Source organism: Syngnathus acus, chromosome 6, assembly GCF_901709675.1.
Source record: "Syngnathus acus chromosome 6, fSynAcu1.2, whole genome shotgun sequence".
Classification (NCBI taxonomy): domain Eukaryota; kingdom Metazoa; phylum Chordata; class Actinopteri; order Syngnathiformes; family Syngnathidae; genus Syngnathus; species Syngnathus acus.
Genome location: NC_051092.1, coordinates 13509752 through 13640076, shown reverse-complemented (window position 1 = coordinate 13640076; position 130325 = coordinate 13509752). Strand labels below are relative to the sequence as shown.

Genomic DNA, 130325 nt, shown 5'->3' with positions numbered 1-130325 from the left:
CTAGTTTTCAGGTATCTGGACGTTAGTACAAGAGTGTTTATTTTTCTAACAACTCTGCTTTTACTTGCTATATTTGAAAACAGATACAATATATTTGGAGGTGCAAGACAATCTCATTCATGGCTTTAAGAGAATTCAAATATAATTTTTCTAAGCCTAAAAACCACGAGATTCTAGCATTGAAAATATATCAGTCCAATACGACAAAAGGAAAACGGGTAAGATGTATTAACTCAATTGCTGATATTAGCTAATTTAGCATTCAGTCAAAGTTAGGAAGCTAGCTAGCTATTAACAATAGCTAAATGACCTTTTTAAGGAGTTGAATCATTTTTAACCAGTATCATTAGTTTCCTGTGATTTGTTCATATTTTGATCAATTTCCTGTTGGAAATCATTAAACAGTTAATGCATTTCAGGGCCAAACTTTCTTTATCATAAAACCTTTAATAAATGCACAAGCTATGTTTTAAGTTGCAGTTTAACTTTCTCAATTGTCACACAAGTGAAAAACATTGCATAAAAAAACTTAACTGTGTCCTCTGGAATCATGACCTTTTCTTCTAAGTGCAACTTGACAGCCAGTGTGTGGACTCAGGTTTTGAATAGTCTGGCCGCTTGACCTTATTGTCAGCCCTGAGTGCGCACACATCACATTGGGGAAAGAAATTGTGGGCGAGATTATTATTTTTTGACAACATATGGATTGGGGTTAAACAGCATGCTACATGGTCTCAGTTTAAGCTCCTTTTTTTTTTTATTTATGTACTGTCACAGAGTATGTTTTTACCTTCAGAAGAAAATGCCTGTTGCAGGAAAACAAAAAGTATCAAAATGTGCAGTCAAGGTGCCAATGGGCGTCTTGTTACAGTGCTGAAGGCACAGCGGATAAAAACCGAGTCAGTATTAGTGCGGTGGGTCAGCTGAAGCGTCTGTTCCAAAAGGATGTGAACGTGTTGGAGTTGAACGTGCCGATAAATATGAGCAGCAGAAGATAAAGACTCATCATGACGGCAAAGTGGTGTCTGAGGAACCACGAGGTGTTGCGGGAATGTCTGTGATGAGGGGGGGAAAACAGACTGTCAAACTCTTTATCAAATTATCCTCTAAATAAAAGTAATCACTTGAATCAATTTCACACTAATATAAATGACACATTTTAAATTATAACACGTTAAGTCTAACTTTTTATTTTAACATGCAGAGTTTTACGTAATAACTTGAAATTCCACGTTGCGCTGAGTTTCATGTTCTAATGTGCTGTTTTACAATTGTGTGGTAAGTTTCCCATTCTGGAGTACCCAATCAAGTTTGATTATACCCTGTAGTTAATTTTAGATTATTTGCGACATTTAGTGTGTAGCTTCTTACCTGGACATGTGTTTCCTCTGAGAGTAAACAAGCAGGTACTTAACACGCAAAAGCTGATTGTTTGTGACCACAAAGTACTTCTCCGGCACATCCCCTGCCTCGCTGTTCTTGGCCCTCGAGCGCTGACGGTCAACAATTTCTGAGTCTGACACAGGCGAGATGAGAGCATTGATGTCACACAGATGCAATTTGCAACTCACAGCGTGACGGCAACGCACCTTTCCTTTTCACCTGGCACTTGACGTCCGGGTGATCGATGACTTCACATAAGGCGATGCAGCTGAGCAGCGGCCCCAGTAGGCTTTCCCGCCAACCGCTGCTGTGGGGGCTATAGAGGACAGCCATGCTGAGGTCACTGGTGAGGTAGGTCCCCTCGCCATACACCGAGTTCTGTACGTGACAAGTGGAGGTAAAAGTTTTAAAATGCTTTTCTAACAAAACAATGAAATCTTTTTTCAAGTCTGAGTCAGCAAAAGCCAAGCGGAAGTGCCCCGCACAAAGTCCTCACTGACCTTGTTGAGGTGGCAATGTAGCCCGTTGTGAATGATAGAGTGAAAGTTCTCCAGGCGACTCCCGTGAAAGGCGTAGAAGACATCCCTGCCCTCTCTCATCCGTTCAAAGCGCGCGTTCAATTGGTCGCAGTACTCCAGCTCAAACAGGAATTCCGGCGCAGGGGCAGAAACACCGGCGCTTTGTGTCAAGGCACAAAGTTTGGCGAACTGGTTGCCAAACGGATAAACTTGAGTATGTGGTTGCGAAAATTGCCACGTGTGGCGTTTGCAGAAAATGTGTTGTACCTCGTCCCTTTGTAGTGTCTTGACAGCAAAGCTCTTGGAAGAGAGGATCCAGTGTGCAAGGGCCACATGGTGCTCTCCCTCTCCTGGCTGCAGTCGTACTAACTCTCTCACACCTGGAAAGGAGTTCACATCTGCCAACTAGACACACAACATGGAAAGAAAGATAGCTGTGAGGCATGGCACACTTTAGTATTCCTATTGAAGCATGTTTGGTGGATGCGGAAGGAAGGCGAAACAAATCGTGGACGTCTTACCAATGCATCAAAGTCTTTAATGTCGTCGTATACATAGCGAGGAGGGAAGGGGCGAAGCAAAGAATCCTTCTTGTAGTTCTGGGCAGCAGCAACAAACAGGCTGCAGCGAAGATCGGCCGCCACAGGATCTCTGAGCAGACAGGAACACACCAGCTCTCGGATAACCTCAGGTGGGAGCGGCGGCTGCATTCCCGGCACTGCAAATAGAAGAAATGCAATTGAGAGTTAACAGAATGGCAACATGGGATTGAACCGAGTGACGTGATGCACTTATGAAAGGAAACCTGCCCGCTTTTATGTGACGATTTTGACTGCGAGTCCTTGAAAATATCATTTCTATCCTTTGTACGCTTTCATGTAATGTTTCCATGTTTCATACTTATTGCGGATTGACAATAAAAGCAAACTATATCTAGCACAACTCACGAGTGAAATTTCAGGATGAACCTAAAATGCACTTTTACTGTTCATTTTAATTTAACCATCCCAAAACTTTTGAATGCACATGTTCAGTGTTTCAATACTTTAAACACAACTATTCTATCTATTTGTATTGTCAGTTTGTTCTTTGTAAGACATTCTGAAAGCTATTTTCAATGGCTGTTTCTTCCTGCAACACGACAGAGAACAGCTTCCAGCTGTTGACCACATTGTAGTTTGACAGCAAACAATACATTGCGTTTGTATACGTGATCACAAATACAAGTTTAGGAGCATAAGCATAGGTTTGGAAGAAATCACTGTCATGAGTGAAACGTGTAGCTTTAGCTGCTCATGCTAACAGCTAATGCTAGCTGTCACTAATTGTCGAGATGCAAATACACTGCCGAGTAAATAACATCTATCGCCTCAAGACGTATGTCATATTAATACACTCGAGTGACATTCGGACCTATTTCCTCTAAAATATAAAAGTTGAATGTTTTCAAGCGGCCTTACCTCAAGTTTGCGTAACTCATTACAGGCAACTGGGAAAAGCTGACATCAGCCAATGGCACTGTGGCGTTCAATGACTTCCGGGGGGGAAAAAAAAGTCTTATGACGCAATGAATCGTGGCGCTCGCTCAAGTAATCATATGAAGGGCTATGTTGAGAATTAGGCCACATAAACATAAATGTTTCCTTATCTTCTTGCTTGTAACGATAACTGAATCTTTAATTGGTACAGAAATTACATAATTCTCTTCTCAAGGACAATTTTTCGTAAAAATATACAGTGGCCACGTATATTTTTATTTTATAATTTCACAGCTGTATGCTTTTTCATGTTTATAATGTGGTCAATTTTTAATCTGGTATCAAAAATTCACCACAATACGTTCAATTAAATATATTTTTTAGTAAATTGGAAGTAGTAAATAAGGTTGAAAAAAGATAGTAAAAAACAAAACAAATTTCTCTTACCCTAAAAACAAACAATTCAACTTTCTCCGACCAAGATGAGGGGATGATTACACATTCAAACTTCATTTGGGATAGAGCAGTTTGTCAAATGTTCAATTTACGAAGAAATCCACACGTACGCTGGACAGCGCATTCTTTTTCTTTTTTTCTTTTTTTTGCTGTTTGGCGAGCTGGTCTGCAGATAGCGCTTGGAAATAAGGTTACGTCACAGGGCAAGCAGCCAATCGAGTTTGAATGTGTAATCATCCCCCAAACTGTTGCTGATTAATCAGTACCGCTTGCTTAGGTGATTGGTCGATTCGGGCCAGCAGCAAATCCAGTGTTTTTGTTGCACCCTTGTCTTGTCCAGGCGTGCAAAAACCGTGAGCGAGTAAAAAAAAAAAAAAAAGATCACACATCACGTGATTGCCTCTTCCTCCCAAACCCATAATTCGTTGCCAACGGTACGTTTCTCTGGTGGATGCGTCCGTTTTGAAGCGTGCATTTGGATCAAGATTCATTTATAAAATGCATTTTAAACAAAGCGCGGGATTCTAGGAACTCAATAAACGCAAGGTAAGGCTCATTATGCACATTTTTCTATTCATTCACTCGAAAAGCATTCGAATCCAACCGGGTTCCGTAGCCTTGCTGTCCCGGGGAAGAAGCGCGGATGCACCGGTGACGTGACGCGCAGGGTGAAGGACAGCGCTTTTCCATCGCCCGGCATCGAGATGCACGGTTTCCCACTGCAGTATCCCCAATCGACAGAAAAACACATTTGGAATAGATTCGGGATCACAATGTACATAAGCAACCCATAGAAGATTAGGTTCGGTTTTGCAGACACAGCTTTCATATTCGAAGGCGGAATGATGTCCTTCATGGCATCCACCATGCTGTGCACCAACATGTCCTCCATCAACCGCCACAATACTATCGCGTTTTTATTGTATATGAGTATTGTGCAATATATGAGGGTCCGGTTGGCTTATATGTATCACAATTGTTCCACAAGGCCACGTTGATCGGAGCTGTTATCTGTATTGCACAGCTTTCAAATGGGCCTACTAGTCGTTCATTCATTCGCCCTCACAAATAACAAGAAAAGGGACTTTATGGATGAATGCACTGGTATGATCGGGTAGAGCCTGTCGCCTTTTTGTATGGGGGTGGAAAATCTGTCACAAGAAGGCCAGTACACGTCATGTTCTCAATTTCTCTGCCCCCTCCCTTTTTTAGCACTTTTGTTTTTACGACAGCTGATCTTCAAGCTATTTGCAAGCAGAGGAAAAAAGCACAGCTCTCATCATGGCAGGTATGCTAAAATACCTTCAAGTATATAATATAATGTTACCTTTTTGCAATGTAGACTACTCCTCACACGGGTTTTTGCAATCCTAGAGAACAACTTCCCCCCCTTGCCTCGATTCATCCCCCTCAAGCCGTGCTTTTACCAAGATTTCAATGAGATCCCTGACCAGCGTCGCACCATGTGCAAGCGGCTGTATTACTTGTGGATCTGTGAGTAGTGACATTTTTGTTGTGTGTGTGTGTATCATAAGCTGTTCTACCCAAACAGCTGTTTTACCCAAAACATGGTCCAGGATACCTGCAAGACCAGAGTGACTGCTCTCATTGTCATTTGCCATCCAGTTAATTTACGTAAATATTGATTGAAGCATAGTTAATTTATATTTTACAAGCATACATCTCTCCAATAAAATACAATTGGGATTACTATTCAATTCAATATGATTTTTTTAGTTTTCAAATTTGACATACTGCCCAGGTTTGAAGCTTTTTTACATTATTACAGACTACTGAGTGTTATTCAGAATTCACAAAGCCACTTTTCGTGTTTGTGTCCAAATTGTATATTTCGTTCTAATGTCTTACTGTCTTCTCTGTGACTCCAGTGACATATTCTTCGTGTGTTTTAACATACTTGACGATTCTGATTTTACCACGTAGGCCTGCTGTTTAACAACAAAATGTAAGTGTAGTGGAAAAGTAGACGTTGCTAAAGTAGAAGCACTCTAGTTGTAAATAAATTATAGAGCCAGTCTTCTTTAAATTAGTATGCTGAATTGTGGGGAGATGAGATTCAATAAAGTTAAAAAAAAGGACTTAAATATATTTATTTTTGTGACAGTGAATAGTGCCACACTGGCTGTTAATCTGATTGGCTGTCTGGCGTGGATGTGTGGGGGAGGCGGAGCCACCAATTTCGGCATGGCTTTCCTGTGGCTCATCCTCTTCACCCCTTGCTCGTACGTGTGCTGGTTCAGGCCCATCTACAAGGCCTTCAAGTAAGTCCACTTCCACACATGGAAAAAGGGCCTTGTTTTTCACGTACAAATGTTCCCACCCCAACTCAGGACGGACAGCTCGTTCAACTTCATGGCGTTCTTCTTCGTCTTCATGGCCCAGGTTGTGATCAGTATTATCCAGACAGTTGGGATTCCGGGTTGGGGAGTATGGTAAGCGTTTCACATCGGTTTTGCTATCTTATAGGTTATATTAAAAAAATAAACGATATGAACAATGTCTATGTTGTGTCGATCAGTGGCTGGCTAGCTACCATCACGTTCTTCAGCACCAACATCGGCTCAGCTGTGGTGATGTTAATCCCTACGATCATGTTTACTGCTGTGGCGGTGCTCTCCTTCATCGCCCTCACAAAGGTTACTCACGGTAGAAAATTCCTCCTCCGTTTTTGCTCCTTTAACATGTTGTGTCGTTCAGGTGCATAATTTCTACCGCGGCAGCGGTGGCAGTCTGGGGAAAGCCCAGGAGGAGTGGGCCACCGGGGCCTGGAAGAACCCCCACGTCCAGCAGGCGGCTCAGCAGGCTGCAATGGGGGCTGCCCAGGGAGCCGTGCAGCAGAACCAGTACTCGGCAGCGCCCACCTATAACTATGATGAGCCCATGTAGGACAGGGAAAGGGACCGGGTTCTTCTCTAGAAGAGATACAAAAAGGGATGAATTCAGAACACAACTCATAATTAGGTGCCCTTCGTTAGATATCACTTCACAAGATGAGAAGAAAAATAATGTAGGGACAAGTGTTAGGTGCAAATGTACTGTACATTTATTGAACATTATGTGAATAAGTTACTTTTTGTATCAGTGAGGGAGGACACAGTCTTTGTGTCACATCTTTACAGCATCAACACTGGCATATATGTGTCTGAAACACCTGTAACATCTAGCTTGTGTCCTTTTTTTTTTTTTTTTTAAATCCCCAAAAAGCAAAACAAGTGCCACTGCATTGATAAAATGGGCTTAGCATAGCAAGAGATGAGATCACACCAGAAAGTTCATGTGTACACATTCTTACACCAAATTGTGTAGAATCACAATGTGTCAGTCTTACGCTAAGCCGTAAAAAATGATGCCGATATTGGTACTGCTTTGGGTTTTAACCAATTTTGTAGCTTCCTTATGCTAAGCTAAGGTTGCTAAGCTAGCTATATTCTTTCAGGCTACTATTGAAATGTTAACAATTAGTAACGTCACACTATTAATGCCTAAGGCTCCATTATGCTGGAATGTCAAATACGTTTCAACATCTTAATATTGGTGAGTGAGTTGGAATAGTTTGCACCTGTCTTTTCATTAGTTAGGCAAAGGATGGCTGTTTCTTTTTAAATTCCTACTCCGTGTCATCATACCATATTGGGTTTCCTTAATTGGCATAATTCACTATAGGAACATACTGGTTGTGTAAAAGCACAAACCATTTGCTGGAAGCGCCCCTTTACGGCAGATCTTTGGACTTTGAGCCTACATTACCACTCGAACACGTGTGCCGTAAAAACGGCTGGCGAGCCGTAGTTGACTGGATAAACATTCCAAATCTGTCTTGAATCTGGAAGTTAGAAATACAATGTGAATAGTCGATGTTGTTGGTTGGTCATAGCAGTGTGTGATCAGTTTACCCTCTCTGACAAATTCTCTTTTTTGTAAATGCTTAAAAAAAAAAAGGCCTCCTTTTTTCTCCAAGCTCTGGATGTCATTGTCATTTTGTGGCTGTCTCTGTTATTCCACGAGTAGGTGTACTATAATATTTATTGAAGAAAATACAATATGGATCTCAATGAGGTGAAAGTGGAAACTGTCAGCGGAGGTCAAAGATTTAAACGTCTTCAAGTTTCCCGCGATGGTTATTGCCTGTGATCGCAGATTTGAAGGAAATGTAAAAAAAAATAATTAACTGACTGTTTGTTATTTCCAAAATGTGACTTGTCTTGTCTGATTGTGATGATGTGGTATTCTCTATATGCAATTTGTTTAATCTTTTAGTTATTTTATTTGTTGATGTTTGGATGAGTTTCAAGCACATGTTCATTGCTCTGTTCGCCCCCCACCCTTTTTTTTTATATATATAAAATTTTAAGTATGTTATGTTTTGACACAGGTGCTCAGTATAAACCAAACTGTCGAGCAATTTGAGTAAAGCAATAGCCAAATGGTTTGACTTGTACAATTAGACGAGCTCCTCAGTTTGGACTTTCAATGAAGAATGGGACTGCTCTCAAAATGAAAACCACTAGTGTAATTTCAGTGTTTATGTTAGTTATTTGCCAACTGGATAACTTTATTTCTCCGTGCTGTATTGGAGCTTCCCAAAAAGCCATTTCCTCCAACGTTTCCATGTGTACCGTTTGCTGTTGGATATGTATAATCATGTACTATAGCTTAAATAAGTATGAATATAAAATAACTCGTGGAAGTGCGTAAGTGAACATTGATAAAAGAATATTCAATTAAACTGGATTTAAGAAGGCTGCGTCTAACCCTAACCCATGAGAGAGATACGCAAATAATGTTTTTGTGTATTTTGTATTATTTGATCCTACCATAATAGATATTAAACAGTTATTGCTGCAATTTTCAGTTGGAATATATTTTCTATGCACACAAATTTACCTATCTTCCAATGCATGCTCTGTTCATTAAATTGCATGTTTGAAAATATTCAGGGCTTTTTGGATTTCTCGAATACAAAGCATCTTCAAGGAACCTTGGTCAGAAAGATGGAGCAACTTTCATGAATATTTTATTTTATGACACTAAGTATTTTACAGCCTGAAATACACAATGGTATCTTATGTTAAACACCTATGTTTTTATTTATTTTTAGGGCTCGTGTTACTGCCTGACCCCTGAACGATCTGCGACGCGCATGCGCAAAAGATCGGCCATCTTGGATGTTGCCATGGACCAGTTCCAGCACGGAGTCGATGTAGATTTGAGCAAGGAGTTGTTTTGCAAATTTTAGGTCGATTTTATTGCACATGTGGTCACTGTGCAAGCTTTTAGATCAACTCATTTAATTTGGATTTGCGTCCCGAAAAACATTAACACTGAAAAAATAAAAAACGGACCTTACCACAAAGTCAGAGGAGGATGGGGGGGGGGGGGGGGGGGGGTGTTTGGTTAGTTTAGTCTACATGGTGGACAGCAGAAATGACGCAAAATAACATGTTAATCTGGAGATTCAAGAGGATTTATTCTTGATGTTTTTTTTAAAAAAAAATAAGCATAAATGAAATCAGTAAGACAGCAATAATCGTAAAATTCTTTATTCATAAACTTGATGCAAGTTTACAAATTACTGTACATGGTCAAAATGTCTTCAAATGGAAAAAAAAAAAAGCAAGCAAATCGTGCCAGACACCGTCATCTTCTGTTTGTTGGTTTAAAGAGATTCAAAGCCGCACCAGCGTTTCACGATCCTCTGACGTGAGCATACTTGGACACTTGTGTGGTGGATATTACACAATGAAAGACAGAGAAACCATGTCGCCAGAACAAAGCTGCATTCCAGTACTAAAGAGGAAGACACCAGGTTTCAAAAAAACGACTCGCAGTGAAATTACAAATTGCCGTTGATGGTGACTAAAGATCCCTTGTGTTACCTTAAGCCCTATTCTTAAATTGTGTTTCTGAAAAGTGATCAGATTAGTAAGTGTCCCGTTTAAAACTTGTGCAGGTTACATTAAGTTTGATTTGCAGAAATGATGACGGCCAAGGTGAATTTTGCTCTTCCACTATCAGCTATCCTTTCATTTTTCACACCAAAAGCAACACAGGAGTACATCTGTATACTGTAGCAAGACTCTTCTGAACTGTCATGTAACATGGCTGTGGTTTTGGAACTCATCCGGGAGCGTGCAAACCACCACAATCAAGGTATGTCAGGACTAACAAATTGCCCCATTACTAACCCGACAACATTTGTTTACTCTGCGAGGCCAATTCCAGTGCGACACTCGTGAAGTGGCATGAAAAAATGTTTACAGTCACAACCGAGTGCCACGCTGCGACCCTCGCCCACATCAACCCTGCTGCTCGAACTAATAGAACTCCAGCAGGGATAATGTGCGGACAGGAATAAGGCAAAAGAGCTCGTTCTCATTTCTGCCAGAACACATTATGATGCTTCTTCTGGACCCAAACGCTCCACAAACTCTTTTAAAAGCTAGAGTGGCGGGTTATTTCAATTTAAAGATAACCATCCAAACTATGACAACTGGCTCATTTATTGTCTGGGATGCTCATATAAAATAAACATTTGCTAGCTAGCTTGAAAACATTAACTGTGTACCTGTTCATTAACAAACAAAATCAATAAAAACAGGTGAGGTGACATGCCACTCCGAGGGCTTCAGAATGACTTTTAAAACTCTCATTTAAAGTCCACTTTGTCAAAAGCAGCTAAAGAAACATTCCCCCCTCCACATTCAAACTGGAGAAAAGACAATCGAAGATATATGAACAGGGCGAGTGATGCCCTTGGATCGGTCATACGAAAGAATACTCAGTCAGATGAACCAACCAAATGGGTCTGCAAGAAACATGATGCATTCCCAACATGTCAAATGGGAGGAAAAATACTCCAAAGAAAATGAGACACTTTGACCCATGTTCTCAGTGCATAGTGATAGGAGTTGTTTATCCATCCTCTTTAGGGGGCGTGTACCATCCTGGGGAGGAAAGCAAAAAAAAAAAAAAAAAAACAACAACAACAACACATGAATAGTGCATCCGAACATCTGATCCCAAATAAATGCTCAATAGTTACGTACCATTCTTTTCATGAATCTGCACGAGGGATTTATATGACTGTTGTGCTCTGGCAAGATTGTACTGGTTCTGTAAGATGAAAACAATTTGGTTTCAGTGAAAATTGAAGTTTGCTGACCTCTACAAAATAATCACTGAATCGGCAACATGTGTCTTTACATTTTAAAACCGGTCAAGATGTTCAAATTGGAGCAATCCGCTTTAGGTCATCATAATCACCATAAACATGCTGTTGTGAAGCTACAAGCATGACAAAATACACTTAAACATAAATCTCAGTAATTGATTACTATCTACAAAATGGTGTCACCTTATTGGCCCCAAACTGAACTCTGGCCTTTCCTTTCACTAGAGTTGCATTTATCTGCATTATTACAGATTCTATGGAATAGGCACTGCTCCAGCCCTGCAACACAAAAGAGATTTTTTTTTAATCTCCTGGAAATCATAGTAGTGTCGTGAGACAAACTCATGTACACACCTGCTTTGTGAGAAGCTCCATACACAAGGCTCCTCCTCCTAGAACATAACTGGAATAATAATAACAATAAAAATAAGAAATAGTTTCTCAAAATCATTATTAGTGGGAGTAGATAAGCACATACTCACCCTCCGGAGAGCACAGGAGCGACAACCCGCACAAAAGGGGGGTCAAAAGGAAAATTATCCTGTCATACCAAGAAAAAAAAAATCAAGTCAGTTTTGACATGAATCTTTCATCCAAAAGGAGACTAATGACACAACTTACTTTATAAGAGAAATTGAGCAAAATATAGTCCACTCCTTCCTTTTCTTTTAAGACCTGCAGATCACTATGCAGCGGACTATCTGGATCTACCCTGGTAAACAAAACAAAGAAAATGTCAAATCATCTGGAATACGCAAAAGGAAAGGAAGGGAGTCTTGTTCACTTACGTCCTTAACTTGACGTGCCAGTCATAAAGGCTGTCATTGACTAGTTCCACTGAATAAATACCTGGGAAATTACAAACACGCATTTCAGGGAAGCGCATACATGACATGATTACTAAAGGCAGCCGGTGAATGTTATATAAACACACTACAAATTGTTGTTCTGGGCTGCCTCAATGATGTTCCTTTAATTGGATTCAACACAATTAGATCATTATTTTCTTTCTAATCTTTGGTGAAGTCCTAAGTCACCTGTCTTATAACTCTGTGATCTGTAGATCTCCCTGAGTTCCTTCATGAGGCGGTCCGAAGCCTGCACAGAGCCAGAGACTGCGCCCTGAAAAACAAACAAGCAAGAGAACATCAATGCTGACACCATAACAAGAAAGTGACGATTCAAATAATACTCCATTTTCAGCAAAAGCAGTGTCCTCCAATAAATACATTTCCCATAAGGTAAGCCATTTATTTCACTGCCGGTAAATTGCATTTTTATTCTTTGCTGCATTGTAACAACAGCGGGAACACAATCCTCCTGATGATAGGCGCTGTTCCGCCCATGATTGTCTATCCACCTTTAAAGTGATTGATGTGTCATGTGCTGGTGTTAACCTCTTAAGTGTCAGTTAATAATAGGGCCTTTATTTCATTGCCACTTTGAAAGCGACTTTATTTTGTTAGTGGCCAGAAAGCTGAGACGCAGTAGCAGCAAGAGCAAAGAGGCCTACGGAATGTAAAAGACAGAGCAAGGTTGCGGCTTCATCGGGTCATGTCGGGATTGTGAATATTGCGTAGAATTGGTATTTTAATGTAGTACGTGCAGGACGTCCAATTACAATTGCTGATGTTGCCCTGTAGAATAAATTCGAATGTGGTCGTAAAGTTGACCTATGTGCTACATCAGCATTTAGGATCGTTTTTTTAAGATTTGTGCTATTCGAGTGACTGCGCGCGCAAAATCAGATTGCTCAATTTTGATCGTATTGAGGAAAGACATCAAACCGCCCACATTTCCTGGTTAACCCAAAACCGCACAACTCGCATGCTATCAGTCTTGGAACACTTCCAGATATTTACAATTGACAAATAATGAGTCAAAATCATGCAAGTCATGGCTGGTGTTGCTTGTGATGTAACACAGACTGGCATGGCTGACATCTTTTAATGTCATGAATTTTAATGACTCCAATTGTTCTTTTTTTTCTGTGCTATATTTATTCCTTGCTATCCATTTTAACACACGGTGTAGTGTTTGTTCATTCTCAATATTTAACAAGATATTTCTTCCTTTGTCCTACACGCGGAAATTCCAGTCGACAGCAGCAATCAAGAAGAATAAAAGGAACAAATAGGAGTTGAAAAGATTTAGTAAGAAAAGTTCAATTTTAATCACTTTTTAATTCTAGTTGTAATTAAATTTAAGACCATCTGCTCTCGAGTCTCAACTTTAGCAAGACTGATTTAAGGTATTTGAATGGCATTCTGTGCCTTATTTTCGAGGCCTAATTCAGATTTAGTACAGATGTCAAGATCAGACAGCATCTTCACATTTCCACGAACAGAAAAAGCACCTACGTTCAAGTGGTCTTGTCTCTGATTTTTACGGATCTTCTCCAAAATAGCCAGGTGTTCCTTTTCAATCCCGTCATCTTCAGACTTTTTGCCATCCACCGGCTCCTCTTCTTTCATGTCATAATGGTCCAAGTCTTGGTCCAGGTCAATGTCCTGCTGCCACAGTGGAGAAGTGGTGTTTAGATCATAAAACTCAAAACGCTGACAATTTCCCTTAATGAAAACACATTGGCACCTCTCCCATTTCTTCCTCCTCCTCCTCCTCTGACGTCACCTCGTCTGGAGGTCCGTGCTGTAGGTGTTGTGAATTGTTTGTTACAAGAGCGAGGAAACTCTCGGCACTGTAAAAACCACCAACGTTTAGCGCTTACCTTTCGCTCTTGTATAATGGGGCCGGCAGGAAGAGGCTGGTCGAGCATTTCCACATCTGGATGCTGAGGCAGGTTATAAAGTCGACATAAGTCACAGATGAGACGCTTCAACTGCTGAAGAAGCTGCACAGAAAAGGAAATCAAGTTAACAAATTTCCCCTCTCAAGAACAGTAGTAAGCAGACTTACCAATGTGCTTCCTTTTCTCACATCCTCCAAGCGCTCCAACACTTCCGCCAGACTTGGATCATCGGAGTCCACAAACCATATCGGGGACGTTGAGGGATAAGACTCCTGCAACAAATTTGATATTAAATCAGGAGACACTGGTAACCATAACATCACTTTGTGACCAAACATCTGATGGCTACTTGGATTAGAGGTGCAGCGATTAATCGATTAATCAACAATCAATTGTTAAATCAACAATTTTGATAGTGTTTTATCGTTAGAGACCTTCTTCAAATTAAGATTGGTTTATTACAGTTAGGAGGTTTATAGTCCATCATATGGATGTTATCAAGTAAATGTATCCACTCTGTCTTGGTGATTTAAAACACTTTTAGGAACTCAAAATATATTTAACAGCACACAGTCATCTTGAAATAAAATCATCTTGCTAAACATTGGTCCACTCCACTTAGTGCTCATTAAATGCTAACATTAGCAAAAAGAAGTCCACGCTGTCATTTCCACTGTGTCAGTAAATTAATTCCTATAATTATAAAAGTTTGTGAGCTTAACCCAATATGCATTTCTAACACCATAACATCTACTTCGTAAAAAAACAATGTTGACATTGAATCGTGTGGCGTTTCCAAATTTCCATCCATCCGTTTTCTCGTTGCATGTCATCTTTCCTGTCAGATAAATTTCTCTCTGGTGACGACCGATAAAGTGACCTGAACCAAAATTGTTGCTTGGCAAAGATACAACAGAGGTCATCCACACATTGAATCTCTTCACTGACATTCTTCAGCGAATTAAACACGTAATATTAAACTAAAACGACCAGATTTTCAATCTAATGCGCTAATGTTAACATGACATAGAGGCAGGTAGCAATCATCCCGCGTTACTTTAAAACAGCATTGACCAGGAGATTACGTATATTATCTGAAAGGCCATCAATACTGTTAATATATGCAAATACTAATTAGAAACGCTTATGTTTGTACATTTTATGCATTTGGGACAGTGTTGATGGTTCAAACAAATTGGCTACGACAGGCAAACATTTGTGATGTCGTGCAAATGTATCAATTACCGCCGTGCATTAAAGGACAATGTTGTGATAAAGTTAACTGCGAAGCTTGACGGCCAAAAGTGGTAGCAAGAGTAAAGCGAATATTTTGGCTAACAAGCAAAGCTAGCCTTCGCATTACTTTCAGTCGGGAGCGAGCTAGCAAAAAGCTACTGCAGCGTCGCTCCACTGTACGCGTCCTGAAAGTTAATTTCACGCCTATGGAGCCGTGTTGTGTTTGAATTGCACACCGTCGCCGATGTCAGGACAACGGAAAATAGTCCTCATGGTTCGTTTGAGCCCGCGGAACCCGGGGCAAACTCAAGTGTGTGCTGTGTGACAAATGTTGTTTTGGGCTAGCTTAATACGCAAGCGGAGCTGGCCCCGAGGACCCACCGTGATGTTGCAGTGAATGATCAGCAGCTTCTCTCCTGTTACGTTAAACTGGCAACTGAGTTCGTCGGGTTTCCAATCTATGATTCGGAATCGTTCGTGGTTTGGGTCAAAGATTGATTCGAGAAACTTCAATTCGGCCTTCAGCCCCGACACCGACATCTTGTATTCATCTCAAAGCAAGCAGGCCGCTGGCGGAGGGGAAGTCTGGGCGGAATGCAGTCGAGTCGGCTCTGCGGATCTCGCATGTTAGCGTGAGAACAACAACAAAAGGGCTGCGGGTTAACGTCGAGTACCAAGATTAAAGATGACAACGTTTTCAAGAATGCATGCACGATGCATCAAAGAGTTATATAAAAATAGTTACAATCCATCATATATTCGCTGCATTTTTTATTTATTTCTATTTTTAGAAGTTGATTTCTCAGTTTCATTCTGGTTTACTAAGCAGGAAAAGCTGTCAAACTGTACTTGGATAGAGAGTACAGATACCTGTGTAAAAAACAATGTAAAAAAAAAAAAGTACAAGCACTAATTCAACAATAAGTAAAACTAAAAAGTACAAACTTTTGTACTGATGCAGGTGCTCAATCATGTACTGTGTACAAAAAGTCACCCATTGGCCCAATTATTCATATTATCAAGAAAAATAGTTGAGATGGTCGGTACACACATCACACGCGCGTTATTTTTACAAATCAGGTTCTTATGAAGTTTTTAGAAAAAGCTCACAGTGTGATGTAATGCAATTGTACGCCACAATATCAACATTTTGGATGAAAACTTGATCTGTTGCTGTTATTCAAAACGCAACGTGCAAAATCCTGAACGTAAGTTTGATACATTTGGGATCTGATTCGATTTTGCAGGTGTCCCTAATGTGGTGTCCACTAAGGAGAATCACTCAGTGCTGCGTGCGCCTCTAGATGGCGTAGGAAAGCCATACCTCGAGTCGTAGGCCACCTTTGAACAAAACAAATGTCATTTCGGCAGATAGCTTGTCTTTTTTTACGAATGTCCGCCTTCTCACGTGTTTTCCCTCGGCCTGGTCATAGTTCAATCAACAAACGAGAACGAGCTGCATGCTCGCTTGTGTTGAGCCCGTCTCGACTGCTTTTGCAAATACACTTGGCATTTCAAATAACACTTATTGGAGACTATTTTCAAGATTGCATGCCGGCAAATGTAAGTTTTTTTTTTCTTTTTAATTTAAAGTACATTTTTAAAATAATAAAGTAGTAGCAAAGCTGTGACAACATTCAAATGGATTCATTGCTATGCAGCCAAAACGCGCGTGCAGCAGATTTAAAATTGTATTAAAAGGAAGGCAATGTGTCAACCAGACTAACAATATGTTTGCTTTTGTATACTTTCAAGGTCTCTCATTGGCGTCACGATGTCAAAGTCTCACATGATCACCTTTACACTCCTGCTGATTCAACTGCCGTGTGTATTTGGAGGCAAGATATTAGTGTTCCCTTTAGACGGGAGCCACTGGTTGAACATGAAAGGAATCATCGAGGAACTTTACGCCAAAGGTCACGAGATCTCGGTGGTGCGGCCGTCTGATAGCTGGTACATTACAGAAAAATCTCCTCTTTACAACTCTGTCAACCTTCTTGGTCAGGATGGGTTCAAGGATCATTTTGAATCATTTGTTTCTCTACAATTGGAGATGAGGCTTCAGGGGAGGTCGCTGTCTCTTCTGCCTCGCATTTGGAATGCGATACAGAATCAGATGCTGGTTGTTAGTCAGTTTGCTAGATTCCACAAGTTGCATTGTGAGACAATAGTTGAGATGTTTGAAAATAAAACTCAGATGCAGTCTTTTCATAATGCCAAGTACGACGTAGTGTTGACTGACCTTGGCATCGGCGGAGGGGCACTGCTTGCACGTCATCTCAACGTTCCCCTCGTCTACAATGTCAGATGGACCTTTCAAGGTGAAGCTCATGACCTCATTGCCCCGTCCCCTCTGTCATACTCTCCCTTTCTCGCGGCTCGATTGACAGATAAGATGACCTTCCAACAAAGAATCATTAATGTTTTAGCTTACATCATGGGTAGCGTTACAACATGGTTCATATCAGAACCACACTACAAACCAATAGTTAAGCGCTACTTTGGTTCTGATGTGGATTACTCAACCTTTTTTTTGGATGCTGATATATGGCTTTTGAGAAATAATTTTATCTTTGAATTTCCACGTCCCACAATGCCAAATCTAGTCTACATAAGTGGTTTTCAATGCAAGCCTCCACAGCAGCTCCCCGTGGACTTGGAGGAGTTTGTCCAGAGTTCTGGTGATCACGGGGTTGTGATGATGACTTTGGGGACTCTTGTTGCAAAATTGCCACTGGATGTCACTGAGGAAATTGCTGCAGCCTTTGCCCAGCTGCCGCAGAAGGTTGTCTGGAGGTATTTGGGACAAAAGCCTGCCAACTTGGGCAACAACACTTTACTGGTTGACTGGCTACCACAGAACGACCTCTTGGCTCATCCTAAAACAAGAGTTTTTGTCACCCACGGAGGAATCAACGGTGTTCAAGAAGCAATTTACCATGGGGTTCCGATTGTAGGGCTTCCATTATTTTTTGATCAACACGATAATCTCAACAAAATTCAAGCAAAGAGAGGAGCAATAAATGTGGATTTTGCTGCACTTGACAGGCACATTTTTGCAGATGCACTCGTGACAGTGCTTCAGAACACATCGTACAGGGAAAACATGCAAAGGCTCTCAAGACTGCAAAGGGATCAGCCAATGAAACCAATGGACCAGGCGGTGTTTTGGATTGAATATGTTATAAGGCATAAAGGAGCTGGTCATTTGAAGGCACAATCCAACAAAATGTCCTCGATTGTTTACCACTCGGTTGATGTCATTGTAGCTTTACTGACCATAGTTTTGCTTGTAATATTCACCTGCCTTTACATTTTAAGAGTCATGTATAGAACATGTTTTGTTGGGAAAAAAGTGAAACACGAATAATTTATTTTCAAAAATTATGGCAAGAAAATCTCGTGTACAGTATATATGTTGGTCAAAATTTGTTTTTTCTTTAATTTCCAAAAATGTTCACATTTGATTTCATTCAGAGGTGATGATGGCAACAGTTTCCACTATTTCCTACGGGATGAATTATTGATTCTAAATGCAAATAAATCGGATTGACTAGCATTACAGAATGGGTTGTGGAGTGCATTTTTTAAAAAGTGAATACAAGACAATTTAAACAGTTTTATGCATTTTTTTTTTTTTTTTTTTTACTGTGTCTTATAAGTGTCATTCTTGCCAGAGCATTTGCCCTGACTTTGTACTCAGTGATGGTATCTCCTACTGATCTCCATAGAAAAGCAACAGTTCATATGCAGTATTCTTATTTTTCCTATGAGGTTTTGGCACCCTTTTATGCGGTCTACGGGGAGCTTGATTTCTGTTCAGAGTGAAATAGGATTAAACCTTGACTTAAGATACTGGCGCTGTTGAGGCTTAGTTAGCCTGAGAAGTTGACCTAAAGCGCAGTAATTAAATGAGACACCCTTACAAAGGGCACGAGCAGTACATTAGCACAGTATATATACCAATTTTGCCACAATATTCATTAGTGTATTTTCATTACTTAGCAAAATGTTTAATTAACACTAAACTGCGAGCGAACATTAGGAGCCTTCTTGAAATAAGCTTATAGACAATTTAGCTAAACACTGTTAACTAGGGTAAATTGATTTTCACCCCTCCGAGATCTCGCGAGAATTGAGATAAGACGCGTAACTGCTACAAGGTGGCTTTGATGCAGAAGGGGGGAGACGGACGAGGTCGACTCGTCAGGAGTAGTACTAAAGACTCCCGCTAGTCGAGGCGCCTGGCGTCACTTCCCTCTTCCACTGGAGCGTGTGGAGGTGCAAGCCTCCTTGGTGATTCCTTCTCGCGCCATCATATCCCAAGCAGGTCACCTTAGCGCTAACGCACCGGCATTTTCCTTCCCTGAAGATGGTACCTTGCACACGCCGAGCCGCAGCCATGTCCCTCCCGGTGGTGATATTAGGAGCCCTGATGCTGCACGGCGTCTCCTCGCAAAACGGTAAGAAATGCGCTACCCTGGTGTATGATTAACTTGGTGCTAATGTGGCAGCTTGTCAGTGGGCGACGTCAGACATGTAATTTGATGTGATTAACACCGCAGCAAAAATCCTCACACCTGTCCAGCCGCAAGGTAGTCATGCCTGACGTTAAGATAAGGGGATACATATTTTTCAAAGGGAGGGGGGTGCTTGCAGAGCCCCCGAAACGTAAGGTCGATAAAATATTACAAGTCGTGGAGGCTCAAGTGGGCCACACAATGGCCTGTGTGATGTCCCCCAAAATGTCCTTTTAAAGTGTGGTGCTGAATACTGAAACGTAAGCCAAGGACAAGTGCTGCTCAGGAGAAGGGAGGGGGTGTGTGTGTTCTGTCACATTGAAGTTTACATGCACACAAACAGATTCATGGATGTTGGACCTCAGAAGTGAAGCTCTGTAAATAGCATCAGTCCATTTTGCTGCAAGCCCCTATTTTTAGAGCAGTGATGCTGCACTGGGATCCATGTCTTTAATGTTCATTCACTACAATGAATGTTAACTCTTTGCTGAGATATACTGCACTGCACTTGCATATGGATTTTCCCAGTTCAGAAGTACTTGTCTGGATGGTCCATTCTCATAAATCTGCCCCCCAACCAACAAACAAATTAGAGCAGCTCGAGATTCCAAAACCATAATGTGTGTGTCTTTGTTTTGGGTCAAGTGAGAAGTCCGCACCTGACCCTGTGTTGGTATGCATTGCATGTGTTTTTTCTTCACCTTCGCACTGTTGCGCAAGACAGTGTTTTTTTTTTTTTTTTAATAGTATCTATGTATATTCTAATATTCACTGTACATGTTCATTATATGAACTTAAACACGATTCATTATGTGCCTATGATTGTAGGTAAGAATGGACTCAGCACTTATAAAAATAATAAAAATGTAGCGTCATCTAACACAAATAAAACATTCAGATACTGTGACCGCACGACTCATGTGCCGCGTTTGACACATCTGAGGTGGCAGAGTCTCTCTCAGCAGTTCTATGAAAAGCTGAGGAGCTGCTTTTACAGTTTCACCTTTTAAAATGGATGCTTTAAAAAAAACAAAAAAAAACACACAAACTGAACCAAACCTGAGCTGTGAAACAGGACTTGAGTGGCCGGCCACACTTTTGTCATAAAAAGGAGACTAGCCCCATATATTGTTTTGAATTTGAGTTCCATGGGGGAGCAAGGTTTGACTGTAATCATGATGCACCTATGACTAAAAAATAAATATATATACTGTCCGTCTTCTTACGTTGTTGCTGTGGACTGCTCCTATGGAAATGAGTGTGTGTGTGTGTGTGTGGGGGGGGGGGTGGTCTATCACCCTGCACACACACTCCCTAGAGACCTGGAGAAGCAGCTTCTATAAATCTCCTCTCAATCTCATGTATATGTTCCATGGTGCGTATAGAGCACTCGGATGAATGCTGCACCAGTCCTCCCCCACTTTTTCCTCTGTGTGGACTCCATCACTTGTTTCACAATTACTGCATTTAGCTCAGAGATGTTTCAGTGATGGCACACTGCTCAGTCTATTACCGAATAATCATTTCACAGCAGCCTTAATGATATTTCCGTTCCGTGCGAGTCGGCCATAAATGTGTATACGCAATGTCATTTATTGAACGTGACCAAGTGAGCCAGCACAATTGAAAGCTTCCCAATTGATTTTATTCTTTACCATAAATATATTTTCCTATTCATTTCACCGCAATGCCAATTTGCTTGTTTTATTTCTTTTCTTTTCCCACAACTGTATTCTTTTTTCTCACGCATGCTGCCCCCTTCTAAACGGCCTCTGCCAGCGGGCTTTGTGAAATCCCCTCGGTCTGAAACCAAGCTCACGGGAGACACCTTTGAGCTATTCTGTGACGTAGTGGGAAACCCCACCCCCGAAATCCAGTGGTGGTACTCTGAGATCAACCGAGCCGATTCCTTCAGGCAGCTGTGGGACGGCGCCCGCAAGCGAAGGGTGTCCATCAGCACCGTCTATGATGTCGATGCGGTTAGCGTCCTGGGAGTATCCTATCTCACTCTGGACGACATCGGCACGTACGAGTGCAGGGCCAGCAACGACCCGAGACGCAACGACCTGCACATAAATCCCGCCACCACCTGGGTCAGAGCACAGGCTACAATAACCGTGCTGCAGAGTGAGTTGTGGAAATATCCTCCCCTCCCTCGTGAAAGAAACCAAATTGAACAGCTCCAGTTTGACTCAACCTCCCTTCAGACATTTAGAGGACCATTAGTTCCCTTTGTAGTCGCAGTCATCCCTCATAGTGCTGAAGAAGTGCACCGCCATTTGTGTTGTGTTCTCTTCCAAGGCAGTAGCAGTTGTCTTCCCTTTTGCTATGCTTCCTTTCATCACCACATTTTACAGATTTTTGTGTTTTATAATTGTTGGATTTTGCAACCAATTTGAGCAGTCTAACTACCAATAAGTAAATTCATTCAAGTAAATCTTAGGAGTAAGGATGTCCTGATCCGATATTTTGTATAGGTATCGGCTTCCGATTTTGTGAGTATCGGACAGAATTGAATTCAGGTATTGGTGTCAGAATGAGCACGCTTTAAAAAAATCGAATCGAAAGCCAAAGAATCTTGATTGTGACGTCACTACTTATGAGGGTAAAAAAAACAAAAACATGTATCCTGTGTAGACAATTAAATTAAATATTTCAATAAGGAATAGGCATATTTTATTGAACAAAATATGACTGCAGACACGCATACACGGGTGTCTTATGCGGTACGTATCCGCATTAAGAGGTTCACCAGTGTCTACATGCACAAACAAGATAATCGGGATTAATCTGAATACAAACACTCAAACCAGGATTTTGCACGCTTTTGAGCGCTAAGCACCCTAAGCAGCATTGTGGTGTTTATCTTTGAGTCACTTTATCAAGCTATTTGATCACAGATATAAATGATGGGATACTCAATCTGAATTATATTTGAATATATAAGCAGTTGGTTAATCCAAGCATTCTTACTTTTTGTCACCATTTTTTTTTTCTCCGTAATTAATTCTGCAGTCTTTAATATATGCCCTTCGTCTTGAGTGCCCATCCGAGGCATCAATCAGGTTTTTCAAGTCGACTCTCATTCAGTCAGTGTCAAGTCTGTCGGGACTAATGGACGCCTTTCTTCCAGAGCCATCAATCGCCGCCTCTGAGCACACTTCCCTTCCTGTAGAAGGCCACAGTCCACCTTTCACTCTGCAGTGCAACCTGTCCAGCAGCGAGAACGCCCTCCTGGAGAGCTACTGGATGAGAAATGGCGAGGAAATCCCAGAAACTCGCAGTCCAAATAGGAACACGGAATACAAGTAAGCGTCTCTGCATTTTCAGTGCACCCATATGAATGAGTTCACTCGACGCGTGCTCCTCAATTGCAGGCTGAATAAACCGAGAGGAGACGATGCTGGTGTGTACATGTGCGTCTTCACCTTTGAGATGTCTCCTGCCGCCAACACCACGATTGAAGTTAAAGGTCTGTTGATTTGTGAGCCGCAGGTTACGTTGCATACAGTTAGAGTACATCAGCGATTCAAATTAGAGCAAGATAGCCTCAAGAACAAACAAGTGCGAGGACCTGCGATCTGGGAAGCCGATGCCCTTGCCACCTTGGTCGAGCCAGTGGACAGCTCAGTGGCAGCAGATGGTGTCTTGTTTGTGTGATGCACAGGGATTATGTCTCGGCAGCAGAATCTAGTTGCAGCCTTTCTGAAGTCACACACTCCCCTGGAGGCAAATTAGCATCACATGACAAAATACTGTAATGGTATGGAAAAATACAATTCACTTTATTGGGTGATGTGACCTATATATTCTGGATTCCAGCTCTCAAATTTATTGTGTTTCTTGATTGTGAATGTTTTTGTTGAACTGGATTAAGTAGATTTGGTGTCATCCTAATTATATTATTGGGAGAAATAATGATTGCTTATGTATAACGAGAGCATTGTAACAAGCCAGATTGTTGGATCCAAACGGATTGTTTGATTTCGAGGAAAAAAAAAATCTTATTATTATGTCATATAATATTGTTTTATATTTTCCTCTAGCTGCTCCTGAGATTACGGGCCACAAGCGTAGTGAAAATAAGAATGAAGGCCAGCGTGCTTTGCTCTACTGCAAGTCTGTGGGCTACCCTCATCCTAGCTGGACTTGGCGTAAACTTGAAAACGGCATATATAGGGTACGATGTGTGTCTCATTGTGACTTTCCATACCTAGTATATTTTGTATTATTTCAGTAGGATGAAATAAATTCATTTTTTATTACAAGCCTGATTTGCAACTAGATTTGCAGATTGTGCCTGAACACATAAGCGATGTTTAATGGGTCGATGTGTAAATTTTTAATTACAAAGAAAATGTATACTCTGTTAACAGATTGACCAATGCTATGAATGGATTAAAAAAAAAAAAAAAAAAAATCCTCACTGGCGCACTACTACATCGATGATCAGCGATATCTGTGTATGCTCAAAAACCAAAAAATGTGAACATCTTTATTTTGATTTGACAGGAAATTGACAACTCATCCGGACGCTTCTCCATCAGCAGCAAAGACAATTACACTGAGCTCAGCATCACCAATCTGGACATTAATTTGGACCCGGGCGAGTACCAGTGTAACGCCACCAATTTGATTGGCAGCAGTGACGAGAGGTCCGTGCTGAGAGTCCGCAGCCATTTGGCTCCCTTATGGCCTCTTTTGGGGGTGCTGGCTGAAATCATCATCCTGATCGTCATCATCGTCGTTTATGAGAAGCGCAAGAAGCCCGAGGATTTACAAGACGGTGAGTCACCGACACTTTGCCGCTTTGTTTGCTATTTCAAACCTATTTATGACTCCTCGGATTGAAATACAAATGAGATATTGATTGATATGGAATAATAGAAAGACCATGAGAAAGTAGCACTTATTTTGAGCAATAGAACAATCGAAAATAAACCAAGAGGGCTAGCTTTCCTGTCGCTGCTGATGGGACTGTTGCCGATGGCGATAATGTATAGCGCTGCAGTGTCTCTGCCGCAGAGCTGTATGCGTGCCGCACAGCGACGCAGGAAATTGGGATGCTTTCCACCACACGCACACACTGGTAAAGGCAAGCGTGCGCTCTGCAGTCGCCACAAACCGTCAAAAGCGTTCTTGGGATATTCACTCACCAGAGGCACAAACATGGCCGCCTGACAAGACTGTGCCAGCATTCAATAATTCAGTCTGATGAGGTTGAGCCCAAAAGGCAGACACTGTTGCTGGAGGTTGCACCTTGTCCGGACAATTTTGTGCATTTAATATTAATGCGAAATAGGACACTGCAGTGTTGTGGAGATGGACATTCTTAATGATTAATAGTGTTTCATGGACGCCCCAAGCTGCTATATGCTCAAGCAGTAGATACATTCAAGGGTCTATTTTTGTGTCTAGCACAAAGTGTGATCTAATTGTGTGTTGGTGTTTTCTTTTGGTATTTGTGTAGATGAGTACAATTAGAAATGGCAGTTTGCGCCGTTGTGGGTGCGAACACACCGGCTAATGCAAGCAGCGCCTCATATGTATGAGTGATACCTCTATGACTGTCACTGAACATGATCACATTTCATTATGTTAATTACCTAAAATTAAATTGAGTTAAAATCTTTATTTTTTTTTACATTTCTTTTCTACAAATCCAATTAGACATTGCTTGCGTGAGCCAGAATTTCTGCATGAATTGTTAATAATTCATCTTGTAATTGCATTGCCCTAAATTAGGTCAGCTTTCTCTGCTGAATATTTTATTATCATATCTTCCTTTTCCCAATTGCCCAACCTAACGCTGTATGTGGTAAGTGTCAGACTGCATGCTTCAGCATCATCCGCTTCTCACGTCACAGGATACAATTTGTCGTTGCTCAACTTGAAACATGTTCATGTTAAAATTATGCAGGGCCTTCATTTTAATGCATTACCTCATTGGACTGTGAAAGCTTTTGTTTTGAGCCATTGTTTCACACGACCGCAGTTAAGTGATAAGCAGTGGTGTTGCTAATACCCTTAGCAACATTTGTTATCTGTGCATGGAAATTATGGTTGCAAGGTTAACTGCATTTCATTTGTCTGTGGAATGTGGTGGTGTGCTGCATTGGACTGTGTTTTATTAGTAACAAGGTTGCATTTTTATCTCATTTCATCACGAAATGAGACCTTTGAACAAAATGCAGTAGCCTAAATATCCTCAAGCGCTGTGGACGAGCAAAAAAAACAACTTCAGTCTTCCATCTCCTTTCCCTTGCGCTTCTCATTTTTGATCTCCATATTTCCCCTTGCTGCTTCAGATGACGGCCCAGCTGGACCAGTGTAAGTATGAATGTTTGAATTTACTTTGTGTACAGTAAACCTCAAAACTGCATGTATTGTTTCCGTTTTCTGGCAAAGGGCAATGGGGTATGATCGTGGCTATTTTGATGATCATATAAAGTGTTTATTTCGAAATGCATAAATTCACTTTGAAGATAAAAAGTACATAAACATGGAGGATGATGAACAATATTTGTATAAATTTGAATTCTTTATGTTACTGTGAAATGAATTAATACTTATTAATACTATCATTTGTAGTTTAGCTTGTTATATTGAGCTGCTTTGAATTTGGGGTGATACAAAAGGGCCGCTGGGACATTTGACGCAAACATTTCTTGGTTATAAGTCACACCCAAAGCAAAATTTCCCACCCTAAAAGAAGGCAGGCATAAAAGGTTTTGATGTGTGCGCTATTTTAGATCTATAAGACACAGAAATGTCTTCATTCGTCTTCATCTTTATCCTGCCTGATATCCAGAATTGTTGGTATGATTCCACCTCAAAGAAATGCAGCTCAGTAGCCGACGTCGAGATAAGCTTGTATCTAAAGAGTGACATGAGTGAGTGATTTTTGCATTTTTGAATACACAAGGTTGCGCAAGATGTGATCTGATCGTGTCATTTACTTCTCGCTACAGGAAAACCAATTCAACCAACAATCACAAAGATAAGAACCTGCGCCAGAGGAATACAAATTGAACCCGCCTGTCAGCAGAGTGAGTATTCAATTATTAAAATGACCAAACCGTCCGGCAGATAAATATGTATTAGCAAGCCCGTAGGGACCAATTACACCAATGTGTGAAGTCGGCGCCAAAATATGGCTGCTCTAATGAGATGTGCTTTCATTTCATTTGCAGGTTACACTAAACATGTATTGACCACATGAAGGTAAACAACATTGGAATCAACGCCAGTTGTTAATAGAATTTTATCCGCCATTTTAATGTGTGGTTGAATGAGGCATGCCTTATGATTTTGATGTGCGCCGCGAGATGTTTTTATTCACTCATATCATTACAGGATTGTTAACATAATCATTGTTACTGCATGCAAACAGTGACCTGTGCAATTTAGTTGTTCCCCCCCCTCTACTTTGACATTTTTACTACTTATAAAATAATTGCATGCAAGATGTTGACCCTCTACTTGAGACAGGATTTTCTTCTGTATTTTTGTTCTCTTAGAGTGGCTTCATGTACTATAGATAATCTATGTTTCTTAAGAGAAAATGGCCGCCTTTCACCAGTTTAGAAAATGGCGCTATCATCAGAGATGGCAGGTTTTGTACAGTTTTATCATGCAACTGCATATCATTACCTAAGATTCAAAGTAATATTACATTTCAAGGGCTTTGCAATGTCCCTCTAAAGATTTAATTTATATATGTATTGTATGTATCAAATCACTCTCGTGACATAAATAGTATGATGCACTTAAATGTTGACAATACTGGAAACTGTATAAATCGACTTTATGAAATCTAATCATTTTAACATTCTCTTGTCATGACGTGTGTATTGTACAGCATGGCTTTTCTCCTATGCAACAAATATCCATGTCAATATATTTACAAAACATAGCTTTTGATTTTTTGGGGGTTTTCCTTTGACAAAGCTTTAACTATAGTAGGAGCATATAGACGTTCTAGTGCGCAGCTGCATGTTTTCTGTACAGCGGACGGGATTGGACAGCCTGCTACACAAAATCTTGACTCAAATCATTTTTAAAAATAAAATTTGAAAAAAAACCCACTCGCCGTGTATGTATATTATTTGCCATGGGCCAATAGCAACGCAGAAGAGGAGGAGTTTGTGTTACAACGCCCTCTAGTGGCTACAACTGTTCATAACAAGTCTGATGACGGGGAGCAAAATGGTGCTTGATTGAGGAAAAATTGTTTGCTATAATGAAAACAATTTAATGGTAAATTTGTTATGTGTGTTTCATATGCAAATAGAAATGTATTGCATAATTGAGAACCAATCACTTTCATATATGATTATCATCTAAAATCTCCGTTTGGTTCCAAGAGAGTCACTCATGGACCAAGTTCCTGCCATTGTTTTTTACATGTCAAAGTCCCAAATTAGATGTGGACAGATTGAATAGGTGACGATGAAAGCCCCTTGGATGAAAGTCCGGAGATCAAGCAGAAGCTGTATTATCCCTTTGGGATTATGGATAAATGGAGGTGAAAAGTCAAACATCCATTATAAGAGTGGTGAGCATGCATAGAGGAGCACACTTGTGCGGTTGTGGAGTAGACCTCAGTCCAACTTTGTTTAGACTTTCTATTTGCAAGGAGACAGCCCGCGTAAACTTGAATAAAGGAAAAACCCTTACAAGGGGTAACAACTTTCGCACACAGAATTGTGAGTTGATCTAAAAAGAAAAAAAAAAAAAAGCAATTTTTTGTTTTGTTTAAACCTTGAACTTTTTGGGATTAAACAGTTCGGCATAGCTTTATTGCTCACTTTCTCAGCTGCACTCTGGCAAACAGCTGTCCATGCAGCACACACATGGCACAGAATTAGATGATTAAAGATGGAGTGATCTGCTTAAATATGGAGGATTTGTTGGCCGTTTGTAAGGGACTCTATCCATTAAGTGGCACATGCCTAAAGCTGCACTAGGGCCAAATTAATCTTGCTCAATACAGTATTTTGAAATCCTAAATAAAAGAAAGAAATAAGCCTCTAATGCTTTGAGAAGTGATAATTAAAGTTACTTTTGGGCACTGCAAAATAATTTTGTTTTCATGATCGTTTACATTATTAATTAAAGGGGAGGGGCAATCTTTTGTCTAACATTTTAGTAATGCAGTGGAACCTCTAAAAAAAACATTGCAATCGTTGTCCATTACAGGATGCTGAACATTTCCTCCTAACAAATAATCGAGACAAAGTTAAACTAAAAGCTATTTTAAAGTGATGGTTTAACATTATTTAAATTTGTGATATAAAAAAAAAAAAAACTAAACAGGCAATATCACACTATATAGACTCAAAAATCGTTTTGAAAAATTATTCAGTGACTGGTTTGTTTTTCCAAAGTAAAACCATATTTTGCAAATGTCTTATTATAGGTGAAACAAAAGAAAAATCTGTGCTTTGTACATGAATTGATTGATGTGTCGCGAACAATATGTACCTTTGTTCAATAATAGTGGAGTAACCGTGCATATAGTGCTGATGGATGAGGGGCGTCAGGAAGCAGGTGCCATGTGCGTGCGTGCATGCGTGTCACCACCTTGTGCTGACAACGCGCATTTATCCTGTAGGGAGGTGGAGACCATGCTTTGTCATTGAGGAGCTCACCAGCAGTAGCAGCAGTCACATTCTTTTACTCCTCCCGCACGTCCGACGCTTAGCCCGCTGCATCCTGATGCCATCTCGTCTGCACGCTTTGGATCTTACACGCGTTTACCTGCTGCGGACGGACTTTGATTGTTGACGCATCTACCAATGTTTGGATTCGTTCTGGCGTGGCAACGCGAGGCACGTCCCAAGTGTCAAATCGGACCCGTCCTGCCCATGCGTCTCCTCAGTGTTTTCCAAATGCATGACACCTACATGATTCGCCCCCCTGCTGCTTCCCTCCCGTAAACAAATGGAAAGATTCCAGTCCTCCATGCGCAAGCGGCTCTACAGCCTGCCGCAAAACATTGGGCAAAGACCTTTTGCGGTGGACGAAGGAGACAGCGGCGACAAGGACACGAAGAGGAAAAGTATTCTGCTGAGACATTTGTCCTCTTTGTCTCCCGCAAGCAGTTGCAGGAGCATCGAGGGGGGCAGCAGGGATGCCGCCGGGAAGACCAACTTGAACGGGGACTGTCGCCGTTTTAGGGGCAGCGTCTCTTCCATCAGCGGGCGTCATTCGAACGGGTCAGATCCGGCGGAGCAGCGCTGCCTCATCCCGGAGGCGGACGGGGGTGCGGGGGACAATTCCTCCGGGGAGCGCGGCCCGGCAGCGGGGGGGCTGAGCGACGCGCCGCCCGGCCAGTCGTCGGTGTTCGACCAGACGAGTTTTATCAAGTTGGAAGGGACAGAGCAAATCATCCCCGAAGATGAGCGCCTCTACCAAGCAGGATTCATGCACCGACAGTTCGGGGCGATGCTCCAACCGGGAGTCAACAAGTTCTCACTGCGGATGTTGGGAAGTGAGAGGGCCGTGGAGCACGAGCGGGAACGCGTCAAATCTGCTGGATTCTGGATTATACACCCATACAGTGATTTTAGGTAATTCATGTGCAGTCGACCTGAAAGTTTTACACATCTTTTGGAATTACAAATTCATTTATTGACCCACCAGTGAGGCCCACATATCAGTTAATTCATCCAAAAGTGTATTAAAACTATGCAAATAGCTGAAAACAATGCTTTGCATTGTTTGAAATACTTAGAAAGGTGATTTTTATTATGCTTGTGCTTTTGTAGTACTTGTTCAGACTTGAAATTAGTAACATTTTAGAAACAATCCAATGCAGTCACTGCAAACCACAATATTCATTAACTTGTGCCAAAATAAACTAAACTTGGCTAGATATGTGGCCAAATTTCTGAAAATGACCTTCAACTAAGGATTTATCAATCACACACTGTAAAGGTCACTCTTGTGGAGAATCAATTTATATGTCTGCTAAATTAGCAGATTAGAATGCAAAATATCGGAAAAGCAAAATCAACTAAATTTTTCAAACAAATGTTTGGATAAATAAAAAATTATATTGCAATCCTGTATTATTGAGGCAGACACTTAATAGCATCTTGCCCACCATCCCCATCTTGCCCTATATCTGGAAACTCAGCCATCCTACGCTGTTGTACAACAATTCGCGTCACTGCTCTTTATTACCACTCATCTGAATTACACTTTTTTTTTTCTCATTTAGTGAGGCCAGTGGATTAGATTAGAGCGAATGCAGCAGGGGCTTGGAAATGGGGTAATCAAAATAGGGTAACATGACCATTCAAGATATTAGAAGCACACATCAGGCGGGATTATGACAGCACAATTAGTTTAATGGAGTGGAGATGTTGTGGATGGGGCGGGTGCCGCTCGCAACATGCTGACATAGACGGACGGACGGACAGAGTGACATTGGAATGGAATCAAGACAGCCAGATGTTTGCTCTTTGCTGTATACTAGGTGTCATGTCATCACGGTACTTTAGGACACGCCACCAAGTATTTTAAGTGCACACTGAATATTATATTTATGGTGGTTGCTGCTATACTGTTGTTTCCACTGAGATATAAATAGGCAGCCACAAAAGGAATTGCTTGTAACCGTCCTTAATGTTTAAATTCACTGCTAGTCGTTTTGGAGCAGGTGGACGTTTTTGACATCTTGGTAAGAGTAGATTCACGTCACAAGACTAGAAAGAAAAAAAAAAAAGATGTAAAATACATCAGTTTCTGCCAGTGGACTCAGAAAGTGGGCTGATCTCATATCAACAGCTCACAAATGTTCGCCAATCGGTCGGCAGAAGTTCGACAACAGTTTTTTATTTTTCTTGTCCTAAGGTAACATGTTCCCTTACGATGAGAAAAGTACAGGTGAACGTCTGTGAACATTTGTGACCTTGAACTGATCACTAGTGATGGGAAAATGAAGCTTCATGAACCAATTGTTGTATTCTTTGGCTCCTCTAGATAGCAATGTTGGTTTAAAGTGAGGATTTTAAGAAATGGCAAATCATTTCAGCTCTTCGGTGACCAGAGAGTGCCATCTAGAGGTCTAAGTAAACACAACAACGGGTTCATGAATCATCTTGAAGCTTCATTTGGCCATCATTACCGATCGCCACTTTGTAATGCGGGAAGATGGAAAACACAAACACCACAAAAGAAGGTCAGAACTGAGTCATCTGACCTTCGAACCCCGAATCTGACATTGCTGCATCTCCATTTTGTCGTCAACAAGTATAGTAGGCTCACCCGTCCCCATCTCGGCCGACTCCGCCGTGTGATGAATGGCTGCCATCTTTTATTATGACTGCAGTGGGTATATACAGCGGCAATACAGGTGTGTGTTAAGCCACAAAGCCCACGCAGGCTTTTGTGCTTCAGCTACGCTCTGGCAACAAGAGATAAGTATCTCCAGCACAAATGTTTTTCAGCTGTCCTGATTGATCTAAGCGCCTTTCACATTTTAAAGCCCTTTTTTTGTGTTCACTTTAACTCCTTTCTCTTTATGCTCTCGTGCCTTTTAACCGAGTTGCACTCCGACCCAAATCGTGCAAGATTCCTTTCCGGAGAGGTGCACATCACCCGCGACTGCGAGCTTTATTTTGACCCATGTGGCAGATTGCACCAGCTAGTTGCCTGATCTTTGTGGGTCGAATGCTGCGTGCACAGGAGAATCTGCAGAGGGGGAACGGTAATGCACTGTCCCCTGCACACTTTTTTTGTGGTCCAGCTGTTCCGTGTGCAGAGCTGTAATGCTAACTACTCAACATCTGGCTGATGGGAGCTGACTTGTGGAGTTGACATGGATTCCCAGGAGATAACGGTGGATTTAGCCAGAGAGGGGATGAGCAATTAGGACCACTGTGTCACCGCAACAGGCAGATGAAGAGAGCAATGCTAATGCTTTCTTTAACACATTACCTCAAACACTATTTCATTTCACATCTGATGAAACTTACCAAACAATTCCTTTCGTGTCCCTAAAATTCTTCCATTATCATCATTACGGATCAATTTACTGCAATCATAAGCGTCCCAAGCTGCTTACATTTATTCAACCATGGATTACATTGACACGTGTTGACAGGATGGGGAAAGCCTAATCTCATCAGCTCTGTTTAAAGTGAATCCTCCGTTGATCAATGTTCATCCGTCGTGAAACAACTTGGTCTTGAGGATCCATTGAATAATGCGCTCTCACATGTCACAATTACCTTTGGGGCTGTGGAGGCGTTTGATTTGTTCTTGATTTGTTCTCACTGCTTGCTGGTGCAGGTGCATAGATCGATTCGAGGTTAATTAGTTCTCTCAGATGGATTGCACGTGCCGTCACATAGTCACGTGCTCTAGATTGTATTTAGGAAAAGGGGGACAGATTATTGCCGTGCTTTAGATTGAAATCACGTCATGGTAGACTTTTATAAAAGGTCCTTCATACATCAGCTACTTCAAGGAGAAATTTAATGCAGCATGCAAAAACAAAGACGATCTAGATATGATGATTAAAATCAATTGGTCACGCAGCTCGAGATGGAACAGCGAGCGCACCGGTGCTGATTCCTGAGCATTGAGTCAGGTGTGAAAATCAATATTTTCTTATGAGCAAATCAGATGGACTTTTAGTCTCCATCCTTGTGCCCTGAAGCACAATGTTGGACAAAAATAGAGGCAGCATGTCCTCAGAGGTATCCAGCAGAACAGCATGCAATTTGTGTCTGCCTAACCCGCGACAACTCGGCATCTCACAATGCCCTGAGCATCTGACACTTCCTGGTTGAGAAGAACCTCACCATGATGAAGCAATTTCTATTTTTACCCAGCCTAGCTTTGTGTTTTTTACTTTATTCCCAAGTTTGAGAACATAATGAATGGGACAACTTTGTTGACCTTGACAGGGTTAGGTTTGAAAAAATATCTTTTGTGACACCGTCCTGGAACTTTTCTGGCACATCTCTTATGTCAGATGTGTTTTCAGTTACTGTAAAGTAAAGTAAAGTAAATTTGTGATTTTCATTATGTTAGGATGAAAACTTTTCAGGCCATTTTTGTGAGACTTCTTTTTTTTTAATAAAGGTTGGAAAACATTGAATGATATGACAATGTTCCATTCATTGTATTTTTTGTGCCTCATGTCGTAAAAAAATTAAGACCTTGGCTCCGCTACAAAAGTATTATCTCATTTATAATTTTGCATTTATAATGAATGGTATTTAAATTTTAAAAAATACTTATCACTGAAAAAAAGTTTGACTTATTTTTTTTTTTTCCAAGCTCCAACTAATCCATTGTGTACAAATGTTTTTTTTCTTTTTTCTGTATGTTATAGATTCTACTGGGATCTGACCATGCTGCTTCTGATGGTGGGAAACCTCATCATCATCCCTGTGGGCATCACCTTCTTCAAGGACGAGCACACGCCGCCCTGGATCGTCTTCAACGTGGTCTCGGATACCTTCTTCCTTATGGACCTGGTCCTCAACTTTCGCACGGGTATCGTCAAAGAGGACAACACAGAGATCGTTCTTGACCCGCAAAAGATCAAGATCAAATACCTGAAGAGCTGGTTTGTGGTGGATTTCATCTCTTCTATACCCGTGGACTACATCTTTCTCATCGTAGAGACTCGCATTGACTCTGAATTTTACAAGACTGCGCGAGCCCTGCGGATTGTACGCTTCACCAAAATTCTCAGTCTGCTGCGCCTGCTGCGCCTCTCCAGACTCATCCGCTACATCCACCAGTGGGAGGAGGTATATTTAACACAGACTCTAATGAGTGATAAACTGTATTTAGCCTCAGCTAGCAATTAGTTAGTTACTCACAGCGGCGCCATAAGGGAAGGAAAATTGATGGTCGTGATTGACCGGGTCCAGAGAAAAAAAGTCTTTTCACTTTGCAACATTGAGCTGGTAGGGTGAGATTGTTTTCTGAGACTCCAAATAAAAAAAAAAAAATCTGTAAAAATCCTCACTTCACTTTGCACATCTACCAGTGCAATGATAAGTCTCATAAAGCGCATTTCCTTCATTTAAGATGTATGATTTTTTCATATAGCACACACTGCAGTGTTATTATATAATTGTTAGTAAATTAGAACAAAAAAATTCGACACACATTTGTCCACAATGAGTTATTTAACATTGATACTCACCAACACTAATTTATGTACAATGATGTCAGGCTAGATTCTTCGTGGTATAGTAACAGTGGCGGCAGGTTATTATGTAATATTGGAATAGCCTTTTGTTCTCTATAAAAGATTAAGAGCACTATAGGACAACTGTGGCCATCAGCACACAGAGAACAGAACAGACTCCATTTTGCAAATCCTCTCATTGCATGAGTGAGAATTCAAATTTCATAGATTTATTTACGGTACATAGTCATCAAATTTTTTTCACATCCATTAATGTTGATAATCTGTGTCTGTCAGGTTTTCCATATGACCTATGACCTGGCCAGCGCCATGGTGCGTATCATGAACCTGATTGGTATGATGCTGCTGCTGTGTCACTGGGATGGCTGTCTGCAGTTTCTGGTTCCCATGCTGCAGGACTTCCCTCCTGATTGTTGGGTCACTCGAAATAAGATGGTGGTATGTTTTTATTCACACACAAACCACAGAAAACAAAAATGATCCTGATAGGTCGTCATTTGCCACCTGAGAATAAATTTGTGAATGTAGGTCAAGGCTTCTGTTGACATCTCTGCCTTTCCCGTCCACCACCGCATGCAATGAATCAGGATATCAGTAAATGTTCTTTCTGCTCATTTTCCCCCTCCAGAATGACACATGGGGTCAGCAATATTCTTACGCCCTCTTCAAAGCCATGAGCCACATGCTGTGCATCGGTTACGGGCTGTATCCGCCAATCGGAATGGCCGACGTGTGGCTTACCATCCTCAGCATGATTGTGGGCGCAACCTGTTTTGCCATGTTTGTAGGGCATGCCACTGCCCTCATTCAGTCGCTGGACTCCTCCAGGAGGCAGTACCAAGAAAAGGTAAGGCCGGTATTTGTCAAAAACAGCAAATATTGAGGTTAGATGTGACAGACAGTGTCATAAAAGGCGACAGGAATTTCAGTTCTTGCAACAAAGACAGCCTGAGTGCTGGCATATCTAAAGCAGGACAAAAACAAAACCTAGGTTGCATCCACCGTCCATTTTGCGGCGAGGGTACATTGCTGAAGGACACAGTTGTTAATAACATTAGCCGCAGCCTGCAGAGCACAACTGCAGATGGGGCAGAGGACCAAACCTACGCAGTGGAGAGGTTTCACAGATGGCCTGACAGTTGAGGCACATGACAGTCAAACCCTGAGCCAACGCATCAAACGGATGAATTAATCTATTACATTTGACATGACATTGGATTTTGCCTTCATTATGAAATACTTTGCCTTCTGAAGAAATTGCTGACTTTTGTCTCATCGTTTTTGGATTGCGTTCGCAGTACAAACAGGTGGAGCAGTACATGTCCTTCCACAAACTTCCCGCAGATATGCGGCAGAGAATCCACGATTACTACGAGCACCGCTACCAAGGGAAGATGTTTGATGAGGAGAGCATTTTGGAGGAGCTGAATGAACCACTGAGAGAGGTCAGAAGTAATCTGCTTTGGGGATTTTTACCTCCAGTATAAATGCTATTGGGTCATAAATATGTTGATTACATTGGAAATGTAATCAAATCAAATGTAAAGCCTCGTTCACTTTAACCGCCACTGACTGGCTTGATCTTTTAAACGTCATTTAATTTTTGTGGAAGTGTACAAAAAAAAAATATATATGATTGAATTATTTCTCTTTGTGGCCCCGGAATAAATAAAAAAAAAACGATGATCGTAATAGGTCTAAATGGCCGACGCATAATCAAGCTCTATCTTTTCAGCATAATGTTTATAGTCATGTAATCTGATTAGTAAATGCCGGAGACTCGTTAATCGAGCGATTCTGACCACGCGGCTTTCATAATAATTGCAACTCATCAACTGTGCAAATGTCTCACAGATGTTACAAAGTGTGCCATTCCATATTCTTAAGTAACAGCAAATAATTTGTCCTGCATTACTCGTCACCACCCTCGCAGGAGATCATCAACTTCAACTGCCGTAAACTGGTAGCCTCCATGCCTCTGTTTGCCAACGCCGATCCCAACTTCGTCACCTCCATGTTGACCAAACTACGCTTCGAGGTCTTCCAGCCGGGCGATTACATCATCAGAGAGGGAACCATCGGCAAGAAAATGTACTTCATCCAACACGGGGTCGTCAGCGTCCTGACCAAAAACAGCCAAGACACCAAGCTATCGGACGGCTCTTATTTCGGAGGTAACACAATGGCCCGTTTAATGCATACTAATATAAGCCGTGGCTGGCGGCGGCTCACTGATGTGAAGAAGTGGTAATAGTCTGCCTTGTTTTGATTTATTTTGCTCAGGCACTCAGCAGATTAACTTCCACGCTATTGCGGCTCGGAAAAATTGTCCACATCATCTCCTTAAAAGGGGCTCGGGACAAAGAGCGGTGGAGATTGTTTGTTTGCTTCCATCTGTGGGGTTTCCCCATTTTTAACAAATTATTTAGGCTATAGCTGAATTGTGTTTTATCAATGATAATTTAGGCTATTTTATTAGAATTTTTTTTTTCCTGAAGCCTATTTGACATTTGACAAACCGAATAAGTCCGTGCTTAGCTTAGCTTTTTGGGGTGAGTACATGTCGCCGGAGATGAAATTGCAAAGTGAAGGGAAAATGTGTTAGGACAAACACATAGACGATAAATTTGTCAGCAGTCCCATGTGTTCACATGACTAAAATAGAATTAAATCAATAAACAGGACACCAAAGTGAGAGCATGAGAGACACTGTGTGATTGTGTATCCACAATATCCTCAATATGTCTGCCCTCAAAAATATGTCTTTTTTTTTTTTTCTTTTCCAAATGGCGCTTAATTTATTTTTTCTGATCTGGCACGACAGATTAGGTCAGGACAAACTGTAAGCTGCAGAAATTGCATTAAGTGCTCCATCTGTGGAGTTCATACAACGCTCTAACCCTGACTGAAACCACTCTGTTTTATTTTAGTTTCAGGAATGAGGAAAAAAAAAGTTCAATATTTATACATTTTTAAAAATGTATTTATTTATTTATTTATTTATTTATCCATCCTTTTTAGAATAATTGTTCCTAAAATTTTATTTACATTTTGAATTGAATTGAAATTTCATATTTTCAGCGCTATAAATTGCTCTGGGTTATCTATGTCACACCAGTCAACCAATGTAGAAAAAAAAAATAAAAAAATATATATATATATCGGTCTAGAGTGTATTTATGTACAGTCCTATTTTGGGGGGGGAATTTTTACTTTTTTTTTTGACACGAACAGAGACCAAAAAGAGAAGAGTTGACTCCCACTCGAAATCAGGCAATACAAGGAAAGAAAATTGTTTAAGCGCAAGCTGCCTATTGGTTTAGACTTAAGTGTGTAGGCTGCGTTTGGAATTTAATGGCAAGGGAGTGCACTCTATAGCTCCAACCCACACACTCTCGTGTTGGCAAATACGTTTTGCATGCTTTAGCCTACAGACGACCCGGTTTCAATTTGAAATTAAGCTAATTGCTCTTGGCCAAAATCCAAGACTACAGGGAGGAAGAATTTATGAGTACGTCATTTTACATTTATGTTTTATGTTAAGGACCCTGGTGGACATAATTAATGCACCAAAGTATTTGCCAAACGAAAGTCAACACGATTAGGGGTCGAAGAATTTAGATGTCTCAGTATCAGTTATCAGACCAGCCAAACTTTTATTTATAGTTTGGAAAATATGATACTTGCTTTGCATTTTGACCTCTGTAAATAATGAATAATTCTTCCCGCCCTTCCTGCAGAGATCTGCCTCTTAACCCGAGGCAGAAGGACCGCTAGTGTGCGAGCAGAAAATTACTGCCGCCTCTATTCTCTTTCGGTGGACAACTTCAACGAGGTTCTGGAGGAGTATCCCATGATGAGGAGAGCATTTGAGACAGTGGCCCTCGACCGGCTTGACCGTATTGGTAAGACCTTTTGGGAATAAAAATTCCACCTCATTTATATCATGTGGCTAATTTTGAGGCTACTGTCACTAGCATATACATTGATGTTACTTTGTGGTAAAGCATTCGCACATTTTTCTACCTCTTCTTGACTACAGGGAAGAGGAACTCCGTTCTTCAGCATAAAGTCCAACATCACCAAAGTTCCGGCACGTTAAACCTTCAAGAGAACGAGATTATCCAAAGGATAGTGCAGCATGACCGCGATATGGCGCAGTGCACGCGGCTAATCCAGAGCAGCAACGCGCAGATCTTAAACATTCCCCCTTCGCCCTCGTCACCCACCCCAGTCATCTGGGCCCCTCTTGTTCAGGCTCCGCTCCAAGCCGCTGCCGCCACGACGCCGTTGGCGCTGGCTTTGGCTCACCACGCCCAACTGCCCCCCATCCTCTTTCATCATCCTCTCATCCCTGGCCCCCTAAAAGACCCCATCAGCCAGCCAAGAAGAACCTATCCTGGAGTGCTGTCATCTAGCATCTGCGGGTCAGTGCCCAGTTCTCCCGTGATTTCCACTAAATTCCGCGCCGAGGTTGAAACTCCCATTCTGGCCTCTGTCAGAGCATCACATCTCTCCACGGGGCCCTCGCCCACTGTGACGTCCCAGCCCGTCTTCACCAGCAGTCTGCAGCCCCTGGTCCCTCCCACTCTGACCGCCCACCATCACCCCCACTCGGACTTGGCCTCGGTATTCCGCGTCAACCAGGCCGGCGTCTCCTACACTTGCGCCGCTCAGCTCCATCCGCAACCTTTCCACGGAGCCATGAGCACCCCGCCTCACTCGGTCGGTTTGCTCCAGCAGGGAGACACGGCGAGACTCGCCGGGAGGTTCCCAGCCCCCTCCTCTTGCGCTATAAGTCCTCTGATCTCCAGTTCTGTCAGCCCGATTCTAAGCCAGCTCCAGCAGAGCTCTCACGCCATCACGCAGCAGATGGGGTCATGTCATGGCAGCACAGGCAGAATCACCGGCGCTCTGAACTTGCCCCATTTCCCCATTATCACCAGCACACAGTCTTCCGGTAGAACATCCGGGGCCGCCGCGTCTTTGGCGCAGCACAGCCTGGCTGGCCTCCATTCGGTTTTCCTGCCGCAGGTTCTTCCCGAGCAATCCGCCCTCGCTTCCCTGACCCAGTACGGCTCGGCGGAAGCATCGCCTTGCTATACTCCTCCCCTCCACAGTCCCAGTTTACAGAGCCCTGTGAAGGGAAGGACAGTTTACCAAAGCGAGCCTCCCAAGCCCAAGAACTCTCACAGCCCCCTTACCGTTCAGACCTCGTGCACCATCAGGGAGAGTAATGACTCACCAGCCGAGCTCTTCACACAGGAAATAAAGACCATCTCAGGCTCTTACGGCTCTTTACATCGCACACAAGACCGATTTCAGGCTATCGCATCCGAGGATGCAACAAGCTCCTCCCCCTCGCTTGTCGCAGCCAGTAAACCCCAGGTCACAATTCCAGGTCACGCCACTACTGTTACCTGGACGTATGCAGGACTCGAACCTCAGAACCAGTTTCTAGCTGTAAATTCGAATATGTTAGAGAGCCAAAACAAACTTCCCTCAAGTTTGTGAGGCTGAATACATTCCATCTCTTCATCCCTTTTTCCGCCACATTGCTCCTTTAATCATAGGAAGTTGGGATTCATATCTAATTGCAGATTTCCATCACAGAATGTTTGGATCACTGGTAATGACGGACTATTTCCAGAGCATTCTTTTCTTTCAAATAGAGTCATAAAAGCTCATTTGATGGGCATATAGCACCTCATGAAAATAGGAATTTATCAAGCTATGTCTACCATATACACAAAATGTGATGATTTCAGCTGTTTCATCCAGTTTTCCCTCTTTACCTTTTATCGTCACTTATTTACAGCTTTGTCAAGTTTCATGAAATCTGAAAATATTGTCTTTAAAAAAAAAAAAGTTTCCCCATCTTCTCAGCTATGAAGTTACACTTAAGAAAACTTGAGGGGCGCCTGTGCTCTTTGGTGGTTTTCAGACATTGTGTTCAAGTTGTTCACGCTGGATGTTGGACTTCTCCAAGGATTTATCAAATTCACAAATGAACTTTCTAGGTTGGTGATCAGAGGAATTCATTTGTGGGTGACTTTTCAGGGTTTTATGGGGAAATTTACAACCAAGATGAAGAAAAAGTACCTCTAATATGGAGGCCATGGTTAGAAAAGATGACTTCTGTCTTCGAAGTTGTTTCAGCAATATTGCACAGCCGAACGGGGCACCCAAATCTGATCATAATTGTAAAACTAGTGAATGTAATGTTTGTCTTCCCGGATGGATCACGTTAAGTGAACAAAAAGCTTATCCCGAGTGATCTCGGAATTATGGCTCTCACTTCTCTGTCCTATTGCAATCTTTTTCTGAGGACAGTTGTGATACCAAAGCCATTTTTTTTTGTATATCCAACTCTTGTCTTTTAAGGCCATGAGCGAGTACTGTGAATCAAAGCACTTCAGTCGGATCGTGTTCATTGTTCGGATGCAGTAAGCAGAGCGACACGGCACACGCGAATGTTTCTTGCACCAATCAAAGGGCTAAAAGCAATTACTTGTACATGTGATAAACAAGAAACGCCGATGCGACACATTTACCTCTTTTCATCGTGTCTCATCAAATCAAAAAACACCGAGAGTATCCTCAATCCTGTTGTGTTAATCAGTACATGTTTCTTAGTCGCACCTCGCCGTGTCTCGGCATCCTCGGAGTTGTTTGGTCGTCGCTTTGTGGATCTCCACGATGAGTTCTGCTGCGACTGGGTCAAGCAGCCTCTGCCGGTGGGCTCGATCAATCCCTCATTACTATTCTCCTCCGAGCCCACAACAGCAGAGGCAGCTTGACTAGAAGGTTGCCGTGGGTTGCAAGGTGTGCATTTTCATAGGAAGGACGCGCATCTATTTCTATATACGTAGTCATTGTTATATTTGTTGCCTTTGCGATTTGAGGATTCCATCTCCTACCTGCATGTACCGCTAACATACTGTATGTTAGCTCTATTTTATTATTTTAGGTTATGGGATTCAATGCAATAAATGATTATCTGCTCAATGATGCTTGTTCTTACTGTTAGCGTAATTCCAGAAGCATTTTTTTTTAAAAATACAATAATAGGCATGCTCGACTTCATATGAAAGGAGAAACAAAAATCAAGATTTCTTTTTATTGGATGTCATGATAACACTTGGTCACTACACTGTATATATATATTTTTTTCCAAAGACAATTACCGTACTCCTCTGAGTTTTAGTGCAAGTTGGACATTAATAAGACAATGATAAATTAAGTCACTTTTAGCTGTTACGGTGATCGAGTTATAAAATATGACACAAGAGTGTCATCAGCACAATTTAGATACTTGAGTTAGTTTGTGAACTTTTTGAGTGAGTGGTCTGCGTTCATGTAAAGGAAGGTTACATGTGAGGAGCAGGAAGGGGCGGGTAAATATCGTCCTTTAGTGGAGCTCAAGGCACGAGGACCACCCTCATGGTGTTGGTGTAACCGGAACCTGGACGCCAGCCGGTCACGACAAGGGCTACGTCACCGCTCTTGAAGAAATTTTGGTGTTTGCCTGTACAGGTAACAACATACAGATTTTATTAGCAAAACATTTACGGAGCTTTTCTTTCAACATTTCATTGCAGCTTCTCCTTGTTTGTCACTCACCAACTTCCAGGGCATAGTTGACACGCTGGTCGACGTCCTCGGCCCAGACGTCGTTGGCGGGTTTGGTGTAGAGCACCGGGTAGATACCGCGGTAGAGGTGAGCCTGGCGGGCCGCCTGGCCGCAACGGGTCACGGCGATGATGGGAGCGCGGGGCCTGTACCTGGACAGCATGTGAGCAGACCTGCAGGAGCACAAACCAAGTAAGTTTTCCCCAAAAATATTCGACAGAAATGTGGTTACAAAATATTGTTGCTGTCAGAAGTAAAAGTTATTTTATTTCATTCATTACAAAAGATGAATGCGTTTTAAGAATAGATTTGCCTTCAACTCAATTCAACTAAAATTGCATTATTACATCACATTGCCATTACCAAGAACAGTAATCCGTCTTTGAACAGTATTCATCAGATTTGTTCATATTTGCAAATAATTAAATTTGTAAAAGACAATTAAATGCTGCATTCCAGCACCTTTAACTATTTTTTTTTAAATTACTAATTATTATTTAATTTTAAATATATTTTCTAGGAATAAAACCTCCAAGTTGTTTTTGATGGACACTTTGGCCTACTCTGCTAATATATTTTAAGGTCGGTCGATTATATGGTGGTACTTGGAGCGACAAGAGACGGCTTTATTTTATTTTGACTGACAATATTTGTTGTTTCCAAATACTGAATGTACAGTAGCTAAAGGAAATTCAACATCCCTCATTAAGTTTGACTATATTTCCAAGTTGACGAGTCATCAAAGTACGTATTTTCTCTGTCGCTCTCCTAAGAATGAGATGCTATTTGTCGGTCAGCATTTCATCACTGGCCAGGAAGTGGACAGTCGGGAGGTATTTGGGGCTTTTCGAGGCACGCTGACATCTGGGAACAACCTGCTGACATCAGTGAGGCTGAATCCAATTGAAAAGTTGCAAGACGAAACAATGAAGTAAAAAAAAGCAATAAAGCTCTGCCGAGATCACAACACGATGAATCAGAACCTCCAGTAGATCTCCAACTGCAGTAAAAAATGCTGATCTGTGATGTTCTATCAATCCTAAGCGCTTTCCTACTCTTAAAAACACAGCTGCCTGAATCACATGCTTTTTAGAGGTTGAACTCCCTCGTGAGAGGAATGAACAGGGAGTTAAAATTATCATGTAAAATGTCAGGGTTCAGCTCCCAAAAGGTCAGAAGTGGCTCACTTCACTCAAGCCAGGGGGGGATTTACTGTGGAGACACGGGGTGGCGGGATTCTGACCTGCCGGTTTTGGTGAGCACGATGATGGCGCTGGCGCAGCACTTGAAGGATGCCTCCACTGTACCGATGGCGATGGTTTCCGTGGGGTCGCGGGTCAGGTGGGAGGTGCGACGCAGCTCCTCAAACATCTGCCTGTGGAACATGGCAGCCTCAGCTTCACGGGCGATCTGAACATAATAAAAACGTGGTTGCATTCCCTTAGGTCCATGAAATTTCAAATCCTTCTACTAAATATTGAAAGGAGGCACTTTTTTGGTCCATCCCTGAGACCAAATAGACTTCAGATGTCCACTCACCATATGTTGTGTGCGCACCGCCTCCAGAGGGTAATCCCCCTTAGCCGTCTCCCCGCTAAGCATGATGCAGTCGTTGCCATCCAGCACGGCGTTGGCGACGTCGCTGGCCTCGGCACGGGTGGGACGAGGCTTCTTGGTCATGCTCTCCAGCATCTGAATGTGGCAACCACAAAATGATGATGTCGCAACCCCAACATCACTGCAACGATGCGGCATACCTGCGTGGCGCAGACGATGGGCTTGCCCAGCCTGTTACACCTGCCGGTCATCATCTTCTGGGCGATGAACACCTTCTCCGTTGGGATTTCAATACCCAGATCTCCACGGGCTACCATGATGCCGTCGCTAGCCTCCAAGATCTCATCAAATCTGCGACGAAGGGAATTGAAATTATTAAGGGCAATCGTGATAACTAGCAGCGGCTCCATCTTTCATCACTAAAACGTAAATATCAAGTTACCTGCGCACTCCCTCGTGGTTCTCCAGCTTGCTGATGATCTTGATGTCCTTGCCCTTCTCACCCAGAGCTTTCCTGACAGCGTGAACGTCGTCAGCCTTGCGGATGAAGGAAGCGAACACCATGTCGACACCCTGCTCCACGCCAAACTTCAGGTCATCAAGGTCCTTCTCCGACAGAGCAGGGAGATCGACGGCAGCGCCGGGTAGGTTGACGCCTTTCTTGCTGCCCAACATGCCACCGTTTTCGATCTCACACATCAGGTAGTCGTGACCTTCGAGGCGAAAAATTCACTTAGTCATTCTGGGTTTACGTTGCATTATTTGCATCTTTTGTTATGGTGTGTCATCTATGAATGCTCAAAACACATTTTGAAATAGTGACGGGTAGAAACTAAGTGCTGATATCTGTTTTCCAAAGCAGGGAGTAAAAGACAAATCAAGCACAAATACGTGAGGAATCTACTTGACTACAATAACTAAGTATTAATACTTGGTTACTTCTGACCTCTCCTGTTAGCTTAATAAGAAACTCAAACTAGTCTTTGGTCTTACCAAGGTTATTATAGTACACCAACAAAACAAGCCAAAATTGAAATTAGTTCTCAGAATAAAACAAAATTGTGCTTTAAAAACCGTAACTTACTAAAACTGAAAATGTTAAAGTCATATAGCGAACAAAACTATGATTTTAGTGAAAATGTCCTTTGTTTTTGTGTTTGTCAATTAATTTCTTCAATTAATTTAAATAATCTATAAATAAATAAATAAATAAAAAATATTATTAAAACTAATCAACACAGAACTGAGATGAAGCTTTTTGAAAAATAAAAACTAACCGTGCTTAAAACCTAAATAAAATAACTGGTTTTAAAAGAGAACTCAAAACGAAATAAAATAAAAGTTGGAACGCCAGCTCTTACCGATGTCTTTGACCTTGAGGGAAATCAACCCATCATCGACGTAGATGTGGCTTCCGCTCTGGACGACCCTGGTGATGTTTTTGTAGTCGAGCCACAGTGTCTTCTCATCGCATTTCTCCTCGTAACTGTCATCAAGAGTCAGCTTGATGGTGTCACCTTTCTTCAGCTGAACCTCAGCGGTGCCACTCTGAGCAACAAGAACAAAAGCATGTTGATGACCTTCATTCTCCTCTCCTTTGTGTCACTAAGGTTGTGATGAATACTTAGCAAGAAGAACTTACACCCTTGATGAGCCCTGTCCTGATTTCTGGTCCCTTGGTGTCCAAAGCGATGGCCACTGGCCTGTAGCTGAGCGAGCCTGCTCCAAAGCTCTCAGTTGCTTCGCGGACATTCTTGATGGTCTCAGCATGGTACTGTTGCGCAAGTTTTAAAAACAAGGAAAAACAAAATGAGATCTGACCATAAAAAGTGCAGTAGAACTTGATGTGGTGGGAAATAGAATATGATGATGTAAATGGAAGTTATTGCAGTGTAGGAAAATGGTCCTTGTATCTATGTCATGGTTGCTCGGTACAATACGGTTCAAGCTAGCTACACACATACAAGGCTAACTTTCTGTACAATACGGTTCAAGTTAGCTACACACATACCAGGCTAACTTCGAGCATTTTTGGTGCAATACGGTTCAAGCTAGCTACACACATACAAGGTTAACTTTGAGCATTTTCCATATTTTTTGAGCCAGCAAAAGCCCAATTTTCCAATGTTTTTGAAATAATAAATTATCAATCAGTGGGTAAATTGTATTTACACTAAGATAGCAACACATTAGTGTCTAATACTGTATGTGAACAAACTGAGTCTCAATAGGTACGGGCAGTGTGTTGCTTTCTTCTTCCGAGCTGCAAAGAGGTGTAAATCCTGAACGACAACTGCAACACCAATTTTAGCTTGTGACGCAGTTCACTGTCCCAAAAACAGCTGCTTGAGGTGTTAGCAGAATATTTCCTCACTGTTTGTGTACACTTGGATGCTCAGCATGCATCAACATATTTAAAAACAGTTTTCTGAAGAACCTATTGTCTTGTTTTAAATGTTAATGATCTACCATATGAGGAGACAAGATGTTCTCAATGTATGTTGAAAGTACTCGTAAGAGGAGCAACGAACACAACACTGTGAGTCCACACATGCCTCCATGTAAACTCTCTGCGTCTCAAACTATTAATAGCTGCACTGGCAAGTGACCACGCAGAGGTCAATTTCATTTTGTCCTTCCCAAAACAATTCGTGCTTCTAGTTTACTTTCATGATTCTGCAAATAAAAACACATATTGTACACTGACAAGCCATAAAATTAGGAACACCTTTGAGGATAAACAAATACCTTTACACTCATAGAATATTTTTGTTGACAATTGTAAAATCTGTAATTTTCCATTTTAGTGCGACCTTGCTCCTCTCTCTCGCTCTGATATTGTGTTATTAATTTGTGTCACTCAATCTCAAAAGTTCTTGTTCTAGCTCTCATCTACTAAGGGCTAACAGTTTCCCTTGACAAGCTGCAAAAACTATTTTTCTTCCACATTACACTCCTACACCGGCAGTCAATCACTGAAAGTCACCTTTCCTTTAACCTTTACTGAGTACCATGTGAAAGTTCTTACTGCGCCAGTCCACTCAGGTGACAGTGAAGCCAAGCAAGTGTATGACCTTTATAAAAGGTGACAGGTCAACGGGGATATTTTTTTTTTGCCAACACACAACCCTCTTTGCAACATACATGCCAAATCACTGCCACTCAGATGGAGAACAAGTAACAAGATCCCATGACAATCATGACACTCTCACTCAATCACTCCCATATGGTGAACATTATGGCGCAACATAATATGTCTCATGTACTGAACATGTATTTGTGGAATACATTCTTAATGCCAGATTAATTTTATCCGTCTGGTATGTGAAGCTGACATTTTGTTTCCATAGGTCATATGCCACAAATTTTGCCTGGCAACAAGTGGCGATGCCAAATTGTCGTGCACCACGCTAGCATAAATAGGACTTTTTTTTTTTTTTTTAACTATTTCAACGAAATTCTCATGTTTCTATGTTGTTACCAAGTTACTCGTCAATGCTTTTACCATGAGTGATAAAACTTATCGTACAAATTCCTATGTCACCATCACCGAGGTCACCCAGTGCACTCACTTCATGTGTGCCATGCGAGAAGTTCATTCTTGCAATGTTCATCCCGGACTTGATCATCTCCTTGGCCATGGCCACAGACCGAGAGGCAGGCCCTGCATGAGAACATTTTACAAAAAATACAAATATAGTCAGTCAAACAGACTTTCATTGACTTTTTATGTGTGTGTATTTCTGACCAACTGTGCAGATGATGCCGGTGTTACGAGACACGGCAGGCTCCGAGTCGATGTCCAGCAGGCACATGTGCTCGATGAACGTGTCGGCCATAGCGGCGTGCAGCTGCTGGCTGTGCATGATGGAGGATTCCTTCGACTTCGACATGATTGGACACGTGCCTTCGGGATTATGCCTGCGGAAAGAGGTTAGAAGACATGATTGATTTACCTTCGATAACGGCGACATGCATTCATACATTCATGTGAGTTCAATTGGAGATTTGATAAAAAGCAATGGTTTTTGACATTGCTACACAAACGCAGGTGCATTTTTTGCACCATATTCTTAGGATTTTACATTATTATCTGATTGGTTGAGATAAATATCCTTTATTGTGATGTAATTTTAAATTTGAGTCATTAAATATAGGTCCTCACATAATGTCAATAATGTGCAAGAAAATTTAATATTGTGAAAATAGTAAGTACAGTAATAGCTAAAAAAAAATTTTTTTTAAATGACATGGATGGCAGAGGTGGACCGATGCCCAGTGAGGTTTTCGTGCGAGCTGATCAAACAGCCCATGTGCATAAAGCAACAAGAACAGCAAAGTGCTCGGCTGGCTCCACTCTACACATTCCAACGGGAGTTCATGTGGAGAAGACAAGCAGGTCACTTTTGACACAAGGTTGAATCACACTCACAAACAGGACTGTGCCTGTTGTGAAGCGAGACTTAATGACTTGTGCTGTACAGTGGACGCTTGACGACCAAGTGTCGGTGAGTCAGTGTTTGGAAACACCGAGCGTGCTGGGACACCGATCTCACCGCCAGCACTGACCGAAAATAACCACCTGGGAGTATTTCGGGACAGTGGATGCATGCTATGACTGTGTTTTCCTTTTCATAGCACACATTTGAAATTATGTAATCACAGAAAAGTCACTGCGCAAAAGTCTTATGCTAAAATTTGATTTGTTGTTCATATATCATCAAATCGGAAGAAAATATTAAAGGCTGAAGGAGTGTTGAAAAACTTCATTTATTTCTGTGGTTAATTTCAAATTATACTGATACAGTTTAATTATGAAAATTATTTACATTTACAGCTAACCAATTAATTCACCATCTAGTGACAATGAATATAGAAATAATTACAATCATTTTTAATTGAAAGTGTTTTATGTGTTAAAGTTAAAGGTGCTAATTAAAACTTCCTAAGATGTTTTTTACATAGTTAAAATGAATTAATGAATGAATTTAATTTATCAACTAATTAAGTATTGAGTACTATATAAGTCCTGAAATGTAGACTGTAGGAGAAAAATACAGTCAACTGTGTAGCTAAATTAAAACAAGGGGAATTATTTTATTTTTTTTGTAGAAAATTCAATTGTTTCTCATAACACACACAATTTGTGAGTGCACACTCACCTTAGGGATGAACTTTGCAGGGAACCAAAGCGCCGCTCGGTTCCCCGCGGCGGCTGCTTTTTATGCTCCTTGGTTGACCGGAACTACTTTGCTGTGACCAAGGGAATGTAGTGCGATACGGAGGCGGTGGTCGTCTGGTTGGTAAGAAATCACTCCGCCACTACTGGTAGACACCTTTCAAAGGGCAAAAGTTGTCACTTGACGCTGGCGAGTCAATTGCATCAAAATATAGTAGTTGGCTTCAATAACTACATTGCGGGAGGTAGGGTGACGATTGACAATTTTTATGCAATAATTTTCTACCCACTAAAATCATACAGAAGGAGTATTTTAATTCAATTCAATTTCAAATGTCCCAAATGGTAACATTTTAAATTTCATTGATTTTTTGGACAAATGTATGTTTATTTTGCTATCAACATATAGATCAACATATTGTTAAGCATTCCTCAACAAGCTATTCTTTTTTTATCCGCGAAATTATTATTCTGATTCATTTATACTGTATGTAATCGGCATGGAAAAATTATTTTCTGTCCAGAATACAAACTGAAGCTACATCAAATTACTTCTCGCAACAACAGTGTCCTCTTGTGGATGATCAGTGGATGTGGACACATTTTTTTTATATATATATATATATATATATATATATATATATATATATATATATATATATATATATATATATATATATATATATAAGCTAATTTTTTTGTGTACATCAATATGTTGCAATTCAGGAACATTTGGAATCCTCAATATGTGCTTCAATTCTTACGCAAACATCCTGTAATTGTAACGCTTTTTAGACATCAATTATTAGACGTTTAATTTGATTTGAATTTAGAACACAAAATTAGTTGCTGGAAATGGGCCTTCATTTTTTTAAAGGACATTTCTGTCATCACGGTTTGTCCAAAATGTATCTCACTTTCATCTGTTTTTCCATAACATTATTTTACTCCTATTTCAATTACGCCAATAAACAATTCAGAGGGATTAATGAGCATGGGGGGAAAAAAGCACACCACTACCAAACACTCTCATAAATGGATTACAGAATGCTGAGAAAAGCACTTAATGAGAGTGCACATATGTATGAAGGCCTTACAAGTGTGTAATCTGACCAGACTGTGGAGCAGCAGGCGTCTACTCACAGGGGTTAACTGCTGATTAAGGTCAGTCTGGAGATGGACACACTCAGACGAGGAAAAAAAAATTTTTAAATGTGCCAATTTGTCCTAAAGCCCATCATGGTACTCAACTTTTAGTGGAGAAAATGTGATTAGTGTTGTAATGTTTGACAGGAGAGGAAACATTGCCGGTTTCAGATCATGGAGATCACCAGTTCAATGAATGGCAGCAGCTAATTGAGTCCACGACGCAATGTGTGACATCCTGCTGTTCGGATCACTAGGAGGACAGCTAAAGTCGCATTACCAAGCGAGTCATCAAACTGGGAGCATGTTTTTGTTTTGTTTCTCTATTTTTACTAGTAGATCTCTGGATATAATCTTTTTCATCAAGTCACAAATGTGTATGCTCCCCATGTCTCTGTGAAAGGAGGTAAGTGGTGACATCATGAATATCAAATTACATATCGAGAACCGTGTGTAAAATGTCAATCTCAGTCTTTCTTTCCTTTCCTTAGCCACAGACCAGTATAGATTATCCACTTTTGTTGATGAAGTGCAATATTGCTGCACATGGTGAGTCCAGATGAGTTATTTGTACTCTTTCATATAAGAAAAAAAAATAAAACAGTATATAATGAACACATTGAACTACCACCACGCTACACTATATCGATTTGAGAGCTCGGCCCAAGAATCTGCCTTTCTGATGTGAAAATAATGATGCTTATTGATTGAGGTATTGATTCAAGTGGCTGTAATTGCTGTTGTTGGTGTTAAAATAGTGTACAATATACTCTGTCTCTCTCTCTCTCTCTCTCTCTCTCTCTCTCTCTCTCTCTCTCTAAATATTTAAATGTGCCACGCCGAGTATGCAGAATCAATATAGAAAATTAATGAATGGATAAATTGCTTTCCTGTTCAGGAAGCTGAGTGGCAGCAGTGGAGTGAAAGTGAGGAAGATTTTGCCTCAGAGGAAGAAGAGACAGCATATGTAAACATTCGTTAAGCAATTTGTTGGTAGCGGCTGTCTCATAGATTGAAATAACACAGGCACTTGTACTTGTCCCAGCAGGGGAGTTGTATTATTGAGCCCAGCTGCCATCCCCGACTGGATGGAGACATCGAAACAGTCAGGAAGCTGTATTCTTATAATTCCGTCACTATCGGGTAAACACTGAAACCATCAGTCATGTGGAAAGAGCATTAATTTTTCCTGTGTTTTTAAATCTTGCCTACATTCTGCACATTTCAGGGAATATCAATCAATCGACGAAGTGGATGTTGATCTGAACATTAACGCCAACATTTTGAATGTAAGTTAAAAAAAGACCAATTTAAAAAAATATATATACCTATATACCGTTTTTTTCCATGTATAATGCGCAAAATTTAACTAATTTATTGTCCTAAAATCTGGGGTGCGCATTATACATGGGTACAATTTAAAAAAAAAATTTATTTTCCTTTTTTTTTTTTTTTTTTTGTGAAGAAAATCATGGTACAACCATTTTTGAAGAAAATCTTGTCACGGATGGTTCTTTACAACGTCACTTTCCTCTCTTTTCATTTTAACCTAACTGATCGCGGTGGTGCCTTTCTGGGCAGTCGGAGAAATCAACGCTAACAAAAAAAATACATCCAGCCTAGTTAAGAAATCACCAGAAAGATCACCATGACAATTGTGAATAATAAATAAATAATTATTATATATATTATATATATTATTATTATAATAATAAATAATTGTGATAAATAACTGGAACATCACTCAAATATTGGTGATCCCGTTGAGAGTCTCACATATTTCTTCGCTATCGAGTTTGCTACTGCATGCGCGTGATACAGACTGGCAGAATAACATCCGGTTGTTCCCAAAGATGATCTTTTTTCTGAAATAATTTTACGTTTACGGACTTAAGTAACCCGGCCGGGTCATACCAAAGACTATAAAAATGGGACCCATTGCCTCCCTGCTTGGCACTCAGCATTAAGGGTTGGAATTGGGGGGTTAGATCACCAAATGATTCCCGAGCGCGGCGCCGCTGCTGCTCACTGCTGCTCACTGCTGCTCACTGCTCCCCTCTCCCCCAAGGGATGGATCAAAATCACACGGGGATGGGTCAAATGCAGAGGACAAATTTCACCACACCCAGATGCGTGTGTGACGATCATTGGGACTTTAAAAAAAAAAAGAAAAAAAAAAAAAAAGTCAAAATTTGGGTGCGTATTATACATGGGTACAGGCTTTTTTCCAGCATCGACATGCCATTTTTAGGGTGCGTATTATACATGGGGGCGCATTATACATGGAAAAAAACGGTAACATAATAAATAAGAGGAGCAAAAATGGAGCAAGTGTGCATACAGCAGACAGTCAGAATATAGCGCAAAAGTACAGGACGCTACGCAGAAGCAAAGAGTGAGCGGGGTGACTCACATCACTCACAATCGCGGTCGCCTTGCGGGTGAGACGGGAGGTGTAAATGTCCTTCAGGGAGGGGAGTGAAGCACCAATAATCTTACCAGCCGTGTTCACTATGCGCTGCAGGGCCTTCATGTTGTATTCAGTGCAGCTACCACCCGAAACAGCGATACAACTGGTATCACTCCCATATGGTGAACATTACAGTATTATGGCACAACTAAATATTTCTTATGTACTGTACATACATTTGTGGAATACATTCTTAGTGCCAGTTTAATTTAATCCGGCTGCTGACATTTTGTTTCCATAGGTCATAGGGTTAGTTGAGACAGTCAGGATATATTTATATTTATATTTTATATATACATATATATGTATATATATATTTGTTAAAGAAACAAAATGATTTAAAAAAATATATAAAAATAATATATAAAAAATAAAATATATAGAAATTTCATCCATCTGTACCACATACGTACATTGTTTGCTCTTGGTGTACGCAGGAGGACGTGGCTAAGGCCTGGAGAGTTCATACATCAGAGCCAATTATTGTTCGCCTGCACTTGTCTCTATCTCAGTATCTTGATGGACCAGGTGAGACTCTATCCTGCAAACTGTATGACATCAGCATTCTCCATGATGATGATACATGACTCCTCACTGTAGAACCATCTGTTGAAGTCTTTCAGCCATCTAATAGACATCATTTTAATCTTGGAAAACAACTGCAAAGGTAGCACCATCGGTCAATGTTCATATTTTGTCTGAAAGATTAACCTTTTAATATTGTTGGACAGTATTTTAGCAGTTTTCATCTCCCGCGAGTGGAACCATCTGACTAATGAGAACATTACAGTGAGACAGAAGAAAAGGCACAGCTGGTTCAGACCTGGTGGAACCATGAAGAAATTTCGTGCAAGACTCAGCATTTGGCTGCCACTGTCCAAGTATGCAAAGTATCTGATGTCGCTGTGACAGGCTTTCCTGATCAACTCTCCGTTTTAGATCAAACACGCTGCAAGACCGCAGCCTGAGGGGAAGAATTTTTTTGCCCGCCATGAGACGGAATCATTTTGCCAATCACACAATGTCCTACAACATCAAGAATCCACCGGGAGAACTCTTCACTTACACACCCAGTGGAAAGGTCAGCTATGCCACTTGAGATATTCAAGCAAGCTCAGACGATGGCTAAAAATATATGCCAAGTATATATGTATACTGCATATTGAATTAAGCCGATTGTCAATGACATCATTTGCGTTTGACTTTATCCACCAGGGTCATTGGCAGAGTTAAAATTCTAAAATTCTTCAATAAACGCTGATAAAGATGCATTGTATGTATGTTCCCCATGGGGATGGGTGGGAATGTGTTAAAATAATTCAAAGAAAAATATGAAAATAACCAAAAGACAATATCTGACATGGCACCTCGGGGGATGCAGAGCCCCGTGGACCCCCCTCTAGCGCCGCCAATGGGCAGGTGTGAATGTAATGGCAGGTGCACAAAAAAGATGAGGAAAAAATGACAAATGTTTTAGCAAAGTATTCAAAACTGATTTCCTTTCCTGGACTTCTTCCACAGAGGGTTGCCGTGTCAGGAGTGAAGTCATCAGCTCAGCTCAGCACGAAGCAGCTGATAGAGCTGCTGTTCTTCTCTCAGGCCATAGGGCACTGCAAAACGAGCCCGACTCTACAACATGGCTTCTTGGTGCAAGTAAGCAAATTAAAACATGAGGGAAAGGCAATAGCAATTTCCAAGCTACAACTGGCAGGAATTATTCTGAAGGAAATTCGATTCGAAGGCACATGCAAATAAATGAAAACTGATTTTGCTTTGCTGTGCTCATAGGTCATGAGGTACGCAGAGCAAAGAATCCCCACGTTGAATGAATACTGCGTGATTTGTGATGAGCGCCACGTTTTTCAGAATGGCCCCCTGTTGAAGGTAAAAAATTTGCAAACTTATAAAACTGCACTGAAACGGAATACTAAGAGCTCTATCTGGTGATTCGCTAGCCCGCCGTTTGCGCCAGGGAACTGTGCGTCTTTTCTTTTCACGCCATGGGGGCCATGTCAGGAGCCACAGAGGAGACGGCCACCGGTGCTGAGGTCAATGACGCACCACTTAATTTTGGTTTTTTTGCGTAAAGTTGCGTCAATACCATTTGTAAGATTTTCGTCCCACAGGTGATCGACTTGCTGGTGGCGATGTGCAGGTCAGCTCTGCAGTCGTCTCGCAAAAGCATCATATTTGAACCGTACCCATCTGTGGTTGATCCAAAAAAAAACAAAATGTTGGCCTTTCGTCCTAAGGTATTATCAGAGCTCATATTATTGACGACTTAGGGTTTGAAGATTCAATGAAGTTTCTTTTTGTCTCTCCACAGAGAAAGAGTTATGAAAGGCTGGAAAAAGCCCTAGACAGTGTCCTGCTAATTCGGAGCATGGCACAGGTAAATGTCACCTGTCAATAATTTTTTGATTTACCTAGACATGGTTATCATTGTCACGCAGGGCTCGTATTCTGAAATAAAAAGGCAGATGGACAAGACAGACCCTCTCGCCATTCCTTTATTGCAATGGTAAGATTCAAAGTATATTCAACATTTTATTATGCTCACCTAAAAAAAATCATTTGAAATTTAAATATGTGAAAAACTTGATGTAGGCAAATCTCACCGTGAAGCAGAAGAAAAATAATAATAAAAATAAATTAATAATAATACCGTAATTTTCGGACTATAAGTCGCACCGGAGTATAAGTCGCACCAGCCATAAAATGCCCAAAAAAGTGAAAAAAACATATATATGTATATAAGTCGCTCCTGAGTATAAGTCGCCCCCCCCACCCAAACTATGAAAAAAACCGCGACTTATAGTCCGAAAATTACGGTAATAATAATAAATCAACTCGCTAAAATTTTTGATCATTTGAGCAGGAATTGGTGCTGTCATTATTGCACCGAATGATATAAAAACAAAAAATTAATTGGAGGGAACTTTTTGCCCTACTGCTGTTTCTGAATTGGCAAACCAAATACCACTACAATACAACAAAAAAACCAAACAAGATCGTCTTAGTGAATCGAATCATGTTGTGTGAGCGTACCTAATGTTGTGGCCGGTCAGATTACGACACATGGCCAACAATCACAATATCATCTGATTGTTCTTATGTTTGACATCAGGATTTTATCAAACAACAGATCTCACATTGTCAAGCTTCCAGCCAACAGGGTAGGACAATGCATACATGTAGTGACCACGTTGAAGAAAATACAAGTTGTTGAGCTGTGTTGTACTTACTTTTCTTTGCTAACTGCACTTTATAGCAACTGTCATTTATGCACACGCCTCACCAGTTCCTGCTCATCAGCAGCCCTCCGACCAAAGAAGCTCGCTTTCAAACTGCACGCAAACTCTATGGCAGCACCTTTGCTTTCCAGTGAGAAAAATCTATGGTCGTTCGTACACATTTATGCAACTTAGATCCTGAATTGCTGACTCATAACATTTTTTTTTTCTTTTCCCAGTGGTTCTCACATTGAAAATTGGCATTCTATTTTAAGAAATGGGCTTGTGAATGCCTCCAATACAAAATTACAGGTAAGGGGTGGGTGACAACCCTGGAACTCATTAACTTAGACCTCACCTATCTTAATACAATAAATTGGGTTTGCATAGGAATATCTGTTTCCTGTCATGTTAAATCATTCAGGATTAGTATTGAGAGAAATCAGTCACATGTGATTTCACAGGGGTGTATCCAAAACCATTAGCGCTGAGAACTCAAGAAGCAGTTCTCAGATTTCAAATGTCGTTGACCTCTAAGTCTGACAAGTTACACTTGTTACTTTTTAAAAGATGCATGGAGCTGCGTATGGCAAAGGGATCTATTTAAGCCCAATCTCAAGCATATCTTTTGGATATTCTGGTATGAATTTACATATTTTATTTTTTTATTTTTTATTTAAATCCTTCAGATTTTTGCAAAGTGTATTTTTTATGTTCAGACATGGGCAAGGGACAACACCAGATACCCTCTAAGGAAGAACTCCTGAAGAAGTATAACCACATAAACATAATCCAACAAGTAATTTTTTTTAAGTATTATGTGTATCTTCATAGATGTCCATTCTGTCATTTCACGTTACATTTTCTCTTTGTTATAGGATCTTCCTTGCAGGTTTCTTCAAAGCAGCAACTTAAACTGTGTTGCACTTTGTGAAGGTACATATGAGCAAGACTATATATCTTTTTTAAATTTGGTAATACTTGCATATAGTAAAACGGATTTGTTTTTGGCTCTCTTCACAGTCATAACATCAAATGAGCTCAAAAAGCACGGGAACATCTGGATGTGTCCCATTCCCGACCACGTGTGCACACGTTTCCTCTTTGTGTAAGAACAACCTGACGCGAGTCTTGAGTCCAGATTGACTGTTTGGTTCAACAACACACGACTTTGTGTCTCTCAGGTATGAAAACGGTTGCGTGGGGGATGTCCACATCAATACTCAGGAAGAAGCCATCCAGAACCAAATTTTAGAAGTCATTGCAACTAAACCCAGCTGAAAAAATATACATTCCACATATGCTGTGAATATCTTTAAAATTCCCATTTTTGATAAAATGACAAATGTGTGTTTTTATTGTTTTTATGTATTAAGAGAAATTACCAGGCAACATAATAAGACAATATTCAAGATGCTTTTATTGGCCCAAAAGACACAAAGGAAATCATAAAGCCTGTGCTCATTGTTCATATCAGCAAATAACAGGAGATGCGTTCCATCCCATGAGGCAGAAAGGCAAAATTATAACACTATTGTGCTTCCATATGAGCCCCACAGCTGCCTCCCCAATGTACCCTCGCCAGCATTGTTGGCACCTGAGGACAAACCTGTTTTTGTTGCTTTTACACACCTCCACAAAATGGTAGCTGCTCCGAGGTTTAAATGTTCTTATTGATTTACAAGAGGTCTGCCGTTTTCTGGGTCAGCCCAGCGGGCGACTTGACAGACTAAAAGGAAGACAAAATATCCCTGGTAGCCCAAAGGAAGACTTTTTTTTTTTTTAATACCATATGGTGTCAATAGAGTAAATGACACGAAAAGCCATTAAAGATAAAACCCACACTAATTCAAGAAATTTAGAAGATTCAAATGTTAGGAAAACAAAATAATCATTTGAGTTCAAACAATTTGAGTGCGTCAGCACATCTCAATAAATCATGTGTATTTCACTGCTAAATTAAAGCAACCACATTGATGCTTGAGGCTCTCACAAAAGTTGCTGGTCAACTCACTAAATGACATAAATGACTGAATTCAATGAGGCAAAATGTTGCATGTGCCTTTAAGAGCTCTTTGTGCCACTCAACGGTCGGAGCCTCATGTGTGTTTGTGGGCATCAGCTGTCCTCGGTGCTGAATCGAGCAAGAGCATCTTTTTCTTCACGTCGGAGGGATTCGAAGAAGAAATGTCCTTTTTACTTCTCCTTCACGGTCATCTCAGAACAAAGGGATGCTGAATTGGCAGAAATCGGAGGATGGACTTCTGAAGAACTCTTCTGGAAAACATTATTCAAAGCTGTAAGCTCTGAGACGTACTAATTCCTTCGAATGTTTGACAGTTTTTTAAGGATGACTGAAGCCATACATCAGAAGGTGCGTTCAAGTACTTCACTCAACCCAGCCATTCAATCTTTACCTCCTTCACTCTGTCCAAAGAACTTCAGGAGAATCAGACGCACAGAAGACAGCGGTCCCTATCCCATTCCCGGACTCAACGCAGACTTTCTCCACATGCGAGTAAGAGAAGGAAGCAAAATCCGCAATTTGCTGCGGTTCGCAACAGCTCGCATGCAAGGCGAGGCTCGAGACAGCCATGGGCGGTCACCGAGACAGGTGGTCTTCACTGGTTCGGATAGAGGGGTCACCAAGACTATCACCTGTGTGGAGATCTTCAAACGGAAAGTGGAAGGGCTCCACCAGGTGTCCAAACTCTACTACAAGACCGTGGATGAAGTTTGGGAAGCGTCGCAACAGGCAGCGCCGGGGATAACCGTGCAGAGGACGGTCCCGGCCATTTGTATCCTGCTCTCCAAAGACCCTCTCAATCCCCAGGAGCCTGGATACCAGCCTCCCCAGTCAGCCAGCGTTCCCTCAGAGGGTAGAGGGATGTACACAGCCATGCTCAGGCCGCCGCAATGCTCCATGGCAGCTAAGAAACTCTGCCTGGAGGACTGGAGCAAATGTGCTCCATGAATTGAGCTAGATTTCTATGTTGGAGGTTTATTTGTTGAAATACTGTATGTCCACATTTATATCTGTTCTACTGGGATAACTCGATTTTCCTCACAACATGCCAGCAAGATTGTTTCGCATATACACATAAGCAGTAAGAAGGGCAATAGACATGAGTGAGCGAGAGCATTCAAATCAATTGTGGAGATTTTGTGTTTTAACTTTAACAATAAAAATGGCCTTAAATAAAATGTAACTTAATTCATCAGTGTTTATAAATTGATTTAGGGTCCTGGAAAATTTTGTGGGTATCGTATTTTCATTGTGCTACGTTCAAAGAAATATGGTATGTACAGTAGAAATAAATGTTTTCTTGCAGTTAAAGGGGAGTTTGCTGTTTTAAAACGGCTAGCAAAATTTGAATGCAGCCTCACTTAACTCATCCGTCCCTCACTTTAGTTTCTGTTTGCAACATGCACCGTAAGGTTAACCATTCTTTCTAAGCTGGTAGCATGATGCATTCGTAATGAAGTGTTAAAGTAACACAATGTTATCAGTTTAAAGTTTTATTTCTTGGAATGTTAATTAATCAAGAAAAAAGGTGATCAAATTACATGGATGTGCCTGCAAGTGTGATTGACCCCCATTTGTCATGCTATTTGTCTTTGGTTGTTTTGTTCTGGCGCAATGTGGTTTCTTAAAAATCATACTAGGTGTACAAGATGGAGCCAAAGAGATGTTTTTTCATAATTTTACTCATGTCAGGTCAGATAAACAGTTTTACAAATACGACAAAAAAAAAATTTTTTTCCCTTTTTTGTTAACTACAGACTCCTCATACAGGTAAATCTGCATGTCAGCAGAGGAGTATTTCTAGGTCAATTTAAAAAAATCGCACATGCGCACAGGAGTGGATGACGTCACAGCCCTGGTCAGTGGCGTTGACAGAGGTTTCTGCTGCCATTCAAAACTGACCGGTCGGTTGCAGCTTGGCTGTCCTGCATCATGTTCAGAGCAGCCGTCCGATTGTCTTCCTCCGGTGTTCGGAGTTTGACACGTACAAAACCGGCCTGCCAAGGTATTTCTTACCAATATTTGTTCGACGCGGTTACCTTAGAAGCTAAGGAAGTTGCAGTGACTTATAGCGGACACATCAGGCTACCCTCGCGATTCCGGTGCTAGCTAACGTTAGCTCGCCCAACTATTGCTTTCAAATACTGAATTACGCCTACCACTATTTTGCGTGATAAGCGTGTAATCAACTCAAACTACTACCAGTCGTTTAACATTTGAGCGTAATGGCATTTTAAGGCCCTTTAGGTGAGCTTTGTTCGGCGCGTGTCCTTGCCGTGACCCAGTTGAAAGTGTCATGCGTGGGGCCTATTGGTAGTGCTGCTAATGCTAACAGTTTGCGCTAACAAAGTCACTTTTCCCCCCAGCAGGATGTCAAAAATGTATTTATGACGTTTACGTGTGCTATCGTGTCGCATTGGCTATTGATGAACGTTTTAAATGTGGTTTTAATTTGTTGGCGCGTTGCTCCTCTGACCAGGACACCCTTCGCCATTGAGTGATAAGCAATGATAACACTTATTCTTTATAACAAACTGTAAAATAACAATCTGACTGGTTGTCTTTCATTTGCTGCAGACAGTGTGACCTTCAGTTTTACCTACAGTGCATTAAATACAGATTCTGTATCATTGACCCCTGGCAGGTGTCTTGGCCTCAAGGTGCTATTCCCACGGGACACAGGAGACAGATGAGGAGTTTGATGCACGCTGGGTCACCTATTTCAACAAGCCAGACATCGATGCGTGGGAGCTGAGAAAAGGTAAACATTGTCAGATATGATGACGTATCAAGGTAGCTGTGAGTTGTTTGCGTGGATTTTCTCCACCTGCTATTTTTGCCCATATCTCAAAAACATGCCTTGTAGGTTCATTGAAGACTGTATATTGCCCACCTGGCAGCTAGTCTAGGTTTCTTGCCCTAAAGTCAGCTGGACTCCAGCTCACCTACAACCCTAGTGAGATGAGGAAAAGTGGTATAGAAAAGGGACCTGCAGTGTCAGTTAATGGCTTTTACCGAATGGCACCACATATTTCTGCAGGGAAAACATGAGCTGTCTATTTAAGATGCTGTATTCATGTATTCAAAGGAATGATACACGTGCAAATTTATTTGGCCACAACGTCTATGTCAGGTTTAAATCGCTGACTGAACAACTATTAAGAGAAGAGCATCAGCAAACAAATCACAAGTGAGACAGAATATCAAGTCTTTTCTCGCGAGGAGTGCAGTACAGATAGTTTACAACAATCTCACAACACTCAATATCTGTGTACACTCCCGCTCTTTTTATTTGGATTTGCCCTACCCACAATTGTGAGGCAAAAGCCCCTAAAGGAAGGGGGGGGAGCACGTGGGCTTTGCCTCGTAAGCAAAATAATAAGAACGTGAGAAAAAGGAGTTTGAGTTGAGAAGAGAAAGTCCTTGAGCTCTAGCAAGGGAGGTTTTACGACCTTGAGTAGGATGAGACAAGCTAGGTTATTAATTACTGGATACGCACAAACATAATCTAACGATCAAGATAGCTTGGAAAACCCAGACTTTGATGGTCACTTGTAGGTTCATCTGAAGTGCAAGACAGCAATGAGGCATGTTGTCTAACAAAGCGGTCTTTGTTAAGAAGGAACTGTCTCGGTAGATGTCTTCTTTTTGCTGAGTTATCAGCTGCGTCCTGTCTGACCTCTCTCCTGGCCCAGCCGTACCTTTTCTCTTCTGTGGTACATCATAAAAACAGCAAGGCCAAACAGCAAGCATATATTGCAGTAATATTGCGGTAAAGCATTGATTAGAGAACGCATGATAACATATATATACATTTTTCTAACAATTCCCCCCTGAGTATCATAAGTTCTCAGAGACCATCTTATCACCGAAAACCGGCCACTTCAAAAAGATTTTCAGCCGTAGGATCACAAGTATGAGCACAAATAAGTTTACACCAAGAAAGGATAAACGTTGCGATACTATCATTCGGAAACACCCAGCTCTGGTAAGAAGTCTGTAGACCCAAGTGCAAAAATTCCATCATCATCATCGTTATCATCAACATGCTGGCGTTCAGACATTAGAGGCATACCCCGGCCATCTTGTCTTCCATGGGCGATATTGCTGTAGTGATGAGACGATTAAACAGAGCACGGAGACATGGAATACAACAACAACCACACAAGGTGAGTATAGCAGTAATTGAGGACACAAGGGCTTTATACTTCCCAAAAGCAGTCATCCACTTGTTGTGCTCTTTCATCCTCGTTTTGAGGGATTGCAAGCTTGCAATCGCCTTCGTCAGGCTCCCATCAGGGGCGGTGTCATTCTGGATGAAGGTGCAGCATTGTTCCCTGAACATTGCGTAGACCCTTCCTTTCTCAGACAACAACATAACAAGAGCATTGCGGTTCTGGATTGACATTAGGGAAGGCGTGGCTAGCTGTTCGTGCACTGCCTCAAGTCCCGCTTGTGTCCTTTGCCCAATTTCTGCATGTTGCAATGGTTGTAATGTATCATGTCGACGTTCTTGTTCATCGTACACCACCAGCAAATGGAAGACTCCCATCCTGCTACAATTTGGTCAATTAATTCTTATTAATCAGGAACTCCTCTGGGGACTCTGATTGCATCAATTTCAGTCAGATCATTGTCGCCTCTCAAATTTAAAGACATTTTGTTTGTTTGTTTTTCCAGCTTTTTCCCAGATCTTGGCATGTTGATACATATACAATTTAGCTTGACTACATTCTCTGAAAGCAATGGCTTCTTTTTTCTTTTTTCAATGGATATTACTATATAGAATGCTCTGTCACACATTTCACAATCAGTAGATGTGACAGATTTCACGCAATCTTTGGTCAATGGCAACGATACAACATAAAGAATCGGTTGCAAATCCATACATATGAAATATTCAATTTTTGCTTCTTGTCTTTACAGCTTGTTTTGCCATTAGCAATCAATTGTTTCGTTTTTCAGTAACTCTTATAGTTACCTGAAACAAAATATCCACATTAATTTTAGATATAATCATCCCATTCTTTAACATCTACAGTGGTTGTTGACAAAGTACACATATAAACATCATATTTTCATTGCAGTCCAGATCCGACACAGCAGATCATCCTGCAAAGGTCAAATTGATCTTTTAAACAACATTGTTTCCTTTTTTCTTTTTTATTTCTACCAAATTTTAATCATCCTTAGTTTCCCACTTGGTTCCAAAACATGGTAATCTATATTGTCGCCCAAACAATTTTATACGGGGTTAAACCCACAGTAATTGTAATATTTATGAACAGTTTGACCGGGTCTAAACATTTTGTCCATGATCTTCCAGTTTTTTCCATGCACATTTTCACACTTTATGTCCTGTCATGAGAATTAATTTCTGAAATCTCATATCTCGGCATTATTTCTTTACATAACGTTTTTTGCCACTGTTAAGGCATTCAGTGTTTTTGTTGAAGCCAATTCAAACCATTTTGAGAATGCATCTATTATGACCAGGCATTATAACCCTGTGGATTGTGATTAGCACATGTTAAACTCTACAAAAATTTAGTTTTATAAATGTTTTGAATATGAATCAATTCATATGTTGTATAAAGCTGACTGAACTGCCCCATTATCCCCCCTCTTGAGCCATGCGACACACAACCATGGCTCAACATCGCTGCCCACTTGTATAGGTTTTTTGTAGGATAGGTCAGTCTTCTGGTCATTTATAGATACCATTCCCCACTCTGGCCCCCTTTTCGTCCATAATCGAATTTCAGCCTATGGACTTTGTCGCTGCACATCTTTAAAAACGTTTCAGTAATTTAATCTGCTTCTTGTGTGTACAAAATTTGAAGCGTCTTTTGCACTACAGCTATGCGGTTCCGTCCGCAAGCTTGTTACCTCTTGGCACCTTATCAGTCTCATGTGTGCCCTGCACACGTGCATATAGCTATTTTTCGTGGCAATTGGACTGCTTCCACAACTAGCGTAGTTGTAGTTTCTTGTAGTTTTTTGCAGTTTCTTTTCAATCATTCTCTCATCGTTTATCACAAGAATCTTAGCAATTTGAATGAAAATCAAAATGTATGTTTTATTTTACTCAATTGTATGATTTAGAGCATCCATATGTAGTAAAGTGTTGTATTACTACATATGATTTCATCTTCATTTAATTTGACACACCTTTCAAAATGCTTCTCAGTGTCCCAGTGCACACATGCTTTGCGTGTGTAACTGGTTGTCTCAACCCGTGTTCCACATCCTAATCTTTTCTCCCTCAAGGTGTCAAACCAATCAAGATAAAAAGATAAAAACCAACAAAATAACCGCCAGTAAATTAATATAATAGTCAATTGTTGTTGTTTCTTAACTTTAACTAACTCAATCACTCTCTTATTCTGAAATGTAAAAACTTGTGTAGTCTTGACACAACCAATCGACTATTTCTTCCAAATTTAGTTTTGAAATGTTATTTAATAATTTTGCTTCATCCAATTCCAGAAAGCAAGTTCTTTCCATCTCTCAAATTTTGTTTCATCAGGGCTAGGCATTAATGCATTGTGGACCAGTTTCTGCCCACAAAAAATTGCTCGCCTTTCTTTTCTTCTTATTTTCACAAAATTGCTTTTGTTTTGCGGTGCAAATCAGATAGACTACAGTCTAGCAAATTCTTTTGTGCACCTACATTAGCCAATTTTAACACATAACACTGACAGCACACAGACAACACAAAAACTTACAGCAGAGACACAGCTCACAAACAATACCAACAAACAACGCTGCGCAAACGTCATCCTCTATTTTGACGTTTTGATTACACTTTTTTTTCTCATCAGCGCCTGTTATCCTTCATGCAAATATTGTCACATCTTCCTTAAGCATCACCCTGTTTCAAATATTCAAACATTCTCTGAGAAACTCACACTTTCCCTGCTTCGCCCGCAGCCATAGCACCCCTCGTGCGAGGGGGGGGCGCAGCATCAATGTTGATTGGTCACAGGCTGGCCATTTCCTGCAACAACCATGATGCCGGCCCACCGCCCACACGAGCATAGCAAAGGCCCACGTGCACAGCCCCGCCCCGAGACTACGCGCGAACGCAGGCACGCTTATCAGTCTCACCTTCTCAAAGGGCAGGCCAACTTTGCTGTTGCCCCCTTCATCATGTTCACATTCGACATCTTTCACTGTCTTCTACACAACATTTGCTGTCTCTTATTCTCATCCTATCAAACCACCGTTCTAGTCACTTTCTGCCACACACGTCTTATTCTCTCTACTTCCACACACTGCTCATCTTAGTTTCTCCAACCAACTTAAACACATCATCGTCTACTTCTCAATTTCCCTATTATCGCTCAACAGCCTCCTGAACATTCTCCATTACTGATTTCTTCCATAGGACCCACATCGCACTCACACTCATACACACAACATTCATGAGGATCCTCTGCGCGCACACGCACACACACCAACACAAAAGGATGACGCACAACATACGTATAAGACCACATAGATCCCACTAAGAACAACTTTTTGCTCGTCTTACTTGTCAGATTTATTCTTTATTTTACTTTTAGAAGCTATTTGTAATTCTTTTCCATTTATTTAGCCAATTTTAACTTCAGTGTTTCTTTATCTTACTTTATCCTTTTAACACAAATATCTCCTGTATATTTAAGCTAATTTCTCTTTAATTTTGGCAGCCAGGTTCCCACTTCATTACATGGAAACCTGATTTGATTTGGTTTTGGCCTAGCCATAACTGTCTTTGTTAATTTGTGCAGTCACGTGCCATGTGACCGTTTTCTCCGCAATTCCAGCATTCTATTGGAGGTTGCACAACTCCTCTTCCTCGGCCTCTAAAGCCTCCTCTGTTAGACATTGCTCGCCCTCTCTGGCCTTTCTGTCCTCTGCCTGCATTTTGGTAAAAAGTGTCACTATCCTGGTCTACCAGAAAAGTGTCTTTTGTAGCTTTCATTCGTTTTCGTTTTTGTTTGTCTATTACTACTTTTTCCGCATGGAGGGCATGATTTATGTATTCCTCCAAAGTTCCGGTGTTCATGCCTATATAATGTTTGATCACCCAGCCTTGTATTGCTGGTCTGGACCCTGCGTGGATGGCATTTTTTAATTGCTGTTGATAAGCACCTTGAGGCGCATTATCTTCCACCAGTCCACTGTGTGTTTTAAACACTTTTGTCATTCGCACTCGATACTCATCAAAGGTTTCATTATCATTTTGCTTTGTTCTCCCTATTTCTGTATAATTTGCTCTGATTTCCTTTGACCAATCCATTTCTAGCGGGCTTTTCTGCCTAGTGGCTCTGTCCATCAACCCATAAGGAGGAGGTGATTCCTCAATTTTGTGTGTGTCATGTATTTGCGGATACAACTTCGCTATGATCTTTAGTTTTGAATTTGTAGCATGTGTTTTCTCTTCCCGCTCTTGTACTTCTTCTAGTTCTCCCTCAAATTTATATTTTTTAACCCATTTATCGAAATCTTTTTTTTTTTTTTTTTTAAGTCGGTCGGGATCCTGCCTTTCAATTATTTTCCAATCTTTGCATTTTAGTTCATGTCGGGGTAGGGACTTTCGCTTACTATTTAAGTTTCCCATGGTTTATTTTTCTAAATTTTGGAGTTGGTAGTTTGAATGGCACCTACAGTGTCCTAAAACCAACTTTATTCACAGGACAGTGGTTAAAAGTTCGATGTGTGGTAAGTCTCCTTTCACCTCCCCGAAGGGAGCGGAGAGTTCTTGCCTCTGCCCCCACACAAAGCCACTGTTTACAATCCTGTGTGCTTATATAGAGGAGCGCTCAAATGAGATCACTCTCAGTCAAACCGTACACAAACACAAACACACCACGCGCGTTTTTTTTTTTTTTAGGAATAACAGAGGAGTCCGCCCCTCCCACTGCGGAATTTAACTAACGTACAAGTTAGGGGGCTCCACAACGCCCCCGCGGAATTTAACTGCTCCTATTGCACTTGATAGGGTCTAGAATTCTCAAGGTCTTTAAGTGACGTCTTGTCACTGCTCGTTTTAAGTGACCTCGTCACCGCTCATTCATTAGGTGACCTCTTGTCACCGCTCAACCATTTCTTTTTAGTAGAATTAATATTCCTACTCACGGTCTGCTGATTCTCCTCCTCGGATAGCCTCGTCAACCCTCCCGGTGTCCAGCCGGACTGATCGAGACAGTCCCGTCAAAGGGCTTTTGTTTACCTCGGCCGAGGATTTTCGCCTGTGTCGAAGAGTCCGCTGGAACCGTTCAAGGTGTGTCGAGGTCCCGGAACGAGCCCCCAATTTCTGTCAGGTTTAAATCGCTGACTGAACAACTATTAAGAGAAGAGCATCAGCAAACAAATCACAAGTGAGACAGAATATCAAGTCTTTTCTCGCGAGGAGTGCAGTACAGATAGTTTACAACAATCTCACAACACTCAATATCTGTGTACACTCCCGCTCTTTTTATTTGGATTTGCCCTACCCACAATTGTGAGGCAAAAGCCCCTAAAGGAAGGGGGGGGAGCACGTGGGCTTTGCCTCGTAAGCAAAATAATAAGAACGTGAGAAAAAGGAGTTTGAGTTGAGAAGAGAAAGTCCTTGAGCTCTAGCAAGGGAGGTTTTACGACCTTGAGTAGGATGAGACAAGCTAGGTTATTAATTACTGGATACGCACAAACATAATCTAACGATCAAGATAGCTTGGAAAACCCAGACTTTGATGGTCACTTGTAGGTTCATCTGAAGTGCAAGACAGCAATGAGGCATGTTGTCTAACAAAGCGGTCTTTGTTAAGAAGGAACTGTCTCGGTAGATGTCTTCTTTTTGCTGAGTTATCAGCTGCGTCCTGTCTGACCTCTCTCCTGGCCCAGCCGTACCTTTTCTCTTCTGTGGTACATCATAAAAACAGCAAGGCCAAACAGCAAGCATATATTGCAGTAATATTGCGGTAAAGCATTGATTAGAGAACGCATGATAACATATATATACATTTTTCTAACAGTCTATCAAAAGACGATGGAGTACAAGTAACAAAGATTCTTACCAAGAACTTGAGAATGTTCAGTCCTGCTCGTTCACCCTGCTGCTATCAAATGCAATAGTTATCATTTTGTGTCATGTTGGGAAAAAAAAAACATTCTGTCTGCAAATGGAAAAGTTTCTAATGTGTGTGACAATTGTGCATTTTAGGGATGAATACATTGTCTGGTTACGATCTGGTACCCGAGCCAAAGATTCTCGAGGCAGCGCTGCGAGCTTGTCGAAGGTTAAACGACTTGGCCAGTGCGATCCGAATTCTCGAAGCGGTCAAAGTGAGAGGATACGCTGCCCATCATCATCTATCTTTATCTAGTTGATTATTAACTGGCTACTACCTGTTACACTTCTCAGGATAAAGCTGGCCCACACAAAGAGATCTACCCGTACCTTCTTCAAGAACTTAGGCCAACATTAGACGAGCTCGGAATTTCAACACCCGAAGAGCTCGGTATCGACAAAGTCTGAGTAAGCTATCTGAGCCCATGTTTTCCTCGTTTTATCACTAGATGTCAGTTTCCTGCAATGCTGTTTGTTTTGTCTTTCAGATCAAGTGACGGTGGATGTCCTAAGAATGCAGAATCTGTCTACATGTTTGCCTCATCCGTCTGATATTTAATTTTACCTTTATTAAGTTCTTTTGCTTGTAAAATATTGATGAATCTAATAAAGGACAATTTATCTGTAACGCTTGCAAGATTTTCGGAATACTGTTTTAAAAGAAAAAGTTAATTACGTAAGGAAGCAATACAAAAGAGGCTGCTTTTGTGAAGTTCGGTTTTTGCCACCAGAGGGCAGAATTTTCATGTTATTCAAAAGCCATACTTGTGGTTCTGTGTTTTCATTTCACAATGTTCAGCAGCTCAAATAAATGAGTTCAAATGGCACATTGGTTTCACATTGTAATCAATCCAACACGTGAATTAAAATACCAAAACCACACGACTAAATGATGTGATGGATTATTATTGGTAGATATTGTTTTAGGGAATACAGTTCTAAACATTGCTGTTAAGCAAAAATAGGAATAAATTAACGTGACTTCTCAAAAGCAACTGTGCTGAAAAAAAAAAAGGTTAGCACAACGTGATGTGTCTTCAGAATTGTCCAAATTCATTCAAACTCAATTTAAAGTGCCTCTGATTAACTCCATGGGAATTTTTGATGTTCCTGAAACTTTTTCTGACATTTCCATAGTAACAGCACAAGCCATGGTTCGCAGGGAACTTTCACAGCATTTGAGGAATCATGTGCCATCTCATCCCACCTGACATTGTAAAGTTATAACCTCTAAACTCCTTATTGCGGTAATTACGAAAGAGAAAAACTATTAAAAGAAACTTAATTCAGAAAAAGGCGAAAGGAAATACCTTAAATATCCAAAATATTACATGCATGATAATGAGGGGTTGAAAGTATTTATATAATCAGACTAAAAATAACACTGAAATGAAATTCATCATACTCACCAGAGATGTTTATTATCAAATGACTTAATGTTTTTAACCAATCACGGGACGGAATAATCTTGACGTCATGGAGGCTGCCTCACCCTGTGAGGATAAAGATGATTGGTTAAAAAAACAGTCCAATTGGAGGCCACCACTACCTATTTTACAAGGCAATTGGCATTGTAGATCGACATGGCAGAAAAAACCCCCCATCCACACCCAATTGAAACGAAGAGAAAAGACTTGAGAATAATAATAAATAATCTTTTACTTTTTACTGAACAAGTATGAGACTTTAATTTGTAAATGCATTCAGTGCGGTGAATGCCTTGCTTGCAATGCAGTCATAAGTATGCAATATTCTTGTAAAAGTACAATATAGCCCATTGACAGCTGTTCCTTTGAGCCTTACAGCACCTTTAGGTTGCTGTAGGTGTCTGCAAGTAAACCCACTTTTACAAGCAGTGGGCGGACCTCTTTCATTCATTCATTTACACAAGTTGGGGGTGTAAAAGGGAAGAAGAAAAAAGACAATTCAAGATGTTTGTAGTTTCCAAGCGCTGTGACTACGCAGTTTGTTCATGACCCCACCTCCTGCTCTTCATCGTCCTCCCCTCCTCGTCACGGCTTGTTCTCCTAAAACAAGAAGAGCCCAAGCAACCAAGTCACTTTGGTTCGGAGCCACCTTTCCCGTCCGAAAGGTTCGTGCGATGCTATTCGTTTGCGTTGGGCCCAAGAAGAAGGAACAAGCCGATCGGAGATGATGGATTACTCCAAGGGGCAAATGGTGAGTGTCGACGACCGCTCGGTTCGAGGCTTACCCCGACAAAGCGCTGTAGGCCACATATCTACTCGTTTACCTCACCCTTGGTTGCTTTTAACCTTGTAACCAATAGCGGCACACTTGTCTTAACGATGATCTTTTTTATGCTACCCTTAATTAGCTGCTTTTCTCGCACCGAACATTGACAGAAATATCGTGGTAGATTGTTTCCCATTTTTACACAGGACGCAGAAATGGTCGTTTAGAAAGTTTCCTGTCTTGTATTTGTTGTATTTCATGTTGCAGATCAATTGCTTTTTAAACAAACACGTGTTTTATTCCACAATTTGCTGCCTCAATGTGGAAAAGGTTCACTTTAAAATGAATGAACACCTCACATGAACAGGAAATTATCTATCTATCTATCTATCTATCTATCTATCTATCTATCTATCTATCTATCTATCTATCTATCTATCTATCTATCTATCTATCTATCTATCATGAATGATAAACACCAAATGTTTGAATCCACATTAGTTGTGATAGATAAAGAAATAAAAGGAATTAAACTATTTTGAATGAACACAAAAATGTGCCACAGCAGCTTATTTTCTTATGCCACCCTGCATCATTCGCATTGAAAAAAATAAATGAATAAATAAAGAAATAAAATCCACCAAAAAAAAAGCCATAAATTGTTCACGTGAAAATGACTATTGGCTACCTAATTTCTTAAAACTACAGAGCTAGCAATACTCATCGGTTTCAGATGTGCAATTTCTTACCCATATTTTAACATTTGTTGGTTACATTGAAAACGTATTAAATCAATATTAAATTTTTATGCTTGGTGGCCTACAGGATGCAGACGAATCTTTGAGTAGCAATCAGAGATATACCTTAAAAGGGAAAATTTATAATTGCATTCTAATCGCTAAAATGTGCATGTAGCTTCTCCTAGACTGGTACAAACTGTATGCCACACACACTGGCATTTTGACCATAGAGAGAAAATAATGTGATGATCCCGCGCAGCTATTCAAGTTAGGCACGCTCACCAGGTGGCAACGTAACATGGCCGCAAGTGGCTTTCACATCTCGCTACACAGCGTAAATGCAATTTTTAGGCTATTATATACGGTAAGCTATCATGTATTTATCTTTCTCAGAGAGTTATTTAAAAAAAAAAAAAGAAAGAAAAATAATTAAAATTTACATTTGAATCAAATTCCTTTAAATTGAAGCCATAGCATTGTGTATGTCACAGTCCAGCTTATCTGAGGAGGGCAGCTCCACAAGGTGCCCCCAGTCCAGTCCGGCCGGCCTGAAGCTGGAAGCATTGATGGAGCACCTCCAGAGACAGCAAGAAGCCAAACAGGATATGAACCTTCAAGAGAAACACCTCCTTCAAGCTCAGCTCCTCTTCGCCCAACACGCTGCTGCTGCTGCGAGGGCCCAGCCGGGCTCCAGGCCGGACCTATTCAGCAAAGTGGACGGACTCACTCAGCAAGCTTTGAGCAACCATCTAAGCACAGTTCATGCCAGGGAAGAAGAAGAAGACGATGAGGAGGAGGATGGTGAGGATGATGATGACGGTGACTCTGATGAGGAGGAGATGGGGGCTGATGCGGAGGAGAGCGGGCCTCATCAGGAGGTCAAAAAGGCCCGACTGCCGCAGGTTCCCGACCCCCCTTTCAGCACTTACCCCGGGCCTCAACCGGCAGCCGGCAAGTCGTCTCCTCCTCCTCCTCCTCCTCCTCCTGTAGCCATAAAACAAGAGCATGAAGAGAAGCAATTGCTGGATCCCATCGGCCCGACCGCCTTCACGTCACCCAACGGCTTCACCGATTGGGCCTATGACGAGCCTCTGAAACAAGTAAGCATCTTCTATCTTAAATTGAACATCTGTAACGACCTCCATGGGAAGCTTTGCTTCTGGGAGGAAAAAAAAAAAGTTCTTTTGGCAAAACGCCCAGTGTAATAGTTCTCTATTACCACTCACAGCGGAGACCATCTAGTTCATTTATACCTTCCACTCTTGATAAAATGCCACCAGCTTGGTTAATCCCTCTTGGCTGCCATCCAAGCCACTGTACTGTAACTCCAAAGCAATGTGTGTGTGTATTCATTGACAAGGGGTCACCACTGGTTTGGTAACTATGTAGATGATTGCCACAATACACGCTAATTGCAGATCAGTAGATTTTCCCACATCACACCAACAAACAAAATGTCACAGACAGGATTGTATGATTTTTTTTTTTTTTTGGGTGAACAGTTATTAAATATTCAATATTAAAATATGTATGGCCATTTCTAGTTGAACATTTCCCTCAAACTAGACAAAACTTCTATCCTCTATTCAGAGTGAGTAATATCAGTGCCGTACTGATGAACTTAACGTAACTCTTCTCATAAATCATGCCACCAATGTAAATTGAAATAATGATCTTACCTGAAATTACTCATAAATGAAATCTGATCCTATTTGATTAAACACAAAGTTATTTTGTTGTATAAATGGCAATGGGTGGATACATGGTCATTTTACCCCCTGCCAATTAGTGAAAGAACATTTAATAGTTCAGTGTAACACCATACACATAGCAAGATCAACAAAAATAATCATTACTCTGGGACAAAATAAATGTACAACCGCTAATGTTTCACGCTATAAACACTGCAGTAGATACCTGTTCTGAATGTCTTCCAATGTGTGTTTTTCTGGTTAACCAAAGCCAATCTAACAACAACACACACACACACACACACACACACACACCCCTCCCCCACGGAGGCCCCCACGTCAAAACAATATATTCTGATGAATGAAGTCAAAAGACCGAGGGGCTGCCGGGCAGATGCCTCACAGCATGCAATTGTAAAGTTGACTTACTGTGCAGTTTCAGAAGAATTGAGGTGGGGGCTTTGGTGCACTTCCATTATATTTATTTTATTTCCTCATTCAGTTCACTGACTCCCTTGTCTTTGTTTTTTTGTTTTTTTTATTCATTACACCCTGAAATAACTCGTTGCTAAGATAGCTGCAGTTCAGTGAATAGCCCTGCATAATTTACTTGTCTCCTAGCAACATTAAATGGCTCTGTAATTCACATGCAAGTAATCAATACATGATGACAACGAGAACTCGAGTCCCTTCTTCAGTCTCTTCTTAAAACACCACTCTCAATTTAAATCACATGCCGTGAAAAAAAATACATCGCAAAATCGTTAAATGTTTTTGGCCCAGTTTAATTCTCTCTTTGGCTTGAAGCGCCATGATCCATTTGGAGTCAAGTCAAACTGTGATTTTTCACAAGGTCTTTATATGTGAGGTGCGGGCTATCACCTGCAAGTGAAAATTCTCAGATGTAGATTCCCTTTTGGATCTCATCCATCAGCTATTGCAACTGGATTTAAATCCAGCTCTGATTGTTGTTAGAAATGCTGAGTCCACCAAACGTTTGCGAAGCAAACGGTATATAATGGCTGCTGTGAGCATTCTGTTCATTTGTGTCTTTTTAGCCCTGTTAGTCATTGTTAGGCTCAGGCATTACAGTAAAAGATTCCCCCACACTGGACAGTCATTGTTCATCCTTTGTGTGCGGTCTCACTGTGTAAAAGCCTTCTGTGGTACTTTACAAGGGGGGGCCCCTTTTGCTCAGCAAGGGGCCGGATAAATGTTCTTGACTTGTATCGGGGATTAAAGGAAGAATAATTTGATTTGAATGACAATTTTAGTCCCCCCCTGCTGTTCTCTTGAAGTGGTACATTTTCACTTTTGCTCTGTTGAATGATTTTATAATGAGGCCTTTAAGAATCAATTAAAGCAGGGGTCTCAAACTCCAGTCCTCGGGGGCCTGGAGTTATCAGGCTCCTGCAGAACGTGAGGATGAACTGATCATTTGAATTAGGTGTGTTTAACGAGGGAAACTTGGAAAACATGTAGGAATGCGGCCCCCGGGGACTGGAGTTTGAGACCCCTGAATTAAAGACAAGGGTGGGTGTCTGGAATGAAGCCTCATATTAAAAAAGCAAATAGGGTTTAGTAAAAGTGATGTCCTACAAGTAGTAAAAAGTTTTTGGTGAAACAAAAGAAACTTTTTGCTGACCTACGTACTGAATACGATCAGCATTCCCAGGGTTGGTTGTGTGAAAGCTCTGTGAGCAATTAACTGCCAGATCTTTTGTTAATAGAGCCACAGTAGGTGTCACTTGCTCATCAATAAGGGGGGGAAGGGTTTTATTTCCATTTGATGCTGAAAGGACTGGGATGTTTATCTACCTTGGCGTCAATAGAGTTTCTACGCGGGGGAGTAGAAGGCCCTTTATTAGAAATTCTAAGCCCAGCTATTACATGTGTCAAGCTACCCCAGGGTGAGGAGGCTGCAGATAATCATTTAGTTGAAGCTGCATATATAGGAAGACATTTTGGAAATATGTGTGGTGTTTACATGGGTGCTTTTGAGTCACACCAGATGAAACTGTGTTGTATTTTTTTTTTTTGTATTTCTTTTTATTTTTTTATTTTTTTTATTTTACAAAAGACTTCAAAAAATGGCACTGTGGATTGTAGAGGGGAGCAATTAGTCAAATTCACAAACCCCATGTGAAGAAAAATTATTTCAACAACTGTTTTATGTCAGTTTTTCGAGACTGCTCAGTAAAACGCCCCCTTTGTTGAAGCTACCGTGGAAAAGTCTACTAAATAATTCCCAGTCGAGGCTAATATGAGTTGTTTCTACTATAAACACAAAGGGAGTTATAGTTTATGTTTTTGTGTTGTTTTGGTTCCCATGTGTTTTATAGCTGAGAGTGTAAAATGCTGTTATGGGACCATTCCTTGAACCACAGTTTGGGTTGTCAAGCGAAAACAACGCAGATGTTACAATCCCCATCAGAGCAATAACCAAAACATTCCATTATTTTGATGAACCACAAGTGTGATAAATAGACAAGACCATCCCCGTCCATGTTATGTTGTCTAAAACACACTATTGTTTTAATACCAAACATCAAATTGAACTGAATCGTGAGCCACGTATGACGACAAAGCCGACCGGTAACGGTTGTAGTGACAACAGTGACGTCAAACGGTGGATGAATTATGCGCACGGCCCAAATTCTCTTCACTGAACACTTTCTCATTGCTATCATCTCTCTGCTGTTCACGCGCGTCTGAGGAACAGTAACATCTCAGCGGGGCTTTTCCTCACGGTTGAACACTCTGTTCCGTTTTAGCCTCTAACTGTCACATTAAGTAGGAGCGCATGGAGCAATAACATGTCACATTAAACTACATCATGACAATGGAACCTTCTCCCTCACCTCCTTCTCACTGGCTCTCAGCAAAGTCCCCCCCCCCCCCTTTAAATGATGTATTATGTATACACAGTAGAGCAATACAGGCACCCTTTCTATGGGGGGAGGTAAGCAAGGGGGGAGTAAAGTCCACTAGCCCGGACGATAACCAATGGAATATTTTAAGAGGAATTGTACTATTTTGCCTAACAGAATAACTTTCTGACCATACCTGCTGAGCAGCATTATAACGTTATTTCATCGGCAAAACTCCCGGCAATTGTTTTTATTTTTATTTATTCATTGATTGGACTTAGTCCACTATGCACTCTTCTCTCTTCCTACTGTTAGAGAGCTACCATCTGGGCTGATGAGAATGAAGGCGGAAGAGGCAGAGCCGAACCATCCAGGGACTTTGCAAAGGTCAGTGGATTGAGCGGGGACCCCATTTCTCGTTATGACGAGACATGATGCTAATGAGAATTTTTTTTTTTTTTTGCGGCGTAGCTTTACGTACTGGACATGGACCCGCAGCGTAAAGAATTTCTTGATGATCTTTTTATCTTCATGCAAAAACGAGGTCAGATGCTCTTTTTTTTTTTTTTTTTTTTTTTTTATTAAAGCTGCTTAGAATTTTGGTAATCTAACTTTTACAGACAAATGTCATATTTTAGTAGGTGACGACTCTCAGGGTTTACTTTACCTTAATATTTAGCCACATTTTTCATTCGTAAATTTTGTTTAATATTAAATTGTAAGAGACTCATACTAAAATGTTAGCACCTAGTCAAGCTACAGTGTTTTCCGTAACTATAAAAGTTGTTTTCAAGCCTTCAAATTTGTATTACACTGAAAACCAAAAATTACAATTCGTCATATTTTCCACTATAATTCACAATGTTGTATGATTATACAAAGTGGATAACCAGCATAATCCACACGCGGTTCAAGCCGATCATGTTTCACAGATTTCATACAACAAATAGTCGGCCCATCAAAGAGGTCACACACAGGCCAACCGTGCATGTGTTGATGCTTAGCCCAAACTAATCTTATTTCTACAACTGGTATTAAGCCTTCTTCATTAAATGGCTTTACGACAGAGGCTCAGGCTCTGCGGTGTTAGCTGTCAACGCCGTGATTGGCAGCCACTCTCTCTCCCACCCCAACCCCCACGCTGTGCTCAAATCAATTCTCAAACAAAGCATTTGCTGTGGAATTACTCCACCCCCAACATCTGAAATAAACCTCATTAGAAGAGGATATGCACATAGATTGCTCATGCTGAGTCTTTTTTCACCCGCCATTAATATCTGGCCTTAAAGTGAGGAAAGTAGACGGCATGTTGACCTTCTCGTCTTTTAATAGCCGCTTATTCCTATTTATGCAAATTACTCAAAGCTGCAATTTAACGGAATTTAAGTCATTATATTTCTTGTTTTGCTTCCTTCAGGGACGCCCGTGAACCGGATTCCCATTATGGCCAAACAGGTGCTTGACCTGTACAAACTTTACAAGCTTGTGACAGAGAAAGGAGGCCTAGTGGAGGTCATCAACAAGAAGATTTGGAGGGAGATCACCAGAGGTCTTAACCTCCCCACGTCCATTACCAGCGCAGCTTTCACTCTGCGCACGCAGTACGTGTCTGAACTAATAATATGTGGGTTTATTATTACCCCAACAGTCTCAAAACCATCCGGATGGTACACTTGCTTGTGATAAGGCACACAGTGTCCCTTCCATGCCCTGGCAGCCCTAGTTTATCTAATGATAGCGCAAATCATTTATTACTCCCACAATGGGGACATTTACATGTTACAACAGCAAAGAGCAAAGTCAAGAAACTCTATACTGTTAAAAAAAAAAAAGTGCATTTTTATATTAATAGCACATGTTGATTTTGTCTAATTTATCAAAATTTGAACTTTAGCCAGTGTCCAAACTCTAAACAATAAATTACATTTTCCAACTATAGGGGGTGCGCTAGAGCAAATATTTTTTTTGTTAAAAAATAAAACAAAAAACAACGCTGAGTTTAAATGTGAATTCTTTAGGTATATGAAGTACCTGTACCCTTTTGAGTGCGAAAAGAAAGGCCTGAGTTCTCCAGGGGAGCTCCAGGCGGCCATCGACAGTAACCGCAGAGAAGGTCGACGTCCCAGCTATACCAACAGCCTGTATCGTTGCTACTCGACGTCTCCAAACTCCGCTCCGCACAATCTTCTCTCATCGCCCACGATGCATACTCCCACCTCTGGACACAACACTTCCAGTCAGTCAATCAGCCCGAATGTGAAAAAAAATCCAGGTATGATTAGCACATTTTATTTTTGTTTTCCTTTTCCTCATTTCATTTTCTCTCATTTTTAAATGGGCATTCTACACAATGCTACAGATGAGGTTTCAACTCCAGTGATACCCAGCCGACTGCCCATGTCACTGGCACTGGGGCAGCAGAACCAGCAACATCAGCAGCAACAGTTGGCCCAAGCCGCCACTCTGGAGCATTTACGAGAGAGGCTGGAGCGCAGCGTAGGGGGGGCGGCTGTTGCTGACGGCCCAGAGAAGAAAATGATGCGTCTGGCAGAAGAGCAGCAGCGCCTCATGCAGCAGGCGCTCCAGCAAAACCTACTAGCGATGGCCTCCCATTTCAATCCCCTGAACTTCAAACTCAACAATGGTCATGGTGAGTTCTCCTTCGCATTGGCATTCATGAGAGGCGGCCATTTAACGCAAATGTTTGCATTGCTGTCCCACAGAGAGCAAACAAGATTTGTCCCTGAGTATCTCGACCAGTGGAGCAGCCAGTATTAGTGTTTCTGTGGAAGTCAATGGTACCATGTACTCGGGTAAGTTGCTCATTCTGTACATTTTCTTTGATCACTCCAAACACATTGCAAAACAACTTTCCACCAGTGAAATGAATGGACAATGTCGTTAATTCATTCCAGAAAAAAAATTTGAATTTTTAAAATGTGGAAAAAATGGTATTTTACTTTGTAACGGTTTGTAGTAATAATTTAATAAATTACCTCATTGGCCAATGACATTGTGCTCCTCATGTTTTGCGTGTCTTGGCCACCCAGGGGCAGTATAGTGCAGACTTACATGAGTGACAAAGAAGAGTTTCACAACTAAGATACTCATGAATACTTAATTGATTATCTGAGCCCTTAGAGTGATCTCATTTTCTCATGTCCCTTTCCACGTCCACTAGGCGGCATATCAGCAGGACATCTGACGTAATACACTTGCACTTGTCTTTGTCAACAGGAACATTGTTTGCTCAGAAGTCCAGCGCTCCAGTGGTTTCACAGGCTGTAACTCCAGCAGGGACGAGCGGTTTCAGTGCCTTCTCCTCCTCTCACAGCCCCTCCTCTTCATCCTCCACCTCCTCAAAGGGACCAAATTAAAGATCAGTTATTGGTTGTTTTTTTTCTTACTCCGTTCTTACCTTTGTCATTGAGCGGTGTACATTATCTCTAGTCAGGCAAGAACTGTTTGAAATATGTCTAATTTCTTGTTCTTTCATCCTTGACACACTTAGATGTTTTTCACGATACGTTTGCTGTTAGTTTGCATTAATGTTGTCAAGCGCGTGGCCTCGGAAATCTTCTAAACGTAACTTGTTAAGCTTAGTTCCTGATGTTTATTTTAATCGTAGTGATGTTCACATGTGTCTTTAGTGCTAAGAGAGAATCAACGCTGTTTTGTAGCATCGATAGCTATTTGTCATCCTGTTCTATTGCCTCTAGAACAGCGGTGTTGCCAAAGTGAATGACGACCAAAAAAAGCCTTAGCTCAGTGTCATAGTTCTGTTTCGTGACCAGTAGATATGATTTAAACCGACAGGTGGCTGGTTACCGCGGGTAGCGTTTTCATGGCGACCTTCAGGGAAATTTGTACACTTTCAGGTACCACAGGACCTTATGTATTTAGAAGGAATTTTAGAAACATTTGCTGGTTGGAGTTTTTATTTGTATTTTGTTTTCCTTATTTAATTACTGTAGTTCTGCCTTGAACTTATCTGCTGGGAGTCGTTTGTGTAGAACAGATGCCAGACTTACCTCATTTGCTCAATTGTTGTTTTGAGGAGGGAGGGGAATTTCTGAACTCAGGAATGTCCACTGGACCCGTAAATGTGCCGTGATGTATTTTTGTATAGGTGACGAATGTATCATTACTGACCTCACGTCGGACTGAACCAGTGCTACCTCAATCCTTGAGAGAAATATGCAATTCTTAAAACGGCAGGCGCTGATGTGGCCATCTGCTAACTTGTACTGTAAGTGGACAATCAAGTAGAATTGCAAGCAAATGTTACTGACGACTTGACAAGTGTAAACACCAAGGCCCCGTTTTGGTCTTTGACAACATATTTGTTGGATGTACGGTCATGTGGAATAAAATAATCGTGTGCTGCACAATATTATCTACTACTATGTACTATCAGAAAAGATTCAAGATTCAAGAGTTTTTATTCGCCATGTTTGAGCGTGCCAAACAAGGAATTTGACTTCGGTAAAACACACCCTCTGTTCAACATATAGGTGACTAACAACACTCAGGACATGTGAATAATGGCAAAAACAGTGTAGACAAATTCAAAAGGTGTGAAGAGCAGGATGTTATTGCACAGTAATGCCTCTGAGACTCTATGAGTGGTGTGAGTTCATCAGAGCAACAGCCTGGGGGAAGAAGCTGTCTCGGTGTCTGCTGGTTTTGGCGTACCGAGCTCTATAACGCCGTCCGGAGGGGAGTAGTTCAAACAGACTGCAACCTGGGTGAGAAGGGTCTGTAGAGATGTTCCTTGCACGTTTCCTGGTCCTGGACAGGTACAAGTCTTGGATAGAAGGGAGGTTGATTCCAATGATCTTTTCTGCAGTCCTGATTGTCCGTTGCAGTCTGTGCTTGTCTTGTTTGGAGGCTGATCCAAACCAGACAGTGATGGAGGTGCAGAGGACAGACTGGATGATGGCAGTGTAGAAGGTCTTCAGAAGCTCTCGCGGCAGGTTGAACTTCTTGAGCTGTCTCAGGAAGTACAGCCTCTGCTGGGCCTTCTTCCGGACAGAGTCTATGTGGCCGGTCCATTTCAGGTCCCGAGAGATTGTGGTTCCCAGGAACTTGAAGGTGTTCAATATAATTATAGTAGTCAAAAATTAAAGCTGCTATACCCCAAAAGAAAAGAAGGTAGAAGTATACACTTGAACACAAATGAAAGGTCTGATGCAACAATGAGAAGGTCGCCGGAGTCAAAGTACAAATTATATGAACCTTTTCAGTGCTCAGACAATTTTTAACCAATCGCTCACAAGCCTATGTGTAATATAGTACTCCCATGTCACAAAAACAGTCAGGCTGAATGCATTTTAAAAGATGACTTAGCCAAGGTAACTGAGTTCAAAGTTTTAATCAGTACACATTTTATTTCTTTTTTTATTCAAAGCTTCAAGATAACCAATTCAAGGTACTTCAGGAAGTTGGTTTCAAAGGTTATAGGTGGATGTATAACAGTTAAATAATGTACTTAAAATCGTTACTTGTTTTCCTCACTGCTTATGTGAATGTTTAAGTGGTGCATCTGGAATAGCATTAACCTTTAGGTACACAACTCCGTCATAAACTCAAAATTTTTGTTTGACATTATCGATTCATATTTTTGAAGTCAAGTCTGTGTTTACTGGCAGGGATATTTCAAACTGCTACTTTTGCTTTCCTAAATGGATACAGCAAATTAAATACAGTGTCTTGAGATCCGACTTTAACGTTTTTCGAGATGCAGTCTGTTGTAAGTCTACTGTTTAATGTGAACTGCTCGTCAAAAAGGAGGCTTCAAGCTGCCAGCCGCTCCCAGTTGTTAACGATCAAGTCATCTCTATGCTAAGAAACAATAATAAATGCTATAGAATACACAAAGTCTACAACACATGTAGACAGACAATCTAAAAACGTTCAGTCATTTTTCTTCATCTGCAAAAACGTGTGCAGTTTACAGATGAATTAGGACCGTCTCTGTGAATCACAGTTCATCTGTATTATGCTGCCCCCAGATGGCCAAGGCAAAGCACAAGAGTTATAATGAATTAAATTTGTAAGAACAGAAAACATAAACTACAACTAAGATTGCAGGGGCGGCGGGGATGAGGTCACAGGCACAGATTGTGGGATTTATTGTCAGGGTAGGTTGCTACGTGGTGATGCTGCTGGATTGACAGCTGGTATGGTGTAGGCTTGGAAAGAAGCACACAGAGAGGCATTATGAGATGGAGATCACCGCCCGTAGACTCCACCCTCTGGATTGCAGTAATACTGCCATACTGATTCTGGATGAGGAACTGACTGGAGCAACTATGGTAATCTTGTTTTCATGTGATTTTATTCCCAAGGAAGAACCTCCAGCTCTGTGCTGTCATATCCAACTCTATCTACACTTTTGCACAGACCTCACAACTCAATCAAGATGCTTTGACAGTACCGCTGGAAGCTGAGAACGTGCCTTGCCATATTTAAATTTGCTTTGTTTATTGTACGGTTGACGTTGAGAGCCATGCCTTATCACGACGAGGAGTATCCGGGCCAGCCTCTGTGGTGCTGTTTTGCTGCAAGGGTATGATCGAAGTCATCATTGTCATCCTCTTCTTCTGGCTTCTCGTGCAGGTGCTCTTCACCAGACAACTCGAAGGTAAAATCAGGAAGTTTTCAGTATGTTCTGTATGCATATGTCCCCAAATATTTGTGTTTTTATTTTTCATCACAGTTCATCTTCAAATTCTCCTTCTGGTTGGGTTGATCACTTTCTGTCTGAGCTTGCTCCTGGGATGTATTCTGTGCTGGTGGCGAAGTCACATTTGTTGCGATGAAGACAAAGAAAGCGGGATGTCATCTGAGCCTGTGACCTTAGAGCGCTGCGTGCCCTCCTCGGCGATCCCCTCGTCATCTTCCAGGCTTCAATACGACGAGCTGGACGGAGATACGCTGGACTACACGACCACGTTCACCAGCCCCGCCCCTTTTGATGAGGAATTTACCTCCTGGTCTTGCTCTACTGAAGCCCGTTGTGCATCTGAGAAGAAGGAGCAGACCAAGACTTTTTTCTCTCTGCGCCGCCTCAGCAGTCCACCTCTTTATAAATCCATCGATAACAACCATACTTCTCTGCCTTCTCTCCCCAAACTGCTATCCAAGTCTCTGCAAAGACGGTGCACTGTGACCGGCACCAGACACTCTCCGAGCACGTCCGACGAACCCATCCCATTGGTTTCATTGGACTACGGCTCCAGACGCCAACCGTCAATATCGACGACACCTCACCTCAATTTTACAATATTCTTCTCCCCAGACAGACGAACCTTGACAATCACAGTCCTCAGCCTCACGGGGTCACCACACAGGTTGGATGATGTGTCAATACGAGCCTGTCTTCCACCTCTCCATCCCTCTTTTATACAAGCATCAATCCAGAGCAACTTCAGTCAAGTCCTGGTTTTAAACGTAAACTCTGCAGAGGAGCTCCAAAGGTGTACTCTAAGACTAGCGGTGGACACGCAGGATACACAAGGATTGACGGGCATCGCGCTGGGGGAGCTGCAGGCTGAATGTGGAGGAGGAGACTGGAATACAAGCCATGAGATTCACTTCACAAAAGAGCTCCATTCAAACAAAAAGGTTGTGGTCCATAGACGAATGATGTTGGTTCTCATTGGGTCAAAAGTCAACAATTCTAAAGTCTTATTTATTTATTTATTTATTTATTAATTATTAATATTATTATTATTATTATTATATTTACTTAATACAGAATTGTCTCACTAGTGAGGACAAAGCGCGTACTAGTAGCCACATGGACAATTCAGAGCCTTAGTCGGAAATGAAATGAACATATAACCTGTACAACTCATAAACCATTTCCTGTTTCCTCTCTCTGAATTTGTGCCCTTTACTCAGAATGCGATCTACCAAGATGTACAGATGTGTAAGGGGCTTAGCTGTCCTCCACAGATCCTCATTCTGCTACACTATAACCTTCACACACATCGGCTCAAGGTGGCCGTCCTGAGGGCCGACAACCTGGAGAATCTCGTCCATACGTCCGCCGCACTAGGTAAACTCGGTCTAGCCGCTTGAACTTGTCACCCCGTGACTTCCTGACACCGTACATTTAGACATTATGTAAGCTGGAGAGGTAAAATAGTTCCCTTTTGCTTTTAATGTTAAGGGGATTATGGGATGTCTTACACGATCCGAATGAAGTGGGTTATCATCCCTTTTAAAATGACATTGTGGTTTAATCCGTTACTAGTCACAATCCTCATAGAAAAGTATTTCAATCTCCAGGGTACTGATAATCTTTATTTGCATTACCATGTCTGGACATGATGTTCATGGCAGTGGGCGGCCATTATCATCTCAATTTCATGTGCAGACCATGGCGTAATTCTGATTAGAAGAGGTTAAGCCTGTAAATATGGGTCTAATTGATATTTACATAACAATACAGAATGCTGTATATAAATGAAGTTTGTATCAAACATATATTAAGTGATAAGTATGAGAAGAAAAAACAAAAAACAGGAGTACATCATAGCTGCATTTGTTGGATTTATTGAAATTATTTTGTGTTGAAGTAACAAAAGAGCAATTCGTGGAACAATCAAAAATCAAGTTCTTGTTCATTTTTTAAAGCTAGAGATTGGCAAGTACCGATATCGGTAGTGGAACCGAATTAGAAAGAAGGCTGGAGAATTGCCATTAATTTCATGCAATTTTAAGGAAAATTCCTATATTGAATAAAGGTCTTAATAAGCTGTCAGTTTTTTGGGAGGGAAATTTTACATATAAAAATACCAGTGGTATTGCCACTTGTTATTAGCAATTACTCAAGATTTGAGAACCGGTCTGAAAAAAAAGTGATATCGAACATCCCTAATTAAAACTATAGTGCCTAAATAAATGAATAACGTAAAAAGGTTTTATGTTTTAAAGTGTAACTAAAAGTGAGAGCATAGGATAGTCTATTATTATTCCCCATGTCGTTGACTATCAGTATTTGTTTACAGACTACCAGGTGGTGATTAAGTTGCATCATGAGGGACTCACCATAAGCAGCAGGGAAACAAAAGGAACCTCGTTTGCTGTGTGGAACTCCTACTTCCTGTTTGACCTTCCTCCAGGAGACATCAGTCACTTACCACTCATGTTGGAGTTTATAATCATGCAGGTACCCGCATTAGACATTCTAACTGATCGTGAATCTTTTTATCAGTCCTTTGCATTTGAAGGAATTAAATTTCCTCCTTTCCCACATGACAGAGTCGTGCACGGTCACAATGTAAAATCCTCGGTCGAGTCCTCATCGGTGCTGAGGCTGCAGAGGCGGGATGTGCTCACTGGAGGGACACGTGCAGTCGACAAGAGGAGCAGTCATTTTGGCACACGGTTCAACTAGAACCTTCATAGAAAAATATGGGCAAGATGTACTGTTTATGATCTCCATCCCACATGCCAAGTTGGAATTTGCCATGAAGTGCCGGCGACTTGGCCTTTGAGGTCTCAGCATGTGTGTTGTTGTGCATGTTTAAATAAAACCAATGCAATAGTTTTAAAAAATGACACCAAGATATACTATTTATTAACTTTTTCCACCTTCATGAGCCATAATCTGCGCAAATAAATCAGACACACTTTACAAATTGGCAGGTGCAGAGAAGAAATGCTAGGCTCACTGCTAGCTTTCTATGCCTACGTCGGGTGAGTTCCAGCAGTTTTCCTCGGGTCCGATTATTTATCCATCAGAGAGAGGGTCATAGGTCAAATTATAGCATGTAGACAAAAAATTGCTCTACACCTTGTTGATTAATGTAGGAGCTGGGATTAGTGTGCACACATGTGTGAGCATAATGGATGATTGATGGCTTTTCCACATGATATCATCTGTGTACTGTGATTATGCCTTTTAATTAAATGAATTTGCATCTGTTACAAATGCTAATCCAAAATGTATTAAATAGTCTTACTTGCAGTCAGTTAGAGTAAATAATCAAAACATGGAGTCATACAAGGCCAAGGATTTATATGTTTATATTTATGTCTTTCAGTTGCATCTGTGAACTATAAAATGAGCAACCAGAGTGTTATTATGGTAAAATATAAATAAAAATAAAAATGTTGACATTACATCCAAAGAAAGGGTTGTTATCAGCAATAAAATACTAGTTTGTTTCCTAAAGTTTACAGATGCGGCTAACACAACAAAAGGAAATTTAGAAACAGGGTTTTTGTATGGATAGCATATGGTTCTCTCTGTTTTATTTTTATTTTATTCTGTACTGTATTATTTGGCGGGGATCGGTTACTCAGCATAGTTGGTTCACATTCTATACCAGTAGGTGGCGGTACCGCACTTAGACGTATCTTGCCAGCCGCCCTAAAACATTACAAGAAGAAGACTAAATCGGAAGTAGTAATACTGATGCTCGCCGTAGCGTTTCCACAGCATTCAGCAAGCACGGTACGTTCAATTAACCAACTCATTGAATTGAAATAATTAACCTTGCTGGTCATTCGTGTGTTTTTTTTTGACAAGAAAACGTATTCGGGTGCATTTTAAAGAAAGTTTGCTACTTAACCTTCTGGTTTGTTCGCAATAGATACTGCGCTGCTGCCACTCTACTGAGGAAAACTCGCGCTAATGTTATCTGCTAGTAGCTTAGCTGTTCATAACACACGAGTTCCCGTGTTTACGTATCGGACATTAAACGCTTATTTCAATTGAATTCCACATACAACAAATTGTCTTGCAGTACTTATTTTTTTTATTTTCAACTGTTCTTTTGTGCCACTTTTTTACAGGGTTACGCTTGAGTTTTAGTAGGCATGGCTTCGGATTGGCTAGGTAGTTTGGTGTCAATCAACTGTGGACCAACACTGGGAGTCTATCAGGGAGAAGTGTCATCAGTGGACCAGTCCTGTCAAACCATCTCGCTCAGACAACCTTTCCACAATGGAGTAAGGTGCCCAGTGCCAGAGGTCACATTCAGGTAAAGCTTGTGACGTTTAAAAAAAGAAAGATAAAGTATAATCTAGGAATCTGTGTGAGATTTTAAATTTAACCAGAATTACCAGAGAGATTATTCTGTTGAGATTATTCCAGTGACACTCAAAATTTCCAGTGATATTTTCCATTTGTAACCGTCAATACATTTGAGCCATTTTGTTAAATGCAGGATTCAAACTTTCTGCATCTTTGACCTTTTTTCAGAAGGCTGTTATCATTAGAAAATAGTTTTCAACACAAAATAATCGGAAGGCCTGCTTTCAGTAAAGTAATTGTGGCTCTTTCAGTAACTATTTCCAACAACCATTACTCACATACCGACACATTTGTTTCCATTGTGTTGCAGTGCCATTGACATAAAAGACCTCAAGATATTGGAAATCAGAAATGGAAATACCCAAAACAACTCTTCCGTGTCCACCAAAACAAGCAGTGCTCCGGTTGCGGTACCAAAAGGTGATCCTCGTAGCGTAGACATGGTCAACTCTCCGCAACACTGCTCCAAAAGCTATGGCGACCGCCATCTGGATGTCCCCAAGGGCTTCAGACGAAGACACAACTCCTGTAAATTTGGGATTACGTCCAAAGTTCTGACTTGTTTGTTGATGTTCCAAAAGTAAGATCCACCTATGATCACTGTTGCAGGGTCATCAAGCAGTCGAGGTGCAAACCAAGCCACCCCTAAAAAGAACGGGGTGAAAAACGGTATCAGCCAGATGAAGCAAAGGGACGACGAGTGCTTCGGGGACGGCATGGACGACGGCCTGGACACAGACTTTGATTTTGAGGGAAACCTGGCCCTTTTCGACAAAGCGGCCGTTTTCTCAGAGATTGACACATCGGAGCGTCGGAATGGTGCGAGGTCACGCGGTACACCTCACGAGCAGACTCCCTCGCGCTACCGCCATGATGAGAACATTATTGAAAGCAAACCTATCGTGTACAGACAGATAACAGTACCGCAGCCTGGAGCCAAAGAGTACTGCACTGGTATGTTTTTTACAATTACACGGGATGGAAGAATGTGGAAATTAGTTCATCGGTAATCTTGCTTTTTGTTTGCATCTAGACTCTGGACTGGTTGTGCCCAGCATAGCTTATGAACTGCACAAGCGTCTGCTGTCAGTCGCGGAGCGCTATGGCCTCACGTTGGAGCGGCGACTTGAGATGACCGGCGTGTGCGCCAGTCAGATGGCGCTCACGCTGCTCGGTGGGCCCAACAGGTAAGCAGAATGAAAAGCTAAATGTCAAGAAGGTTGCTTGATCTTTATTTGAATTTCGGTGACTTCAGGTTCACGCCAAAGAATCTCCACCAGCGTCCCACCGTGGCTCTACTATGCGGTCCGCATGTGCAGGGGGCGCAGGGCATCAGCTGCGGTCGTCACCTGGCCAATCACGAAGTTGAGGTCGTTCTGTTTCTGCCCAACTTCGTCAAGATGCTCGACTCAGTCACCAGCGAGCTAACTCTCTTCAGTAAGACTGTTGGCAAGCTAGTGTCAAATATCAAAGGTGAGGTTTTTTTTTTTTTTTTTGTGACTACTGTGAAAGCTTATTGCCTGACTGCAGTATAAACTTTACACCAATAGAGGGTACTAATACACTGAAACAATCACGAGGATGAAATTGATAGCATAACACAGGAATATGTCAGTGAATGGATAACCGAACATGGTGTCTGCGAAGCCTTCAGGCAAACATTTGTCTCAGGTGGTCCAAAAAATTGTTTCAGATGGCCTGATATCTTGTCTGATTGCACAGATCTGCCCGATACCCCCGTGGATCTAATCATAAACTGCCTCGATTGCCATGAGAACACATTCCTGATGGATCAGCCTTGGTACCGGGCAGCTACAGAATGGGCCAACCAGAACCGGGCGCCAGTGCTCAGCTTGGATCCTCCCATTAGTGGACAGGGGCAGGCGGTGGAGGCCAAGTGGTCCCTCTCCCTTTGCCTCCCCCTTCCCTTAGGTGAGGGGGCTGGCAGAGTTTACCTGTGCGACATAGGCGTCCCCCGCCAGGTGTTCCAGGAAGTTGGCATCAAGTACCTCTCTCCTTTTGGGTGCAAATTTGTCATCCCGCTGCACTCGGCATAACAGGAAGGATCACTTCTTGAAGCTTTAACCATCGTGAGAGCTTTGTATTTCTGAGCTTCATGTGTTTAGTCATAGTTGCTGAGCTCTCATTCTTTCTGGAGGACCATCGTTGACATTTATTAGTTGTTCAAGACTACATGCTTGTGGACTGGAGCGTAAACAGTTTTCAATTCGAGATTACGCTGAAATATTAACATCTTTTAGAGGCTGCGGTAATTATAGAAAAGAAAACTTTCTTTAAAATAACTAATGTTGTCATAATACTGTTATTTTGTTGGACAATTTTGGGCTTGAACATTGTTATACAAACGCCATCCAAATCCATGGAGTTATTGAACAATGTTTCTTACATCTTTCGTCACAGACATGTTTAACAAAACCGGCAGCTACTGACTTAAAAGGATGATAATGTCTCAATGTGACTATTTTTTTTTTTTTGTCTGTGCAGAGGTGGACTGTGATACAAAGTGCTACAGTATATTATTTTGTGGTATCATCTGAAGACAGACTGAAGATTTGCCCATTTCAAGTTAGTTCTCCCACAGTTTATATGGTAGGCCACTAACTAACCAAATATTTTGAATGGTATTTGAGTAACAAAATTAAAAGAACTCTTGATTAGACAGTTAAATAGATAATAATTAAAAATTTAAGAACAACCAATCTGAGTCGAGGATGGATGGACAGCAATGAAAGATGATTTTACTCACTTTGAGAATGGTCGATCGACACTTGGGAAGTGGTTTCCCTTGTTACTGATAGTGATTTTGAAGTCAGAGATGAGCATAATGCTGTGAAATAGAATTCAGGTTTGGAGAGTACATGTCAGTGCTCTGTGTTGTGCTTGAGGTCTTTGCCAGCAAATGGGGAAATAGTTGGTTCATTCTGTTATGGGACCAGCTTCACGTTGATTATACACATTCTCCGCACATTTATATTTTTTCAGTTACATATAATTTGGATTTTTTTTGCATTTAGATATGAGCAAAATATTACGGGAGGATTAAGAAGTCCTTGCTTCATATTTGCGTCAGCGTTGTCATTTTTCACCCAACATTCCAGAGGGCCGACGTGTTGCTGGCAGCGAGCCTGTTGTCAGCTAGCATTGATGATTGTGATTCTTTTTGTGTTGTTTTTTTCCTGTGCCATTAGAGCTGGAAATCTCACACTTATACTGCTGTCATTGCAGCAGTCTTATTTGGTAAAGTTGTTCATACTGTTTAGTTTTTCATGTCCAGTATCACCTTTAGTGGTTGTTTGTCCAGAAGAGATTGCATTTAAAAAAAAAATCTCATTAAATACATATTGTCACTGTTTTCTAAATTGTTATGTCTGCAAACTGAAATAATTAAATGTGTTGGCCTTATTTTTTTGCCTTTATCATAATCGTGTGTTTGCTGAAATTTTACTGCTGACGTTAGTCACCTTGCTTGCAGTTTGAGTCTTTGCTGCGGCCTTGCTTTGTGGACGACACATCAAAACTGATTGAACAGAGAAAACAAACATTCATTTAAATGTACGTGCAACTGTGTAGCCAAGAGAAGAACTATGAAAAGAAGAAAATAAAATGTAAATGGGAATATAAACAAAATAACACTAAATCGCTTCATATAATGTATGGATAAAATCTCAAAATTACATAAATGTAGGTCAGTGCTTCTGCAAAAGGTGTTGCCAGCCCTCTGGTCAGCTGGTATTTTATTTGAAAATCACCATGAAAGCATTGAATTAATTAGACGTTTTGGTTTATACTGAAATAAATTAAAATAAACTGTTCAAAAACGTTCAGTATTTCACATTGTACTGTGCTCATACAAAGTCTCGGTTGGTGGTCCGTGTATTTTCTGTCCCAATATGGTGGCCTTGGTACTACAAGCTGTTGCAGGAATGCTGCGCATGCGGAATTAAGGTGTGACAAGAATTTGAAGAGGTGACAGGAATTTGAAGGGGTGTGTGACAATAGTATCTGTCACAACCTAATAAGTACAGTCACGATATGTTCCTATTTTGTCTTGCAGGTGGTGATTCACCCTTGAATCTATTTAGTTTCACTTCTTTGTGTGTTTGTACGCGATAGGCTCCGCACTCACTGGCGAGTTTTTGTCAACATTCGGGGACACCTGTGACGATCTTTGGCATTTGGATTGATTGGAGACTTGATTTTTACTGGCTCTTTTTTCTTTCTTTCTATTTTATTTTATTTTTTTTGCCCTAAATGTGTCATCCGATACTACCTGAAGTCACTTTCACCCGCATTCAGGTATAGTAAATACTGTATTTTACAGCGTTCTTGGGAAACGAGATTTTGGGCTTGTCAGTTTGTATTCACTTACGTATATACGTATATATTTATTAATTTATTCATCCTAAATCACTCATTCCCTGCTTGCCGTTTATTGCGTCTGTCACCTCCACCATGTGCCGATATGATTTTGTTAAAGAGAATACAACGTCTTTGAATAACAATCAGTGCATGTAAACAGCTAAATGATAAGAAAATCGTGGCAATGGACAGTATTAGAAGTTTATGGTACTGACATTCAGGGACGTCTCTGGGTTTTCTGGACTTGAGGGTAAACGACCTCCGGGAGATGTTTGGGATGTTAAGGTAGCCTTGAAGTTCAATTAAAATGACCACAGCAATTTATTTGAAAGAAAAACACAAAAATAAAACATAAAGGCAAATGTAACCGCAGTGATAAAAACACACCAAAAACTAGTTTAAGAAAACAACAACAGTAAATCCCCAAAAGACATTTAAAAATGACTCAATACTCTAGGACATTTTCCAAGCAGAATTCATAGGTGTTGGTTGGAGGGTGGATTCGGGTACTGGGGGGATTTGGACTTATAGCAAAATGGATAAGAAGGACAGTCCTCCCTTGAGTCCAGTGATCAGTCATTCTGATTAGATGAGTGATGGTATTGTTCTGATTGGATGTGTGGCACAGTACACGTTTTGTGTTTTTGTTTAGTTATTCGTTGCTTTTTTGTCTTCATTTCCATTTGCTTTTCTTTTCTTTTTGTTTGTTTGTCTTATATGTAGTTGTGATCACTGCACTCTGAGCTCTGATTATGTCAACTAATGAAGGAGTGGCAGATATGAACGTCTGCATTCTTGTGCTGTCTTCCCGGGCCTAGTCCGACTTGTAGTGTTAAAACAATGTCCAACTCGTACAAGAGTTTGATGTTGATCAACCAGTTTAACGGCAAAAACAAGGGACGCTGCACTCCAAAAAGGAGTTTCTCTCATTAGTTGCATACTCGGGCTCTGCAATATTGGTAAAAAATGACAGTGCGATATATTTTGTGATGTTAAAAAGGATTGCAGATTAGTAGTTTAATTAACCTGCTCTCGGGAGATGGATGGGTAGATGTAAATGACACACAGAGGTGAGCTGTGTGAATGTTTATATTATGACTTCTATGTTTTAGAGATGCATTTATTTGTATTCTATTGCTTGCTTTATTGTGCTGGGACATACTAAGTTGCATTTTACATTCTACTTTGTGCAAATGTAAATTGAATGGCAGTAATCAAACCTTTTGACCTCACCATTCTAAAACAAAATATTCTATTGTTACAATTACTACATTAATTAACTAACAATGAGTGACAGGTCATTCCTCCTGTTATTCAACAATGGAAATCTTTTACAGTGAATCAGAATATCTTTTTTTAATAAGAAAAAGAAATGCAAAAAGAGCATCATATTTGTGAGTGATGCAAACAATAGAAGATAAGTAAAAAAAACTTTAATAAATACTTATTATTAAAGATGCTTTCAAAACAGGTTCCTGAGCATTTTGCCAACTCTTTTTTAATGTAGTAGAAAAGAAGTAAGCATGATAGAAACAAAACTATATACAAAAAAATATTAGCACATTGTTAGATGCCTTGATGATTTACAACTTGTAAAAAATGAGTTGAACGAGTCTCATAATTTAATTGAACTTTAGGTCATTTACAAATTTGTCATCAAAATTATATTAATAACAATTCATTAACTCATTCACCACATTAGATAACAAGTAAGTTGAGCCAGTCCCATGATGTCACATTGTATAAAGTGACAGTACTGTGCTTGGAGTGCTCTCGAAAAAAACGCAAATACAGAAGTAAACACCAAAATTGTTCTAGTAAGTCAAAGATAATGCATTGTAGAAACTTATTGAGCTTTATAGCTCAAATAATTATTTGAAAAAAAGATTTGACGGTTGTATTGATTATTCGTATCCACAATCTTATCTTCATGGAGGCCCTGCCCTCAAGGGAAACAGTAAGCGAGGAAGTAGCATGACTTAATTCGCACTATACCACACTGTAACACCCCTCACTTTTGTGTGTGTGTCATGGAAATATTTAGCACAAACATCCAGAGTTGCTGCCAAGATTATTTCTTACGCTGCCAACGAGTCCAAGCTAGAGTAGCAGTGTTTAACCTTTTATACCTAAATCAGGTGTGAGTCTCTTGTGTGAATTGGACCAATTCTTCTTTTTGTTTTTAGTAATAGCACAATAACTAATACAAAATGTATCATCATAATTAAAGCTATTCGTCCATTTTCTACCCCATACGTCAATCACAGGACACGACGTGTGCACCGATGGAAATGTTCACAAGCAGACGACGTCATCTGTGAGGGAATTTGGACTGTGGCAGCATGGCAAAGGTGTGTTGTTCGGATTTACCGAAAACATTCAAATAGAACTCTGATCCTACATTTTGATGATTTCCGATAGACTCCATGGCCCAATGGTACAGAGTGTATGGCAAGAGACAGCTTTAAAGGCTCATTGGAGCACCACCTCCCCTTTCATGGAGGAGATCTATTAACTATTGTTGCGACAACACAGGTAAGCCTCGTTTGTGTTCCCGATTTGCTCCTTTTCATTGCTGACATGTTGTCTGACAGGATCCAGAGTGGTGTATAGCTAAAAATGAAGCAGGTCGTGAAGGAACAGTTCCCACCAGCCACATTCAGAAACGCCGTCGGAACGTTGCACCTGTGGAAAATCCCAACGAGCTCAATCTTATGCCGTGAGTGTCCAAATTATTATTATTTTTCGGTAGATGTGTACTAATGGTACCTCCGTGGTTGTCGTGGCAGATGGTTCCATGGCAAAATAACACGGGACCAGGCTGAGGACTTGCTCTCCCCACCGGAGAAGGGCCTATTCTTGGTGAGAGAGAGCACCAACTATCCAGGGGACTACACACTGTGTTTGAGCACCGACGACAGAGTGGAGCACTACCACATTAAATACGGCAACGGCAAGCTTTCCATCGATGAGGAAGTCTACTTTAGCAACCTCATCCAGCTGGTTGAGGTATAACCTTAAAAGGAGCCTTTTCTTATTTAAATATCTTCCTTGGTCATATTTAAAGGCATAAATTTGACAATTCATTTATGTTTGTGACTTAGAAAGATACAGAGGCATTTTTTGCTTTTTGACATTACACGGGGGACAGATCTGGAATCCCGCTATTTTTTCCCCCTTAATAAAATAATTTATTTTCATTTTAAGCATTGTCTCAATCTAAAATCATTGTTTCCCCCCCTCCGAAGCACTACAAAAGCAGTTCTGATGGGCTGTGCACTTGTCTAATCAATCCAAAATTGGAAGGGAAAACTGTAGCTGCCCAAAATGAATTTTTGAGAGGTGAGTCTTACTTGATATTCATGTGCGGACTGCTGGTGGTGTGTAATTGTTGCTGTTTTTGGCTCACCAACAGGTGGTTGGGTGATGAACAGAAAGGAACTGAAGTTACTGAAGACCATTGGAGGGGGCGAGTTCGGAGGCATGTAGCAATTTGACTAAACGAGAACATTGTTGGTTGATTTGCTGTGATATTAGCGCATGGTCATTGGTAACGGAGAGTTTTTGTGTTTGCAGAAGTCAAGTTGGCTGAGTACAATAAGAAGCAAGTCGCTGTGAAGAGCCTCAAAAATAATCCCACAGCGCAGGCCTTTATTGCAGAGGCCTCTGTCATGATGTAAGTAATGCAAAAACAATCATGGAATCAAAATCACATATAATATTGTTCAGACAAAAAAAAAAGCGATTCCAAAGTCACCCACCTTCCATTTTCTCTTCAAAGACAATTAAGTCACAATAACTTGGTGAAGCTGCTTGGAGTGATTACAGAGGAGGACGGCGGTTTGCTCATTATTACTGAATATATGAGAAAGGTGAGTTTCCGTTCCATCTATCGTCAACATCCTTAATGACTTGACTTCTATGAGTGTGTTTTTTCTTCAGGGTACCTTGGTGGACTACCTGCGTTCTAGAGGACGGACGGTCCTCACTAGTGTTACTCTTATGAATTTTGCACTGTGTGTACATCGCACATCCACACTTGACAACCACTGAACAATATACGAGATAAAATTATTTGACGATCAAAATAGCCAACAAAAGAAAATAGTCATTGAACTGTAGTTACATTGTTCTTTGTCTGATTGTTCTTTTTGTAGAGACGTCTGTGAGGCCATGGTGTATTTGGAGTCTAATAACTTTGTGCACCGAGACCTTGCAGCGCGTAATGTTCTCCTATCAGAGGAGCTCATTGCTAAAATCAGTGACTTTGGTTTGACCAAGAAGGTGTCTTCTCTTGAGCATACCAACCTACTGCCAGTCAAATGGACATCACCGGAAGCTCTCAAAGAAAAGGTACACTTGCGAAGTGCGTTGGAATTAGAAAATGTCAAAAGTCATCTTCAACTGCATATTTTGTCTCTCCCTCAAAAAGAAATTCTCCACCAAATCAGATGTTTGGAGTTTTGGTATTTTGCTTTGGGAGATTTACTCGTTTGGTCGAATGCCATACCCGAAAATTGTAAGTATGTCGGAGATTCTCTAAAAATCATAAATCTTGACTGGAATATAGAGTAGATTGGATTTTTAGATGTAGTAGTGTGGAGCTCATGTGTAGTCTAGGGAGTCCTCGGTTTACAACAGATTTTCATCTTCATGGATTAAACCAGATTTTGTACGTTGAAACACGTACGGCTGTATTTTCAGAAACGGTACATCTGCACTGTGGCAAACCTTATTTTTGTTTGATACCACTTTTTTTCAGATCGATAAACTCTTGAGTAATCACCGAGACGATACCAAGAACCGACACAAGTCGTACCTTTGATTCATATTTTTTTTATTGAACCAATCACAGATCATTTAAAAAACTATATAGAATATATTCAATTTTTTCCTTAAAATTACCAAAAATTATTGGCAATTTTCTTTTTTCCATTCATTCATAAAGTACATCTTTTGTATAGAACACACAATGAAATGAATTTAAATAAATAAAACCAATTACATAAAATGTCCCAAAATATGTTTTTGTAAAACTTTTTTTCAAAGAATACAGTAAAGTGTGAAGAAGTATTTGCTTCAAATTAGAAGTACAGAATCTCTGAAGTGCAGATGTACGGGTTCACGAAACATAAACCGAGCACCCCTTGTCTGCTGCTTATATATAGTAGTAATCTTAAGCATTGCTTCCAATGTTTGCCCCTAGCAAAATTCACTTGCAACATTTAAACTTGATTTATTAGTGTGCGTTGAAAACATGCTTCAGTCTCAACTGTGTGTTTCTACTGTGCAGGAATCAAAAAATGTGGGGCCTCTTTTGGAGAAGGGATACCGGATGCCTTCTCCGGACGGGTGTCCCGAAGTAATTTACGAAATCATGAATCACAGATGCTGGCAGTTGAACCCTGAATTTCGACCAACATTTAAATTGTTGAAAGAGTGGCTATTGGGTGTAAAAAAAGATCTCCGACAAATGGGCACACAGCTCTGACGAGACACTGCGTCTTCAACTTTCATCTTGGATTGTGGGAGGAGGAAACCTCAGTGGATTCATTATTTGACAGTTTTCATCTTATACCAGTAGAGATGTGTCTCTTACAGTACATTTTTTAACCTTGTTTATTTTCTGATTTGAGAAAGTTTCATCACACTCCATTGTGTGTTGAGTCTGAATGTTAGACTGCATCAAACAAATGAGGACTAAGTGAATTGTTGCTCATGCATCGTTCAATACCTGATATTAAAACACAGCAAAGCCTTTAACGATGAATGTGAACCAGATGTAGAGATTTTGTGGGTCAGGGGAACCACGAAGATGTTGAAGTTGCTGTGAGGGGGCAAAAAAAACCCCACTGAGAGTCATGTGTCATTATGTTTTGGGAGAAGCATTTTTGATTTGATAGATTACTTTGTGGCGGCTCGGTGGCGCACTGGGTAGCACGTCCGCCTCACAGTTAGGAGGGTGCGGGTTCGATTCCACCTCCGGCCCTCCCTGTGTGGAGTTTGCATGCTCTCCCTGGGCCCGCGTGGGTTTTCTCCGGGCACTCCGCGACCCCCGTGGGGACTAAGCGGTACAGAAAATGGATGGATAGATTACTTTGTTTTGAAGTAGATATTGGCAAGAATGTCAGAATGAAGATGATGATACATATACATTATACATATATTTATACTTCTCATTCCTGTAATCTACACAGGGCAACAAATTTTACATGGGCTCACATACAGTATATACCATATTGGCCCGAATATAAGACCCCAATTATAAGACGACCCCCTCTTTTTCAAGACTCAAGTTTGAAAAAAGCCTTTGTCTAGATTGTCTAGACCTTGAATGTAAGACGATCCCCCCTTTTTAAGTTTTATTTCAATGAAAAATACCTCGTCTTATATTCGGGCCTATACGGTAATCCCCAATAACCGTTTGCTAAATGTTCTTTATAAAGTGTTTTGTAACTATTTTGTAGCAGCAACCTTCTGACATAATTGTAACAAGACGTTTTTTCAAGCTGTGTTACATGTGTGAAGTCGCAACAAGTAATTATTACATCCAGGGAAAGGAACAATTGAAAAATCCCCGAATTAATACGACATTCATGCACATGAGTGGATGGAAAATCAATGTGAAGATGCATTGTCGTTTTGTAATCTCATTGGTGGTGTAAAATGAACAGGTGTGTGCATTTTAAAGCTGACAACAGTTTTACTGTATAAAGTTTTTAGAAGTTTTAATAAAATACAAAAACAGTAAACACGCAGCTATTTGCCATCCTGCACATGCGCAATGCCAAATAAAGGTGGGAGGTAGTGATGTGCATTCCAGTTCTTTTAAGTGAACCGCATCTTTAGAATCCGTTCACTCAAAAGATTCGGTCAAAATCGTTCAACGAATCGTCCCCCTCCACACACACTGATCCGTTTTTTTTTTTTAAAACTTCAATAACACACAAAACACACAACTAAGCAATATAGTTCACGTCAGGAGATGCAACACGTTCACTGACTGATCCGTTGATGCACGAGAAGGAAGGCAGTTGACCCAATGACTCGTTTGTGAACGGGAAAGTCAGGATTCGTTCCCTCACTGATCCGTTCTCGCGATGAACTGGAAATGCAAATCACTCACTCATTGACTCGTTCACTCAAAGATCCGTTCAGTTGGTGAACGGGAAATGCAACTCACGACTCGTTCGTGAACGGGAAGTTACGTAATTTCCTTCTTCGTTTTGTTTTGCGGCGAGGTGGCAGCAGCTTCAATGCGCATTACCGACACCTACTGGCTGAAGTCAAATGAACTGAAAAAAGAACGAATCCCTTTAGGAAGTGATTCGTTCACTCTCGTTCACTGAAATAGATTCGTTCTTCTGAACGAATCGTTCACTCACGAGCCAACACTCGTGGGAGGAAAAACTTGAACGCTTCGACTGAAGGAGGTGTGACTGAGTTACCAGTGTGCTGTGGTCGCGTTTTGTCCACAAGATTTTTCCTCGTGCCGGAGTAATTTTACTTTCATTTCATAGCTCCAAAGTGTTAGGCTCTGCACCCCGACCATTTTTTGTTGACGTTCGATGACTTTGGCGTGGTTTTGGACGTTGTCTTGTACTAGCAGTTTGTATGTCTGACCATATTATACTTTGTGTCATCTTGAACTGCAACCAGGTATAGTCAATGTTTATTTTAGAGCATTTTGAGGGATTAACATGTTTCTATATTTTATTTGGATTTTTTTAAGGGGGGTTTCATCTTGTATTTTATTTTATTAAGTTGGTCTTCCTTCCTGTTTCCTGGGCTTTCAGCATCTGTGAGGGTTCAGCAGAAGGTTGAAGATATAATCTTGAAACCACAAGTGTGCACAACAGGCATATGAAGCCACTCTTGTGCAATGGGACAGGACCCAAGATACTAAAAAAAAAAAAAAAAAGTTGTTAATGACCTGTGCTTAAACAAAGAGGTAGATGTTTGCAGTCTTTGGATATTAACCCAAGAAGTAGATTTGAAAGTAAACAGGTTACACTGTAACACTGTAACCGTTACAGTGATCAAAATATCCATCTACTGCACTGTAATAGATGTCTATCATGACTAGTGTACTAGGTGGGATTTGACATGAAATGTTTGCAAATCCATCCTCTCTATTTCACAGCTTTTAGCGGTTTCTAACAGTTCTCACCCCTGCTTATTTTTGGTGTAATTCCACTGTCAACCCCTAGATGACAGCACAGTATTTTATTTGACAAATTTGGAAGTACAAGAATGAGAAATGGAAAGTTTATTTCAATTCAGCTTACTTTTTGCTCAGTTGTGACTGATTGTTTCTTAAATGTAATGTTTGCAAGCAGGAGCATTACTTCTCATGTGAGGGGGACTTCAACTGTCTTTCCATGTCAAAGGTGAAAAAAACATCTGCAGGAACATGCAATGACTGTCTGATGAATATAAGCACAAAACTAATCCTACATTTTGATTTATGTAATTTCCGATAGACACCATGGCCCAAAGGTACAGACTGTGTATACAGATTCATCTTATAAAGCTAACCTCCCCTTTAATGAAGGAGATCTATTGACTATCATTGCGGCTATACAGGTAAAGCTTGTTTGTCTGTTCTTTCTCCTTGAAGGAAACACTGTTCCTTGCTTAGCATGCACTATTTGCTCTTTATATAAAGTCTTGCAGGATCCAGAGTGATGTACAGGAGAGCTAAAAATGAAGCAGGTTGTGAAGGAACAGTTCCCACCAGCCACATTCAGAAAAGCTGTCGGAACGTTGCACCTGTGGAAAATTCCAGCGAATTGAATCTTATGCCCAAATTATGTTTGTTCATTAGCTCCCGCATCAGTTAACATGTCTGTTCCATTATGCGTATTTTTCTTTAAGTATTTTGTGCCACTTTTCATGTGGACCCAAAGTGGGGTGATTGTTTGAATGATTGTGATTCCAATTATTACCAAAATAATCATGACTAATAATTTTTGCATAGTCGAGCAGCCCTTATAGCCCTGTAAGGGCTCTATTTTTCTTGGCAGCACATTGGAGGGAGTGTCGCTGGAAATGTGCCTGAGGGAGTCACAATTTGGTGGCAGAAAGTCGAGCTAAATTTAGACCACGTCTCAAGTTACATTCTTACCCAAACACTAACCTGTCGCCCTCCAAATGTTTGTCTCTACTTCTTTTCCAAAGCACTACAAAAGCAAAAAACTATGGTGTATTGTCTCATCAAGTCACAATTGCAGCCATAAGTCGTACATGAAAAATAATTAAGTTATGGAATGATTGAAATACAAATTATTAAGCTTTTTACTGCTGAAATTGGCTAAATAAGTAAAGAATCGCTTTAGTAATGGCCAAAGAGCCGGAACCTTTCTCTCTGCACACACGGATTATTTGTTTGCTGCACTTGAGCGTGTGTCACGGCCAAATAGTTCCTGAAAACACAGAAAGGCCTCCCGTCTTATAGACACTAAACTCTTCATTGCTAACAAACTCGTCGATATTTATGTTCTTTTAACGATGGAGGAGAATAGCGATGTCTTTTATCGGAAGCTCCCAAAAGTGGTGAGTCAAAATTATCGGCCAGTTATTTTTAAAGGTAGTATTTGAAAGCCCGTGGGGAGTTAGGCAATCTAGATTGAGTTCATTTTCCTACCAGGAGCTCCACGCTCACCTTAACGGGTCGGTGAGCTTCCAGACCATGGAGAAGCTCATTAAACGTAAGCCACATCTTAACATTGAACATCACATGACGGCCATCGACAAAGGCCAGCGGAGAACGTTGGATGAGTACGTAGACCAGACCACTTACTGTATGTGCGCTCTAATCAGCACTTGATCGCAGCGGCTTTTTATGACAACATGGCGTGCTACAGGTGCTTTCAGGTCTTCAAGGTCATTCATCAGTTGGTGGACACGGAGGAGGACATCCTGATGGTGATCATCAATCATGTCATTTTAAAAAATGTTGTCCCAAAGCACCGTGGCAATGTTCAAGCTTCCATTCTAGGTGGCGACAGATGTAATCAAAGAATTTGCTGCAGACGGCGTCAAATATTTAGAGCTGAGGAGTACACCAAGAGAGGAGAAGAAAACAGGTTTGAGATGTTGAATGGATTATTTAATTTACCCATCACCGGGAGTTATGTTGTTACTAATATGTTGTTGATTTTCAGGGTTGACTAAAAAGAACTATGTGGACACTGTAATAAAAGCAATCCAGCAGTGTAGAGAGGAGGTGGACATTGATGTCAGGTAAGCACATGAATAATATTCTTCTCTCACGAGAGACGCTTACCGTCATTTATACTGCAGGTTTCTAGTAGCCATCGATCGCAGAAATGGGACCGAGGTTGCCATGGAAACGGTGAAGCTGGCCGAGGAGTTCATGCTGTCTGCTGATGGGTTGGTGGTTGGACTTGATCTCAGTGGGGATCCGACAGTACGTTTAAATGTTTTCACAGTCACGTAGTGACAAATTCTTGGTATCCTTCTGTTAAATAAAGAATAACCAATTGGCTTAATTGATATTTAAAAAAAGAAATGACGAAATTTAACAAATGAAAATCAGACATTACATTTTAATTGTGGTTAAACAGAATTATTTTAAAGGAGAAAAGTTGTCTTGGGAAAAGTATAGGGTTGGGTTTAGGGTTAGGAAAAAGTTTTAAAACCATCAGTTCACAGTTGGTGAAAATGACAAATTAAATTTGACAATAACATCTAAAAATACAAATCACAGGTTAATTTTCGAGGCGTGTAATGCCCATTCCAAGTCCTTCCATTCAATAAATGATATCGACAATGATCGAATGGTGGTTTTCAGGTGGGCCACGGTAGAGACCTGCTTCCTGCCTTACAACGAGCAAAGAACAGTGGACTCAAGTTATCGCTGCACCTCTCAGAAGTAAGACATTCAAACATGCACTCAATATTTGGAACGTCTTCCTATTGAGATCCTTGGCAACCAAAATATTAGAAACAAGTCTCACTGTGATGCAGTACTTCACTGCAGACAATCAACCTTGTTCAGGTAACATTGCTTTTGACAAAATCCGTCTAAACTGGATCAAGCCTTTTTTCCTGTAGATTGCTAAATTGCAAAACTAATTAAATCAAGAATAAGGTTTTTTTTTTTTTGTCAAAACTGATCAATTTAAAACAAACAAGGAACTTTTACAAAGTTAGCCCTAAACTTTGAGGGGGAAAAAAAGCAGAAAATATTTATATAATCTTAATTTAGCACCGAGTCACTAATAGCATAGTGGGACAGTGTATCTAATGAAGTGCGTCGGCCTCCGAGACGTATGAATGCTGATGGGTGGTGATGAATTGTCCCAGGTGCCAGCTCAGCTGGAGGAGTCGGAGCTGCTGCTCAACCTTCCGCCAGACCGCATCGGTCACGGCACCTTTCTGCATCCTGACGCGGGCGGATCGCAAAGCCTCGTTGACCAGGTGGTGAAGAATCACATCCCTTTGGGTGAGGCATGCTCTTTGCCCACACTTGCAACACAAATCAATGCGCAAGTAGAATGACTAAGGCACACTATTGGAGTGACATGTCATATTTGAAATGTTTTATGTCACCAGAAGAAGAAGGAGCATGCAATAGTTGGCCTCAGCAGTAACTTGAAGCTGTTAAAAGTGCATGTTCTACTCATGGGGGCAAGCAAATACCCAAGTGTCATTCAACATGTTCTTTCCTCCACCAGAGCTTTGCTTGACATCAAACGTCAAAGGACAAACTGTCCCATGTTACGCCGAGCATCACTTCAAATATTGGTACCAGTTGGGACACCCAAGCGTCATTTGTGTAAGTCTCGCTTCTCTTTCAAGTAGCTGTTGTGGTACTGTGCCACTCCATGATCTTCATCCTTGTCTTTCATCTTTAATGGCCACAACCTTTACGCAATGCTGTGCACATTAGTCTTGTGAATAAATCGAGACATGTTGCCTTGTACATAAATGTTGTCATTTTAGTGTGGTCCTAAAAATGAGCTAGTGACTTCAAAGTTGTTTCTATATTGTACTGGTCATTCACCAGTTTTGATGATTTGTCCTCCGGCAGACTGACGACAAAGGCGTGTTTAGTACAGACTTGTCTCAGGAATACCAGCTGGCTGCATCCACATTTGGTCTGGATCGGGAGGCTGTGTGGACGCTCTCTCAGCAAGCCATCGACTTCATTTTTGCAGAGGAAGCGGTCAAGCAACAACTGAAGCACAAGTGGACTCAAATACAGCCACACGTGCTCAAATGACAACTTGAGCGCCGTGTCAGCCAACCGCTTACCTCACTTTATAGAAAAGGGAAAACGACTACCTATTTACATTTTCATAGCAATTATAACATTACAAAAAGTGAAAACACTTGAAACTGTTGTGTTTGACACTCGTGCTGATTTGTATAATTTTAAATGAATACAACAATGTAGACATGCCTATGTATGAATATATTAGGCACACATGATTGTGATGTAAGAAAAATAAGCAACTAAACTTCTGTCCATTTCTTGCCTCCAATTAAAAAAAAAACGAAAAAAAACATTGCAGTCCTTTTTCCCTCATCCTCAATTTAATTGAGCGCCTTCTTTCCAAATTTTCCACGTTTGTCTTTCTTCTTGAATTTTCCATGCTGCATGTCCTTCTTTTGCTTCCCGTGCTGAAGACCACCATTGCTCGCCACATCCTTTGTGACATCAAGTTTTCTCTTCTTGTCACTGTTGGGAGCAGATTGAAAAGCACCATGTATATTTGCTGCTAAAAAAAAAAAGCCTTAAATGGTAATTATTATTTTTTTTTTTTACAAAAAAAGCCTTACTATACATGGTCCAAAGTACCATGTATATTTACAAACAAAAAAGCCTTAAACCTTACAATGGTAATTTCTTTTTTTTTTTACTAACAAAGCCTTACTATGTTTTTTTTTTTTACTATAAAAGCCTTACGATACATGGTCATTTTGTTTACTAAAAAAAGCCTTACTATACATGTTCATTGCTTTACTAAAAAAAATGCCTTACATAGTCTTTTGTTTTACTTAAAGCTTTACTTTGCATGTTTGTTTGTTTTTTTACTGAAAAAAATATACATTATTAAACAGTCACTTTTTTACTGACAAAAACTAATATGCATAATCTTTTTTTTTTAACTAAAAAAAGCATGCATGGGTAGGCAACTCCAGTCCTTGAGGGCCGATATCCTTGAAACCCTTACTCTACTTTGAAACCCTAAACAACAAAAACCTACTTTGAAACCTGAACCACTTGCAAATGAAGCCTTTGCAGTGAAGAGTGTTGCTACTCCACCTTTTAATGCTGACCATCGCCGTGTTTCCAGCTTTCTTCAGCACCTCGTCCCATTCCTCGTCATGTCCGCGGATCTTGTACCTGGAACCGCAAAGGATGACATCACATCAGCATCAAGCTTGTCATTTGTCACAAGTTAAGACGTGGCCTGCTTACTCTTCCAGGTCAAGTTCCTTCACTTTTGCCTTCTCCTGCTCGTGTTTCTCCTCAAACTCCTTTGCCGCCTCATTCTAATCAAAGAAGAAATGATCTTTTATCAACTTTTAGTTGTCACAGCATTCATAATACGGAAAAAGTGTATATTTTATAGATAGCAGAATTGCAGAATGAAAAAACTTTTACATTTATTTTTAAGACAACTAAATAATTGCTCCACTGTAATTAAATTAATTTGGGGATTAAAAAGACGATTGCATTTCACATATAGTTTTACTGTACTTGTGAGAGGAAATTATTTTTCCACACAGAATTTTATTTTGGAGGACGAAACACAATAGGAATGAGTTGAACAGTAAGCTGGAACAGTTTGAATCAGCCCCACCAATTGAATAGTTGGAACGGTTTAAAATGGTCAAGAAAAGTGGAAAGTAGAGGTGAATCCCCTAAATTTTAATTCTGGTCTTTCATTTTGAGATTTTGAAAAAATAAAGTTGAACACTTTGAATTGTTCAAGAACTGTGAATATTAGAGGTAATACCCCGAAATTTTAATTATTGGCTTTTATTTGGGAATAATGAAAAATTGAAAGGTAGCAGGTGTCAATTTGCTTTGCCCCTAAATATGTTGGCAAGGCTTTGTGAAAACGGCCATACCAGATCATCTTGAAGGCTTCGGACAGTCGGCTCCATGGTGATGTCTTTTGTTGTTGCCATCTCTGCTTCGATGGCTTTTTCTTGGATGCTGGTAAAAATCTACAGCGTACAGAGAACAGAGAGGATCATAAAGCACCGAAACAGTGAAAAACAAATGTGAGACAAATTTTAAGAGAGATTAAAAAGATGAATCGGTCAGGCTCTAATAGCATGAACGTACTTGCACAAATTTGCGCACGAGGCGGTTGAAGAGCCCCATGAGCTGCGAGCTTGGGAGCTCCACTTCCTTCTCCAGCTTCTCCACCGATTTGTGCTGCAGCCCGACGCCTAACAGCATTGCCTGGAAAACACTTTCCGATTTAGACAGAGCTTCAAAAGCACCAAAAAATTCTAACAATTCTTTAGCGAGGGGTTTCACAGCAAGAAGCTTACACACTGCGCCGCTGACAAAGACACGTCACCCAGCTGCTTGAGGAAAAACAAACGCGCCATGGTCGGGACGAGGTCCATGATGAGGTGGTAGTCCACCATGCTGCGCGAGTACAACTCCAAACGCTTGAGGTCGTAGGGGCTGAAGTGAGCTGCCAGCTCCGAGGCGCTCAAAGCTGCCGGGAGCAGAGAGGACCAGTGAGATAGGAGAGTCGCCGTCGAGGAGCCGTCCCGTGTCCACCTACTGTTCGTGGCCTCCTTGGCGCCTTTGTTCTGTAGGATGCTGAGGGCCAGGCTCGGGTTGAAGTTGCTGAACTGGTAGGAGAGCAGAGACAGGAAGCGCCTGCGGAAATCTGAAGTGTGCCACAAGGTTCAGTTACATGAGCTGAAGACCAGGGAAGCGGTGTGGACATTTACCTTTCCAGAATGCAGACAACCAGTGGCTTTGCTGCTCCTCACTGTGCAGCTCCTTTATCATCACACACGAGTGCTCGCCTGTTAAGTCGTTCTGCCAAAGCACAATTGGATTTTCTATCAAAATAATAATAATTGTCGTGACAAAAGAAATGACAGTACCTTACCTGAATTGGTAGTTACATTTTTTAAAGGCGTATCAGAATATAATCGCAAAGCCATTTTAACTGTTTTTGTAAATAAAAATGACGAATACTTTGCCTTTCTCTGGGAAAAAATTAGGTATTTTGAAAAAGCGTAAATAAAGTTGAGTCCTTTGTAAATGGGCAAATTTAGCCGCAGTAATCGTCATACTTACAGGCGTTTGTCTCAAGTAGACCGGAGTATAACCTGCTTTCTTCCAAAACCTGTCAGATTGAAAAAAAAAGAAATATTTCACAGGAGAACACGGACGACCTTGCTGTGCTTGTTCCACACCAAAGCGTCCTCACTTGAGCAGCTGAGTTGTGAGTCCGTAGGAGACCCCCAAATAGTCCAGTCGCTCTGCTCGCCTCTCGCTCAGCTTAAGGAGCAGCGGCGGGAGTTCCTTGCGAGGCGTCACCACCTCCTCCAGGAGCGTGACGGCCTGAAAGCAAATTCATTTGTGTCTCATTTTAATTGGTTCAAATCCATCAGCCGTTTAGCCGCCCGTACCTCGCTGCTGACGGTCGTGATTTTGTTGTTCTGCGGCACGGTGCTTTCGTCCATGGTGGGGAACTTGCCCTCGTAGTACATCTGCAGCAGCTGGAGCACTCGTGAGCCGTAGCCCATCTGTTAGGCAAAAAAAAAGACCTCTAGTTACATGCAATGTAGTATGTATTAGCTAATATTAACTAACTCATCTAAGCAAGCTTTTATAGAGTTTGCTTTGCCCACTGTTGTTATAGTACACAACAGGGAAAGATAACAAAAGTAATAATAAAAAATAAAAAATAAATTCGTCTTACTTTTTGATAGTCAGGATTGACTGCAATTCGCACCACTCTGCCTCCAGACAGGCTGCCAAACTCTGGATCTTGGAACTGGAGACCAAAGGCTCAATGAGATGAATTCCAAACAAAGATCATTTTATGATCCAGCTCATGTGTACCTGTTCAGACACAGTCCATGGAATGAGGTCACCTGCGGCTTTCTTCCCTCTGGAGAGGCTGTTGAGGATGGACTGTCGGGATATTTCGCCTTCCAGACACACCTGGATATTCCCATACAAATTGTTTACTTGGAACATTATGCACAGGACAGGCTCTGGTCCATTTCCATGTTTACTACCTGCACCACAGCGAGGACCTCAGGCAGCGAGTTTTGCGTAGGAGGAACGGGCGGCAGAAGACAGAAGAGGTGATGGGCCGGCGCGTCGGACAACATCTGCAGGTCGTTGGGGGAATTCTTGAGGAGAACAAAAGATGTGAGTAGGTGGAGCGAAGAAGAAATAAAGGAGTGGAGGAGCATTTTAAGGGCTCACCTTGTAGTGCGATGCCACATAAAGAGCCATCAGCCTCTGCAGGAAGGCCTCAGACGCCTTGTGGTAGCAAAACAGGGTATCTCTGTTCACGTAATATCTAAACACAGCTTGTTAAGTTTCCAATACTAGTTTCTACTAAATTTAGGAAGTATTCAAGTACTGGAACGAAAGAGATTTTATTTTGATGAACCCATAGCAGCTGCGACTGAAGTCACAGCAGTCACAAGCCGTCGAGCCATCGAGGATGTTGAACTCCTTTCAAAAAGGATACAGGTCACATGTTTGTGGAAGAGGACAACCGGAGATGAGTCTAGGAATGTTCAGGCAGTCCAAGCAGAGCAGCTCATTGAGCCACTTCTCCACCGCGTCGCCCCCTGCGTACCTGATGGACTCGTGCAGGCTGACCTCGTGGAGCGTGCGAGCTGCGCGGGGAGCCCACAAACGAGTCAGTGGCTACGAAGGCTACGCTAATGTACAATTCATGCGTACCTGCTGCTAGCCTGGCGGTGGTGCTGCTCCTGTTCTCGGCTGACATGTTCTGTTGACTGTTTGCGCTCTGCTCCCTCAATTGCTGGATCAGTTTGAGGGAGAGAGAGCGACCGGTGCCTTCGTAGCTGCAAAGTCAAATAGAATCAGATCCACTTTTGACATCACATCATATAAACCTTACATTTAAACAGGGGTGTGTAGACTTTTTATATTCACGGTACACAGTATGTGTACCCCCACATTCAGTGAAATTGTACCGACCCGTTGATGGTGGAGGCCATGAAAACCAGATAAGGTCCCAGCAGTTTCTTGACTAGCGGTAACGGGATGGCTGCAGCCTCATCAATCACCAAAAGTTCAGCCTGGCCCAGTTTGACAGCATCGCCCGGATGGATGTACTGCAGACCAAGAGGTTTGTGTTTCGCAATGCGCACATTGAAAACCAAAACGTGAAAAGCGGCTTTACCTGAATGGTCTGCCTGTGCTCTTTAAAGACGTTCACCCTCACGACCGCTTTGTTGAACTCGGGATTCAGCGACTGGATGATCTCATAATCCAGATGTTCCTACGGCAGATGAAGACGACATTTAGCGCAGGCAGATAAACTGGCGACATGATGCTCATGTACATTACCTGATACTGAAGTGCGTCAAAGCCTTTAAAGATGAACTCAAACATGGTATGGAGATTGTCCGGGCTCGGGGAGGTTACAAAAATGTTGGAGTAGCTGGAAACAACATCAGAACACATTTAGCAAATTCTGTAAGCAACATGATGTTGTTTCAGGAGACATATCGCCCTCTTTTTATGCTCTGTTGGTTTATTCCTACCCAAAAGCCATAGCTCCGGCGACAGCCAGCCCCAGCGCGGCAGATTTGCCTCGGCCTCGAGCAGCCGTCAGAGCCACGGTGCTCCTCAGGGTCTTCTCCGAGATGGCTTCGATGAACTTCAGCACGGCTTTGGCCTGACGAAGAGCACACAAATTGCAACATCTCTGACGTTCACCTGACAATGGATGTTACATTAAAAAAATTGCCTGAATCGTTAGCAGATGTTTTTAAGAGGCAGATAACCCCAAGGTTGATGTTTTGAGTGGAAGTTATTTAGTTAACGAAAACTACAAAATAACTCAAACTAAAATTGAAAAAATATTTTTTTTGTCTTTTGAAGCAATAACTAAATCAAACTACATTTTATATTTCCAAATTGAACTAGAATTAAAGAAAAATTTTGTTCTTCACTGTTCAACTTTAGACGTTCAATCAAACAGATTTTCACCTGGTCCATGGTCCTGCAGTTATCCACTAACACACCCACTGGCTGAGTGTCCTGGAGAGTCTCCTTGAGGTCCTTCAACTCCTGTTCCTTTGGAGACAAACCATCCTCCTGAGGAAGAAATGGCGGGGAAATGATCAGGTCAAGAGCGCTGAGCCAACAAATGAGCAGGCGGCGTTTCATGTACGGGCACCTGCGTCTTGGGCGGAATAGGCTTGATGTTGGCCATGTGGCTGGAGATGGGCAGGATGTTGAGGTGGTCGTCGATGACAACGCAGTTTTTGCAGGAGGCAAGGGACAGGATGAACCTACGGCGAGACAAGAGGAACACTTAGTAATTGCTGTAAAAAGTTCCAAAATGTGACCAAAATTTACCTCTCATTGAATCTTCCAACCACATCTTGATGAGCCTCCGTTCTGTAACGAGCGTGCACGTCCTGGAAGAAAAGTTCGATCGATGTAACTTAAAGGTGCAGTTTGGCTAGATTCGCTTAATTCAAAGGGAGCTAATTTAATTTTATATTAATAAAATGATATAACGAGAACTCGAAAGACTTGCCATAGTCATTGTGTAGAGCTGCTTGAGGGAGTTCACTGTCCGTAACAGTATGACTACTATACCGCCGCCTTCAACTGTCTCAACAGTTCTGGCTAAGAGGTTGGGAGTGAGGGCTTCGAAATCCTGTGTAAGAATGTAAACAAGATCACAATCTCATCTCCACTTTCACGTGGGCAATGTTGGATGTGAAAAAAAGTACCGATGGACTCACCTGTAGAACACACATGCCAAAAGTGTTTCCCAGTATCTTGTGGGTTTCATTGTAGTAACAGTAGCGAATGTTAGTGGCAGCGACGAAAAGCTCAAACGGGTCATCTTGATTCAGATTCAATGTGCCTGTTTTTATTTTCTTCTGAAGATGCTTCATACGTTTCTTGCGATTGCTGCTTGGGCACACACGTGGGGGGCAATTGTGAAAAACAACAAACACAAAAGAAATATGAGAAGAGGACGTGTATTGTCACCTGCTGAAGCCTAGTTCTTTTTTGTAGCACCACAGAACAGAAGGTCGCGCTCGGACGCTTGTTTTGGACAGCATGTGATGCAGAATCACCACCTAGACCATAAGCCCAAATAAATTGTCATTCTGATGAGTTCCAACAAGCCCAAACCCAGTAAAAGAATCATGACGTTACCTGGTCTCTTCCACGATCTCCCACCACGACAAACATGGTGCGATGCTGCAGGGCGACTCCATTCTCGATTTGGACCCGAATGCGGTTGTCAACCTTCTTGCGGACAGTTGCCATTGTTGTACTGGGGACAGAATAATTCCTTTAATGTTGTAACAGCTAGTATGTTATACAAAGTGCTTCTAGCTTTTAGGGGCCACATCGACACATCAAGAGAAACAGGTGAAAGCTGGCAAACAAATGAAAATGACACGGAATAAAAGTGCATTTCCTATTCTGTTTTTCCGAGGACGTCGTGCTAGGTAAAAGTAGGAATTGGTCAAAGGTGATTTAAGAGGATCTTTACACAGCATCGGGCTGCATCACAACATCGCAAGCGTCAACATGACTGTTCATTCACAGTAGATTGCCTGAATATTTGTCGATGTGAAACAACAGAAAACAATCGACCTTTGGATACACGCATAACAATTCCCATGTTACCTCTTACTGCTAACACGCTTCCTAAAAATCCCCGAAGTCGAAACTTTCGTTTAGATGAATGCTGCCATCGTGGTGTTGATAAACTCACATGGAGGGAGACACGTTTCATGAAGGACCCCTCGGCGTGACGTCATATATCGGCGACATTGGTCCTGCCCATCCGTAGTGCTTTTTTGCACGTGCAGTCTAAAATAAATGCCTTTAGCTTGATGGTTCTCTAGCATGTAACAATAGTTACACTTGTTACTATAACTTGCCCAGTCACCCGGGAGGCTTCATCTCGCTGTGACCATTAACCAAAAGTAAATAAGATGGTATGTAGGCTAATAACAGTGAATCACTTCACACAATAGAACATGCTGCATTTAATGTAGCTAATTATATTCAAGAAAACAATAAATAAACTCCAGAATCTTGGGTATGCAACACAACTTTATTGAAACCCTTTAAGCAACATCAATTTACAAACAAGGACAGGGAGCTTGTTGAACGTAAAATGTTTGTTTTTTCCAGAACCAAAATGACAATAACTGAGAATGGGGAATCAACTCCCATGGATTGGACCAGCAGTGGCGGATGCATTTTAATACAAAAAATAACTTATGAAATCTTTCAAGTTTCCAGGAATATTGTTATCACATGGCCTCTGTAAATGGCTGATTGCATTTACATCTTTACTTGTGTCCAGACTACATGATTTCCCATTTCCAATATCAAAGCAGTTGCTATTTTGATTGGAGGAGACAGGATCAATGATGAACATATTGAAGAGAGCAAGAGTGAGCTTGGGGGAAATGAATTTTTGAATTTGGAATTTTCAGTGTGGTGCATTTATTCAGTCATTACAACAGGCCTTTCAGGATCTTATTGCCAGGCTGCTGCCTCGCGAAGCGCCTCGTGGTCCCTGGGCGGCTCCGCGCTTGTAGTTTTGTTGGTAACCATCCTTGAGCAATCAGTGACAAGAAAAGGGACAGTTTTTGTTAGCTTTCAAGACCATAATAACAATAAAAAACTTTTGAATAAGAATTTCATACCCTCTGATAATTCCCATTTGAGTAATCCCGGGGTGTGTTGAACTGAGTTTGTCCGTAACCAGAGTTGGGGGCGTTGGCAAAAGGAGGGCGATAACCGTCATAGCCACCTAGAAATTAACACGCGTTTGCTTTTAGAGTTAATTCCATCAACTAAAATAAGATAGGCATCAACAAAAACATGTGACTGCACATACACTTTGTAACGGTATTATAAAAGTGAAAATTGACTATTGTTCTGTCGTAGTACCCAATGAATCCAAAGTTGACTGGAGGAAAAGCTAACCTCTGAAACCATTGGATGAGCCTCTGTAGCCGTTGATCATGCCTCTGGCATTGCGGGGTCCACCACGCGACATGCCTCGGCTGTTGTAGAATGACTGAGGCTGCCTGTTGAAGCCTGGGCCTTGCTGCGAAGGCTGTTGATGGCTTCCAGGCTGGTCTTGGGAATGGAAGGCACCAACTATTTTCAAACAAAATCAACTCAAATTCATTCCATTCTTGGTTTAAAGCATCAAATAAGCACGGATAGGATGGGAAAGGGGGGTTGCCCACCAGGTTGCAGTTGTTCAGGCTGCATCTCTGCTGGTTCCACAGGATGCTGAGGCTGGTTGCTGAAGGCCTGGTTGAAGCTGTTCTGGTACTGGCCGGGCTGGCTCAAAGCCTCTGTCTCACTCGCAGGCGGGACTGGCGCGTTGAGGTTGAACACCTAGAGGGACCCAGGGGAAACATTTTTGTGAAGAGGACAGGCCGAATACGCATACCAGGTGTGCCATAATAGAGGAACTGAGAGGAGTTGGGGGGGATGGAGCTAACAAATACGTTGATAGTGATGAAGCATAACCACAAAATGGCCTTACCGCCTGCATGGACTGGAATGGTGCAGCGTTGACATTGATGCCGCTGCTGTGAGGAGCTTTGGGGACAGGCTGGTAGACGGGGGTCTGTGAGGCAGGCGGGTGAGAAGCAGATGGCGGAGGCTGCTCCGGCGGCAAGGACATGGACGTCTGTCCAAAACGGAGAAGGTATCATTTTTGTTCTACTCACGATGAAACTGAGCTTTAATGGTGCATTTTCACTTCAAACAATTTGACAGAACACACATCTGTTACAATCCTTTGCAATGTAAGCGCAACCTCAAATAATATAGATAACACTGTCTGCATGTATCCAACAGTTTTTTCTTGTTTACCTGGATGGGGTCAATGGCTTCTGTTGGTCGGGAATCGGGCGTGTGAGAATTCTGATATATGGGTGGTGGTGTTTGGGAGACGATGGGTACCTGCAAAATAAATAAATAAATCACGTAAAATGTCATAGCAGACGGACAAAAACGTTTATTAAAAAAACAAAAAAACAAGCATGGATCGTCAAGTCACTCACATGTGCAGGCTCAGTTTGGACAGGAACAGTGTTGAGTTGCGCAAGCCGTGAGTCAGGATGAACTAAAAGACATTGGAGGCTTTGTTAACAAACCTCCTTGCGAAGATGCCATGCCAATGACTCTTCACGTCTCCTGGCTTACCTGGAGGGCACATCATCGGTGGCAGGTCCATAGGCTGACCAGGCTTCATGGGCTGGGCCGATACAATGGCAGGGTCGATGGGCGGTCCATCAAAGTCCAACATGGAGTCCTGTGATCAGAGGTCCAATTAGCATTGTGCTAAACATACCTCCATTCACACTCAAGCCTATGGACAACTTAGAGTCACTCGAGAACCTAACATGAAAGTTTTTGGAATTTGGGGAGGCAGCTGCTGCCAGTCCAGTCCTACCTGCATGAAGTTGTACGTTCCCTGCATCTGGGCCATCAGGTCCTGCACCACCTGCTTCCTGACCATGGGGTCAGTCGGCGGCACAGGAGTCACCAAGGTCAAAGGGTGAGTCTCCATGGCAATAGGGGGAGGGGCCTGCTGCACTGGCTGCTGCATGGCAGCCATCACCTGTGAGGCACACAGGAGCACAGACTTGACATTTACCGAACAGGTGAAAGTAATCAAATAAAAATAAAAACAGAACAGATGACAGACGGACTAGATGGAAAAAAATTGAATGTAATGAAACAAAATGGTGACTAGGTTAAACAGTTGGACAGTGCACCTCAGTTTCTGTGGTCCACTCATCCCCTTGCTCTTGTTTGCTGTTGCTGTATGTGCCATCTGGAATGAACTGTCTGTTTACAAACTGGAAGTAAAACGAATGAAAGCAAACATCAGTGCTAGAATCAGTTGGCAAAAAAAAAAACATACCGGCTGGAGAAACATTAACTACTAACCTCTTTTGTTTCCACTGCAATGGGCTCTATGTACTCTTCAACGATTTCGGGTTCTGTAAAGAAAGAAACTTTTTGCTCAGTGCACAGCCGCCATTTTATGACTAATTATGATTCACAATCAGTTGTGGGGCTTGAGGGAAGTTCCGCCCTGACCTGCATCAACAGGCTGCTCTTCAGCTTCAGACAATTGAGCCACCGTTTCTGTTCCCGAGGTTGGGGCTGGCACTTCAACTTGCACTTCCTCCTCCACGCCAGCCTCAGCCTCTCCCCCTTCCTCCTCTTCCCCACACACTCCATTTTGGTGACTTGGAACCTGGTCGAAGTAACCGCTCAGCAAAACCTGGTCCAACTTCTCCTTCAGAGCTTTGTCTATACAAATGACAAAAGCAACAGAGTTAGCAAATCCGCTGATGAAAAGTGAATTCTTTGGCAGCTTTTGACTTGAAAACAAAGTGCAACAAGAATTCAAAATGTACCTATGGTATCAGGGCTGTGTTATTACCAATCCGATAACAAACATCAAAATCAAAGAAAAACAATAGCCAATGATGAGATTTCAAGGACTGTTTGAAAAAAACATATCTGAAAGCCAGAGTTTTATTTATACATTTCACAGAGATGACCGAACAAAATGCCTCATCGAATAGTTAAAATAAAGCCACACATACAAAACACTGAATCGCAACATTTTGCATATACCAGCAAATAGAAGAAAAACAAAACAATAATTTAGCCTCTAGTTTGAAAAATATTGCATGCCACAATTCAGGGCCAATAGATTGCAAGGCTGTGACCCACTCGACAGATGTTTTAAATCTAGTGTGACGGACATACAGTCAGCAAAAGTCAGTCAGTAGACTGCAGTAATCAAGACAGGACAATAAAATGAGACCAAATCCAAAAGGTATCATATGGAGAATGCCTGACCATTGGGGGCTCTGTAAGCCACAGCTAAAATGGAAAGAGATAGGAATAAAAAATCCTAAAACATGCGGGATCTTACAAAACATAGCAAGCCATCTCTACATGGCCTAAAAGGTTTTGTTGCAAAAGCTGAGGAGATAATTGCAAAAGTGAAGACACGAGGAGACAAAAGCATGAATGCTCATTCTAGTTCAGAATAAGGTCATATGGACCTAAGTTTGGAAATATTTTTGGAGATGGAAAAAGCAGGAACGAGTTGGAAGGTGAGCTGTGGGTGGCCTGCGTTTTGCAAAAACATCTCTGCAACGGCAGCTGAAGAATAACTATGAATCCAATGTATTCCCCAGATAGCCAAGACATCATCATGCATAGACTATTTGAATATCCAATTACAAGCAGCAGCTGGCCCGAGTAGATTTTCACCTGACTGCGGAGTGCAGACTCATTTCAGCAAGCCAGGAACATCACATAAGCTGTAATACAATGGCAATCTGTTATGGAGTACAAAACAAGGAATGCCATTATTCCAGCTGGAGAACTGCCAATCTTTCCCACTATATTCACCAAAAGAAGATTGCCAGAAGCACCATCAGCCCACGTCCCTCACCGAGGTGAGAAGTTTATCATGAATGCCTACACAGTACTGGTTCACCAGCGTCCTCAGCGTATGGCCGTTGATCTAACCAGTGAAGTGAAACCACAGATGACAAGGCTGCTGGCGCGAAATGCCTCGCTGCAGAGTCAGCATAAGCTCCCCCCCACAGTCCTCACCCAAGTAGAATGCAGCAATAAGAGACTGGAGAATGCGTTACACCAATATCCATAAGCTCTCCTCATCACATCACGGTACAGTACCACACATACAAACAATTCCTAACACATTACGGACACCAGAAGTACTGTGACCAGAAGAAGGCAAAAATACTTATATGTGAAATCCTGTGTAAACAACTTCCCTTGCACTTATACAAAAAGCGAAGCTTTTGTGGTTGAACTCATCGCACGCCAAATGTCTCCCATTCAACAATAAATAAAATAAATTTGAAAAAGTGCATATAAAGGCTGTGGCAACCAAAATGAGTAGCGCGGCCATGTTATTTCATCATCTGAAATGAAGACAAATGTTGCTATGCGCCATAGAGGAAAGAAAAACTGATTGCAAGCATACATATAATACAAAGTTACGGAGTCAACCAGACTGATATTTGTCAAACACATACTTTGCGAACACACGGATGCACATCAATGCTGGTAGCAGCTGTGACAAAAAGCGGAATGCGATCTAATCTGTAGCAAACTCCTCAGTTAAAACAGGTTACACTTCAAATCTTGCGCAATTGCTCCACTATTTGTCCCAGATTTCAATTTCCAATGAGGACTTACAAGTTGTGCCAACCACAGCCTTGTCCTTGCCTTCCAGCAGGTCCCAAAGGTGCACAGATGCCTCCTCGTACTGGTCAACCAACCTGAGCAGATGAGATTAAGACACAATAACAAAAGCACAACGATTCATGCTTACCACAAACTAGCTCCACCAACCTAATTTTTTGGTCACGATCGGGGCCCACCAACTTGTAGAACTCATCGAAGGCCACCAGGTCCACATCTGTGAGCAGCATTGATCCTTGCTTCAGGTCTTGGCGCACCATCTCGTCTCCCAGGCGGTCCAGGAGGAACTGCAGCTCCAGAACCGTCTTCAGCCTCCTCTGTCCCGCCTCCTCTCGTTGCAGCTGCTCTCGTCGGTTAGATTTCTTCACTGCCTTCTGGATCTGATGACGACACATTTACAAAAAATCCACAGCTTCACACTATTATAGATACTCATGGGATGAAGAAAGATCCACAAGACCCACAACCCAATCCTCCTTACATCTTGACCAAGAGCAACAAACGTCTTCTGCAACTCCCGGGCAAATTCCAAGTTATTGACAACTTCCTGGTATTTGCATAGGGCCTCCTGATATGAGAAAAGACAAAATGAGTCGTTATTGACAAAACAGATTGGTAAAGATTGGCTTGAATGATTATGTTCTCACCAGCTGGTCCTGGTTAAGACTCTCGCCTTTATCCTTTCGGACTTTGTAATCATCCAGTTTGCTCTGTGATGGACAAAGTCAAATTTTATTCTACAGGTAACTCTGGTTGATGAGCCAGCATCAAATAAAATGGATTCTGAACCTGTGTTGGACAAATACCGAAGGTAGGAAGGTAAAGAACTGAGGAAAGCAAGTAATGACATCAGGAGGTAATACTCCTGTATGGAAAACATCAATGTCGTAAAATTAGGACATTTCTAACAACTTATGGCCCACCCTTTAACCTACAACAGTCCCACTGAAACCAGAATGAGTGCCTGCCTCATCACACGCTGTTTACCTTTTTCTTCTCCATGTTGCGTGCTTTCTTATCAATGACTTGAAGCACTTGCTTCAGGACTTCAGACGGCCCACTGAGCGCACGGCTGCCCACGACACTTGGAGCGGATCCCACATCTGGGCTGGCAGACTGCGCTGTTCCATTGGCATTCATTGCAGAGGGCATCTGACAATTCAAGTTTAGAAGTTAAAGAATGTTAACAAGGGTTGAACCAGTGACTTCATACTTCATGGAAAGCAAAAGCTGCCCGACTGTGGAACATCAAGCAAATTATAGAAAAATAATTTAAAAAATATATCAAAGAAAGAAATGACAGAAAATTAATGTTGGCTTTAACACTAACAACTCAAGCGTATTATATGTGTTTAATTAATGAAAGGATAAAAATTTACTTCACAATGATAGACCCGATGATTCGTAGTCCTCGTCAAGCATTGTGGTGTGTAAAATTCTCTCGTAATGTGATAAACTTAACCAAGCAGGTTATTAACAAGCCACCGTTACCTTTCCTTCCTAAATCGATGTACTGCGGGGAAAAAACACTCTTCTGGATTGGGTGTATGCTCACTTTCAAAGCGAGTTGGTAATAAAATGTTCTTAATCAGATTTTTGCTCCACCGTGGCGAGTTGTCCAGTGATCTGTGAGGTTTGCTAAAATGTCCGCACCACCGTTAGCTTAACCCGTTAGCAATTAGCCTTATCACGCAACGCTTGCTTGCCTCGCGGTGTGTTAGCTTAGCAAGCCTCGCTTCCTCCGCGAAGCACAGCAAGCAATTTCACCCACCTTGATTTTTTTCTATATATATCCACCGGGGAGATTTATGGAGAAATGCACAAGACGGCTAAATTGTTACTGTGTTCTTTGTTGCTTTTACTTTCTTTTTGACTCCTTGTGGGATCCGCCCCGCCGGCCTCACCGACAACTGAGACGGCTAGAAGGAGGGAGAACCGCTTTATCAAATCGAATGTCCGTTTTGTGCTGTCCAAGATATGCCAGTCAAAATAAAATTGAAAATGTACATTTAAAAATGACATGGTTACATGGTCGTACAAGAAGATTTCTTAATAATATTTTTAGAAAGTAATTACATGAATTGAATAAAACTTTAGTAATAATACGCTCATTCTTGTCGTTGACTTTAATCAGGCATATAAGCGTAAGCTTCCAGGAGGAAAATCTGCACAATCATTAGCTTTGATGGAGATGTGTGGTACTGTGGTTGAATCCAAATAAATGCTTTACATTCGTTTTCTGCAACCGACTATTTGAGACATAAAATACATTATTTCTCAAGAATTTAAATGTATTTTTCACCCAACTGCAAACAACATTTTTCAATCACAATGTATTTGCTTTTCGGTAATTAAACCAGGGAATTTGATATCTTGATGTTTGATATTTTGTTGTTTTGTAAACATTCATATTTGGAAGGCATCTCCAAAGGCATAGTGCAATAATTGTGATTTGCAATAGTTATGTTAAGTCAAGTTTATTTATATAGCCCTAAATCACAGGCAAGTCTCACAGGGCTTGACATATACAAAAAATTGATAATTATTCTCAAACATCCCCTAATCTTAAACTCCCAGTTTATGGATGTATAGGAATTGTTGACTGATTTAGAAAGTATAAAGTAAACTTTTTACCCCCATGTGCCATGCACAAATGACAGACATGACCCAGGGGGTCTTTTTGTTATTCTATAACGGCCCTTTAGTTAAACCAATAGATGGCAGTCAAGCTCAGCAGGACTATAGGTAGAAAAATACGGTACTGTACTGATACTGCACATTTGACAGTGCAGAGAAGTGCACTTCATGTGTGTCCACTCTAGTAATTTGCATTTACTCACCAGTAGCCTATACACAGTGAAATTTTGTCATGCAAGAATTCACTTTCGCAACAAACCAAAATCTATGAGAATGTTGCAAGTGGCCTTCCATGTTTTCCCCAAACACAGGAAGCAGTTAACATAGCAGCAAAGCCTTTTGATTGCAATGTTCCACTGACAATGTTTTCTTTCCGTGGACAATGCTGATTATAGGAGGATTGCGAGCGCAAGTGAAGATTCCGTTTTATCCAATGACTCATTTCCGCAGCCTGTTGTATTTCAATCAGACAATACCACACCTCATTGAGCATTTTTAAAGGACCTCAGGGTAACACTTCACTTGCCTTCATATGGTTTTAAATGAAACCAGTTCAGACTTCAAGAACACACATTGCAGAGCCATTGTTACTGCTCTTGTATAAGCAGGAAGTGGTTGTTTTCATGATTACGCATTAACACTTTGACCAGTGTTTTATTTTCCCTGCTCCATTCCAAATGGATAATCATCTTTGTTTCTCTATTAATCAAGGATGTTTTCCAGGACTGCTCTTCAAAATATTTGTTGCAATAGCAGCAACATATCCATCAGCAACAGGAAATTATTGTACTACATCTCTGGTTTTCATTTTGGATTGAATGGGTGGGTGAGCAGTAGTGGTTTATTAGCATAATTTGCTCCTTGTCTGACAAGCCATTCTCAGTGCTAACCTCTAGACATGATGAGCATTGGTAACTAATTGTTACCCCCATGGCAACCCACAATACAAAGGCCTTCACAGTTTTACAAGGAAGCTCAACACCAATGTGATGCAAAAATTTGTTTGTGTTGTATAATTCAGTAGTTTTCCATGAGAATAACTAAAATAAAAAACAGGAACATACTTCTTTTTTTTTCAAAACGTTTGCAATAATGGCCACAAAATGACTGTCCCTTCACAATGTTGCAACATCTTTGTCTGACCAACTATTAGTATACAAAGGTTAATTTTCGATATGTTCCTTATAGCTCCATCTACACTTAAAAATATTTGTAAATAAATAAGCAGTTTTCTTGTTCACATTATGGGAAGTGTTGCAAAGCAATCCAGTGCCAATGACAGATTTTTTCCTAAGGAGCCTCGTATTGCTATCATGGTCATGCATCTGGAGTAAAAAGTGTCTTAAATGGGGAGAAACCATCTTGCATATGGAGGGAAGGAAGTTAACAAACACCCGCAGGAAGGTTTTATGTGCCACTTGCACATCCTCTGGCCTTTCTGGACTGGCTTCACAGGAAGTAGTTGATGACTTGCTTATCATTTTTTTCCTTGTTCCTTCATAAAACAAATCTTTCTACTGCTTGGACAGAGTAACCTGTAATTAAAGTTCTCGCAGTTTCATCAGGTAAATTGATTGCCTCTTTTCATATTTTTAATTGATTGTAGTTTCCAAATACCGTTTTTTTCCATGTATAATGCGCCCCCATGTATAATACGCACCCTAAAAATGGCATGTTGATGCTGGAAAAAAGCCTGTACCCATGTATAATACGCACCCAATTTTATTTATTTATTTATTTATTTTTTTAAGTCCCAATGATCGTCACACACGCAGGGAGGCAATGGGTCCCATTTTTATAGTCTTTGGTGTGGACCAACTATGCTGGATGTATTTTTTTTTGTTGCCGTTGATTTCTCCGACTGCCCGTAAAGGCACCACCGCGATCAGATGAAAAGAGAGGAAAGTGACGTGCGGACATATGAAAAAGGCGGCTCTGTATGGGAGAGACGTTGAAGAGGAATAAAAACACCCTTGGAAACCAAAACTTGCCCCTCGTCGTGACTCGGAGCCGCAACAAATGTTTCGGATTTGTGTAGAGTACATTGTGACAGCAAACGAGCAGGTGATCGAGCAAGCGTCTGATACGAGAGCATTGCGTTCGTATGGAGCGTGTTTGAAGTGAACAGCAGAGACGAAAGGAACAAGGCAAAGTGTTGTTTATTTCAATGATGGTTATTGTATGTGAAAAAGACTATAGGCCGTACTTAAATATTCTTACATTCATTGAGTCCATCCTTCCATGTTCTATACTTGTCCTTATTTGGACAGCAGGTGAGCTGAAACTGATCCAAACTGTCTATGGGGGAGAGGCGGAGCACAGTCTCGACTAGTCGCCAATCAATATCAAATCACATATAGAGAACCATTCACACTCACTTACTCACCTATAGACAATTTTGAAGTTTTACAACCAAACATAGTGAGAACATGCAAACTCTTCACGGGAAACCCGGATCCAAGATAAGAACCTCAGAACTGTGAGGCAAGTGAGTTAAGACCAAGATAGTTTTTATTTGAAGAGTGCAGTTTTATCTCCATCAAGAAGTGCTGCCAATGCCCCCTTGCCGCTGGGCTTTCCCTGCTTGGTCTACAGTTTATATCCAAAAAGTCAACAGTAGATCGTCCAACAACTGTCAAGCCCAAGGAAATGTTCAGCCCAAATTGCAGCTGACTCTGGCTGGCTGCCTGTCTGAGTCGCTTTATCTGGTGGTCCAGTCCAACTGCTGTGCGTGTTCCTCCCTCCTGCAGGCAGCCTCGTTGTGTTGGCAGCAGATAAGAGCAGCCAACAGCTCAGACAACAACTGTGAAGATACTGCATTTTTTTAACAGAGACAACTGCCATAGGATGCAAATATGGAACATCACTTTGTGGCTTGATAAGTGTTTTATAGAGTAGAATAGATTACAAACCCCCTTACAATTTACATATCGTATATGTACTGATGAACAATATAAATCATTTATATCAGAGATATATGCAAAGTATGGTACCCCGACCACATGCCCTGCTTCGTTCTTTCGTCTGCTTCTTTAGTCCAGGCCACTGAGCATTTACTTTATTCCCACTGGTATACCATTTACTGCATTAACCCCCCCCCCCCCCCCCAATTGCTTAGTTAAAATGTATTATTACTTACATTTGTTTGTTTTTGTCTTTACTTAATTAAGAAATTGGTTAATTTATTTTGTAAGTAATTTATAAATAATAATAAATACTGTGTGGCGTGCAAGGACTGGAGTCGGAGGCGGAAACCCACTACAACTGTACATTAAATATTCATGAAATAATTGACTAATTAGCCTTAACTATAAAACTGAGAATTAAATATTCTTTAAGCTATTAAACGATTTTTTAAATTATTGTAAAAATAATCTAAGCTATGACTAGGCCGCCCAATCATGTTTTTTTGGGTCACAATATTTACGTTTTTTGGGTCACAATATTTATCAACAATGTATGAAAGATACATAGCAATATGCAACACTAATTAAAGTCTATAAACGTCTACATTTTCAAATGATCACATTACATCACCTTGCCTGGGAAATCACAATGAATCGTGACTGATTAGCTATTTGTAGAACAGTTTTAGGGCTACGAATTTAGACCTTGGGGGGCTGGCTGCCTCGGCCTATGTTGGTGACTTTTGACCCAAATACTTGGATGAAAAAAAAACTCTTTAGCTCAAAAACATAAAACAAATGAAAAACAGTAACCATTTCGGCCCTAACTGAGCGTGCCTTCCGCCGACGCACATCATCACGCACCGTCGTATGTCAGGTCGGGTCGTCGTAAACCAAGAACACCCTGTACTGAGATACATTGTGTTTACCGCAGTGTATGTTTCATGCAAACCCATTTCCATGTCTCATTATGAAAAGTTAGGAGCGAAATCTAATTACTGGAAGCACGCACTCACGTCTCCACACACGCGCACGTTGGCACTGAGGGACTCATTAGTGTCAGTCACGACGCAGCTCCTCGCCTGACAGGACAGGACAAGGCTCAGGCTCAAACCGCCGCTTTAAGGCTCATTTCCTGCCATTGTCACACAGTCGTGAGCAGGAAGAGGCAGACCTGCGAGCCTTTTGAGGGTGGGAGGGAGGCGGGGGCGCTTAATGTGCGTATTTAAACACGATGCATTTGGACGAGAACGCATGGCACGTTCACCATCGGAGCGAGCTGACCTTGCTGCGCAGAGACGTGCTTGACGGAATCAAGAAATGATGGCAGCGGTCTACAGCAGCATCGCTTCTCTGCTGTCTGAAATCATCTGATACACGCGCGCCAAAGGAGGCTATCGTCGAGGTTTTCGGAGGTTGGGGGAGCAGGTGCTGCACCCCCCCTGCCGGATCCAGTCGTTTGTGGAGGAATGTCGTCCACCATCGAGAGGAAGACGCTGGAAGCCAGCGAGTGAGTGTGACACGTCAAGATGAGCCTTCAAATGTCAAATTTTCCTGTAGGCTACAATAATGCATGCTTGGTTGGCTTTGTAGAGCTGAACAAGTTTAATGTGGCGCGGAAGTTATGTGAGCAATCGCAAGGTGTAGTCTAAACGCATCAAACTTTACTTTCGCAAATAATGTACTGAAAAGTAGAGTTCCTCTTTGTCCAATGTTTAGCCTATAACAAGGTGGTTTGAGTTTACAAACGGCGCGCAGTGAACTTGAACTTGTGGTAAGAAGTCGTCGTCATACGACAAGAAAGGCTCGCTCAGTTATTCAGTTTTTTAAAATTCAAAATTTTCCTATGGCCGAGAAGTGTTTCTCCAAAATATGTACTCTATCGAACAGTTGTGCCAAACGTCAAATGAGAAATGGCTTCCTCGTGTGGACGCCATCAAAACTACACTGAGTAAATTAGTGAAGATTTTTATTTGATTTGTGTTACAATCAAAGGGGAATTCAACTACAAGACGCATAAATCATGAGCACCACATGACTTGTGTGTGCTATATATTTACCTGGCACAGGGAGCCGGTGGACGAGGTCCTGCAGATGCCTCCTTCTCTGCTGACGTGTGGTGGCTGCCAACAAAGCATCGGCGATCGCTTTTTCCTGAAGGCCATCGAGCAATACTGGCACGAGGACTGCCTCAGTTGCGACCTGTGTGGCTGTCGCCTCGGAGAGGTCGGCCGCCGCCTCTACTACAAGCTGGGAAGGAAACTATGTCGCAGAGACTACCTAAGGTTAGCCTGCTTTAAAGAAGACATTTAAAAATTAAAAATAAAATCCCCTCAATTTAAAATGTTTCAGTTAGCCTAAATAGCATAATTGATGTGCTTGTCAAAATACCTCAAGAATTGCAGCACAGTTAACATGACTCAGAAACCCTGAAAAAAACTATGTATAAATATTGGGGAAGCCCCCCCCTGCAAATATTCAACTGTGCTTTTAACTTGTAATACAACCAATCACCGCTAGATGGCAGACATGCTTACTGCGCTTACTCTGGGTATTATACTGCGCTATACTCCCCGAGTAGGTCAAAGAAAAATATTTTCTTCTCGCGGATTTGGAACGGGATCATAATCAGAACAAAGATAATACCTCAATGGTATTATAATTGACTCTTTTTACGTCTTCCTTCTCTAAGGCTTTTTGGTCAGGACGGCCTCTGTGCTTCCTGCGAGAAGAGGATCCGAGCGTTCGAGATGACCATGCGTGTGCGGGACAAGGTCTATCACCTGGAATGCTTCAAGTGCGCCGCGTGCCAGAAGCACTTCTGCGTCGGCGACCGCTATCTGCTCATTAATTCAGATATTGTCTGCGAGCAGGACATCTTTGAGTGGACTAAACTCAATAACAGTATGGTATAGAGCAACCTAGTGCTGGTTTTGCAGAAAAAAACGGAACGAAACAGACTTTTCCCAGCATCATGCAGGCTTTGAACTGCCTCATTGCTTCATGCGAAAAATGTTTTACACAAAAGAGAAGGAAGCTCATAATATCTGCACTATGACTGGCAGCTTTATATCTCAGGCCTTACAAATGCAAAAAAAAAAAAAAAAAACAGTTAACATACAATAACAAGTATTTGTTAATCTTGCCGGACTTTAGACAAAGCAATATTACAGCAATCTTCTAATAATCATTGTAAAAACCATTTTATTTGTCTTTACTATGTTTGCACAAAATTACATAGATTTTGAACTGTAGATTTTTTTAAATTTCCTAATAATCTGCATTGATACAAGTATTATACTAGATGATCTGATGAGAATTATAACTCTCTAAAGATACATTTACAGTGTTTAGAAAGTTTTTATTCATTTATTCAATAAATTAATTTTTTGAGAAAATTTTGCCACCGCTGTTTCCTCTAATGGGATTCACAATACAAGAGCAGTCGGGGACAATCTTCATTGACAGTATTCTACCATATGATTGACATTTACCATGTTTGGCCACAAGAGGTCAGTAAAAGACTTTCAAATCATGTCCATCAAACTTGGATAAGGCACTGTGTTCCAATTTATGAGGTATATTTGAGGGCGGATTGGCATGATCCAGATTGACGGCTCCTTCAAATGCGAGTGAGAAATGTCTTCTCCTCCCTACATTGCTGCAATCTTTTACAGCCTCCCAGATTCCAAGATTCTTGCTCTGAAGTATTTACAAGGAAATTAGAACACTATGGCAGATTAAAGCAATTTCACAATTTCATTTGAAGTAATGACAATATATTGATTCACTGCAAAGACAGCAGATGGCGCTTTTGCTCTGGGCACAACATTAGTGCAATTTTCCCAACCTTTGAGCAGCCAGATACTTCATCGAAAATATAACACCAACAGTAAAAAATAAAAAAGTAAAAACGTTTAATTTTCGTTCTAACAAGAGTAACAACAGAGTGTCGTTAATAACCCTGCCAAATTAGTGTTTAATTGGAATTAATGTGACTTGGTGAATGGTGAATAATCAAAGTAGTCTTTCTGTCCCTGGGCACCGTATTAGCTTGTTAAACTGAAATTGTGAAAATATGTCATATTTGTCATATTTTAAAAAATGTGTCATACATACAATAGTTTTCTGTCCTTGCATGCTTTCAGCAAATATCATGAAACATAGACCTTTTACTTAATGCATGTCATAATACATCGTTAACATAGATAGTTGATGTAAATTATTTGCAATAGAGCTATTCCTTGGCACATTGTATTATAATATTTCACGTTATATTGCAGGATTATTTTCCACATGAATTGTTACATAAAAGAAAGAGTCCAGAGTTCAAGATCATATTTCACCCAGAACAAAAGACGCTCAAGTGCAAAGCACCTATTGTAAAGAACAACTGCAGGCAAATGCTACAATCTCATTGGCTGACTCTGATATACATCAAAAGGCCTGGCAAGTAACATGCATTCAGTCACAGATACACTACTAAAGAACATGAGAATGTTTTTGGACTGCAAAAAAAGCTTTGAACCCTCCGTCTTATAGTCCGGTACGGTTTACATATGATCAAAACTGGATTTTCCCCAAATTCCAGCTGGTGCGGTTTATAGTCCAGAAATATCGGAATTCCATTTAATGGGCAATCGGCTCTGATGTGGTGACCTCTCTCCATAATTAGTATGATAAATTGGTTCCCTCTTTATAGTCTATAAATAACACAAATATGTGGTTGGTAGGTTGTAGATTTCCTCTCATGGAATGGGCGGTCCCCAACAAACGAGATGACTGTAAATTAATAATTTGCAGCCAAGTATGTGATATTCTCAATATTCCACGGCACTCGGGTTGGAAACATTTAGAGCAGATAATGGCTGTCATCTTGAGAAAGGATTGATTCAAAGGGAAGTGAAGGCGATGAGCCACACCGGCCCCGCTGCGGACATGACAGCAGAGTTCAACGACACCTACAAAGGAAGATGTGGTCAGACAATTATCTACGGCAAGGCGACAATTCATCACACAGCGGCCTTGCCAATGTCAAACCCGTATGACAAAATGAGTCCAGAGCTATTGATCACGCCCGCCTTGGGTTTCACTTGCACTCACACTTTATCAGATGAAGCTAATTGGGAACATATTCAGAGCGAGGTCCTGAGAGATGTGTCTGTCAAGAGTCACATTCCTGCTCTGATTTTCCGATAGCACGTAGCGCCTGTTGTCTGGATGGGAGGGGGGGGGGGGGCAGCTGTGGGAGTTCAGGTTGGGCGTCGTGTGGTTGGGGGGGGGGGTTCTTGTGGGGTCAGGGCCTCAGCAGCACATCCAGAAGTGGATAGGTGAGTAATAAGTGTACATCCTTTAACTCTCAGCGGGCTTGTCTTCTGACTGGATTAAATATGTGCCGAAGATTTATGTGCTAGAAGTCTCCCGGGGCACCCTGAGAAGTCCGACATGAAGTTTTTCTTCTACCCAACATTTTCATCTCTCTTACCTATTGTTCTCTATAGGTTGGGTTGCGGGTACACTAGTACTAACCAACTTGCATCATTGTTGCTTCATATGAATTAATTAGATTCCATTTGATGAAGATGAATCACTAAGTAAATAAAGTGAAATAAATCACATGAGCGATTGAGGGTCTTCAGGGTCACAAGTGGAGTTTTGTCTTCATTTACAAAAAAAAAGGAAAAAAAGAGATTTATTAGCAATTAGTCATAAATACTATATGGGAAAAATAATTTTGTGATTGACTTTTGACTTTATTTTCAGCCAACTTTTTTTCTTCTATAAATTCTAGCACCATTGTGGATGGTGTACTTTTTCTGAACACATTGTTCTTATGGGAAAAGGTGATGTCATACATGTCTCATGTCTTCAACACCACATCATAGGAACCTTGTAAGTTAAGACGTACTCGGTTTAAATAAGCTTAAAAACAAGAATAATAAATAATAGGTCCTGCTTGTACTACAGATGTAAACGTTATTTTCATTTCCTCGTCATGAAACATCAGGGAGAAGCAAGGTCATTACCAGGAAGTGGATCTTATTGAGGAATCAGCAAATGGAAACTGCCACTGAGGTGGTGGCTACTTTTTTTTGGGTGAAATCAATGCAGATGTGCAGGTAAGTGACCATGCAGCAAACCTTGGTAGGCTACACAGCGCCAGCCACAGTGCAATTTCCGACTCCAATTAGACTTCCCATGTTGAAGTCTGCTTCTAATCAGTCCAGAGAATCCGCACATGCAAAGTGGCATGATGCTGGACCACACTTGGATCATGGATAACTTCAACACGTACGTTTGTTGAAGCAAACTGACCAGGCATTAGAACTATTCTGTCCTCTTTCACCAACAATTGAAGGAACCTACGATGTTAACCACCCACATCTAGAAAATTTAAGCCATCTTGAGTCTTTTTACCTGCTTAGAGGAATCTTCCTCAAAAAGCCAAAATCTCAGCGATGGCTTTTCTTGTTATGAATCTGTCTTTTCCCTCCTTCCGGGTTGCCTCACCTGGAAGCAATCTGCAACACAATCACAGTGTCTTTACATAAAAGCTCAGTTCCTGTCTTTGATTGTCTGTTTCTCTCCACACTTCTCTGTGATCATCCCAGAGTGGAAAAGTCCTGTTTTGAATCGAATTTTAGCTACTAACCAACATGCAGATTTCCTTGAAGCAATTAATTGTTGCCCTGTTTTTTTGCTCAGTGGCAGCACAGACTTTTTTCTCTTTTTTTTCCAGTCATCATGAGATACTGCAGATAATTGTAATTTGCAGGTTTCTGATTATGCTTATCCACCAAGTGTTGTTTGGAGCTTCTGTAGGAGTTAACGTGTGCTTGATGTTCATCAATCATCCCTCACAGAACGTGTCCAATATTGTGGAGGTGATTCAAATCTAATAGCAGCTTTTTTTTCCAAAGTCCAGGGGGATTTACTCCTGAGTCAACATGCCAGAGCCTATTTCCTACTCACTCACGGTTGGCCCTCAACAGCCGACTGGCTGCAGCCACCGCAGATCTCCACATGGAACTTGTATAGATTAAGGGAACCTTGGAAGTGACCCCGCAAAGAGCCTTAGACACATGTGGAGCTAGGCCGAGAAATGTTAATGTTCTGCTCTCAAGTCATTTGTCTACACACATGATTAAGGAGGTTGACCCTCATAATAGGAAGACAGACAGGACCTGCTGACAGTGTGGCGGTTCTTATGATTATTGTCACACATTGGCCAACACATGTTAAATATTCTATTTAGATATTTTGTGTGAGGGCTAAAGCAAGACATATTGCACAAATTATTATTATTATTTTATTATATATTATTAAAAGCAACAATTACTTGGGTGACATTGTTTTTATTTGTATTATTTATTTTTATTTTGTACATCTATCATACTGTGAAGGCACTTGTGACCAATGCCCTGGACTTATTTTTCTCCTGTCTTTTGCATCTTGAACTTGATAAAAATACAATATAAGAAAACAATTGTAGTATGTTGTGACTTTTACAGGATTGTTTTTCTGTTCCTCCTTCTCTCACTATGTTTTTAGTTTATGACAAAAAAATCATTCATACGACTGGAATGGAATGTCCAAATCCAGAAGGAAGGGTTCTCCTTAATCTAAGACATTATAAGAAATATTTTCCAACTGTCATGAAACTGTCATGAAACAAAACCGAGTCGACATTTTGGACATCTTGTTTTGATGCTTCCCACGAGCTACAACACTGCAGCCGTTATCTGGCGTCCAGTAGCGGGGTTAGAACAACGGATGATGTTCCTCCATGTGACTTTAATTGAGTGATTAGACATAATTCAATAAGCAATCGAGGGCCAATGCGCGTGAGTTTGAGGCGTAAAGCAAAAGTCGACTGTTGAGTGGATCCTTTGTCCGTGACCTTCCGTCATTGCTGCTACCTTTAAGCAACAATCACGCGCTCCGATAGGCCTCGGGCCAGCACCCCGACGGGACCGCTCCATCCTAATTGTCCAGGCCCACCATCTTATGGAAGGACGTGCATTATAGAGGTTTATTATTTGTGTCTTGTGTTTGCCATGTGAGTCACTACGCTATTTGGAATGGCATCAAGTACACATAAACGCAGACAGAACCCAACCCTTGGAAACTTTGGGAAGGGGAAATTATTAGCTAATGCACATATGACTTTTCTCTTAGCTCAGGGGTCGGCAACCTTTCATACGCCAAAGAGCCATTTTGACTGTCTCTGACTGTCTCCCAGCGAAAAAAAACCAAAAAGAAAACGGCAAGCACAAAACGACCAAAA

General features: G+C 41.2%; 18 protein-coding genes and 1 long non-coding RNA gene across 39 annotated transcripts; 13 read left to right on the top strand and 6 right to left on the bottom strand.

Annotated features, from left to right (window-relative positions):
• Positions 1–482: 482 nt before the first annotated feature.
• On the bottom strand, positions 483–3452 carry parp16 (poly (ADP-ribose) polymerase family, member 16). The gene is made up of 7 exons (XM_037255161.1): positions 3362–3452; positions 2423–2619; positions 2169–2306; positions 1884–2090; positions 1590–1761; positions 1372–1516; positions 483–1055 (listed from the first exon to the last, which is right to left on the bottom strand). Exons 2-7 carry the CDS (start codon positions 2609–2611, stop codon positions 920–922), a joined length of 987 nt encoding a protein of 328 aa, XP_037111056.1. The 5' UTR covers positions 2612–2619; positions 3362–3452; the 3' UTR covers positions 483–919.
• A 762-nt stretch (positions 3453–4214) lies between these two features.
• scamp5a (secretory carrier membrane protein 5a) lies at positions 4215–8701 on the top strand. The gene is made up of 7 exons (XM_037255162.1): positions 4215–4381; positions 5048–5123; positions 5210–5329; positions 5961–6117; positions 6187–6288; positions 6375–6492; positions 6554–8701. Exons 2-7 carry the CDS (start codon positions 5117–5119, stop codon positions 6740–6742), a joined length of 693 nt encoding a protein of 230 aa, XP_037111057.1. The 5' UTR covers positions 4215–4381; positions 5048–5116; the 3' UTR covers positions 6743–8701.
• A 1634-nt stretch (positions 8702–10335) lies between these two features.
• On the bottom strand, positions 10336–15658 carry LOC119124845 (ubiquitin-conjugating enzyme E2 Q2-like). 2 transcript variants are annotated; one of them, XM_037255160.1, is made up of 13 exons: positions 15394–15658; positions 13944–14048; positions 13756–13878; positions 13620–13676; positions 13388–13537; positions 12065–12149; positions 11816–11876; positions 11649–11739; positions 11510–11568; positions 11382–11430; positions 11211–11306; positions 10903–10969; positions 10336–10800 (listed from the first exon to the last, which is right to left on the bottom strand). In XM_037255160.1, exons 1-13 carry the CDS (start codon positions 15550–15552, stop codon positions 10769–10771), a joined length of 1134 nt encoding a protein of 377 aa, XP_037111055.1. In that variant the 5' UTR covers positions 15553–15658; the 3' UTR covers positions 10336–10768. The 2 variants fall into 2 exon arrangements, with proteins under 2 accessions (XP_037111055.1, XP_037111054.1); XM_037255159.1 differs by having other exon boundaries at positions 13388–13540; positions 15394–15656.
• On the top strand, positions 15151–18574 carry LOC119124841 (UDP-glucuronosyltransferase 2C1-like). 2 transcript variants are annotated; one of them, XM_037255151.1, is made up of 2 exons: positions 15151–15286; positions 16768–18574. In XM_037255151.1, exon 2 carries the CDS (start codon positions 16787–16789, stop codon positions 18380–18382), a length of 1596 nt encoding a protein of 531 aa, XP_037111046.1. In that variant the 5' UTR covers positions 15151–15286; positions 16768–16786; the 3' UTR covers positions 18383–18574. The 2 variants fall into 2 exon arrangements, with proteins under 2 accessions (XP_037111046.1, XP_037111045.1); XM_037255150.1 differs by lacking the exon at positions 15151–15286 and adding an exon at positions 15722–16575.
• A 588-nt stretch (positions 18575–19162) lies between these two features.
• Positions 19163–27611, top strand: nptna (neuroplastin a). Of its 4 annotated transcripts, none has more exons than XM_037254469.1 (8): positions 19163–19308; positions 19385–19475; positions 22666–22840; positions 22910–23004; positions 23579–23712; positions 24045–24318; positions 26504–26581; positions 26726–27611. In XM_037254469.1, the coding sequence occupies exons 2-8, from the start codon at positions 19385–19387 to the stop codon at positions 26752–26754; spliced, it is 876 nt and encodes a 291-aa protein (XP_037110364.1). In that variant the 5' UTR covers positions 19163–19308; the 3' UTR covers positions 26755–27611. The 4 variants fall into 4 exon arrangements, with proteins under 4 accessions (XP_037110364.1, XP_037110365.1, XP_037110363.1 ...); XM_037254470.1 differs by adding an exon at positions 25841–25862 and having other exon boundaries at positions 19163–19475; XM_037254472.1 differs by adding an exon at positions 25853–25862 and having other exon boundaries at positions 19164–19475.
• Positions 27612–29160: 1549 nt separating this feature from the next.
• On the top strand, positions 29161–41727 carry LOC119124461 (potassium/sodium hyperpolarization-activated cyclic nucleotide-gated channel 3-like). The gene is made up of 8 exons (XM_037254466.1): positions 29161–30106; positions 33886–34309; positions 34993–35154; positions 35345–35563; positions 36015–36161; positions 36650–36890; positions 38457–38621; positions 38759–41727. Exons 1-8 carry the CDS (start codon positions 29478–29480, stop codon positions 40228–40230), a joined length of 3459 nt encoding a protein of 1152 aa, XP_037110361.1. The 5' UTR covers positions 29161–29477; the 3' UTR covers positions 40231–41727.
• A 95-nt stretch (positions 41728–41822) lies between these two features.
• pkmb (pyruvate kinase M1/2b) lies at positions 41823–49220 on the bottom strand. The gene is made up of 11 exons (XM_037254467.1): positions 49068–49220; positions 47654–47826; positions 47478–47569; positions 45548–45679; positions 45267–45453; positions 44348–44618; positions 44106–44256; positions 43888–44040; positions 43592–43758; positions 42340–42521; positions 41823–42244 (listed from the first exon to the last, which is right to left on the bottom strand). The coding sequence occupies exons 2-11, from the start codon at positions 47796–47798 to the stop codon at positions 42138–42140; spliced, it is 1587 nt and encodes a 528-aa protein (XP_037110362.1). The 5' UTR covers positions 47799–47826; positions 49068–49220; the 3' UTR covers positions 41823–42137.
• A 761-nt stretch (positions 49221–49981) lies between these two features.
• On the top strand, positions 49982–57597 carry LOC119124729 (protein mono-ADP-ribosyltransferase PARP6-like). Of its 2 annotated transcripts, none has more exons than XM_037254966.1 (23): positions 49982–50636; positions 50722–50779; positions 51129–51197; positions 51279–51373; positions 51459–51519; positions 53138–53228; positions 53301–53367; positions 53432–53581; positions 53640–53781; positions 54222–54353; positions 54489–54584; positions 54656–54748; positions 54827–54952; positions 55027–55092; positions 55154–55221; positions 55828–55876; positions 55972–56084; positions 56173–56245; positions 56504–56573; positions 56653–56732; positions 56812–56869; positions 56957–57041; positions 57118–57597. In XM_037254966.1, the coding sequence occupies exons 2-23, from the start codon at positions 50777–50779 to the stop codon at positions 57212–57214; spliced, it is 1884 nt and encodes a 627-aa protein (XP_037110861.1). In that variant the 5' UTR covers positions 49982–50636; positions 50722–50776; the 3' UTR covers positions 57215–57597. The 2 variants fall into 2 exon arrangements, with proteins under 2 accessions (XP_037110861.1, XP_037110859.1); XM_037254964.1 differs by having other exon boundaries at positions 51276–51373.
• A 425-nt stretch (positions 57598–58022) lies between these two features.
• On the top strand, positions 58023–59674 carry LOC119124730 (ribonuclease P protein subunit p25-like protein). Its single transcript, XM_037254967.1, has one exon. The coding sequence runs from the start codon at positions 58263–58265 to the stop codon at positions 58905–58907; it is 645 nt and encodes a 214-aa protein (XP_037110862.1). The 5' UTR covers positions 58023–58262; the 3' UTR covers positions 58908–59674.
• Positions 59675–59780: 106 nt separating this feature from the next.
• LOC119124731 (cytochrome c oxidase subunit 5A, mitochondrial) lies at positions 59781–68885 on the top strand. Of its 2 annotated transcripts, none has more exons than XM_037254968.1 (5): positions 59781–59964; positions 60604–60720; positions 68152–68273; positions 68353–68466; positions 68547–68885. In XM_037254968.1, the coding sequence occupies exons 1-4, from the start codon at positions 59892–59894 to the stop codon at positions 68464–68466; spliced, it is 426 nt and encodes a 141-aa protein (XP_037110863.1). In that variant the 5' UTR covers positions 59781–59891; the 3' UTR covers positions 68547–68885. The 2 variants fall into 2 exon arrangements, with proteins under 2 accessions (XP_037110863.1, XP_037110864.1); XM_037254969.1 differs by having other exon boundaries at positions 68353–68475.
• Positions 68886–70074: 1189 nt separating this feature from the next.
• On the top strand, positions 70075–79943 carry LOC119124765 (AT-rich interactive domain-containing protein 3B-like). Its single transcript, XM_037255029.1, has 9 exons — positions 70075–70236; positions 71483–72091; positions 75868–75939; positions 76024–76096; positions 76970–77153; positions 77571–77824; positions 77912–78202; positions 78276–78365; positions 78790–79943. The coding sequence occupies exons 1-9, from the start codon at positions 70210–70212 to the stop codon at positions 78927–78929; spliced, it is 1740 nt and encodes a 579-aa protein (XP_037110924.1). The 5' UTR covers positions 70075–70209; the 3' UTR covers positions 78930–79943.
• syt18b (synaptotagmin XVIIIb) lies at positions 79672–85141 on the top strand. Its single transcript, XM_037255030.1, has 6 exons — positions 79672–79801; positions 81903–82198; positions 82274–83181; positions 83461–83617; positions 84573–84733; positions 84826–85141. The coding sequence occupies exons 2-6, from the start codon at positions 82126–82128 to the stop codon at positions 84970–84972; spliced, it is 1446 nt and encodes a 481-aa protein (XP_037110925.1). The 5' UTR covers positions 79672–79801; positions 81903–82125; the 3' UTR covers positions 84973–85141.
• An 817-nt stretch (positions 85142–85958) lies between these two features.
• Positions 85959–90028, top strand: edc3 (enhancer of mRNA decapping 3 homolog (S. cerevisiae)). 2 transcript variants are annotated; one of them, XM_037255407.1, is made up of 7 exons: positions 85959–86023; positions 86365–86552; positions 86916–87025; positions 87215–87559; positions 87639–87792; positions 87861–88078; positions 88328–90028. In XM_037255407.1, exons 2-7 carry the CDS (start codon positions 86389–86391, stop codon positions 88660–88662), a joined length of 1326 nt encoding a protein of 441 aa, XP_037111302.1. In that variant the 5' UTR covers positions 85959–86023; positions 86365–86388; the 3' UTR covers positions 88663–90028. The 2 variants fall into 2 exon arrangements, with proteins under 2 accessions (XP_037111302.1, XP_037111301.1); XM_037255406.1 differs by having other exon boundaries at positions 86916–87133.
• Positions 90029–90563: 535 nt separating this feature from the next.
• On the top strand, positions 90564–96832 carry LOC119125001 (tyrosine-protein kinase CSK-like). Of its 4 annotated transcripts, none has more exons than XM_037255408.1 (13): positions 90579–90922; positions 93253–93336; positions 93407–93520; positions 93580–93704; positions 93775–93994; positions 94234–94327; positions 94401–94466; positions 94562–94661; positions 94767–94857; positions 94928–95001; positions 95143–95338; positions 95418–95504; positions 96279–96832. In XM_037255408.1, exons 2-13 carry the CDS (start codon positions 93328–93330, stop codon positions 96474–96476), a joined length of 1374 nt encoding a protein of 457 aa, XP_037111303.1. In that variant the 5' UTR covers positions 90579–90922; positions 93253–93327; the 3' UTR covers positions 96477–96832. The 4 variants fall into 4 exon arrangements, with proteins under 4 accessions (XP_037111306.1, XP_037111303.1, XP_037111304.1 ...); XM_037255409.1 differs by having other exon boundaries at positions 90896–90922; positions 93235–93336; XM_037255410.1 differs by lacking the exon at positions 90579–90922 and adding an exon at positions 91679–92055.
• Positions 96833–98389: 1557 nt separating this feature from the next.
• adal (adenosine deaminase-like) lies at positions 98390–103508 on the top strand. Of its 8 annotated transcripts, XM_037255419.1 has the most exons (12): positions 98930–98936; positions 99322–99375; positions 99469–99484; positions 100635–100765; positions 100852–100912; positions 100986–101073; positions 101152–101230; positions 101291–101417; positions 101802–101882; positions 102317–102455; positions 102688–102788; positions 103044–103508. In XM_037255419.1, the coding sequence occupies exons 4-12, from the start codon at positions 100677–100679 to the stop codon at positions 103233–103235; spliced, it is 957 nt and encodes a 318-aa protein (XP_037111314.1). In that variant the 5' UTR covers positions 98930–98936; positions 99322–99375; positions 99469–99484; positions 100635–100676; the 3' UTR covers positions 103236–103508. The 8 variants fall into 8 exon arrangements, with proteins under 8 accessions (XP_037111310.1, XP_037111307.1, XP_037111309.1 ...); XM_037255412.1 differs by having other exon boundaries at positions 98782–99375; XM_037255414.1 differs by lacking the exon at positions 100635–100765 and adding an exon at positions 99662–99791 and having other exon boundaries at positions 98782–99425; positions 99472–99571.
• On the bottom strand, positions 102856–110998 carry nat10 (N-acetyltransferase 10). Its single transcript, XM_037255405.1, has 29 exons — positions 110877–110998; positions 110397–110517; positions 110226–110317; positions 109973–110144; positions 109762–109884; positions 109578–109639; positions 109396–109510; positions 109206–109313; positions 108758–108891; positions 108561–108654; positions 108394–108492; positions 108189–108325; positions 107928–108052; positions 107710–107860; positions 107439–107535; positions 107246–107362; positions 107067–107168; positions 106924–106998; positions 106631–106747; positions 106429–106562; positions 106296–106344; positions 105941–106031; positions 105769–105876; positions 105527–105699; positions 105315–105434; positions 105095–105193; positions 104439–104512; positions 104283–104363; positions 102856–103694 (listed from the first exon to the last, which is right to left on the bottom strand). The coding sequence occupies exons 2-29, from the start codon at positions 110508–110510 to the stop codon at positions 103550–103552; spliced, it is 3108 nt and encodes a 1035-aa protein (XP_037111300.1). The 5' UTR covers positions 110511–110517; positions 110877–110998; the 3' UTR covers positions 102856–103549.
• A 290-nt stretch (positions 110999–111288) lies between these two features.
• On the bottom strand, positions 111289–118430 carry caprin1b (cell cycle associated protein 1b). Of its 3 annotated transcripts, none has more exons than XM_037254746.1 (18): positions 118267–118430; positions 117483–117647; positions 117143–117205; positions 116977–117063; positions 116646–116875; positions 116490–116572; positions 114336–114551; positions 114183–114235; positions 114008–114091; positions 113683–113850; positions 113433–113541; positions 113291–113352; positions 113100–113189; positions 112768–112914; positions 112463–112616; positions 112194–112370; positions 111911–112017; positions 111289–111819 (listed from the first exon to the last, which is right to left on the bottom strand). In XM_037254746.1, exons 2-18 carry the CDS (start codon positions 117645–117647, stop codon positions 111733–111735), a joined length of 2082 nt encoding a protein of 693 aa, XP_037110641.1. In that variant the 5' UTR covers positions 118267–118430; the 3' UTR covers positions 111289–111732. The 3 variants fall into 3 exon arrangements, with proteins under 3 accessions (XP_037110641.1, XP_037110643.1, XP_037110642.1); XM_037254748.1 differs by having other exon boundaries at positions 112194–112349; XM_037254747.1 differs by lacking the exon at positions 118267–118430 and adding an exon at positions 117987–118009.
• Positions 118431–121621: 3191 nt separating this feature from the next.
• Positions 121622–123025, bottom strand: LOC119124799. Its single transcript, XR_005098334.1, has 2 exons — positions 122795–123025; positions 121622–122199 (listed from the first exon to the last, which is right to left on the bottom strand). It is a non-coding gene; the product is annotated as an uncharacterized LOC119124799 (long non-coding RNA).
• A 195-nt stretch (positions 123026–123220) lies between these two features.
• On the top strand, positions 123221–125149 carry lmo2 (LIM domain only 2 (rhombotin-like 1)). Its single transcript, XM_037255084.1, has 3 exons — positions 123221–123548; positions 124108–124323; positions 124731–125149. Exons 1-3 carry the CDS (start codon positions 123508–123510, stop codon positions 124951–124953), a joined length of 480 nt encoding a protein of 159 aa, XP_037110979.1. The 5' UTR covers positions 123221–123507; the 3' UTR covers positions 124954–125149.
• The last annotated feature ends 5176 nt before the right edge of the window (positions 125150–130325 follow it).

Coding starts and splice junctions, on each gene's coding strand:
- parp16 (XM_037255161.1), bottom strand. CDS start 2,611: ATGCAGCCGCCGCTCCCACCTGAGGTTATCCGAGAGCTGGTGTGTTCC. Junction 2,307..2,422: donor TTAAAGACTTTGATGCATTG/GTAAGACGTCCA, acceptor TTGTGTGTCTAG/TTGGCAGATGTGAACTCCTT. Junction 2,091..2,168: donor AGACACTACAAAGGGACGAG/GTACAACACATT, acceptor TTTGGCAACCAG/TTCGCCAAACTTTGTGCCTT.
- scamp5a (XM_037255162.1), top strand. Junction 6,289..6,374: donor ATTCCGGGTTGGGGAGTATG/GTAAGCGTTTCA, acceptor TGTGTCGATCAG/TGGCTGGCTAGCTACCATCA. Junction 6,493..6,553: donor CCTTCATCGCCCTCACAAAG/GTTACTCACGGT, acceptor TGTGTCGTTCAG/GTGCATAATTTCTACCGCGG.
- LOC119124845 (XM_037255159.1), bottom strand. CDS start 15,552: ATGTCGGTGTCGGGGCTGAAGGCCGAATTGAAGTTTCTCGAATCAATC. Junction 13,879..13,943: donor TGAGAAAAGGAAGCACATTG/GTAAGTCTGCTT, acceptor TTTTCTGTGCAG/CTTCTTCAGCAGTTGAAGCG. Junction 11,740..11,815: donor TGGCACGTCAAGTTAAGGAC/GTAAGTGAACAA, acceptor TTTGTTTACCAG/GGTAGATCCAGATAGTCCGC.
- nptna (XM_037254469.1), top strand. CDS start 19,385: ATGGTACCTTGCACACGCCGAGCCGCAGCCATGTCCCTCCCGGTGGTG. Junction 22,841..22,909: donor AATAGGAACACGGAATACAA/GTAAGCGTCTCT, acceptor CCTCAATTGCAG/GCTGAATAAACCGAGAGGAG. Junction 26,582..26,725: donor TGAACCCGCCTGTCAGCAGA/GTGAGTATTCAA, acceptor TTTCATTTGCAG/GTTACACTAAACATGTATTG.
- LOC119124461 (XM_037254466.1), top strand. CDS start 29,478: ATGGAAAGATTCCAGTCCTCCATGCGCAAGCGGCTCTACAGCCTGCCG. Junction 35,155..35,344: donor TCACTCGAAATAAGATGGTG/GTATGTTTTTAT, acceptor TTCCCCCTCCAG/AATGACACATGGGGTCAGCA. Junction 38,622..38,758: donor CGACCGGCTTGACCGTATTG/GTAAGACCTTTT, acceptor TCTTGACTACAG/GGAAGAGGAACTCCGTTCTT.
- pkmb (XM_037254467.1), bottom strand. CDS start 47,798: ATGTCGAAGTCGAAGGAATCCTCCATCATGCACAGCCAGCAGCTGCAC. Junction 45,454..45,547: donor GGACAGGGCTCATCAAGGGT/GTAAGTTCTTCT, acceptor CTTGTTGCTCAG/AGTGGCACCGCTGAGGTTCA. Junction 44,619..45,266: donor CCTCAAGGTCAAAGACATCG/GTAAGAGCTGGC, acceptor TTCGCCTCGAAG/GTCACGACTACCTGATGTGT.
- LOC119124729 (XM_037254964.1), top strand. Junction 54,953..55,026: donor TGTTGGCCTTTCGTCCTAAG/GTATTATCAGAG, acceptor GTCTCTCCACAG/AGAAAGAGTTATGAAAGGCT. Junction 56,574..56,652: donor CATATCTTTTGGATATTCTG/GTATGAATTTAC, acceptor TTTTATGTTCAG/ACATGGGCAAGGGACAACAC.
- LOC119124730 (XM_037254967.1), top strand. CDS start 58,263: ATGTTTGACAGTTTTTTAAGGATGACTGAAGCCATACATCAGAAGGTG.
- LOC119124731 (XM_037254968.1), top strand. CDS start 59,892: ATGTTCAGAGCAGCCGTCCGATTGTCTTCCTCCGGTGTTCGGAGTTTG. Junction 59,965..60,603: donor TACAAAACCGGCCTGCCAAG/GTATTTCTTACC, acceptor GACCCCTGGCAG/GTGTCTTGGCCTCAAGGTGC. Junction 60,721..68,151: donor TGCGTGGGAGCTGAGAAAAG/GTAAACATTGTC, acceptor TGTGCATTTTAG/GGATGAATACATTGTCTGGT.
- LOC119124765 (XM_037255029.1), top strand. CDS start 70,210: ATGATGGATTACTCCAAGGGGCAAATG. Junction 76,097..76,969: donor TATCTTCATGCAAAAACGAG/GTCAGATGCTCT, acceptor TGCTTCCTTCAG/GGACGCCCGTGAACCGGATT. Junction 77,825..77,911: donor GAATGTGAAAAAAAATCCAG/GTATGATTAGCA, acceptor ACAATGCTACAG/ATGAGGTTTCAACTCCAGTG.
- syt18b (XM_037255030.1), top strand. CDS start 82,126: ATGATCGAAGTCATCATTGTCATCCTCTTCTTCTGGCTTCTCGTGCAG. Junction 82,199..82,273: donor CTTCACCAGACAACTCGAAG/GTAAAATCAGGA, acceptor TTTTCATCACAG/TTCATCTTCAAATTCTCCTT. Junction 84,734..84,825: donor TGGAGTTTATAATCATGCAG/GTACCCGCATTA, acceptor CCCACATGACAG/AGTCGTGCACGGTCACAATG.
- edc3 (XM_037255406.1), top strand. CDS start 86,389: ATGGCTTCGGATTGGCTAGGTAGTTTGGTGTCAATCAACTGTGGACCA. Junction 87,134..87,214: donor CAGACGAAGACACAACTCCT/GTAAATTTGGGA, acceptor TCACTGTTGCAG/GGTCATCAAGCAGTCGAGGT. Junction 87,560..87,638: donor AGCCAAAGAGTACTGCACTG/GTATGTTTTTTA, acceptor GTTTGCATCTAG/ACTCTGGACTGGTTGTGCCC.
- LOC119125001 (XM_037255408.1), top strand. Junction 94,662..94,766: donor GCAGAGGCCTCTGTCATGAT/GTAAGTAATGCA, acceptor TTCTCTTCAAAG/ACAATTAAGTCACAATAACT. Junction 95,505..96,278: donor GAATGCCATACCCGAAAATT/GTAAGTATGTCG, acceptor TCTACTGTGCAG/GAATCAAAAAATGTGGGGCC.
- adal (XM_037255412.1), top strand. CDS start 99,239: ATGAGAAATGGAAAGTTTATTTCAATTCAGCTTACTTTTTGCTCAGTT. Junction 101,883..102,316: donor TATCGCTGCACCTCTCAGAA/GTAAGACATTCA, acceptor GAATTGTCCCAG/GTGCCAGCTCAGCTGGAGGA. Junction 102,789..103,043: donor GACACCCAAGCGTCATTTGT/GTAAGTCTCGCT, acceptor GTCCTCCGGCAG/ACTGACGACAAAGGCGTGTT.
- nat10 (XM_037255405.1), bottom strand. CDS start 110,510: ATGGCAACTGTCCGCAAGAAGGTTGACAACCGCATTCGGGTCCAAATC. Junction 107,169..107,245: donor AGGTCCTCGCTGTGGTGCAG/GTAGTAAACATG, acceptor GGGAATATCCAG/GTGTGTCTGGAAGGCGAAAT. Junction 104,364..104,438: donor AAGGAACTTGACCTGGAAGA/GTAAGCAGGCCA, acceptor TTGCGGTTCCAG/GTACAAGATCCGCGGACATG.
- caprin1b (XM_037254746.1), bottom strand. CDS start 117,647: ATGCCCTCTGCAATGAATGCCAATGGAACAGCGCAGTCTGCCAGCCCA. Junction 114,092..114,182: donor TTGCAGTGGAAACAAAAGAG/GTTAGTAGTTAA, acceptor TTTTACTTCCAG/TTTGTAAACAGACAGTTCAT. Junction 113,851..114,007: donor AGTGGACCACAGAAACTGAG/GTGCACTGTCCA, acceptor TGTGCCTCACAG/GTGATGGCTGCCATGCAGCA.
- lmo2 (XM_037255084.1), top strand. CDS start 123,508: ATGTCGTCCACCATCGAGAGGAAGACGCTGGAAGCCAGCGA. Junction 123,549..124,107: donor AAGACGCTGGAAGCCAGCGA/GTGAGTGTGACA, acceptor TACCTGGCACAG/GGAGCCGGTGGACGAGGTCC. Junction 124,324..124,730: donor TGTCGCAGAGACTACCTAAG/GTTAGCCTGCTT, acceptor TCCTTCTCTAAG/GCTTTTTGGTCAGGACGGCC.